The 144179-nt window shown below is 40.0% G+C and overlaps 2 protein-coding genes across 8 annotated transcripts; one reads left to right on the top strand and one right to left on the bottom strand.

The window, feature by feature from the left end:
- The first annotated feature begins 45980 nt into the window (after positions 1 to 45980).
- Positions 45981 to 104520, top strand: LOC307145521 (uncharacterized protein). Of its 4 annotated transcripts, none has more exons than XM_079848768.1 (3): positions 45981 to 46170; positions 95911 to 97377; positions 102435 to 104520. In XM_079848768.1, the coding sequence occupies exons 2-3, from the start codon at positions 96055 to 96057 to the stop codon at positions 102756 to 102758; spliced, it is 1647 nt and encodes a 548-aa protein (XP_079704894.1). In that variant the 5' UTR covers positions 45981 to 46170; positions 95911 to 96054; the 3' UTR covers positions 102759 to 104520. The 4 variants fall into 4 exon arrangements, with proteins under 4 accessions (XP_079704894.1, XP_079704891.1, XP_079704892.1 ...); XM_079848765.1 differs by having other exon boundaries at positions 45981 to 46296; XM_079848766.1 differs by lacking the exon at positions 45981 to 46170 and adding an exon at positions 93115 to 93575.
- A 77-nt stretch (positions 104521 to 104597) lies between these two features.
- On the bottom strand, positions 104598 to 136204 carry irf10 (interferon regulatory factor 10). 4 transcript variants are annotated; one of them, XM_079848771.1, is made up of 9 exons: positions 136069 to 136204; positions 135728 to 135905; positions 135236 to 135425; positions 135029 to 135105; positions 134843 to 134888; positions 134663 to 134752; positions 133668 to 134054; positions 133457 to 133575; positions 104599 to 105007 (listed from the first exon to the last, which is right to left on the bottom strand). In XM_079848771.1, the coding sequence occupies exons 2-9, from the start codon at positions 135899 to 135901 to the stop codon at positions 104909 to 104911; spliced, it is 1182 nt and encodes a 393-aa protein (XP_079704897.1). In that variant the 5' UTR covers positions 135902 to 135905; positions 136069 to 136204; the 3' UTR covers positions 104599 to 104908. The 4 variants fall into 4 exon arrangements, with proteins under 4 accessions (XP_079704895.1, XP_079704896.1, XP_079704897.1 ...); XM_079848772.1 differs by having other exon boundaries at positions 134858 to 134888; XM_079848769.1 differs by lacking the exon at positions 136069 to 136204 and having other exon boundaries at positions 104598 to 105007; positions 135728 to 136048.
- Between the last annotated feature and the right edge of the window lie 7975 nt (positions 136205 to 144179).

The raw sequence follows: 144179 nt of genomic DNA, 5'->3' as shown, positions 1-144179 counted from the left end.
TGCCGGTACCAGGGGCGTCACTAGGCCATTTTTCAACTTGAACACGAATTTGTAATCGACTCATATGAAACCAGCGGCAGGATTTGGCCCGTCTTTCGCAGTGCATGTCCAATTTCGCGAAGCAAAGCAAGCGTTTTCATTCCTATGGAAGTTGAGCTTCGCACTGACGTGTTTCGGCACTATTCAGTCCATTCAGTTCAGAAGCAGAGAACAAGGTGTGTGTTTATCGATAGATTGTCATGGTATCTGTATCTACAGTTCTTTGTCATCAATGCCATTTACATGATGCAGGAGCGATACTGTAAAGATAATGGAAAGTTCGCTGTGTTTACCTCATCACACTTGTTTTCCTCCAGCGATAACCGAACGTGAAAATATTTTCATTGGAAAGTTGAATTTTTAAATTAAAACGTATTATTGTGAATGTGGCATTAGATTAACATCATGCACAGAAATTAAAGACACAATCACACTGTAAAAATGATTTGTTGGTTTAACATAAAGTTGCCTAACCTGGTTGGGTTAAAACAAATGTGAGTTGATACAAAGAACGAGATACGTTTATTCAACAGAAACAAATATTGTGTTTTCTGAACGTTTGTGAACCTAAGCTGCACTGACAAAAGATTTGTGAAAAATTGTGATAGCAAAGCATTAAAATATTTTTATTTTTACAGTGCAGTGGCAAACAGCACTGATTTAAACTGCTTATCAGAGAAACAACATGTAGTTATTTTGTTGTACTAAATAATGACCCAGCAGCTGATTGTGACATTAATAGCCTTAGAGTAAAGGGTTTTTGATGTCACTTTGAATTATAGAAGTGGCAAATTGATAGATTCATGTACTGTTTTTTCTTTTTTTATAGAAAACCCACCAAAAAGGAATGTTTTAATGTAGGGCAGATTAAACATATTGCCAATTTAGACAATTACACTAATATAAGGTTTGTCTATATTCTAAATGAATTTGAATGAATATGACAATATATTAAGTAAGGGATAATGTATAGAGAGGCGGTCGTTATAGCGAATAACAAGCCCGACAGGCTGAACGGGATCCCGACGCGAAGCGGAGGGGTCTTGACAGCCTGAAGGGCTTGTTATTCGCTATAACGACCGCCTCTCTATACATTATCCCGCTTATTACATGGCTACCTACAAAATAAATAAATAATTTGCCACGAAATATTGATTTAAAAAGGAGTTTATTGATTTAAAAACGATTGTATTGCTTCCGCCAAAGAAAATAGTCCGTTCCGCGTCCATAGCAACGCGCTGTTTTTCATGGCAACGGTCTGTTATACTCCGCAGCGGTCTGTTATAAAGAAATAACAGACCGCATTCTACATTGGAATTCAGCCCAGCCATGTAATAAATGTTTTTAAATCATACAGACCACCCCTCCCCCCCCCCCCCTCAAGGGGGAGTACCGGCACTTTATTTTTTCCACTTCAAGCACTAGCATCTCAGTATAATAGACATCTTAATGTATGTCTCAAATCCATGTTTCTTGTCGATTCTAGTAAATTATTGCTGAATCACACCATCTCTTTCTCTCTCTTTTTCCCCCCAGGATGAAGTGTGTTTTTCTGCTATCACACAGATCATGCTGAACACGCTGTGTAACACTAGGAGCCATGAGACTGTGTCAGCACTAACACAGGTGCATTTCACATTCAACACTGTTTGCCTTTCTCAAACTCAGCATCACTGAATATAACACTGAACACATGGATAGCTAATTATCCTTTAATTACGTTTGACCATAGGAAGATATACAAACAGATTATGCACATACACTCAGGGTGCGATTTGTGAAAAAAACAGAGGGGGGGATGTTTTGAAACATTTTAACTCATAAAAATAAATCATGAGAACATGAACTTCATCACTGCATTTGCAGGAATAGTGAAATCTTTTTTCTTATTAACTCATGAAGTAGCCTAACGCAATATTTTTACTCTAATAGCTTATCTTTCCCCACACATATGAACTGTGATCATGCACAACGTAAAAACATGCAAGAATTAAATCCCCCTCTCAGTACCATGGATATGCCACTCGGCTAGACATGTCAAAACACTTATTTATGAATGGCAAAATTAAATGGCACAACGTAGTGTCAACTTAAACATAAATAGGCTATAGTGTAGGCCTATGCATCATACTAGGAAAACAGTCTGCCTTGATGACGGACTTCCGTCGTCTTTTTCTGCTGTCCTGTGGGAGCGTCATCTGCGGCATGTCGTCCCTCTTTTACCCACATTTCTGCGAATCTCCGGGCAGGGAAGTAGGCAACCCCTGGCCCATTTATGGAAATGAACAGTAGGTTGTTCAGTGTGGAGACGTTTGTTAGGTTTCTTTCGTCTGTGAGAATACGGTTCATGGCGCTGAATCCCCTTTCATACTCAGCTGTTGACACTGGGAGTGTGGAGACAGTGATGAGCAGATTGTCTCCTGTGATGCCATGACACTTGAATTGGTGGAATTCCTTGAGGAGTATGGTACTGGTTGCAGCCTCAACAGCGAGAGTCTTCTGCATGGTGAGAAGTTTGTTGTCTCCATATAGGATGCGCGATGATAATTCCGTTGTCATCCAGCCTGCGCTCAATGTTGTCGGCCAGGGAAACGAACAGTCTTTCACGAAAGACCTCTGCCTTCCGATGATCACTGTCACTTGGCTGAGACACATTCACTCACTTTAAAGAGTGGAAACTTTCAAATTCCTCCTTCAGGCCTCTTGCGTTCACACCATCTGCTTGCCGCATAGACCTCAGTGTTCTCAGTGCAACACCCACCTCAGCACTGGCCCTGACAGCTGTGGCATCTCTCCTCTGCAGAAACAGGGACAAGGCTTGCAGGGTTTCCAGCGCACCTTTTACCAACACCATCTCCACCAAAAAAAGCCACTGTGTCATTTTACCATGAATGCCCCGACATTTGGCTCTTTCCGTGGAAGATCTGGATTTGTCTTCCATCAACACTCCAAAGAGTTTGACCAAGGCTGGATAGCTTTGCCAGAGAGCCGTCACAGACATGCAGGATGAGGACAGCCAGCGCACATCGAATACTCTTCCTATCCTGCGAGCGTGCATGCCCAGATCGGAAGCTGCAGACTCAAACTCTCTCATATGTTTTGGGCTTTGAGAGAAAAATGAATACAGAGAGTCAATGAACATCTGAAAATGGCTCGCCTCTGTAATGTGTTTCACAGCTTCATGGACCACAAGTTCTAACTTGTGGTTCATACAGTGAATGATGGTCAGGTTAGGGTTGATCTTCTCACGTAGGAGTGTGGCTGCTCCCCTCTATCGGCCCATCATAGCAGCGGCCCCATCTGTTGCAAAGCCAGTAAGCCGGGTGCGCAACATGTCTTCAGAGATGCCCCGTGTATAAAGGCTTTGGAGCAGGATGTCACAGATGGCCGATCCAGTGCATGACTGCAGCTCAACAAGTTGAAGGAAGAAGTTGCAGACCTCACCTTCATAGGGAATCCTAATGTAGATGATTAGGCATGTTTTGTTTCACACCGTTGTGCTCTCATCAGTGAGAATACTAAACTTATCAGATGAGTTTTTGATAAAGTCCACTAGCTGAGTTCTCATTTTTTCTCCAATAAACATGAGCATATTACGACAAGCCTTGTCAGAATGCAGCACACATCCCAGGTTTACACCATTCAGTTGTTGCAGTTCCACCAGCTGTGGCTGGATTTAGAATGAGAGGTTGTTTTGGCAGATCATATAGGCTGTACGGATGCAATTCTCAGTTACTTTTAAAGTCTTCTCATTGTGTTTTCTCCACAGAGCTGCACTGTTATCTACTGCCTTTTCAATTGCGGTCTCGCGTCTTCTCTGCAAAATTTCTATGCATTTGATGTGGGACTGACACTTTCCATGTCTGCTTATTTTGTCATTACATTTTTTTGCAGACTTTGCTTTTATGCCATTAATAAATGCAGAGTCGATGTGAAGCCTCTCTTGTGTATATGGGCCTAAATCACTAATGTCAGAGCAAGCTGTACACTGAACTGATCCGTCTGTGGTGACAGCAAGCCACTCTCGACCCTCTCTCCATTTAGCAAAGCGCCCCGGCTCAATGCAACCTCCAACAATAGCCCCAGAAACCGAATCATTAGCTTGTAAGTCTGGGTTATATGGTCCTTGTTCATTTGAGTCAACCTGGGACTGTGAGTTCTGCTGAGGCTGGGAGTTGCCGTCCATCCTACCTGTAGTAGTAACATTCTCATTTGCAGTTTTAGGATTTTTTTGTGACGGTCCTGTAAAATATGATGATATGCTGCTCTGGACCCTTTTCATTGTTCCCAGCTAGCTATAGCTAGAGTTTTCGCGCTGAAATATTACATAAATATTTGTACTTGGTGACATTCTGAAAAGCCGTACATGCATCAAAGCTAATGGACAGGATCAGATAAATTAGCCGTAATGTCGTCTATTGTCTCAGAAGGCTAGCGCTGACAGTGGGTGGTCCATTTCAGATTTTATTGTTCTATCGCACTGACAGTTCACATTACAGCGCTTTACTCAGTTTAATAGGCTAGGCTACTTCTATATATCAGCCTCTGCTGAACCACGGATTGATTGCAAAGTTAAACCATCACAGTAGAAACAGTTTTACTGCTGCTGTTAAAGTAATAACGTTAACTTTACATCGCGATGCTGAGCTACGGTGAAGTGATAGAAAAGACAGATGCATTATCTGTGTTAGTCAATTCGCCTCATTCTCGCGAACTGGATGCGCGAATGAGGCTAATTCGAGTCTACCGCGCCGCGCTAAATGCCTCATTCGTGACGCAGGACCTCTAGACGCGCGTAAACGCGTCTTTACATTGACTTAACATTGAAATCACTCGCGCCAGACGCTCAAGAGTGAGTGAGTAATCAAAAAACCTTTGCTTTAGCCTCAATTGAGTGAAACACCATATGTGATGAGATGATGATGAGATGAGATATACTTTATCATTACATTGTGTAACTTCGGCCATTCTCAGTGGTGTGACTGGAACACTAACTCTGCTTGTCATCATAGAAACGGATAATCAGATTGTGATGTTTATTCCCGCTTCAGTAATATGTTGAATATGCTGCCTTCCTTTCGACACACAACTCAGAGCCAGCCAAAGTAGTGCATTTTAAAATAAAATTGACTTTAATCAAACCACGGATCCGTGATAAGTTTTGTGATCCGTCTCGCCACTAGTGTAGTAGCACTGATCACTTTGAGGGGGGGATAAAAATAATTAAGCAGAGGGAAATCCCACGCACCAACCCCACCCCCCCCCCCCCCCCCCTCGGCAAATCGCACCCTGCATTTACACATATCAAATCTCATTCTTTAAATATTTGCATGCATCTGTGTTTGTTTAGTTCTCTTTACAGTGTTTGTAATGTTTGAGCTTATTGAGATTTTCTTACTCCTTCTTGCAGACTTTATCTTGGCAAGCATGAGCACACAGATATTGCTGGAATATCCTCTCAAACTCTGATGCAACACTGTTTTTTTGTTTTGTTTTGTTTTTTTTGTCAGGAGAAACATCTGAGGAGCAAACGACTTAATTAAAAAAACTCCAATTGCTCTTTATTTAATGTCATTGCTTGCTTGGAGAAGCAATTGAAATATTTAATTGATCAGTTGTGTTTGAACTTCAGGATGTGTATCATTTATATGCGTCACCTATATCTGTACCCATATATTTGTGTGCTAATATTTCATATTCAGTGTTGTGAATGTGTTGGGATGTCTGTATGCTTCCAACAACTTGTTTTTCTCGCTCTCTTTCAGCTTGTTATCAGAGTGACATTTGTGTGCTTGCTGGAGGAGCCATCTGGAAGCTGCCCACACACATGTGAGAGCCGCTCTGAGCTTCGCTTCTGACTCACACACACACTCAGACGCACTGCCCACACATTTGCACACGCTGCAAATATTTTAGCCCCCAGGCTTCCAGAAACAGCTAATATCTGACATTTAACATGAGTTTATGTGTGTGAAGACAGTCATCATTTCTCTGTCACAAGAAGCTGAAAACATACCTCACAGTGATACTTGCACCTGCTAACTGAATCCACACACACCATTTGATGGACTACTGCAGTCAACATAGGTATATACGCAGATAGACAACTTTGCTATGTGTCAAAGTAACAGACAGTCAAAAAACGCCCCACCTTTGTTTATCTTTGCCAGGACTGGAATCAGGATGTAGAATCTTTAGTATTTGAAGTAAAGCTGTTTCCTGTGTTGTCAGTATTAGTGTAATAACTTAACCCAAAATGTATTGCTAACATGTGCTGTTATGAAAGCCATAAAAAAGGTCAGTGAATATAAAAGATGAGGGGACGGCCCCATGTGCTGCACATTTCAAAAGTGAAACATAAGTAAATTCACCCACACACGGTTTTAGACTGCTGAAAAGCTCATGATGCACTATAAAAAATAAGACAAATATGTTAGCTTAATATTACATTAATGTACAATTCAGATATTTTAATTAAAATATATTAATTCCTTTTTTTTTTTTTTTTTTTTTTTTTTTACTATGGTAACTTAAAGATAATAAGAAAATCGTTTAGCATGATATATTTTTTTTGCCACATAACCAATACAGTTATATTGAGATGCATTGAATTGCTAAGTATAATTATTGTCACCAAGTCAGATTCATCAATTTACACAACTTTCATGAAGCTCTATTTCATTATCAACTTTTTTTTTTTTTTTTTTTTTTGTGCAAGCAATCAGGTTGTATGTGTAGTTTCCTGCAAAAAATAATAATACAATTTATAATAAGAATAAAGGCAACTGGAAAGCTTCTAAAGCTTGCATTTTTACACATGCAACAACACACCATTTCTGTTTGTTTGTGTCAGTGCACTTGTGAAATCCCCGCTCAGTCAGACATAAGAGATTTCCTGCCTTACCACAAACTTTTCTTTTGCTCGTATGATTCATTCATGTTCTTTCATTTTTGATTCAGTGTTTGTGTGTGTGCATGTGAGGCTTAGTGTGACATTCACGACAAATGGAGGAAATACTGCGGTGTTTGTACTACTGTATGCTGTAGCACACACACACACACACACATGTCTGGTTCACTATCTTTGTGAGGACTCTCCATAGACGTAATGGTTTTTATACCGTACAAACTGTACATTCTATCCCCTTACACTGCCCCTGCCCCTAAACCTGCCCATCACAGGAAACATTCTGCATTTTTACTTTCTCAAAACAACTCATCCTGTGTGATTTATAAGCCTTTTGAAAAGTGGGGACCGCTGGCTGGTCCCCACAATGTAGGTGATCTCAGGTTTTACTATTCTTATGGGGACATTTGGTCCCCACAATGTAATATAAACAAGGGCACACATTACACATACACACACACACACACACACACACACACACACACACACACACACACACACACACACCTGCATTATCACTGAGGAAGTTTGTTTAATTTTGCAACTAATAAAACTATGCACTGTAGAAAAGACAATGCAAAAGTAGCTTAAGGAAGACTTGACCTCAAATCAAAATCTCTGTAGAGACCTTAAAATGGCCTGAGGCTATAATAGCTGCCAAAAGTGTTTCAACTTAGTACTAAGAGAACGCCTGAATGTTTTCTGGGTTCTGGAGGTGTTCTGACATGCTCTGACATTTGTGCTTATTTCTGTTACTTGTGACATTTTCATGGCTAAAGTCTAATTACACTGTATTCAGCACAAACTCTGCTACAATAATATGTCAGCAGCATGTGTGTAAAAGTTTGAAGTTTTGAGAAAATGATGTTCATGCGTGGTTTGTGAAAAAACTAAAATTTAGTCACTGAAATAAGGCCATCAAACCTATACTGATTATTTGTTCACAAGACTTTTGGAAATTGTATGACGTAGCCTAGAATTTTTGCTTCAAAACTATGTGAAAATCATCCTGACAACTCATTCAGATAAAACAATATATTGATAAAAAAATGTATAGACATGTTTTGTGTAAGAAAGCTTTATGGAGGAGGCGTGAATCATCATGAATATTGATGTGTTTCACACCCGAGAAAGACAAAGACCCTCCCATAATGACCCTATCAGGTTGGACTGTGAGGGAACTATAACAAAGTGTGAGGAGAGTAAAATAATGGCTTTTTGATTGTTTGGATTTATTTACAACACAACATAATCCAAAGATACACAACAAATGACAAATAAAGCACATTATTGAACACACTGATCTAAAGACAGAGATTTGAACAGTAACAAACCTTCGTTCCTGTTCAACATAACTGTCATTTCCAAGGTGTGTGCTTAATTTTACCATGTTCATGTACAGAGACTTGTGTGAATGTTTAAGTCAGCAGAACTCATCAGTGGCATCTGGTCCCTGTAAAAAAACAAAACAAAAAAACAACTGTGAACATGCTGACATCAACACAATCATAAAGTCGGCAAACTTTATGTTTGCAGATGACACAACTTTAGTTTATTCTCATTCAAATTTTAATTTTTTGATTAAAAATGTAAATATTGGTTTAACTGCATATGCTACATGGTTCAGATTAAATAAGTTATCGCTGAATACAAAAAAAATCTAATTATATCATTTTTAGTGGAAACAAAATCATATTCTAAGGACCTCTCAAAAGTTAAAATAGAGACTGTGGAGATATCCCAAGGTTCAACAACAAGATTTCTCGGAATTTTTGTTGATGAGAACTTGAATTGGAAAACACAAATTGACTGGGTTAGCAAGAAAATAAATAAATCTATTGGTATAATTAGGAGAATTAGCAATCTTATTACTACAAATTGTCTTCTTACACTCTATTACAGTTTAATTTATCCATATCTTTCATATTGTAATATAGTTTGGGCAAGCACTTTTTCTTCTACACTTCATAGAATTTTGGTTCTTCAGAAACGTTTTGTCAGGATTGCAACCCGATCTGAGTCACATTCTTCATCTGTGCCTCTATTTCAGAATCTTCAGTTACTTACTGTGTATGATATTAATATCACTCAAATATGTGTTTTTATTTATAAGGTATATTTTAATTATGAAAATATCCCAAAGCACTTTAAAACTTATTTTAAATTTAATTCACAGGTTCACTCTTATTCAACTCGTCAATCTTTAGATAGTTCCAAAGTTTCTTACGTGTAGAGGTCAATTTACTATCAGGTTTAGGGGTACCAAATTATGGAATAGTTTTTCCCATTTAGCAATAAACTCTTCCTCATTAAAATGTTTCAAAAGCCCATTTAATTGCTGTTCTAAATTTTTAATACAGAAATTATTGTAATTTATGATCATATTTTTTGTTCATTATTTTTATTACTGTAATCGTCATTAAAATTTGTTGATGTTATGTGTATGTATACATGTTTGTGCAGGTGTGTTTTGTGTGTTGTTTTGGATATATGTATTTCACTAATTTTGTTGTTACTTTCATGTAGTAAAATGTTTTTGTCTTTATATTTTTTGTTTTGATTTTATGTCTATAGGTGGAGGCGTTAAATAAGCCCAGTTGGGTTTTTTTGCCTCTTCCTGCACATTATTAAATTGATAATATTTGTCTTATTTTGTTCATATATTTTATGTTTTGTTATTATTATTATTGTTATTTTTCTTTTGTATTTTAAGGTGCAAATATAAATAAATAAATAAATAAATAATTAAATAAATAAAGCGAAAATATAGGGCTGCAGGATTTGGGGAAAAAAAATCGAATTGTGATTTTTCTGGTTTAATATTGCGATTTTAAAATTCACTATATATATATATATATATACGTAAAGTAAAGCGGAACGAAACTGAGCTACACATTATTGTGTGGTTGACGGACCGTTGTTTATCAGTTTGGACCAAAGCAGCGCGAGCCGATCGTGATCATGCGACACTGTTACTCAGCGCTAATAAGAGATCCAGTAAAGAAAGCATTTGAATTCGCTACTTAAGTAATAACATCGCTGCGAGATCTAGTGAGAAACATTCACATTTCTCCGTTATTGACGGATCAAACAGCGCGTGGAAGCCAGGAAGAAACATTGTGCCATGAATGAACTATGTCCACAGATAAGCAATATTCACCATGGATTTACTGTAGTAACACTCACTGCAACCATGGAAGTTTGGCAGGAATAGTAGGCTATAATGCTTTCAAGTAACATTACGTTGGTTTTATTTTGACATTATGAATAAAATTGCTGCCCTCAAATGTTAATCTGAACTAAAAATAGACCTTTGTTTATAACTACTACAATATTAGGCTACATTTCATTTTTTCCAAGGAGCTGTTTTGTTTTATATGCTCATAAGAAGAGTCTATTATAGCTCCATCATTGCTCAAAGTAAAAAAAAAAAAAAAAAATCATACTTTATTATGTTAGTTTTAATAAAAAAATAAAATAAAAAAAAATCTCTGGCATTTCTTCACAAGTTCTTTTAAATGTCACTTTGTATTTAAGAAACACGTGCCCTTTAGTCATTATTTGGGTAGCACACATATTCTGAATGCCTTCGGCAGAATTCAAATGAGCCATTTTAATCTAGATTAATTCCAAGATTACAGTGAGATTAATCTAGATTAAAAAAATTAATCTATGGCCACCACTAATATGTTTGTTGTGCCTTGTAGACATATACTTGTAGGGCTTCATAAAATAATAATAACAATAATAATTTTTACTTTAGAGAAAACTAATTTTTGGGGGAAGAAATTCAGGCGGCCTATAACTATGAATCATTAAAAAGGAACACTTCAGTACACTACACTAGAGAAAAATGTATGGATTATCATATGTTACTTGAAATGAGATTGGAGTAAAAACATGAAGCCTAATGTTTGGCGTGTTTTGCTTTTCAAACACACAGCACAAGTGACCCAAACTCACTGTGCGTGCAGAGAGCATTTACTGAAGCGATCGAGCCGCTCCAAACTATGAAACATTATTGTTAGCACATTATAACTACGTTTGAGTAGATATACACAAACACTTTATAGTAAACACTGGTCTAAACATTATGATATTCATCATGTTAGTGTAAACATTCATACTAGCCTACTTTTATTTCATGCTGTTTTACTTTTATATCATGCCCTCGAGAGCCGAACGCGCTCGTGCTAACGCTAACAACTATTCCTCAGGAGAGAACAGAAAAGACAAAGATCATTACCTGTCTCTGTAGATAGTTTGACGAATGCATCCTACCCAGCACATTCCAGCCGCCTCGACGAGTCGAGGGCATTCCACCCAAACGCACGTCTCACATCCGTTGAAGAGTTCATTGAGAAATCCTCACAATGTACGCATTGTAGCAAATTAGCTCAAAATAAATATTCATAATCAATCATAACTTGTAATAACTAATTATTAATATTTGGATCAGTTAATATAATTAATTTAATGTTGTAAAATTTATATTTCAATCAATCTACCTATTCGTCTTGTGAACACTCAGTGTTAATTGTTTATTAATTCTAAGAAAAGTTAATTTCCGGGGAGGGAAATGTCTTTCTTACTGTACAGTACTAAGAGCCTGTAGTCAAAATCTAAATTGTAAAATAAACTTTGTTGCAAGCAGAGAATCAGAACCAAATATGTATTGTGCACAAGTTTTATTCACTAAATCACAAATATAACTAATCTAAACACACGTACACACAAAAATGGTAAGTGACAGTATGAAACCGGAAGCTGGAAATGGAACTGTGGAAAAGATCCATCTAACTATGAAAAGAGTTATTATTTTCAGAGCACCTCATTAAATGTATAATTGCATGGCCTTTGCAGTGAAAGCATTTTGTGAAGTTCCTGAAGAAGGATTTTGATGGTTCCATGAGTCTGAGAAATGGTGATGAACTTGCATGGTTTGTTTGACTCTGTTCCCATGGCTGGAGGGCAGATACCTGATGTTGACCTTGATTCTGTTGTGGTTGAGAGAGTCCTCTCTCTCCTGAATGAGCACATGGCTGGTTGTGGCTCAAGGCCTGTGGCCCTGGGGCCTGGTGAGGCCACGCAGGACAGCTATGCGAGCGTACCGAGAAGACCAAGAGAAGGAAGGGTTTGTGTAGAGGCCATTTAAAGCCTGAGGAAGGTCCCACCTCTCAGGGTTGTAAAGTGTGAGTCATTAAATGAGGATTAATTAGATAGGAGACACGATATAGGTGGGGTTACATTAACTAGTAGTTCTCTCATAAAGCATGCATAAAATACATATATATGCAAGAGACAGTATAAAATACATAAAATTATCACACACAATGTCCTGGGATGCATATTCATTTATAGATCAGTTTGTCTATATATTAATGCCGTAAAGTCTGTTTTAAGGGTTGTAGGTCTTTCCTATGGCCTCAGTCTTGACCACATTTCTAACAGCAATAAAACCTTATCTGATGGTCGCCCTGGCAACTGAGGCCTTTTCTGCTCTCTTGCCTCTTTTGGGGGCATAGTTCATTCCTAAGAGTGGGTTTTAACTGTCATTTCCAAGCAGCACATCAGTAATGATTTTATGAACTTCTTTACTAACAAGCTTGATAATATCAGGGAGAAAATTATAATATGCAACCGTCTACTAGAGTATTGCATCAGGCAGTGTATTGTAGTCTCCCTGAGGCAGTGGTTTCCAAACCTGTCCTGCCGGCACCCCAACACTGCACATTTTCTTTGTCTCCCTAATCAAACACACCTGATTCAACTCATCAGCTCATTAACCCATGTGATAATGAGCTGATGAGTTGAATCAGGTGTGTTTGATTAGGGAGACAAAGAAAACGTGCAGTGTTGGGGTGCCGGCAGGACAGGTTTGGGAACCACTGCCCTGAGGAAATATTTGATTCATTGCTATAGGAGAGGAAGAATTTTCTAAACTCGTTAAATCATCTAAATCGACAACATGTATGTTAGACGCTATACCGACTAAGCTACTGAAAGAGATGCTTCCAGAGGTCATAGTATATGACATAGTACTTCTTAATATCATTAATTCATCTTTGTCATTAGGGTACGTACCAAAAAAAACTTTTAAGATGGCTATGATTAAACCACTTGTTAAAAAAACGCAACTTGATCCTACAGAATTAGTCAATTACAGGCCGATCTCGAATCTACCTTTTCTATCAAAGATACTAGAAAAGGCAGTATCTTCACAACTGTGTTCCTTTTTAGAAAGAAATGATATCTGCGAGGATTTTCAGTCAGGATTTAGACCGTACCATAGTACTGAGACTGCTCTCGTTAGAGTCACAAATGATTTCAGTATGGTGTACCACAAGGCTCAGTACTAGGACCGCTGCTGTTCACTCTGTACATGCTACCATTAGGAGATATCATTAGGAAACATGGAATTAGCTTCCACTGTTATGCCGATGATACTCAGCTCTATATTTCTTCACACCCAGACAAAACGTACCAATTCACAAAATTAACGGAATGCATAGCTGATATAAAAAATTGGATGACTAGTAATTTCCTACCACTTAATTCTGAAAAAACAGATTCTAATTATTGGACAAAAAACTTCCTCACGTTGTAAACGTTCTGCCTATACAAGGCAAGATACACCACAAAATATATACGTTCTAGACCCACTAAGAAAGCATTGGATAGAATTGCTCACATTGTAAACAAAACAACAAGCAAGATCAAATGACAACCCAAAGCGTATTAAACAGAAAGCACCAAAAATCAATATATACAATATTTACAAAAATGCATGTAAGTGTGTGTTCCAGTCCAATGTTGTGTATGTGTATGCGTTGAATCGGCCTCACCTGTAAGCTGTTTTAAGTCCGTGCACACGATTGGGGAACAGTGCTGTCCTGTGAAGCGATCTCCAAGGTGAGATAATCCAGCAAGTATATCTCCACAAAGAGTCAAACAGTCACAGTCAATGCCAGCCAAGCCGTGTAGTGCGATCGATCGATAATCCACAAGAGCAATAGTAAAGTTGCTCCCGAATGCCGGTAAGCCAGCTCCCTTTAACGGAAGTGAAGTTGATCAGCTGAAGTATGACGTCACGGGGATTCCCAGGTGTAACGATCAAGACTCTTGCTCAGAAAAAACAGTAAGACCAACACTCGACAGGGGCAACAAAAACCCAGGGATTCTTTAATATAAGAACATCTGACATATGTAACTCTTTAAGACTCTTATAAACATCCCCCTTACGTACTCTAGGTACGTAATAATCTAGAATACTGTCTAACACTTGATGGCTGCTCTGTCAAGTCTTCGTCGTTGGTTAGGTCGTCATCGTGCTCTTTGATACCAATCTTTCATTTGAAAGTCACGTGTCAAATGAACAAATGGTATCTGTAAAACATTTTTTCATCTTAAAAATATAGCAAAATTACGTCATATGCTCTCATTGACAAATGCAGAACAATTAGTTCATGCGTTCATGACATCAAGGCTAGATTATTGTAATGCTATTATGGGTGGTTGCCCTGCACGCTTAATAAACAAACTACAGCTGGTCCAAAACGCAGAAGCTCGAGTTCTTACCAGAACCAGGAAGTATGACCATATTAGCCCGGTTCTGTCAACACTGCATTGGCTGCCTATTAAACATCGAATAAATTTTTAAATATTGCTGATTACTTACAAAGCACTAAATAGTTTAGCTCCGCAGTACTTGAGCGAGCTCTTAACGCATTATAGTCCTTCACGTCTATCAAAATAGAATATCAAAATCGACTGCTGGCGGTAGATCCTTTTCCTTTTTAGCACCAAAACTCTGGATCAGTCTTCCTACCATTGTCCGGGTAGCAGACACACTCTGTCAGTTCAAATCTAGACTAAAAACTCTTTGACCTAGCATACACATTATAGACACATTATAGACTTCTATAATTCAATTTTAGGCTGCATAGATTAGGTCAGCCGGAACCAGGAACACTTCCCATAAATCCTGATGTACTCGATACATCATAAGAAGAATGGCGTCTCAAGGTTTACCGCAGTCCGCCGGATCCAGGCCGTATCCAGATCTGATGAAGGACCTGCGCCTGGACACTACGACAACATAGTCCTGTTGTGTTTGGGAGGGATGTAAAAAACGTACAAAAATATTTTGATTGTCTATTGTGATTGTCACAACATTTGGTAACTAAACAGAATTTTATTAAGTTCCATTTTAGTGACAACATGTTTCAACATGGTACAATGACTGGTTGGCCACTGTTTTTATTATTGCTTGATTTCAAATTTGCAAATTTCACGATTTCAATTCAATTCTTGTGATTTGATTCTGATCTTGATTCAATATTGATTAATTTAGATAAATATTAGTACAGTAGATACGTTAATAGATAAAGGTTAAAAATAACAACTCAAATATAAATAATGCGTTTTTTATTATAATAACAACGTAATAATATTTTAATGATATAAGTAAAAATATAATATGTTAATATAGTGCACATGATATTTAATTCAATTCAATTCACGTTTATTTGTATAGCGCTTTTCACAATAGGCTACACATCATTTCAAAGCAGCTTTACAGAAAGTGCATGAGTCCATATTACAATTTAGAGTGATCTGTTATCAGAGGTAACTGTCTAAGTTATGTATTTCAGAAATGTACATATACAAAGTCACTGTTAGCTAAAAATGTATTAATTTAAACAATGTAATGATTTAATGCAGAAACAATGAGCTCATTGTATTCGAATAGTAGGCTACTTGTTTAAAGGGGTCATGAACTGGATTGTTTTATTATTTTATAATGTTGCCTGGGGTGCCCTTATAATGTTAGTATGATTTTTACATCAAAAATTGTCATAATTTATAAATAAAAGCCATTTTTCCAAGCCTGATTTCAGCCTCAGGTTTGAACGCTCCGTTTTAAGGGGCGTGTCTGCTGTGAGACTGCAGTGCAATCGCCCACTGCTGTGATTGGCTGACATGCTTGCATATGAAATAGCTAGTATTACATGAACTCTCTCGAAAACTTTTACTTCGTTTTTACTATTACAGCTATCGAGATAAAAAATCGTGAAAAGTATCGTTTAGAGCATTATATTTAAATCTATTCCATCACATGAAAGGTTGCAGCATGATGAGCACTGACTGAGCAGATGACAGTCTGTTGATCGCGTGAATAAAGATCTTATCATTGCAACGCAATTTTTGCACTCTCACAAATGCTTACACCAAATCACAATGCAAACACGATGTGAATACACAGTAAGAGCTTCGTTGTGTAGTGTAACAGTGTCATTATTTCATCACGAGTTTGGTAGGTGTCCAGATAAGCTCTCGCGGCTCGCGCTGTGCTGTTTGATTGACAGCTTGGGCGAATGGAAAGGGATCGTTCTTTGATCGCTTTCTGTACGTTAATTTAATAACAGTTTAAAAAATATTATTTTCATAATACTACGAGAAATTATGTGAAGTTGATCGTTTAGTCACTGATGCATAAACAGTATTGAACGATTTTAAGAGAAAGATATCTGAACTTGAATAATTACACATCAGAAATCACTGATCGCAGATCAGGCATTAGAGTACACATGGTTACTTACATGTTGCTGGCAGATCCGTCGGGAAATTGTGATCGACTGATTTAATAAAGTTTAACCATGCTGGAATCCTAAGGAAGCTTATGCAGACTGTCTTCTTCCACAACCAGGCACGCACAATATTTAGTAAACAGCATGTTTATTGCTTGGAAGTAGCTCGATCCGGTTTAGCAATTATCATGTCGTCCTATGTTATTTAGCATGTTTGTGCGAATCGGTGGGCGGGGCTAAACAGGCCGTGTTGAAGTAGGTGTTGATCTTCTTTTGTGGAGGCGGTGTTTTATCCTCTTTGACGTCATAGTTCCCCACTTTGAAAAACGAGTCGTTTGCTGAGCCTGATGTCTATAAAAGCTTTTATTGGACTAACAAGGTAGTTTTCAGTCCTGAAACTTACAGGATATTATTATAGTATTATGATCTCTTATATGTCAAAAGCTCAAGGAAAATTTGATTTCTCAGTTCATCACCCCTTTAACAAATTATTATGACATTTAGAAAATATTGCATTTGGTGCCAAATTTAGCAAAATACTCCTCTCTATAGCAATTCTTTGGTCATTAAATGGCTTTCCTAGGGTAAATGTAAATTATATAGGCTCCCTATTAAACATCGAATAAATTTTAAAATATTGCTGATTACTTACAAAGCACTAAATGGTTTAGCTCCGCAGTACTTGAACGAGCTCTTAACGCATTATAGTCCTTCACGTCTATTGCGATCTCAAAATTCTGGCCAGTTGATAATACAGAGAATATCAAAATCGACTGCTGGCGATTCATTTTCCAGCAGGATTTGCACCTGCCCACACTCCCAAAATAACCAAAACCTGGTTCAGTGACCATGGTATCACTGTGTAATTACTGTGTGATTTCATGTAATATTCTAATTTTTTGAAATCCTGTTTTCGTGGGTTTTATGAGCTGGAAGCCCAAATTATGTACAAATAAACAACTAAATACTTGAAATAGTTTAAGTTGTGGGCCCTGAATCTATAATCTATGGAAGTTAAACGTTTTGAATGGAATTATGGAAATAAATAAACTTTTCCATGATATTCTAATTTTTTGGAAAGGGTCTGTGTATATAAAATCACTGATTCTTGAAAAAAGGGACAAAACATGTCCTACACACAAAAACCTTTTTATGTTAAAAATAATTCATTAAAATAAAAATATTCAAAAAGGTACATTTAAGGGAAATCTGGATACTCAGGACATGCATTGCTTTTATTTTTAAATAATTTTGTTAATATTAGTTTAAACACATACTCTATACTTGGAAAATACATGTAATATAACTTTTCCTCAGAAATCGGTCACAATGTAAAACTGCCAGTCAAAGTGTTTAAAAATGCAACAAATAAAAAAATAAAAAAACATTTAAATTGAAAGGCAGAGACAATACAAAAAGTAAACCTTAAATTATATTTTCCATAAAAAAATGCCTAATCAAAGTTGTGTTTTCACTTTTTTATAATTCTGAATAATATATAATATATAATTCTGGCAATGTCATGGTCATTTAACTCTGAGGACCCGGTTTCTTTTTCCTGCTCATTGTGGATCTCACAGTACGAAATATAGTCCTGAAAGTTTTATATTTTTTAATATGTTATACAAACAAATCTTGTTTATGCTCTAACATGTCAACTCCGCCAACCCGGTGTTATAGTTTCTGTTAATAGTTGTGGGATAAATCTAAATTTTTGATGTGTTTATTAAGGCATCTACAACTGAGAAAGAAAAAAAAAAGATCTTTGGGTTCGGGCCGAATACCGATCCCGGAGCCCTCTCTTCGGACAGCACGCCAAATATGCATTTATTCTATCTGACTTATTTGTAAGTGTGAAATCTCAATTCTCCAGCAGCAGTCATCCTTGTTGTAAACGAATTCAGCACAAGCGCTCATTGGTGACGTGGATGATTACATTACTGTTGATCTTCTGTCCATCATCATATAAAGCCCGCCCAGACAATTTGATTGGTCCGAACAGCTTTTGTTCAGGCATAATAGCTCCACAACGGATCAAGTCCAGACCGAACTTCCCGACCTAAAAATGTTGTGGGCGGGGCTAAGTTCGGCTGGCATCCAGGCTATGACCGCGGTGCAGTCAAAAATCTGCTTAATCTTTTTAGGTACCCCACCCCTCTCCAGCCCCGCACCCCGCTAAACGCCAGGCTAAGCGGCGCTCCTGAGACGGGCTGCTCAGAGATGGCAATCAGTTCTTTCTGGGAGATGGTAGCAGGGCCTGCTCTGGCCTCCTCTGTCAGGACGCAGCAAATGACTGTGCCCCCACACCGGGGCGCTACGCCTCCCTTGTCCGGGCCGGTCAACCCGCTTCGCTGCCCCACCGAGGGTACGTCTGTGGTTCGCATGACCCCACTGGTTCAGTTCTTGGGAGCCTGGCTAGAGCTTCCAAACCTGTCCCGCTGGGTCGCGAGAACCATCAGGCTCAGCTATGCGATTCAGTTCGCACGATCTCCTCCCTCTTCCGGGGAGTCCGTTACACTATGGTGGGTGGCAATGCCCCTGTCATGCGTGCGGAGGTCGCTACCTTACTGGCGAAAGGTGTGATCGAGATTGTCCCTCCAGCCGAAATGAAGTCCGGGTTGTACAGCCCCTACTTCATTGTACCAAAGAGGGCCGGTGGGCCAATCCTGGATCTGCGCGTCTTGAACCGATCCCTTCACAGGCTTCCGTTCAAGATGCTCACGGCCAAACGCATTTTCGAATTGGTTCGCAGTGATCAACCTGAAGGACGACTACTTTCATGTCTACATTCTTCCTCAATAAGGACTGTTTCTACGGTTTGCTTTCAAGGGGTGGGCATATCAGTACGCGGTTCTCCCATTCGGGCTAGCCCTGTCTCCTCGCATCTTCACGAAAGTCGTCGAGGCAGCCCTTGTGCCACTGCGGCAACACGGGGTTCGCATCCTGAACTATCTCGACGACTGGCTGATCCTAGTTCACTCTCGAGACCAGGTTTGCGAACACAGGGACCTTGTGCTCCGGCACCTAGTCCGTCTGGGCCTTTGGGTCAAGCCTTTGAGAAGAGCAAACTTTGCCCTGTGCAGAGAATCTCTCTTTTCAGTATCAAAATCGACTTGGTCAACATGTAAGCAAGAGTGCGGTTCCACTGAAGTTATTTCAGAGTCTCCTGGGGCATATGGCATCCGCAGCTATAGCAACGCCACTCGTATTGCTTCATATGAGACCGCTTCAGCTCTGGCTTCGCGATCGAGTCCCGAGGTGGGCATGGCAACAAGGCACGCTCCGAGTACCAGTTACTCCGACCTGCCGTCAGACCTTCACTGGTGCACAGCTGGCCGTGGGGCCTCCGCAAGTATGTGTTTCCCCCAGTAAGCCTTCTTGCACAGACTCTGTGGAAGTGGAAGTTTCAACCCCAGGGGTGGCAAGGTGGTCTTGCCAAGGGAAAGACACATGCTCAAAGATACTTACTGTAGAAATACACATGTGGGGGTTGCTCAACGGGGAACCATGCACACGGAGGCACCATGCACACGGAGGCACTGCTGGCATTCACTCTGGTGTCGACATCAACAGTGCTGTAGGAACCAAGGGCTTCACTGAGAAACTCACCTGAGTAAAATAACGCACGTATCCAGTCTGTGGAGTGGAATGGCGAAGCAAGCGAAGACACCGAGCAGGTTCTATTTACTGGCTACTGGAAGAGAGTACACGGGAGGACACTGGCTCCACTCGGAGATTGTAGAATCTTGTGAATGTATTAGGTGTCGCCCAGCCTGCAGCTCTGCAAATGTCTGTTACCGAAGCGCCATGCGCTAGAGCCCAGGAGGAAGCCACACTCCTGGTGGAGTGTGCCTTCACCCATAGGGGGCATGGCAGGCCTTGAACCTGGTATGCCAAGACAATAGTATCCAGTATCCAGTGAGACAACCTCTGCTTGGAGAAGGCCTTTCCCTTTTGCTGCCCTCCGTAACAGACAAACAGCTGGTCTGAGGTCCTGAAATACCGCGTTCTGTCCACATAAGCGCGAAGGTCACGTACTGGACAGAGCAGTGCCAAGGCTGGGTCTGCCTCCTCCAGGGGCAGTGCTTGCAGGTTCACCACATGATCCCTGAAAGGAGTGGTGGGAACCTTGGGCACATATCCAGGCCGGGGTCTCAAGATTGCGTGAGAGTTAGCTGGTCCGAATTCCAGGCACGCTTCGTCAACCGAAAATGCCTGCAGGTCCCCTACCCTCTTGATGGAGGCCAAAGCAACCAGGAGCGCCACCTTCATAGAAAGGTATTTAAGCTTGATTGAGTGCAATGGCTCGAAGGGAGCTCTCTGCAGCGCAGACAGTACCACGGCAAGGTTCCAAGAGGGCATGTGTAGAGGAAGACTTAACCTCCTCGCCCCTCTAAGGAACCTGATCCAGGTCATGCTGTCCTACTGTCTTAGACTCCACAAGGTTGTGATGTGTAGAGAGCGCAGCCACATAAACCTTCAGGGTGGAAGGACACAGCCTTTGTTCCAATCCTTCTTGGAAGAAGGAAAGCACAGACCCGATCAGGCATTTTCTGGGATATTCTCAGCGAGAAGAACACCAGGTGACAAAGAGGTTCCACTTCAGAGTGTAGGCGTCAGTGATGCGCGGGTCAATGTATAAACAAACCGCACCCGACCGACGTTTTCAACTAACCCGCCCGCAACTCGGACCGCAAAAAAAGAAAAAGAAAATATTGTACCCGACCCGCTTCCTGACCCGCATTTTTTAAAAGTAGTAAATGCTCATCGTAGCGTCTTAATATAACTTAATATATTCTAATTTTGTCAAGAATTATAAAAAATCGTCAACAAGCTCATAATTTGTACTAAAATAGTCTAAATGTTTAGTTTTAAAAACAATTTTAAAAAGCTGGCTATGTCTATTTTGATGTTTCTGCGCAAGTTCAGCAGACAGTGAGGTTCGGGTTTGTTCCGATCAGAGCTCGTGAGCGGAGAGCGCATTTCTGAATATATTCTGCTCTGCTCGCTCATTCCGTAGGGTCACTCGCCCAATGCAGAATGGCCTGCTGCTTCGAAAATATGTGGAATAAGGGCTGCCTCCGACTAATTTTTTTTCTAGTCGACTAGTAGTAATTTATTTTGGTTTGAATATTTTCGTTTAAAAGTAGACATTTAAAGCTTTCTGTAATATATAGCCTATATTTCTCAAATCTGTGAGGCACAAGCTGAGTTTCGGCGCCCTCCAGTTCACATGCAATGCAAGTGATCGTGCCGGCGCCTTATTACATTGTCTGCTATATATTTGCTTCTTATTTATTAAATACGGGCAATTGATTGATAAAACATTGATCAAAATTAAGATACAATTTATACAAAACAAAAATCTTTTAAAAAGAGTTTTCTATAAAACAAAACTTAATGAAGTCGTCAAAATCATGTTTTACCAAAAACAGCGCCTCTGCCTCTCAGCGCCTCTGCCTCGCGAGTGGATGATAGCCCTGAAGACGCCTAGCAATGGTATACCTTTAGTAGTAGTATACCTTTAGTTAAGTTATACCTTAAGAGTCTTCGTAGCACGCTAAGAGACAATGTTATTGGAAAATGCAGCCCAGGTATGATGCGTAATGGAGATTCCAAAGCGCTCTTCTTTGGTCAGAACCATGGAGAGCGATCGCGGATTTACTTTTAACAATGCAACAAAATATTTAAAGAGCATCAAGCTATTAAAATCTATATCATGTATATGCACAGATAATATAACAGTAGGCTATATTAGTCAATAACTGGTCGTGCCAGTTTTGTGGTTATCAAATGTGTAAATAGCATCGCAAGAAGTACACATGACAAAGCCAGCACTTTGGTCATCATCTTTCATTATTCCGCCAAATGTCTCCCACACTTTGCTCTTTCTATTTGTGTATTTGCGGAGCTTCCACTCCCCAGTCTTCACCTTTTCTCTTGCCGCCTCCATCTCTATAGAGGTATACCTGCAGACTGAGCTCGTGCGTCATCTCCGCGCCAATTATTCAGCCAATAAAGTGTAGGCCTATGTATTTCATAGAAAATTGTGTCTAGTACTATATAAATTACAAAGGTTTAATTGGCATCTTTATTTCAAACGACCCGACCGACCGCGACCTGAATATCATTAAAAATATTTTTGGATGACTCGTAACCGCGGGTACCCGCTCATTTTGGATCAACCCGCGCATCACTGGTAGGCGTGTCTTGTGCACAAGGCTCTAGCTGAAGTGATGGTACCCACCACCTGAGGTGGTAGGGTACTCAAACCTTCCGCGTCCCGTTCAGAACCCACACGTGCAGGTTCCAAAGATTGGGATGCGGGTGCCAGAGGGTCCTTCCTCAGAAGGATTGGCCAGGGAGGGGCTGTCGCGAGGAGCACCAGTTCAGAGAACCAAGTCTGGCTGGACCAATGAGGCACAACCAAAAGGATCTGCTCATCCTCCCTGATCTTTCACAGGACCTGTGCGAGAAGGCTCACTGGGGGAAACGCATATTTGCGGAGGCCCCACGGCCAGCTGTGCACTAGTGCATCTGTGCCGAGGGTCCCCTAGGTCAGGGAGTAAAACCAGCGGCAGTGGGAAGTGTCTCGCGAGGCAAACAGATCTACCTGGGCGTTGCCGAAGTGTTCCCAAATCAGCTGAACCATCTGGTGATGGAGTCTCCATTCCCCGGGACATGAGCATTGTCGTGAGAGCTCATCGGCTACACGAATGAGCTCGCCCGGAATGTGAATGGCACGAAGCGACCTCAGACGCTTGTGACTCCATAACAAGAGATGGCGGGCGAGTTGCGACATACGGTGGGAGCATAGACCACCCTGACGGTTTATGTACACTACTGTTGCCGTGATGTCTGAATGGACTAGTATGTGCTTGCCCTTGACGTGCTTGCCCAACGTCCAAAAATGGTGCAGAGTTAAGCATACTGCCAGCAACTCGAGGCAACTGACATGCCAAAGGCGCTGGGATCCTGTCCAGGAGCCCGTGGCAGCATGTCCATTGCACATGGCACCCCAATCCGTTGACAACAACAACATGCCTGGACACTCGTTCTAAGGACACTCCAGTTCATGCAAAGGAGAGGTTCGACCACGGGGTGAAGGTCTGACGGCAGGCCCGAGTGACTGGTACCCAGAGCGTGCCCTGTTGCCACATCCATCTCGGGACTCGATCGCAAAGCCACTGTTGAAGCAGTCTCATATGAAGCAGTCCGAGTGGCATGACTGCTGCTGTGGACGCCATATGTCCCAGGAGCCTCTGAAATAACTTCAGTGGGACCGCACTCTTGCCCATGAATTGACTTGGCAATTCAGCAGTGACTGCGCGTACTTGGCGACCGAGTCGATTTCCATACCGAGAAAAGAGATCCTCTGCACGGGGGAGAGTTTGGTCTTTTCCAAAGGCCCAGAAGGGCGAGGTGCCAGAGCACCAGGTCCCTGTGTTCGTAAACCTCCTCTCAAGAGTGCGCTAGAATCAGCCAGTCGTTGAGATAGTTCAGGATGCGAACCCAGTGTTGCCTGAGTGGCACAAGGGCTGCCTCGACGACCTTCATGAAGACGCGAGGAGACAGGGCTAACCTGAATTTGAGTACCGTGTACTGGTATGCCTGCCCCTCAAAAGCAAACTATAGAAACGGTCTGTGTTGAGGAAGAATGGAGACATGAAAGTACACGTCCTTCAGGTCAATCGCTGCAAACAAATCTGACTGACGAACGCATTCAAAAATGCTTTTGGCTGTCAACATCTTGAATGGAAGCCTGTGAAAAATTCAGTTCAAGACGTGTAGGTCCAGGATTGGTCGTTACCCACTGCTCTTCTTAGGTACAATGAAGTAGGGGCTGTAGAAGCTGGACTTCATCTCGGCTGGAGGGATGGCCTCAATCGCACCCTTCGCCAGTAGGGCGGCGACCTCCGCACGCATGACAGGGGCATTGCCACCCACCAGGTTGAAAGCGGACTCCCCGAACTGAATCGCATAACCGAGCCTTATGGTTTGCGTGAGCCAGCGGGACATATTGGGAAGCTCTGGCCAGGCTCCCAAAAACTGAACCAGCGGGGTCATGTGAACTACAGGCGTACCCACGATGGGGCAGCAAAGCGGAATGACCGGCCCAGACGTGGGAGGCGGAGCATTCCGCGCCCTGACAGAGGAGGCCAGGGAAGGACGAGTGTTCCGAGGCGACCTCCTCTGACAGGGGTCTGGCAACAGAGGGGGACGAGAGCAGTGAGGCGGGGCGTCACACACTGTCATCCGCGGCCTCTGGGGGCTCAGAGGTAGGGGTGTCAGTTCTTTCTTTAACACAATTAGGATGGCACCGGCTGTAGCCGACGGCGGAACAGAAAGTTGCAGAAATCTAAACTTGCAGGATGGCCATAACATGCAAGGAGGAGGTGGCCTGCCCCACAGCTCTATAGGCTTTGGCCACAAGAGTGGACGAAAACCTACAGGCTTGAGCGCTCGGGACATAGTGGAGGGTTCCACTCAAGCCCGATGCTCGCCGCTGCCTGGGAAAGCATGGCAGTCTGGTCTGGATCAGACTCGGACAATGCTGGCACCCCCGGAGGAGGCAGCACAGCCGAATCTTCATCTCCAGATGACTCGAGCTCACCTTGTGATGCGGCGATAGACATGACGCCATCTGCTGGGGCGCCGAATGAAACTCTGGGCCAGCCACAAGACTGGCCAGCGCCCTCATCTGGGAACCTCACTGGTTGCAATGCACTAGAGGAGGGTGTGGCCCGAGGAGGATTCATCGAGTTGTTCCACACCGTCACCCTCAAATTACCTTAGCCACCAGCCAAAGTATCCCCTCTCGCAGAGGTCATCAAGTCTCAAAATAATGCGAGATTGCTCGCGCAGCTCCTTTTATACCCATGAGGTGGGGAGGAGTTGCGCTATGCAAATTCCGCAGACCCATGGCATTGTTTTGCCATTGGTTTGTTTAGTAGAACTCGAAGGTGATAGGTTTCTAAGCGAAACCCCCATTTCGTCAGTCACTTACGTAACTCGGAGTGACTGACTGAAAGGGAACTCAAAGGTCTTCACGGCAACCCGTCAAAATAAAAGTTAGGTTTAACTTAACAAATATATTATTGTTGTACAGAAGAATTTAGATACATCTCAATGTAATAATAATACTAACACTAATAAATTATCAAAACTTACATTTTTTAAGGAATAATCACAATTCTTCTTCCTTGTTTTAAATGTAACATTATAAATTTAAAACATTGTGCAGCATTTTGTTTGACAAAAAAGTTGAAATAACAATGATTTAATTTATGTTTTAATGTCTTCATTTGATTACCAGAAAATACACAGCACAGAATTTGTGGAAAACAAAACATTTCATAGAATTTAGATTTTTTTTAGATGATTAAAATGGTTGTTTTTATGACTATAAAAAACATTACAGACAATGGCAGACAGCGACCAAGGCAGCTCTGGCACAATGTCAATAACACTTCTATAAATTACTTACCGTTTCTTTATAGTTATTGAGGTAAACATGCCTGAAGTACTGAAAAGAGGTACCGTTGGGTACCGGCACCGAATTTCATATACTGGTAAATATGTGAACGGACTCAACCCTAGTTCAGACACATAACTAGTAAACATGAATTCTGTATGTCTTGGCAAGTCTCTGAAGGAGAGCAGAGAGAAACAATGTATAGGTCTCGTGGAAGTGTGCCACTTTTTTTTTTGTTAAACACCCATAACAATATGAACACATACTATGTATGAGATATAAAATAAGGTGAAATATGGGCGGCATCACAACAAGAGACTTCCAAGGTTGTGCCACACTTCTGTTTAGTTGTGATTAGCTAAACTCTGTTACTAATAATGTGAGCAGTGGAGGCTGGGTGTCATAACAGCTACCGAAAGCTTTATAAAAAAACTTAACTTTTATTACTACAATCTCGACACAAGAGTTGAATACCGATTATAGTCTATAAAATACTGAATGAGATTTAATTTTGAAGTGCAATAATTTTGTACAGTTCTGTCTTTATATCTTCACGTTTATAAACAGTTTATACATTTTTGGGGCAGAAATCTGAAGGAAGCTTCTGCATAGTCAACAACAGTTTTTTACATACACTTCTCTTCACAAAACTGGGGAAATGCTGTATCTTTCTGTCCACAAATATGTTTGAAATGTGAAAATAAATATGCAATGATAGGAACTCATAAACACAGGAGTGTAGAATCTATTGCCAGACTTTAAAGCTACAATATGTTTTTTTATTTTTTTCGCCACTAGGGGTCACTAACCTCTTACAATAACAAAGCCGCAGGTTGATGACACATAAGCGGAATTCTGGAATTCTGGAATATCTAATAATGTTTACTGGTGAGTGAATACATTGATGTTTTTACCATGACTGTGGTATGAAGCAGGGCGCGAGTGCTAATAAGAGACAGATATCAGCGCCACACGCGAGTCCCGCGGATATAAAGGAATAAGGACATTTCATTCTACCTTCTACCCGCAAGTCCTGAATTCCTACTCACACAGGTCAGTTTATTTGACGAATGAAACTTGTGAGGTAACGCAGCGCTGTTTCACTTGGTCTACTACACTATCACACTAAACTGTAATTGAGTGTGTTGAAAATTATGTTATTCTATGTGTTAGTTTGTCTGTATGAGAAGCTAGATCAACATTAGAATAACATGCTGATCATATTCTAACACTTCATCATGTTGAGCTATATAACATTGATTAGTTTTATGTACATTTGCGCATCTCTGTCAAGTCGAAGTTAGCCGTGGACGCTAGCTCTCGGCATCTCGAAAATGCCACGCTGATATTGATCCTCGGTTTAGTTTTCCTTTTGTCCTACTCTGCTTGACATGGTCCATAATGTTTGAACGAAACAACAACAGCGCGAGCGCGCCGCTAGACGTAACGCAGTCGTCCACATCTGTCGCCATGGTTACTATGGCAGTACGAGCGGAAACCAGGGATAACGCGGATATTATGTCATTGACTGGCGACAAGTGAACAGGGACGAGCCATTATTTAAAATTGTAATTTCTCTGAAATTAAAAATCTTTGGGAACTTTTGGGATATTGTAAGTACACAACTGCAGGAAATATATCACACTGTGCAAGTGATTTTTGGATATTTTATTACAAAAGTCTTACATATTGTAGCTTTAATAATATAAGGAAACAGACCAACAAACTAGAATTCCATATAACGAAGCACAGAACCATTACAAAAGTGGGTAACACTTTAGAATACTGTTCCTTCATTAATGAATACCTACACAGGAACAAATGAGTAATGCACTATTAACATTGTAGTAACTACTAGTAACTAACAAGAAACTCTGATTAACGAATTAGTAAGTCATAGCATTCAGTCGAATGTGGTAGTTCACTATTAGCTAATCAATAACTACTATTTTTCATACCTCACTGAAGACTACTAAGAACTACTATAGGTTCATAATTAATATTAATAATGCATAATATATAATAAGGTAATGGTAACTCATTAGTAATTAATCAAGTGTTACTACATCCTTCTAAAGGAACTACTAATAATATGGATCAGTATTCTAAAGTGAAAAACATGATAACTACCTAATATTGACTGAGGTCAGTGTAAGCTTTTAAGGATTTTGTAAGGTTTTGTATAGTAATGACTCAAGTGTTACTACATCTTTCTAAAGGAACTACTAATTATTTGGATCAGTATTCTAAAGTGAAGATCATAAACACACTAGTAATGACTAAAGTGTTACCAAATCCATTGGAAGGAATTACTATTCAAAATCTTACAAAAAACTCAAAAGCTTACAATGACTTCAGTCAATATTAGGTAGTTATCATGTTTTTCACTTTAGACACTGATCCAAATAATTAGTAGTTCCTTTAGAATGATGTAGTAATACTTGAGTCATTACTAGTGGGTTACCACTACCTTTTATTATAAATTATGCATTATTCATGTTAATTATGAACCTGTAGATAGTAGTTCTCTGGGAGGTATGAAAAAAATAGTAGTTATTAAGTAGCTAATAATGAACTACTACATTCATCTGAACGCTATTACTTACTAATTTGTTAATCAGAGTTTCTTGTTAGTTAATAGTAGTTACTAGAATGTTAATAATGCGTTACTCGTTTGTTCCTGTGTAATTATTCATTAATGAAGGAACAGTATTCTAAAGTGTTACCCAAAAGTGAAATTTATTAGCGATCCAAACTAAGAGTAAAATGTTTACTGTGGTTAAATGTTTACCAAGCTACACAAAACACTTTATTATAGACCACTTCTTTACTTTGAAATGCGCAGCACAACTTCAATGGGTGAGGAACAGCTTTAAACACACTTGTGCTGCCACCATGAAATAATCTTGCCATTACTTGTTGACATTATGGACTTTAAGATCATATAAAACTTCTGTTTAGAGTTGTCCAGTGACTCATGAAAACAATCTGTGAAGCAAAAGTTTTGAGCATCCTCCATGGAATAATACGCAAAGCATAATGATAATTTGGTCTCTGTGAAAATCTTGAAAAAATAAATCAATAATAATACTCTACTGAGAGAATAAGAAATACCATTAATACAAACCCTGGCTATTGGTGTGGCACGTGAGTGTCGAGCAAATCACCTTTTCAGTTTTGATTAGGATGCTGCTTTCGAGTTTACAGTAGATGACTTTGTGGATAGTGGACAGTGAGCACTTCACTAGGGTTTGAAACAGACCTTCTCTTATTCTTTCTCAATTAGTTGACCAGAGAATGTCCTTAAGGAACATCTATTGATGTGTCAGAGACACCGCAACCATGTCCTCTGTTCTGTTCAAATTGACCACTTCCTCACTAAGTGTGTGTATGCATAATTACAAGCTGGAAACCTTCACGATTGTCTGACTGCTGACAAGGAGTGTGTGCGTGTGTTGTGATAGCGGTCAGATAATGTCACAGTGTGACAGAAGTGAGAGTGTTAGAGACAGAGAGGAAATGAGAATAAGGCCTCAGTCTTCTGTTCTTTACTCCACAGCTCACAAGGGAACACTCTCTCTCACACACACACACACACACACACACACACACACAGACACACACACACACACACACACACACACACACACACACACACACACACAGAGCATGTGACTGGATGACCATGTGCTAGTCACACTGAACGTGTATTTTCTCTTCCAGTGAGGTTGCATAAATCACTGAAAACTAGGTGCTACTGTCACTTAAAAAATCTGAAAAAAATGTGTGTGCATGAGATAAAAAAAACTGTAAATAATATATTTATATATACTGTATATATATATACATTGTGAAAGTATTTAGACCCCTTCATAACATATTTTGGTAAAAGGCTTAATCTTTTTTCATATCAATCAACACTCTATACCCAATAATGACAAAGCAAAAAATAGATTTGTGATAACTTTGATTTATGATTTAACCATTCAGTCGAAGCAGACTTTCAGTTTCAATTCTGGGCATGTTCATGTCTGCTTTGATCAGCACCATGTTTGAAAACATTTGGTTGTGCTCCATAAAATTCTTTGGCAAAGATAGTGGAGTAGTTTGCCATTGCTTTCTCCACTCCTCCTTCCCCATTCATCCAGGCTTGGGACCGACATGTAGCCGTTGCCAAATACACAGCTGGGTTGGGATAACTTTGTAAATGTATAAAACAACAGAACAGAAGGATCACATTGCATAAGTATCCAGAACCTTAAATCAGTCCTTAGTTGAAAGACCTCCGGCAGCGATTACAGCCTCAAGTCTTTTGGGGTTTGATGTGACAGACTTTACACACCGGGATTTGTGGATTGTTTGCCATTCTTCTCTGCAGATGCTCTCAACCTCTGTCAGGTTGAATAGGGACTGTCAGTGGACAACCCTTTTCAGGTCTCTCCAGAGATATTAAGCACAAGTGGCGGCTGGATCACAGCATGATGAGCAGTGCCTGGTGTCCTTCAGATATGATGCTTGAGGTTCATCAGGCCAATATTGCTTCTCACAGTCTGAGAGTCCTTTAGGTGCTTTTTTGCTCTTTTCACGCTGAGGAGAGGCTTCCATGTGGCTACTCTGCCATAAATCTCAGATCCATGGAGTGTTGCAGTGATGGTCGTCCTTCTGTAAGTTTCTCCCCTCTCCACAAATGATCTGTGAAGCTCAACTAGAGTGGCCATTGGGATCTTGGTCATCTGTCTTGATCCCCTCCCCACGTTGCTAAGTTTGGCCTTAGTTGTTCCAAACTTCTTCCATTTAAGAATTATGAACGTATGTGCTCTTGTGAACCTTTAAAAGGGACCTATTATACAAAATTCACTTTTATATTGTTTTTGAACATAATTATGTGTCTGCAGTGTGTGTGCACAACCACCCTAAAAATCCAATCACCCTGTTTGTTATTTTCCCCATAAATCTGAAACAGTGTCTCAAAATGAGCCGTTCAGGAATGTACTTGCCCGCCCACGACTGGCGACGAACTCCACCCTATTAGCTTAGCTCCTCCCCTTAGTGAGCCATACGAGTCTGCCATGTTTATCTCATAGTCAGAGCATTTCACAGCAGCATTCAAGTAAAAAATTTATTCTTATTAAAGCTACTAAAGTTATTTAATCAAGAGCAGTGAGTGATTTTCCGGTTTTCTTTTGTTGTTTTATTCATATTAAAAGCATATATAGCAGTAGGTACTGTATATTACGCTGCTTTCACTTTAATACACAGATCTAATATACACATGCGATTTATGTTCCTTGCTGTTTACGTTCACAGACATAACCGACTGTGTTTATGTGAACTTTGTGAGTTTTTGACTTAACCTTGTGTGCATTTGACAGTTTAAGTGCAATAAGACGTGACAGAGAACTTAGTTTAATACTCACGGGACGCTCCGTCTGACATCCAGCTTTCTGTGTGAGTGCTTCAGATGTGTGCGCTCAGAAGTTTAAACTGATATAGTGCTGTCACTAACGACTAATTTTCTAACGACTAATCTTTCGACTAGTTTTTTGATTAGTCAATTAATCTAAACGACTAATTAAAAAAAAAAATCTAGTGTTTGTTATTTCGTTGTGTCCATTTTATTTTGAACTTAACTGAAGGGCCAAAATATAAAATGTCACCTGTGCCATAAACAATATAAATAACTTAAATGTTACCAAATAAAAAAATTAAAAATGTAAACAATATAAATAACTTAAATATTACCAAATAAAAAATTACGAAGTGGGATGTTTTCCACATTCCAAAAAAAAATATTGCACAAAGTTGCTATGTCAATAGAAAACAAAATACAATTTCCAATGTGTCTGTTTTCAAGAACCCAGTTTAAAGCTGCTCCATGTCATGAGTAACAGAAGGTTGTAGGCTTAACTAACAGTTGGTCCATTACAGACAAGATGGCAAAAAGAAAAAACATTACACTGTCCCAAGTGATATTTTCCATTATATTCCAACATGTTTGGAATTGGAAGGTGTTGACATCCATGAAATAAGTCTTGTCTGACCGTTTTAGAATAAACTCAACTGTGTCTTAAGTTTACAACTCTACCAACATGACAGTCACAGAATGAAGAAATAAAAGGGTTTTACTCTATCACAGTGACAGAATAAATGGGTTTATTTAGCAATGCACCTCCAACTGAAATTCAAAGTTCAATAACTGATAACTAAGTGCAAGCATGTCGAGTGCAAGAGTATAGTGCCCAACTGTGCCCAATTGATTCAAATCAAAATGTTGTAGTGCAAAAATGTCAACATAAAGTGTAGATGTGGCCGGTACACATAAAAAAAGTCTTCGCAAGAGATGCCAGGCAAGGAAACCTGGACTGATTGGACTTCCACCACTGCAAAAGATTTGTGTTTTTGGGTGAAGGCTTTTTCCCAATATATCTGAAAAATTATTCTCGCACTGAATGCATGTCATCAGTTTCATCATCCTCACTGTCCATCCGAGTCTGACCCCAGCAATGTCTCTGACCTTGACACAGGGGCTTTTTCACTTGTGTCAGCAGAACTGCTGGATGTGACGTGCAGCTGTACAACATCAGACTTCTGCTTTTCTTCAAGTGCAAGATGTTGAATCTTCCTCTGCATTCTCAAGATGTCATCTGCAGATAAGAATTCCAGCCGGCGGAATCTGGGATCGAGAGCAGAAGCAATTAGTCAAGTCAAGTCAAGTTTATTTATATAGCGCTTTTCACAACACAGATTGTATCAAAGCAGCTTCACATTATTAAATTAAAATAATACAACAAGGTTTGTTTCTAGTGAGATTTATTGATTGATAAAATTAAATTAAATATTCCCAAAATATCCCCAACTGAACAAGCCAAAGGCAACAGTGGCAAGGAACCGAAAAAACTCCATCAGGTGACCTAATGGTGTCCTAAAACTCCATCAGGTGACCTAATGGAGAAAAAAAAAAAAAAAACCTTGGGAGGACCCAGGCTCAGTCGGGGGCCAGTTCTCCTCTGGCGTTTATGAACTAGAGGCCGGATTGTAGTTTAAACTGTAAGATTAAGAATATTATATGAATGCCTGGCTGAAGAGATGCGTCTTTAATCTAGTTTTAAACTGGGAGAGCGAGTCTGAGCAACGAACAGTATCAGGAAGGCTATTCCAGAGTTTTGGAGCTAAATGTGAAAATGCTCTCCCTCCTTTGGTGGATCTGGATATCCTAGGTATGACCAAAAGCCTCGAATTTAGTGATCTTAAAGAGCGCGATTGATTATAGGGTGATAGAAGATCCGTTAAATAGACTGGAGCTAAGCCGTTTAGGGCTTTATAAGTCAGTAGCAATACCTTATAATTAATACGGAACTTTATAGGTAACCAATGTAGTGATGATAGAATTGGTGTTATATGGTCATATTTTCTTGATCTAGTAAGAACTCTAGCGGCGGCATTTTGGACTAACTGTAGCTTGTTTATTGAGGATGCAGGACAACCGGCTAATAAAGCATTACAGTAATCTAGTCTCGAGGTCATGAATGCATGAACTAACTTTTCTGCATCAGAAACAGATAGCATATTACGTAGCTTAGCAATGTTTCTAAGGTGGAAAAAGGCTGTTCTTGTAACATATGAAATATGATTTTCAAAAGACAGGTTGCAATCTAATATAACACCCAGGTCTTTTACTGTAGAGGATAAAGTAACAGGACATCCTACTATGTTAAAGTTGTAGTGTGAGAGGTTTTGTAGGCGTTTTTTTGAACCGATAAGTATTACCTCTGTCTTGTCTGGATTTAATAAAAGAAAATTACGCGTCATCCAATCTTTTATATCTTTAATACACTCTGTCAATTTGGATAATTTAGCGTTTTCATCCGGCCGTGATGAAATATAGATTTGAGTGTCATCAGCATAACAATGGAAACTAATTCCATGTTTCCTTATAATATTTCCAAGTGGCAGCATATATATTGAGAATAACAGAGGGCCTAACACAGATCATTGCGGCACTCCATAGTTTACTGGAGTTATGATCGATTTTTCACCATTTAAATACACAAAATGGTAGCGGTCAGATAAGTATGACCTGAACCAGCTTAATGCTTGTCCTTGAACACCAGTATAATTTTGTAGTCGATCTAAGAGTATTGTGTGATCTATAGTATCGAACGCAGCACTAAGATCAAGTAAAACTAGTATTGAGATACAGCCTTGGTCAGAAGCTAATAGTAAATCATTTGTGATTTTAACAAGCGCAGTTTCAGTGCTATGATGCGGTCTGAATCCAGACTGAAACTTTTCATAGTTGTCATTTTCTTTCAAGAAAGAGCCCAGTTGGGTGGATACAACTTTTTCTAGTATTTTAGACATAAAAGGAAGATTTGAAATGGGTCTATAATTTGCTAGGTTATTATGATCTAATTGTGGTTTCTTAATGTGTGGTTTTATAACTGCCAGTTTAAATGTTCTTGGAACATGACCTAAAGATAAAGACGAGTTAATTATATTGAGGAGAGGCTCTTCCACTACAGGTAACACTTCTTTCAGTAGTTTAGTGGGTATAGGATCTAACAAACATGTTGTTGTTTTAGATGAAGTGATAAGTTTATTTAACTCTTTTTGTTCTATAGTTGTAAAACACTGTAATTGTTCTTGCGGGGTGATAATTGAGGCTGAATTATAAGGCGCGATTGAGGATTGAACGTTTACAATTGTGGTTCTGATGTTTTCTATTTTCTCAGTGAAGAACTTCATGAAATCATTACTACTAAACTATAACGAAATATTTTGTTCAGGTGACATCTGTTTATTTGTTAGTCTAGCCACGGTGTTAAATAAAAACCTAGGATTGTTTTGGTTGTTTTCTATTAGTTTGCGGAGGTGCTCAGCCCTGGCTGCTTTTAGGGCCTTTTTATAACGTGACATACTGTCTTTCCACGCGATTCTAAAGACCTCTAAATTAGTTTGTTTCCATTTACGCTCTAAATTATGGGTTTCTCTCTTTAGAACATGCGTAGTATTGTTGTACCAGGGTGCTTTACTTTTCTCTCTGACCTTTTTTAATCTAATGGGTGCAACAATATCCAATTTTCCAGAGAGAATGGTGCTCATAGTGCTAGGTAATTCCTCTAGTTCATCTGTTTGTTTGGGTTCACTGAGCAGCTGAGACAGATCAAATAAGCTATTTGAAAAATTATCTATGGTGGATGGAAGTATTGTTCTGCCTAATCGATAACGCGGCGCAGCATGATATATTACAGGAGTACGTAATATGCAAGTTACCATGTAATGGTCAGTGACATCATCACTTTGTGGAACGATATCTATATCGGTTGGATCGGTTCCATGTGATATAATTAAATCAAGCGTATGATTAACCCCCTGAGGTCTGCTGTCGCGCCGACGCGACAGGCTCGTTTTTTTCTTTATCAGTGTAAAAAAGAATCAAAATACTAATATTAATTTTTATGTTATATGCTTGTGTTATACATCAATCGATCCTGTTAAGTGTGTATTTTTTTGTGTATACTCATAATAAAAACAAAGTGTTGTGCTTTTTGCCAAATAAAGAAAAATAAACACAAAGCGAGTTCTGCCTTCTCTCTGTCAGTGTAGTCCATTCTGAAACGCGTCCGAAAATGAACTGTAACTCAGCGAATATTCAGTCAAACAGGCATACAGACACACAGGCATGAAGCTTGAATTCTCTTCTTTTAAATGAAGTAATGTATATAAAAAACAAATATTCTCAGCTTGTGAAATCTGCATTAAAAGAGAGCGATTCCAGTCGAGCTAATTAGAGTTCATTCAGATGTAAAGTGACCCCGCCCCGGAGAGCGCGCGCTATTCAAACGCAAATGACATGAGGCAATCCTGCAAACTGTGAACGCCCACATCAGCTCGAGAAAACACATCAGATCATTGTACTTGTTTACACAGTCTCGCAGCGCTGTGAGGAATAATACTATAATGGAAAATTTACCTCAGAAGTACGAGGAGCAACAGATCCGAGGCTATGGAATAATGTAGTAAGTTTTTTTTTCATTCTCAAGTGCGTAGCGTTTCTGTGCATGAATGAATGAATGAACGGCAGAGATGCCGCTGTTTACCACAACTGGCAAAAGACGGTTTAAATTTGAATCGTTTCTGTCTGTGAATGTTTCGCTTTTAGCAAACTGTATTGCTATAGGCTACTGAGTAAAAATCGAGTGAAATATGTTGAAATAAAATGTATTTGTATAAGCAACGTATTAAACTGCAAATTAACATTTATATTTCTTATAATAAAAACGAAAGTTACTATGTTACAGACATATGAAAGACAACATTTCATTGATTAGTTTTGGATAGATTATACATTTTTACTGTAAAATATCTGCCACCTCAAATAAGCTTTTGTTTGCCAATTCTTGCTCATATGTTAAATATAGTATGTTTTGTCAAAAATAAAGTAATCAAATAATATGTTATAGTGTTTATTCCAATGTAGCCTAGGCTATATTCAAGTAATGGATCCTTAACTTTGAAATATGTATGATAAATGTATACTTTAGTTTTTACAAAGAAAGATTACACTTGAATTGTTGTTGTAATTTTAACCTTTTTAATAAGAAAAAATACAAGGTAGATGTAAACAAACTAATAAAAGGTAAATATAAGCCTTTTCTTTAAAATAATTTTTTATTGTGTTTTATTAGTGACAAATTTGGGGAGAGGATAAATATTCCAAAACTGAAAATACAGTATGAGAATTAACTGCACAATTACTAGACATGTTTTCCTTTTCATATTATAGGCCAATTTGCAAGCACAATTTGTGGAAAAATGAAAAAAAAATTAGATGCTTCCAACTGTTGCTCTTGCATTCTTTCTTGTGACACACCTGAATGAATGCCTCATTAAGTATGCGGGCCCCATTGTCTCCAGGTGCGAACCACTAAATATGCATGATCGTTGACGCCCACTCCGCATATTGCCTTTCCAGACAGAAAGTGTTTTGTAAAATTTAAATCAATGTATTGTGTAATGTGAATGATTAGGCAGGATAATTTTCACATCATTTAGAAGAAAAAACTCTAGGCAACGACATCCATTAGTCAAAAGTCTTATTGACACATATTTAGTATGTGTTTTGTGGCCTTATTTCAGAAACTTTAGTTTTTAGTTTTTTCAATAACCATGCATAAACATTATTCTCTCAAAAATACAAACATGTACATGCATGGTGCTCACATATTATGGTAGCCCTGTTTGTGCTAAATAGAGTGAATTTACACCTTTGCCATTAATATGTTTATAAGCAACTGAAAGAAGCAAAAATGTCAGGGCATGTCAGAACATCTCAAGGACCCCAAAAACACCTTAGACCCCAGAGGGTTAAAACGATGAGTTGGTCCGGTAACGTTTTGCTTGACCCCAAAGGAGTTTAATAAATCTGTAAACGCAGCCCCTAACGCATCATTTGGATTATCTACGTGTATGTTAAAATCTCCAACAATTAATGCTTTATCGACATTGACTAATAGGTCTGAGAGAAAATCTGCAAACTCTTTTAGGAAATCAGCGTAAGGCCCAGGCGGTCTATATACGGTAGCCAAGGCTAGAGATAATAGGGATGTTTTTCTAACATCTAAGAGCGTAACATTTAGTACAAGTACTTCAAACGAAATAAACGTATAACCCGTTTTCTGAGTCACATTAAGAATATCTCTATAGATTGTTGCAACACCGCCTCCACGACCAATCAGACGGGGCTCATGCTTATAGGAGTATCCTGATGGAGTAGACTCATTTAGACCGAAATAATCATTTGGTTTAAGCCAGGTTTCAGTAAGGCAAAGTACATCGAAGCTATTATCTGTGACTATTTCATTTACAATAACTGCCTTAGGTGTGAGTGATCTAATGTTTAGAAGACCTAGCTTTAGAAATTGTTTTTGTTTACTAATAGCAACATTTTCTGTTTTAATAACAATTAGATTTTTCCTAGATCCTGCAGTAGATTTATTATTTGATCTCACTAAACGAGGAATAGACACAGTTTCTGTGCAATGTTCTACACTAGTATTTATATCAGTTAAATTGGTGCAGCAGAGACTATGAATTGGACTTTTGGTTACTAGTCAAAAGGTATTTAACATTTTGGAGATGTTATCCGACAGAAGATCCGCTCCGAATCTGCTTGGGTGTAAGCCATCAGCACGGAAAAGCCTAGGACGCTCCCAAAACAAAGTCTTTCTTCAGAACCTCCGTCTGGCGCAGCCTGATGTCGTTCACTCCCGCGTGCAGGACCACAGTTCCGACGCGCTCGTCACCGTTCAGAATCTCGGGAACGCGAGCAGCGATTTCAGAAACACGAGCACCAGGAAAGCAGTGACTGTGCACCTTATGCCAGAACATTGCCACCATGTTCTGGAATCCTTCACCTTCAGCGATGGACAGTGGTCTCATATCTCTCACAATCATTTTCAGGACTCTGTCAGTGAGTACTGCTGCAAGTTGTGGCGAGCAGTCCTTCAGTCAGACTACTTAGCCTGCAACTAACAAAAAGAGGAGAAAAATACACAATTAGCCTACTGATGTAGAGAGCCCATTCCTAATATCCTGTCTGGGCTTTCACCTTAACCTTCGCATCAATATCAGCCTACTTTTGTTAGAAGCTCATTAAGTAAACTGTTCAAAAACATTATGTATTAACAATCTAAGCATAAGTATCTGCATTTCCTTTAGGCTATACCATATTAGTCAGAGTCCTAATCTAATCCTCTATTAACAAACATGTACACTCACCTAAAGGATTATTAGGAACACCATACTAATACTGTGTTTGACCCCCTTTCGCCTTCAGAACTGCCTTAATTCTATGCGGCATTGCTTCAACAAGGTGCTGAAAGCATTCTTTAGAAATGTTGGCCCATATTGATAGGATAGCATCTTGCAGTTGATGGAGATTTGCAAGATTTGCAACATTTTTCCAGTCTTCAACTGTCCAATTTTGGTGAGCTCGTGCAAATTGTAGCCTCTTTTTCCTATTTGTAGTGGAGATGAGTGGTACCCGGTGGGGTCTTCTGCTGTTGTAGCCCATCCGCCTCAAGGTTGTGCGTGTTGTGGCTTCACAAATGCTTTGCTGCATACCTCGGTTGTAACGAGTGGTTATTTCAGTCAAAGTTGCTCTTCTATCAGCTTGAATCATTCGGCCCATTCTCCTCTGACCTCTAGCATCAACAAGGCATTTTCGCCCACAGGACTGCCGCATACTGGATGTTTTTCCCTTTTCACACCATTCTTTGTAAACCCTAGAAATGGTTGTGCGTGAAAATCCCAGTAACTGAGCAGATTGTGAAATACTCAGACCGGCCCGTCTGGCACCAACAACCATGCCACGCTCAAAATTGCTTAAATCACCTTTCTTTCCCATTCTGACATTCAGTTTGGAGTTCAGGAGATTGTCTTGACCAGGACCACACCCCTAAATGCATTGAAGCAACTGCCATGTGATTGGTTGATTAGATAATTGCATTAATGAGAAATTGAACAGGTGTTCCTAATAATCCTTTAGGTGAGTGTATGTATTCATTACTTAAATTAGCTCTTTGTTCTGCCTTAAATTAATACATTATTAGCTAACTGTACATTTTTATATGTACATTTCTGAAATGCATAGCTGATAACATCACTGAATTTTAAAGTAGATACATGCATTTTCCGTAAAGCTGCTTTGAAACGATATGTATTGTGAAAAGCACTATACAAATAAATTTGAATTGAATTTGAATTGAATTTGAATTGAAAGAGTCTGGACTAGTCTACTACGCTTAGCTTAGCTCTGCCTATTAATGAATCGCGCTGAAAGCAGGCAGGCATTTACACTTGCGTGCATGGCGGGGTTTAAAACATAAACATTACTGCCAAAGTCTAAGTAGCCTGTTTAACATCCAAAGACAGTCATTGTACTTCTCAAGAGTTAATAAACAGTACAGACTAGCTCGCCGTTTTATTAATAATCATATACTTATGTTGTCTTTTCCTTTTCTGTGGGCGCATCTTCAGCAACTCCTATGCGTTTCTTTTTTAGGTGCTTGTGCATCGTGGTTGTGCTCCCGTGATAAGCAAGTGAAGTTTGACAGAGTGTACAGACCACTCTTCTTTTACCAGCTGGCTTGAAATACTCCCATACTTTGGAAGCTTTTGGTCTAGTGCTAATTCTCGGACTTGATTCGGAGGACTCACCTGCCTCCGCCATTTTTTATATCAAAGCAGTGAAGGCGGGGGGAGGGGAAAGAAAGAGGATAGCAGATTAACTAGCAGGGCACTGAGAAACGCAATAGCTGCTGATAATACTGAGGATCTTATATATGTATACAGTGATAGGCGTCATATTCCTATAGGTAGACGTGGATCAGCTGAGAGTCAGCTGATGTGAGTGTGACTAACGTGACCTGCCAGAACTGACGCTACGCTTAATTTCTGTCAGGACCACTATTGTCAAATACGATTAGCAATTACATACAGTTATGATTGGTGGTATGGTTCTCTTCTGGGCATCCCTGCACATCCATGCAGCCAAGCATGGATAAGAGCAGGGAGAGCAGCAATAACCCCCAAAACAAAACCATATGCCAATATCCCCCAAACCCAAACTGACAGCGCAATTCTGGATGTTTTTTTTTTTAAACCTGAAAAGCTTGAGCAACAGCATGTTACCAACAATACTGGAAAGCCTTAAGCAACAAGTATGTTGCCCTTACCTGGATGACCTAAACAAGTATGTTGTCAATACCTGCATAAGCCATAGCAACAAGCATGATGTCAATAGCCGAAATGCTTAGCAGTAAACATGCATATTGCAATGAATGACATGCCGCCTGAAATGAAGAAGTGAAAATTGAGATATCAAAATGAATCAGCTGCTTGCTTGTTATATATCCACAGTCCAGTTCCAGTTTCTTTGGCCTCGTTTACACTGTCAGTGAAATGTGAACCAATTCCGATTTTTTGCTCATATGTGACACAGATCGGAAGTGTTCTATGACCGTGTAAACAGGAAAAAAATGCATCCATTCGGATGTTTCGAAATCGGTTTCAGGCCTCGTTCATATGTGGAAATAAATCGGATATAAATCAGATCTGTGCCAATGCGACTGTCATGTGAACGGGCAGATCGGGTTTTCTGAGGCATTAGGCAACGTCTCCGCTGTTTAATGACGAGATCAACCCCGACGCGCGTCTGCAAAGGGACGGAATGGCCCGACTAAACGTGTCGTCGTAGGAGAGGAATGTGGACACACATTGACACAACATATCAAAGGTTGGCTTACTTATCCTAAAACTTCGGACCCACTGCTCCTCGTTAAAGCCCGCCACCATCTCATGAAAGTGCGTATTTATAGCACAAAGTTTATTTCTCGTGCCATTTACACCCAAAATAGTTTTCACATGCATATACACTTTATGGCGTGTAATACACACGCACTCCACACCCCTAATCCTACCCAAGGGGTTTACAGAGCGTATCATGCACGCAAAAACTATTTTTGGCGTATAAATGGCTCGAGAAATAAAATTAGTGGTATAGATACGCACTTTCATGAGATCGTGTTGCATGTTCCCACCAGTCCTGAGATCTCTCTCACACACAATAACTGAGGCATGCGTTTCCCTTTTCGTCCTCCTCCGTCTCATAATCATGGTGATGTTTGGCGAACATCGTATAGGCTATATCGCAGAGCTAGCATCAAGCATATTTCGAGTTCTTCCATCTGTGAAAGAACCCCCTTTAAGCATGCGTGACGTAATGCTGATGGAAACTTCCGGTTCACACAGAATTAGTAACACTTACTAATATTGACTAGTAATAATTAGTAACTCATTAATACAGCTGGATGGTTTAATGCAACAAGCGTGATGCTGATACTTGGATATATTTAGGTTTGAATAAATTCCAATCACTAGACAAGTTATTTGTCGATGTTATTTGTCAAGTTATTTGTACCTGTCAATGACGTCATAACCTTGTTATACTTGGTTGTAGTTTACTTCTGTAGAAACCAAGAAAATTTTTTTTTTTTACACACTCCCCCACCACGACTGAGGCTGATAGAATGGTTACATCCTGATGTGAGCGGCACTATAGATCCAATCTTATGGGAGAAGCATCACCCAAGCTGGAGCAAGCAAGGACACATTGCAACAAGCGTGTTGCTGTAGCCAATTTAACAACTGTATGGGATCTATTGGGGGAAGCTTAATCTAATACAACAAGCATGTCACAGAACTATTTCTAAAACTAGTGTAGTTTGGCAGGGGTAGCATACACCCTACAGCAATAGCTCCGACTAGCGGAAAGAAAACTGATACAACTAGCATGTTTGTATAACCATAGGACTAGTATTAAAACTAGTGTAGTCCGGTCGAGAAGCATACATCCTCTAGCTCTGAGTCAGATGCAATGTGCACTGCGCAGCTAAGCAATGAAATACAGTGTGCTTCCTCATTCATGAACATGATTTCTGCTCCCGTCCTACGGATTCCTTCGGCTGTGGAGGTGAAGATGACGACTCCCATGATTCCACACTCCTTCACAGGACCATCAAGCTATGATGTTGTTAGTGTTGAATATCAGACCTCTGCGGTGAATGTACTGTGTATTTTGTACAAGTATGTTACCGATATCTAGATAGCTTTAGCCACAAGCATGTGGTAACTTTAACACAGCATGTTGCAATAATCGGATAGAATAAAGAACAGGCATTTTTCCAATGCAACCAGATAAGCCTAAAACAACGCTTGATTACTACAGCATGCTGAGGACAGTATGCGCAAAATACTAGAAGCCGAAGTAACAAGCATATATTCGATAACATTGCACTAGCAACCACCATACAGTACTGATAGCAATGTTGCTGAAATGACAGCATATTGCTGATGCCTGATAAGCTTAGCACAGCATGTGACAATGGCACCAGGTATAGCCTAAAACACAGCCATGTTCCAAATAACAACTGGGCTAAATAACCTTAAAAGTAAAACAACCATGTTTTCAATAGCCACTAGACAACAGCCTTTAGAACAAGCAATGTTTCAATAATGTAGATTTATATATATGTATATATATATATATATATATATATATATATATATATATATATACACAGCTTAAATATAAGACCATGTTGAATTTCAGCTGATAAAAATGCAAGCCCTTAAAAAATTGCAAGCACGGTATACAATACACTACAGCTTTAAAAACGCCGTGTTTCCAAGAACTAGATAGACCAAGCGTGTCCGATAACGCTGAAGTGACTCAACTGAATAGTGACTGTTTACTATGTCTTTTTTAGAGCTGTGCCACAGCAGAATTATTCCGTTTGCATCATGAATTGTTAATTCATATCACTGCAAGCTGCTTGAATCTGTGCTGCATAGTGCTAAAGTACAGCGTGTGCAACGCGATCAGTTGCCAATGACAACAGATAGTAACGCACATAGTCAATATGATCGTATAAGCCTAGCAAGAGCATTTTAATGAAAACAACTAAGTTAGATAGTCACAGTCACAGACAGTAAAAGAAATGGACACAGCGACCCCATAGACTTCAACGGAGAAAAGTGAAGTCAATTAGAAGCACTCACTTCCTGATGGCGGAGCGACTGCGCAGACTCAAACTGAGCTTGATGACGTAGATGTGACGTGAGCAACCCGTCTGTCTTCCAGTAGCTGTGCCAAGAGAAATCTGAATCATTCCCTTCCGAAACATGCAGAGACGGAGAGTGTGAGTAGGAGCTGTCCATGAGCTAGGAGCAGGAGCAACTTTATGACTCTCTATGGGCTTCTCCCTTGACTTTATGCCTCCATGTCCCCCCGATCGCCCGTGAGCTTCTCCTCCTGTCCATACGGTAATCTCTCTACCGACAGAGAGTCACATGGTTATGATGCAATCGTTAGCCTATTTTTACAAAAACTGCTTCTACGGGGCCATAGTGGAAGATACAAGATAATGGAGCCTTTTATACATAGTTGTGTTTCTTTAGAAATAAAAAATGGACAAATGGAGTCTTTAAACGCCTCAGATGTAAAGTTATTTGCTGTCAAAGTGACGCCAAACTGAATGGGAGTCAATGGAATGCTAACAGCAGGTGATGGCTTGTTAGCCAATGGATGCCCCCATAAAAGGTACGTTTTCCGGGTGCTGGATTACCCCCTTGGATAAGCCCAAGCCAGACGGATAGCATTAGCGATGAGCATGTTGCCGATACCCTGATAGCTTTTAGCATTAAAAAGGAACTTAGCTTTGTGAAGACTTTCAGAGATGAATGGAGAGGTAATGCAGCGATGCGAGCAGCAATGCAGTCTGAGGTCACTTCCAAATCAGGCAGCTTATAATCAATGCGGCCAATCTCATGTTCAAGTTCACGAATTTGAATTAATCTGAGGTGAAATCCTTGTGGGGAACGGATTCCTCTCGCTAAATTCCCGATTGCACGATTCCTTGTGAGATGATGTGGTTTGACTGGCAAATTTCGCCATTTAATGAGCTCCTGAGAAACGCAATAGCTGCTGATAATACTGAAGGAGCTTATATATGTACACAGTGATGGGCGTCATATTCCTATAGGTAGACGTGGATCAGCTGAGAGTCAGCTTGATCACAGTTTTATTACATTTATGCTTAAAACAAAGAGGAACTAGCCTATTTTCCAATGTGGTTGAAAAAAAAAAGTAAGATATTCTGAATTTTATAGATATAGAGCTGGTAAGTCCCGCCCATCTGTAAAACCCCAAAGTGGACCTCTAGGTTGAAAAATCGTCAATGCAAGTGAATGTGAGAAAATAATTATTTTCTGGTCCCGTTTGAATTGTGCCATGAATGTGAACATATGTTGTCTGTGAATTTTTTATATAATTTTTCATGTTACGAGTTTGACAGTATATTGTATGATTCTTCGGCTAGCAGTTGTGGAAAAGACATAACGAGAAAGACTACATGTCGCCTATGTGACGTCACCCCATAACACATTTTCCTCCACTTGTCAAATCACGGCGCTAATGCTGCGATAATCTATGGAGACAGATCGAGATGCCTGTGTGTTTTGTACCCAAATGTCAACATTCAAACCAAATGGGCTGTTCTTTCTTCAGATTCCTGTCGAAAGCAGCGAAGAGTTGTAGTCCACAAAGTGCTCTCACACAAAGTCTAACCGTATCAAACTTCTACCCGCTAAATTGTAGCATTCTTTACACGAAAAATTATATTAAAAATTCACAGACAACATATGTTCACATTCATGGCAAAATTCAAAACTGGACCAGAAAATAATTATTTTCTCACATTCACTTGCATTGATGATTTTTCAACCTAGAGGTCCAGTGGGGTTAGCGGAAGGGGCGGGACTTACCAGCTCTATAGCAACCACATAAACAAGCAGCTGTGAACCAGTCAGAACACACTCTAGCATTGTGGTGGTACTCGCATCAAAAATATATATTTTTAAGTACTTATTGATTTGAATGATTTTTAACATGATTACATATTTCAAGCATCTTCATCTGTGGGATTAACCAAATGTCTTACCTGCTAGACAACACTTCACCATGAGCAATCAATTAAACAACGCTTTAAATAGTGGATCACAACAAAACTATAATGTTTTTTAACTTATAAATGTAGTCAGATAAGTATATAAATAGTTGGTGGTTAAATGTAAAACAGAGCATGCAGACAAGCTGCAAGCTGGTGCATGTGGCACTGTAGCCAATGGTGTGAGCTGCTGGATGGAAGCATGTAGTTCAGCAGCCAATCAGAGTAGCCCTTGGCTGGGATGAGAAGGGGAAGTGGCCAATGGGGCACAGGCAGTGTCGGTACATTCCCCAGCTCTTAAGAGGTTAATGAGCAAAGCTGTTCGGCTTCCTGCCAGCACGTCCAGCAGCTCAGAGACGTTCCCACAATGAGTGAAAGCTGTATCACGACAGGACTGAGTCTAATTATACACCCACAGAGAGAGGGAGAAATAGGAGGGGGTCACAAAGGGCGAGCTGAAGTGTGTGAGTCTGTGCGTGTGTGCGTGAAGCCGAAAGAAAGCAGAGCGAGCTTTAGAGAGAGAGAGAGAGAGAGAGAGCTCACAGCGGGCGAGACAGAAATATTCAGAAGATACAGCAAAAGAGTGACTAGGTGAGGACAAGATAAGGAAAAAGACATAGTTTACAGCATCATGCTGGATATTCCCTTCTGCTGTGCTACTGCTCCTTTCCCATGATCACTCAGTGTATTTCTCACCATAAAAAGACACCCAAAGAGGTAGGACACTTTTGCATGTGTGTGCTCGTGTTGACAAGTGTGATAGAATAAGCGTTATTGAGTGCCTTCGAGACATACGGGAGTGTGTGAGGTATGTTGTGTGGGTGTTGTGTGGATATTCAAGCAATGACAAGACAATGTGTGACTCGAAGTGTGTTCTTCAAAGTCACCAGCTTTACGTGAAACGTGCGAAGACAGGGTTTGTAACTTACCACATTTAGAGGATAGCGTTGAAACTGTTGGAAAGAGGCAGATAAAGGAAGCTGATAGGGCCTCAGCTGCTGTCAAACAAGGCATGACTGATCGTCTTTTGTGTTTTACACTTCTGAACTGTCAAAGTGAAACATGCAGTTGTTATATTATGAAGCGATATCTACCCATTTCTGACCTTTTAAAGGACTATCTCTGTTTTAACTTCATGTAGTAGGGCTGATTCAGACATATTTTTTATTTAAAATCCAGAACCAACCTTTGTCAGGTATTAAAAAAAGAAACTGACAATTTTTTTTTTTTTTTTTTTTTTTTTACAGTAACAGTTGTTTGTAGTCATGTTTTATTTTTTTTATTACACTTGTAAGACTTTTATTGGAGATTATTTAATTGCACGGTATAACATGAATAAACATTTTTCATAGTGAAAGCCATGTGTATAGTATATATCATCAGATCTTCAAATCAGATTTGTTTAATAAAGTATCCTATATATTTATATTGAGATTTTATATTTTTGAAATATAGGAATATGAAATGCAAACCCATATTCATGATAATATATTTATGGTTAAAGATCTTCACTGTCATGTCAGTGATTCTCAGATGGCTGCTGCCTCTTTAAGATGTCTATTTTTACAGTAGCATTCACACACGTGTGTGTGTGTGTGTGTGTGTGACTGTGAGGTGGAGGCAGAGAGCAGGAGTGAGTCTGTGGGTGTGTGAATAGAGTAATTTTGCTGGTTTGTGCTTCTCCATGACAGACTTAGGCTGAGAAATGTCGGCTGGTTAGTTAATCGCTCATTCTGCTCTTTAGTTCAGTCTCTTGACTAATGTCTCACTCACACAATGTTCTTTTAATAAGTGTTTTGTCTTGTTTTCCTGTAAAAATATATAAAAACATCCTTAAAATTAGACTGTATAAAATTTGTTGATAGAGAATCTTGAATTGAATTAAATTAAAATTAAATTAAAAATAAGTTTAATTTAGTTTTGATAACTCAGTAGACTTTAAGCGCAAATTTAATTCAGTTAGTAAGCTGATGAATGCAGGAATCGTATGCAATTAATCCCATATTTTTATTTTATACTGTACGTAGCTCGTTTTGAGAGAATAGTCTTATTTCATCAGATGAACAAATGTTCTTATACAAACAAGTGTGATTGTTTTAGAATAGTGACTCATTTATGACTGATGTGAATCATCCATATTGTTTTATTTATTTTTATTCCATTCGTTTCACACATTCATTTACTCATCCGTTCACCCGTGCATTTATTCATTCATTACTCACACATGCATTACAAGTCTACCAAATATTCACAGATTATATTAAACATGTTTTATGTTTTATGAACAAAATGTGATGAGATTTCTCGTCGAGTGAAAAGCTGTCTCGCGATATAGCCATGACGAAGCGTGAAGGTGAAATTAGCAAATGCCACCGCTGCATTCACATTACATTGGGCACCGCCTCCACTGTCATTTTGCTGTTTATAAAAATAAAAACCATTGTAAACTATTGTACACGTCTGCTCTGCTCATCCAGCACGAGTTGCAGTCGCACACAGAATCACAGTTCACTGATTCGTTGCACAACAGCACCTGATAAACGTCTTAGCTTATTTCACACAGAACGTGTTTTTCCCATTCAGTTCGCCACTTTTCTATTGTTTTTCTATGTAAACGCACCGCCGCACCGGCGCTAGACGGTTGCGCTCAAGTTAAAATCAGTTCAACTTTTAAAAGACGCATCTCGACACCATGCGTTTTCCCCATTCCACTGCCGGCGTCTCGCGTTAAATTACAAAGCAAAAACACGGCCCCTTATCTTGTAAAGCGCTCTCAGCACCGCCACTATGCAGTACACCCAATCACCAATTTGAAAGTGAAAGTAAAACCATACCTGTGAACACTGGGATCGGTGGAAATAAGGGAAATTTTCAGGGCCGCCCCAACGTTTTCCCCCCCAAATTACTTCAGCGGAAATCTGCCCTGCAGCCGATTCTAAAGACTGTATTGGTCATGCTAATCACAGTACTGATTGCCTACACCAAACACTGATCCCTAAACCTACCTGTCATTGTAACCTTAACCTTAACCATTGAAATTAGCTGCAGGGCGGGATTTCCACTTAACTGGTTTGCGCCCAGTGGGATTATTTTTTTATTTTTTTATAGAAAGATTACAAATACGGGAGAAATACGGGAAAATATTTAAACGGGATGATAGCGGGATAGCAAGGTAAAATACGGGAGAATCCCGGGAAAAACGGGAGGGTTGACAGGTGTGAGTAAAACACAAGCTCCCTGATGCGTGCAAATTAGGCTGCATATAATAGTCTCCCAATATCAAACCTGTCTCTGGACTGTGTAGTTGTTGCTCTGGTCTCTGTTTGCGCTTACTGAGAGAGTACTTTAATTGTGGTTGCACTTATTGTTTGCACAGTAATAGAGTATAAATATTACTGAACAGGGACGTCGACTGTAGACGAGACCCAGAGAAATTAACGTCGACTGTAGACGAGACCCAGGTAGACTTAGGTCAGGTGTGAAACAGAGATAAATCTACCACAGGTCTGAAGAGACTCATGTGAAATCATACTTGAGAGAAGCCAGTCAGTCGAGTTTGTGGCCAAACCTTTTACAGTGCTTGTATATTGTTGTCTTTCAATGCATTTGATAATTCATACTTATAAAGTAGAACTGAAATGACATTCATTAGAAGATGATCAGTTAAAGCATTTCAAAATGCACCTGCAGACTATTTTTCCAGTCATGAATTTTGTCATTGAAGATTTCTATAAACTATTTTGCAAAAATCTTGTCGTCTCGTTCTCGTGAACACAATCTCGTGTCTTGTCTTGTGAGATAAGTGTCTTGCCACACCCCTAAAAACAACAACTAAAAGTTGTATATGAATGAAACTGTAAATAAAGTACCATATGTTGAACTACCATGTCATCAGGAGATAATTCAAAATCACAGTAGACAAGGAAAACATTTAATCTAAAAACCAAATGAATGAATTCAGTTCATTCCAATCCAGTGTGTGCATGCAGGCAAAGGCACAAGTCTGTCTGTCTGTAATAATTTGTTCCACATGTAGCAATGCACATTATGTGTTCATCATGTTAAGAGTGTGACAGCAGTAAGGCCACAATGGCATCATGTTCCACTCTAATGTACTCATTTTGGCTAATCAAGACAGGGTGTTGTGTGTGTGTGTGTGTGTGTGTGTGTGTGTGTGTGTGTGTGTGTGTGTGTGTGTGTGTGTGTGTGTGTGTGTGTGTGTGTGTTTAAGGCACGTGCTAGCCTCAATGATGAAGATCTACAGAGATCAGGATTTCTGTAAGAGCATCACTGATCTTACACAGCACTGCCCAGTAATCCTGTTTGACCTGAACTTCCAGAGGTTTACATACTAAAACTCTATTCAATAATCTCACCTATATTTTACAATTTCAGTAAAAAAAAAAAGAGGAAAATCCTCCACGTCACAATTGAAGTAACAATTATTAGAGCTTCTAAAATTTATTTTCCAATAAAATGTCAAATTACTAATGTTACTCATTAGTTAACTGTTCAACTGTTAAATGTTACTCTTTTGTCGTAAATCGATGCGTACGGCCATCTGTCAGAGCTAGTTATTTTAGTTTATAAAGTTTTAAATATGGATATTTTTCTTGGACAAACACACCGCTTCACTTCAGAAGGCCTTTATTAACCCCTGCAGAGCCGTGAGGATATCTTTTATGATGGATGGATGCACTTTCGTGGGCTTCAAAATCTCATCCTCCATTCACTCCCATTATAAAGCTTGGAAGAGCCAGGACATATATAATTTTCATTTTTGGGTGAACTATCCCTTAAGTTTTTCATATGCTGTCTTTCTCGTCTTTAACCAGTCAGATGCTTGTTACACATCTTTGGACATTCATAGGTGTTTTACTATCATCATCTAATCAGATGCTGTATTACTCGTCTTCAGCCAGTACGATGCTGTCTTACTGGTGTTCAGCCAATCAGATGCTTGTTGCTTATCTTCACCTGCTCACCTACTATCTCACCAGATGATGTTCTAATCAGCCAATTAGAAGTCAATTACCCGTCTTCTACCCATCTATTTGCATATTAATAAATTAATTACTAAGTTTGACATTAGAAATTAATATTTTTGTAAATAATGAGGTCCCACACACTACTGTTACCCTGCTGCTTATTTGTTTGTTCATCTTAGTATTACAATCTCTGCTATGTGGTGGTATTGTGCTGAAAGTGAGTTTAAAAGCTTGGCCTTCCTCCATGTGTATGATTCCAGTCGTGTGTCATCAATTCTCAACATACAGTATAAGCAACTGAAATTAGCATAGGCCTCTTTTAAAAGCATCAGGAATGATGTGTGTGTGTGTGTGTAACCACCTCCAATTGCTGTGTTCGAAATTGCTCCCCATCTCTTATATAGTGCACTATGCAGGGTGTCGGCCATTTTGTAGTGGTGTCCAAATTGGAGTAAACAGCTTAGTTCCCCACATTCGTCACATCGTTTATACCCATAATACACTCGGATTATGATTGCATATGGGATGTACACTAACTGAAGTATGATTTCCCAAAATCCAATGCTGAGAGGACTGGCGAGTTGGAAGAGAAAGCGTAGTTTAAACGAGATTATGTTTCTTATTCCTACTTTTAACATTTACTGTATCTCACGCTGGCTCCAGTTTATCTTTTTTTTCATGAATTATTACTTTATTTTACTTAAACTTATTACTATAGAGAGAGACAATATTAAATAGATTAATTTCTAATTTAAATTAAATTATGCGGATAAGATATCATTTTTCATATTTTTTTTAAAGGCATTATTAAACTCAGATTAATGTGTAAAGTGTTTCCTTTAATTCAGTGCAATGGCATTATTATTAATTCACAATACTGTATTTTCTTTAGGATACAAGCATATTCATATCTCAGTTATTCTAATGTATTCATATAATCATAACAGTTGTCTGAGGGCGCTGTGCCCTTTATCATATATTACCTGAGTACAATACACTGCTTGGACAGGAGAGTTTCATCTTTTATCTTCTGTGTCTTCGTCTGCCTGCACGCACTCGTATCAGATGACCGGAGCACAACAATGGCTTTAAGAGAGCAATTTATTGCAGTGGCTCAGGAGAGCCGCGATTTTCTATCCTTCACTGCTGGGTTTTTCGTCTTGCCGTCACCAGCCCACTTGACGACGAGACCCTGAAGACCTTGTTTTGGATCGAGCGAACTTTCACCAACGCATAGACCTCCCAGACACCACAGGGCTTAACTGGAGGGAGGCCGTCGTTAGGTGTCTGGAGAGTGTCCGGCCCCGAATCAGAGCACTGCCAGACCCAGAGCCAGATTTACCACCTTAGACCGCGGAGAATTCGTGAGAGCCCCCCACAGACGTCGAGGGACCACCCGCCACGATGAGTGAGCCAGAGCCAGAGGACAGCGCTCCCCATCGCCCCGGAAGTGAAGCCCCCGAGCGAGTCTGACCAGGGGTGTGAGCCCGCGACACCAGCAGCCGAGGGATGAACTTCAGTGAGATCAACTCCCATCCTAGCCCACCCAGCATCTAATTCTTCATCGCTGTTTAACCCTCTGGGGTCTGAGGTGTTTTTGGGGTCCTTGAGATGTTTAGACATGCCCTGACATTTGTGCTTTTTTCAGTTGCTTATAAACATATTAATGGCAAAGGTGTAATTACACTCTATTCATGTTTGTACATGTTTGTATTTTTGAGAGAATAATGTTTATGCATGGTTATTGAAAAAACAAAAAATGAAAGTTTCTGAAATAAGGCCTCAAAACACATATTAAATATGTGTCAACAAGACTTTTGACTAATGGATGTTGTCGCCTAGAGTTTTCAAAATGATCTGAAAATCATCCTGCCTAACCATTCACATAAAAAGATACATTGATTTAAACTTTGTTAGACACTTTTTGATTGGAGAGGCAATATGCGTGGGGCGTGAATGATCATGAATAATGCTGTGATTCACACCTGAGAAGACAATGACCCGCATAATGAGCCTTTCATTCAGGTGTGTCACTAGGAGGGAGCTACTAGAAAGAATGTGAGGACAAAAGATTATATATATATTGTTTTTAATTTATTTAGAAAATATTTAACAATATAATTCAAATATAAATGAAAGTCAAAAGCACATTTTTAATACATAGACATACCTGGAAACAAATCCTGTTCAAATAGGCTATATGGGCAATTCTACAGAATTGGTTCAATGTTAGAGTTGGAAACCTCTTTTTTTGTCTTTTTCCACAAATTTTGTATGCATGCAAATTGTATAATATCCAAGGTAAACATTTCTAGTAATTGTGCAGTTAATTCTGTCATACTGTATTTTCAGAAAGTTTTGGAATATATCCTCTCCCCAAATGTGTCACTAATAAAAAAAACAATAATAAACAATTTATTGAGAAGCTATTTTTGCTATTTAAAAAAAAAAAATCACATGTAAATCAACAACAATTCCAATTTTAACATTATTTCAAGTGTAATCTTTCTTTTTAAAAAGTATACATTTTATCATACGTATTTCAAAGTTAAGGATTCATTAGTTTGAATATAGCCTTCATTGGAACAAACACTATAATAACATCTTAGTTGATGACTTTATTTTTGACAAAACATACTATATATGAGCAGAAATTGGCGAACAAAAGCTTATTTGATGTGGCAGTAGTCTGTTTTACAGAAAAACTTTATAATCTATCCAAAACTATTCATAATTATATTGTCATAAGTGTATTATAATTGTCAAAACATTTTAGTAACTAAACTGATTTTTATTAGGTTTAGTGACAACATGTTACAATGTTTACATGGTACAATTTCTGGTAAGCTACGTTTTGTTATTATTGCTTGACACAAATTTCACGCTTTCAATTCAAATAAATTCTTGTGATTTGATTTAATATTGACTCATTTGGATAAATATTAGGTACACAAGAAAGGCTTTAGTTTTTCTCAAGAAAAAAAAAAATCTCACCTAATGCTATAAACATACAGAGAGCCCTGTCAGCTGGCAGTATTATTTAAGGTTAAAAATAACTCAAATTAAATATAATGCGTTTTTTTATTATAATAACAACTTTAGTAAAAGTAAAATAAAATGTCAAGTAAAAATATAATAAATACGTAATATAGTACACATATTTAGCAAAATACTCTCTATAGCTCTTTTTTTCTAGCCATCAAGCCGGCATCAATCCCGGGTCGTGTTTGCGTTCACACAGAAAGCGTTCCGGCAATTTGCCGACAATTTCCCGGGTTCAATGCGCTGTGTGAAAGGGGCTTAAGGTGCTACAGCCTATTATGGTCATTAAATGGCTTTCCTGAGGTAAATGTTGTGACATAATTGTTCTCCAGCTGTTTTATTGACCCTTTCCGCGGATGAAAAACACTGATTGATCGATGTCATGTACTGTATGAGGAATATACATTTCGGTAAGTTGTACTGTATCTTTCAACAGTGTTCGTGTTTATCTAGCCTACTATTAGTAGAGCCCAGACAGCAACATAGTGTCGGCCCAGATCCGGCCCACATTTGGACCGTGTGAAATCCACATGAACCAGATTTGGGCCAGATCTGGGCTGATACTATGTTGCTGTCTGGGATGATCGGTTCACGTGCCGCTAGGGATCTGTCACGTCACATTTACAAGCGCCAAAACGGTATTTATTGTTTGAATTTCGTAATAAAATGGACAGAATCTGAAAGCTGAGATTTTTTTATATATCATAAGTAACAGCTCTGTCTAGTCTGTCGATGTCAGTGTCCTCTTTGCTTCGCGATTTTTCTGTGCGTGAGGAAATGGATGTGTGACGCGAGAGCATGAAATGTCTCAATCGCGTGAGTCTCGCGGTGAATGCGTGAGAGTTGGCAGCTCTGTCATTAATGTTGTCGTCAAAATAGCAAAAGATAGCTTTACTTGTAAGGAATGAGAATTAATAGCATATGTATTTAATTTAGTCGGGAGTCAGAAATAAAAGACCATGGTGATATTTAAGTAATTTTTAAAAACCTTTTTCTTTATTTGTATCTTTATTATTTTGTATAAAATTTTGCTACTTTTTTCAATTTAATTCAAAGATTGAAATCAAGCTTCCTTGTGTTGTGTAAACTCTTAACAACAAAATTTCCCCATTGTAAAAATGCAAACAGTGAGCAAACATTTAAGTGAATAATAAACATAAAAAAATATATATATCGTCATAAATATCATTATCGCAAATATTCTTGAAATATCGTGATATAATTTTGAGGCTATATCGCCCACCCCTACTGACAAACCAAACTAATTTGATGGAATGAATACGTGAAGCCACAAGGCTGGCAAAGAGGTTTGTATGATTACAATATAAAGTAATTATAATAAGTATTAATATTCATTACTAAAATAAGGTACATGTAAGACAAATGTACATGTTTAATGAAGCTGTTTCTGCGACATCTACAGATCTCTGATAGAATACACCAGCGTCCAAATTCACTTATTTCATTCACTTATTTCCCATACAGTGGACTCAAATGTAATTTGCTGTTTAGGGAATAGTGAATAAGTGAACGAGTGAGTGATTTCGGAGACAGTATATGTTGCATGAACAGTTACTCAGAGCTCCACTTTCAGTGAATAAAAAATGATAAAAAAATTCCATAAAGGCTTGTGTCTTAAAAAGTCTTAAACATCAAACCTTAATCAGCAGCAGTCCAGGATGAAATTAGGCAACTCGTGAAAGTGGCTTAGATGCGGCAGCCCTATTTATACCATCAGGACTCAGCCAGTGCTTTGAAGAGAGCTTTACACCCAGAACTCAACTAATCCTGCTTTGGCCTCGACCATCAGAGGATTAGCAATGCTATCTCTCTCTCTATCTCTTTTCCCCTCAATGGATCATTGATTGTTTCAGTGCAGTTGGCACTCAAGTCAATTTGTTTAATACCTTACTTGTTTAAACATACTAGCAATACATTAAAATGCTCTGCCTGTACAATATTTTTCTAAGTAGTTCTTGTAAGCCAGTGGCACCTTAAATTTATCATGTTCAAAATGAAGAGCTCCAACCCATGATCAGTGTATGCATTTACTTGTACCTGAACTTTGAAGAGGACTTAAATCTCTTTTTAGTTGTGAGATGGTGTCTTAGTCTAGATTACAGTCTCACTTGTGTGTTAAGAAGCCAAACAATTAAAATTTAATAATAATATTAATAATACTAATTATTATTATTCCTCCTATGACAGTAATAGCGATATATTGTAAAACAAATACACTGTAATCTAAATGAATGTTTCATAAGCATATTATTTAATGCTATAGTTGGGCTGGGCGATATGGCCAAAAAATCATATCTCTGTATTTTTTGGTTGAATGGCGGTATTTTCTCTGAAGTTTTTCTACTTGGATTTAAAAAAAATAACTGTATTTAATTTTACATTTTTTAAATTTTACATCCTGTCCAATGTTGTCCTAAAAAAATGTTTGATATTGAAGGCTATGAAAACAAATATAGTGAACGTGACCATGTAGGCTCTGGTATATTATGTGCAAACTTTGCAACATTGCAATCTAAAAACAAAAATAATGATTTTATTTTTAAACTCATTACACTAAAAATTTAAATAAATACAATCAAAAGCACAGACTAATTTACTTACATTTGATTACATTACAATAGTCACTTTACAGTTACTGCTGTCATAAAAATACACTTACTTGTAGGTTTAAAATTCTACATAGGGCACATTTATTGCCCAACAACAAATATTTTAGCAATATGTATATTTTAGTCCGAATTATTGAGCTCCTATTCTATTGCGCGCCGTCTGTTTCGGAGCTCATTCACGGAAATCTGTTAAGTTTAACAGAGATTCACTCCTGACAATAAAATGGAAATATTTCCTTGAGCTTCTAACATTTACAGATGAAGAATTTAAAGATGAAGAACCTGTGAAATGGAAGTTATGCACTGAGGAACAAGCCGCTTTACTATACGTGTTATATCATACCAGTTATTTTAAAGCCCTTAATATAATATAATATAATATAATATAATTCTCATTACAAATCTAGTGAAATGTTGGAAATGTTGAAAATAATGCGCAACTGCTGCCCACTACGTCCCCAAATGCAAACTAAACTCTCACAGTACATGCAGAGATGGATGGAGTTCACTCTGCATTCATTCACTGTGAACCGACAACCGAGACATGGAAAACATGGATCAGCTGATCACGTGAGCACTTCATTTTGATACACTCAGAGCAAACAGACTGCATGTTTTATTAAATCACAGTCTTTTGCGATTTGATAAGGACTAAAGCCTTATCGATTCATTCGATTTTGGCTTGTTTGACAGCAATGGCGCAAAACACAACATTAAAGAGTTGTATGTTATTATGACTGGCGGGTGCCACAGTGTAGGCAACGCTGCGGTAAATAAAACATAAGTAGCCTCTCCAGTCCTACTCGAACCTGCGGCTCTGGCATGGGTCAGGGGACTGAGGCTTACCTGCACCGCTCTTACTAGCTGGTCACAGATCAGTCTCTCTAAAGCTGTGTCCCAATTCAGGGGCTGCATCCTCCGAAGGCCGCATTTGAAGGCCGATTGCGTCACAGCGGCGCGACGAAGGCTGTCCCAAGTTGAAGGATCCTTCTAACGTGGCCTACCGTCAGTGTTGCCAAGTCCGAGGTTTTCCCGCGGAATTGGAATACCTTTAAGTTGGGTTGATTTCCACCCCCATAAGTACGATTTCGGCGCTCCAGCACCCCCAAAACATCCCTTAGACGCACAAATCCAGTGGAGAATTCGGCCGCCCGATGGAGAAGAGCCGATGGGCTTTTTGGGCTACTTTTGTTGCACAGACCTGGCAACCCCACCGTCCTTCTTGCCCCGGCCGAGAAGGACAGAACGAGGAACAGCAGCAGCCGAGAGAGCCGAGACCGGGAGGAGGAGCTGATCCAGATAATCGGGGAGGACATGAAGTTTCAGAGAGACAGAGATCACAGGAGATCACAGGAGAGCAGGGAGAGAATGGACAGATTGTTTTCTCTTCTTGACAGATTGGTAGAGAAATAAACTTTTGGTTATTTGAATTAAAATTTGTAAATTAAACAATCGTATACATTATTTTTATGTAGGCCAAGATATTTGTAAATGAAACAAATACTTAAATAATTAAATGAAACAATAATTTCTGTGCATTGTTTATTTTTGTAATGCAAGTTATAACTTGTAAATGTAATAAAGAAATTATTCTGTACATTTATTTTTGTCATATCAATTAATTTGTACATTTGATACTAAATAAATTGTTCTATACATTTTTACTTACAGTAGCCTACTTTTTACAACTATTTACAAGATAAGTTACGTTTAAGATAAACAAAACAAAATAAAAGTTTAAATTAACAGTATACATAAAACAGATTGGAATAAAACATTTTTCCTGAGCAGGAGAGCCTGGATGAGACGCTGGTAAGGCCTCTGCCAGTGGGACATCATCTGGGATCAGTGCATATTTCCACTGTCCACCAACAGGTTTGCAGGGCTGACTCAGGCGTGGGCTGCCAGTCACTGAAATGTTCACAGGAAGAGGGAAGAATAAAAGAAATTAACTCACACAGGCTACTCAAAAATCAAACCATAAAATACTTTAACTTGCAAAACTGTCCTAAGAGCTAAACTCTGCAGGACAGCGGCCCTCCAGGACCAAACGTTGCCTATCCCTGATATATAAGACATATTTTTAGTGTTTCTATTATACTACTCATATTTTTTTTAAACAATATCTAATATCAGCATCTAATATCCATGTGTAAAAACTCAGTTTTTCATAAAAAGTACAATATTTGCCTCTGAGATGAAGTGGAGTTGAATAACAATCTAAAGTACTTCAAAATTATACTTTAATCCAGAGTAAATGTATGTCGTTACATTCCACCACTGGTTATTTGGAAAATGAAACTAGCAAATTGTTGCTAGCTGTGTCCCGGGAGTTACTCAATGGGACGGTCTGGTTTTGTCGCCTAGCAACTGTGACAGCCGTTGTAACGAGCGGCAGTTACATTTGTACTGGACTTTATATATTAAACTTTATATAAGTTATAACTACTTAAAAACAAAACGGGATTGAAAACCTATCTAAAATGTTCACCATGGTCAATTAATGTACATAATAAAGTCTAAAGAGTATAAACTAGCCTATGGAAAATCACATACTGGTAACATACAAGTCAACATTTGAACCTTTATTGTATTATTTTTTTTTTTTTTTTTTTTTTTTTTTTCATTTTTATCATTAGATACATTAGATTAGTCGATTAGATTGAAACCCAATACTTACATTTAGGTCTGTGTACTTTTGTGTCCATTCCTTATTCCTTTTTTAACTCGTAATTGAAAAACTTTCTTCTTTATTCGTTTTTGGACTGGTGAAAAAATATTGACATACAAAATTATTTTCCTTATATACAATGCTTATTTAATTGAAAATCAAATAATTGACTTACAACTTTTTTTCCATTTTACAAAAATGCGAAATTTGATTTCTGCATTTTATTTGCGTTGACCCGGAACATTTAATACAGAGCCCGGGAAGTCACCTGTGAATTTTTTTTTAAAAATCTGTGGCGAAGGTTTTGCAATCCGTCCCCTCAGTTTATAAACCGTAGTCTACTCACGAATTCTTAAACTGTTCCCTCGGTTTAACAAATCCTGCACACGGATTAATAAACCGTACCCCCGAGTTCCTAATCCGTGCTCTCAAATCTGTAAACCCTGCCTTCAGTTTTCGCAATCTGTTCCCACGGGTTTGTAAACTGTACTCACGCATTTGTGGCCCCTCCCTCAGTCTGTGCCGGACGATTCAACCAGGCCGCCTGTTCAGGTGCAGGATGCATTGCATTGGGTTTCAACTTAATTTTTTAAAATTGATAATTTCTTGAATTTTCTAAAAAAACGACATTTACTTGTATCTTTAAAGTAATTTTTTGGGGAAAAAGCTCAGTATAATAGAATAAGCAAAAAAAGACTTCACATATAAAAAAACTGTAAGGTAAGGTTATATAAAAACAAAACATTCATAAATTATTTTATGATGAACATATTACTGTCTTAAGTGAACTAATTTATAGTTATAAACGCAAATAATAATAATAATTATCATTATTATTATTATTAGTACATTTAGGATACATATTTAGAAGACGCTTTTATCCAAAAAAGGAACAAAGCAATTCGTCAAATGTCAGTCATAATACAGGTTAGACAATAATAATACAGGGCTAAGATTATCACAAATAAACACAAGATTTTGACACATATCCAAGTGTTTGTGCGGAGTGTGGAGCGCGCACTGCATGGCACGGAGACGCCGGCGCTTTCCTATCAACAGTGGAAACAACTTAAACTACTCCATCATTTCTGGTCATGCAGAAAAGAGTAATACATAATTGACAACTACTTTTATTTGTGTAAACTCGCAATAACAAGAAAACGTTGTGCTTTTGTAAAATAAAAGAAAACAATCAGGAGCGCTTTCATGATCTCCGTGAACTGGAGCGCGTCTCAAAAATGAACTGAAACAAAATCTAGCCTACCTATATAAAGCTTGAAATGTCCTCTTTTAAACCAACAAATTTGAATCAAAAGCAAATACCGTATACCTCGTTATTTTTTTCAGACACATTTATTATCATAAGCATATAAATCACCTATAAATCACCTCTCTATGGTTCCAGAGACATGGCTCTTCTCATTTAGCACTGCGGGAAATATATAATTTCCAGGTTCTAATTTGGCCTTAGAAAACCAGTAAAATCGAAAAAAAAAATCCATATTAATTTGTGAATATTTTAAATGTTTAATAAAGGGGCAAAAAGTCATCAACAAAAATCTGAAAATACGTCAATATTTTTTTTTTTTCATTTGGTGTGTATAGTTCAAATTCAAATTTTGGTGTTCAACTTTGAGTTTTAAAAATACAACAACCATTCATTTTTCATTTTTCATTTTTCATTTTTTAATTACGGGTTAGAAAAGGAAAAACGAATGGACGCAAAAGTACACGGACCCATTTAAAAGTGTAATCTAGCACTTTCGTCTCCGGCGCGCACTGAATTCTGGGGTAGGCAAGGCTGCGATGGATCCTTCTGATGTATCCTGCACTCAGGGGAAAAGAAGGACGCATTTGCAGGACGCATTTTGAAGGAGCCTTCGGATTGGGACAGCCTTCGTCGTGCCGCGGCGACGCAATCGGCTATACTTTCCCCTTTAAACAAGTCTCGTGCGTCCTTCGAAGGATGCAGCCCCTGAATTGGGACACAGCTATAATCTCGCCTTTACGCAAGCTACTCTGCTCTGATTGGACAGATGACCCAGTCAATTGTGATTAATCTACTCTGCTCTGATTGGACAGATGACCCAGTCTATTGTGATTTGTCTACTCTGCTCTGATTGGACAGATGACCCAGTCTATTGTGATTAGTCTACTCTGCTCTGATTGGACAGATGACCCAGTCTATTGTGATTAGTCTACTCTGCTCTGATTGGACAGATGACCCAGTCTATTGTGATTTGTCTACTCTGCTCTGATTGGACAGATGACCCAGTCTATTGTGATTAGTCTACTCTGCTCTGATTGGACAGATGACCCAGTCTATTGTGATTAGTCTACTCTGCTCTGATTGGACAGATGACCCAGTCTATTGTGATTAGTCTACTCTGCTCTGATTGGACAGATGACCCAGTCTATTGTGATTAGTCTACTCTGCTCTGATTGGACAGATGACCCAGTCTATTGTGATTAGTCTACTCTGCTCTGATTGGACAGATGACCCAGTCTATTGTGATTTGTCTACTCTGCTCTGATTGGACAGATGACCCAGTCTATTGTGATTAGTCTACTCTGCTCTGATTGGACAGATGACCCAGTCTATTGTGATTTGTCTACTCTGCTCTGATTGGACAGATGACCCAGTCTATTGTGATTTGTCTACTCTGCTCTGATTGGACAGATGACCCAGTCTATTGTGATTAGTCTACTCTGCTCTGATTGGACAGATGACCCAGTCTATTGTGATTTGTCTACTCTGCTCTGATTGGACAGATGACCCAGTCTATTGTGATTAGTCTACTCTGCTCTGATTGGACAGATGACCCAGTCTATCGTGATTGGTCTACCGCTTACAGCGCATGTCGGAAACAAAATGGCCATTACCTTTAACTTCAGCTCCGTTCGGAGGCTTCCTAAAGCTCACAAATTGTACGATTTTACCATATCAATCCGAGCTAGAATCCGATGATGGCTTTAATCCAATATTTAGAAATAAAATCTTTAACTTTCTTCTGGACCTCCTTATGCAGCAGAATGGAACTGTTGAGTTTCCAATATGAAGATTTCACATTGTGTTTTTTGGGGAACAGCTTCACATTGATATAAATAGCTCTGTGATCTGTTAAGGGAGTAGGTATAATGTCTACATCCACCCCATCTTTGTCAAGATGTTCAGAAATTAACCAGTAGTCTATTCTAGACAAACTTGAGCCTGACCTGTTACTCCATGCAAAGGCAATCCTATTAGGACATTTAGTTATAAGTCAAATATATAATTCAATTATCTATAAGATTAAATTTATCCATAAAGTTTTTAAGATTAGTATTTGTTGAGTTTGGTCGACCTGGTGGCAATATCTACAGCATAGTCCTGAACAATATTAAAATCCCCTCCCATTACAATATAAGCATTTGGATATTTGTCTAACCAATTTTTTTTTTTTTTTTTCAAAAGAATGTCATTTTCTGACTTCCTATTGTACCCGTACAAATCAGCTGTAATAATAAATACATCATTACAATTGAATAGCAAACAAACAAAGTGACCTTCTGAATCACATAATGATTGCACAACTTCACCATTAAACATATTCTTAAGTGTGAGAACCCCGCTGCATTTTCAGAACCATGGGAAAACCATATTGAATTCCCCCATTGAGAATTCCAAAATTTGGCATCATCATTAATTTAATGAGCTTCTTGTATATAACAGAAATCAGCCCTGTATTGTCTAGCAAATAGAAATAATGCTTTCTTTTAATATTATTACGCAACCCCCCTAGCGTCAAAAGATAAAAGAGATAAATCCAACAGCTTTAATAGAACAAATTGAACATACAGAGTATACTATAAATATAAAGTAAACCTTCAGACGAATATAAAGAACTACGCAAGAATCAAAATCAGCACCCATAAAAACAATTAAACTAGGATAACTGACCATTAGCCTTCTGCCAGACAAATTCTTTTTGAATTGAGCGCATAGTAGACCGCTCCAGATTGGTCACACGACTCATGCAAGTCAGGGTAGATTGTTCACCTTTCTCAACACGCCTTTCAATACTGCCCATCTTTTCTTTCAAATCCTTGATTTCTGTGTGTGTAGCTTTAACCATCTCTTCTAGTGCTTCACTTCGGGTGTTAATGAGATTAGCTAGTTTAGCCACAATTTAGTCAGACTTAAAATTGTCCATACTGGTTTGGGAGAGCATGGTTTTTTTGGCGATTGGAGGCTTACTTGGTGTTATGGGAAGTGGAGGAAATTCTTCTTCGTTGCCCAGGTCATGAATCATTCCGTCTTCGTAATTATGATCGGCATTATCCAGCATGCCATCATTGTTCGCTGCTTTGCTAACAGCAATTTGACGTTTATGTGCAGATGTTGGCATTTTACATCGACGTTATGATGCAAGGGATTATGCCGAAATGCTGTACACTTTTGCTCGACTCGAAAAATCATTCTAAATTCTGGTCTATCCTATTTAACAAAATTTTGTGCTGAATTTTGTCACACTGCTATCTTGGTTGGGCCCCCCGCTTTCTACACCGTAAACCAAAGACAGTAACAAACAATGACGTTGATTTTACTATATCAATGCGAGCGCGAGTCCGATGATGAAACATTGGCAAGTTATTCAACCCGAACCTCCATCGCAAGGACGACTCGAGCAGGACTCAAGCAGGAACATTATGAGATGTTGCAACTGCAATTCCTCACCATCAGCATTATCAAGTGCATGTCCATCAACAAACTCATTATTTTACTTGTACTCATTTATTTACAGAGTATTTTTCTAATATATTGCGGTGAACATGTGGAAACTATAATAGTGCATGTATGCAATACATTAGCCGAGCTCTAGCGTGAATGATCTGATGTGAATGACTGATGTAACATAAACGTTTGTAAAACAAATCTTTCCTCAAAGTAGTGAGAACGACAGACAATCTGCATTAATAGACACAGTTATAGGTGATAGTGGTCCACAGCTGATCAGCAGAAGTATTTCAGTAAGACAGTGATAACGTGAGTTAACCAGTTAGCAGGAGACCTTCACAATATAAAATTCAAAACTAAGTATTTTGAACACCATATTTCAAGAGCAAGCGGTTTGCAAATCCTGCACTGAACTCCGAGATTTGAGAAGCAGTCGTCAGTGAAATAAAGGGAACACAGCAAAAGTTTAGGATTTTACTGCTGTGGTATCGTGGTAAAGATGAACTTTAACCTCTGATTCTCCACATGCTCGTCTTTGGGCAGTGAAAACACTGACTTTACCTTCACATTATAGAGCACAGCGTCTCCTGGACATGATGCTCTCCAGTATCCACAGGGATCAGCTGCTGGTTTGAGGTTCAAGTTTTCCCTGGTGTCTGCGCTCACAATAAGTGGGCGGGTAATATGCTAATGTTTCATCTTGACATCACAACGAAGCGGCTTATGACTTGTATGAAAAACTATTCATTTCATTGACTCAGAGTCGACTCTTACTTTTGAAAGACAATAACTTAATATATGGTGCACTTTCAGATTTAAAACTTTGCAGGATGTTTTCATTCACTTAGAGCTGTGTTACACACTACATGAAAGGTCATTCACTTAGAGCTGTGTTACACACTACATGAAAGGTCATTCACTTAGAGCTGTTACACACTACATGAAAGGTCATTTTCAAAAATCCATAATAGGGGCCCTTTAACATTCGTTAATGCACTGTGAACCAACTTATTATAGGTGTACTGTAGTGATTCAGGATAAGACAAAAAACACGGTTTGGAAAATTGATTCAAGATATACTTGCTCATTATATAAATTTTGTAAATTTTGAATACAAAAGAAGTTAAAAGACTGCAGTTTTAAACAATTTGGTATAGAGTGTTTTCACAACACGTCATCAAACTAGAAGTAGGCCATATTGGCGGCACTGAACGTAAACAATAGCCGCGTTTCCACTGTCGGGCCAGGGCCGGGCCGTGCTAGTGCGTGCCAGGGCCAGTCGCGTTTCCACTGTCACTTCCGGGGCTTGATCGGGGCTTGCTCAGGGCCAACGGCCAGGATTTCTGGCCCGTCGAATACCTTGGGCCAAAGCGGGCCAGCTCGGGCTAGAGGAGTGGTTATGAACAGAGGCGGAGTTTACCTGAGTCTGGAGACAGCAGCGCCGGATGATTCTGTCAGCATTAAAGACTTTTAAAATAATTTAACTCGCGTTCATGTTTGAATGCCTTCTGTTTGTGATGCAAAAGACTATGCGCGCTAACCATTACCATAGTAAACATAGTAAACGCTTGAAGATACGCATAGTAAAAAAACAGTGAACGCTTGAAGAAATCAGACCAATCATAAAGGCTATCACGTTTTTATTTTATCTGTCAGTAGCCTACGTCTCGTCTCTTTATACCGGACTATCATAAAATAAAGCAACTTTTTTTTTTCGGGAGCTTCCTCTGTTTCTCTGACTGAAAATATCTGTATGGGAGTCGAGAGAGTGCTAAAGCTCCTCATATTTTTGGTGCCATATATTTGTAGAAATTATCATTCTTTCTAAATGTGATGTAAATATGTCCTGTAACTACCAGATAAACAGAAACAGACGCGACTGATGAAGTAAGTGTGTCCTCTTTCTTTTGTGAAATAGACCTAACGGTAATTTATTTCTGAGTGACTAATGTGCAGTTTTGACATAAATTAATTCATTATGATCAATGTATCACGTTTTATTGTAAACCTGAGGTAAAACATCGATGCTTGGGTTTTAAATATTCAAGTAAACAACAAAAATGCCAGCAAACGGACGCTTTTATCATGTTTGTTTTCAATGCTGTTTCCAGTGATTTCTGATTCGTTTTCTGATAAAACTTCCATTTGTTGGTGAAATGATGGGTTAGTGTGACGTTCCAGAGAGGCATGTTACGGCGTGTTTTAGTGAAGCGCTGTGGAGCTTCTGGCCCGACAGTGGAAACGCAGGCCCAGTGCTATTAGCCCGAGGCTATTAGCCCGGCACGGCCCGTTTAAAGCCATGGCTCGCACTGGCCCGACAGTGGAAACGCGGCTATTGACTCTGAACTGAACGGAACTCACAAATTTGGCTGATTAATGCTACTGAAAATGGTCAATTATTGTTGTGTTTTGGGCTGTACTAATTGGTCGCACCGGGAAAAACATTTGGAGTTCTATAGACTGCCAAAAGTTATAAAAAATTAAGGAGAAGAGTGCAAAAAACTGAGGAAAGAAGGTGTTTGTGGTTGAGAAAGGCACAGCATCAGCTCATCAACCACATGTCTAAAATGAAGTAGTTGACTGGCTAAAATGGGGTGGGGCATATCTTGTGTGCATGGCCAAATTGAGTCTGGCAGTACAGCGGAGCTGCCGACTAGAGGGGGGATCCGCCCCGGAGTCTACTGCTATCAGGGTACTGTTGTTCTATCACGGAATGCAGTTTTAAGAGATTATCAGGTGAGAATGTAGTTGTTTAAACCTCAAAACTGTGGTTTATTATTAAAGATAGCAGCTATTTGAAAATTTGCTGCAACTTTTTCAGTGTCACGATCCCTATGTCAGTGTCACGTGATCCTTTGTTGTATTTATGCACTTTTATTTTGAAGTGTATTTTCTGTTCCCTTTGTTGCAATGTTTCCCCTTTCCTGTTTGCCTTTGTTTCTGTAGATACATTAGGCTCTGGGATATATGATTTTCATATTTCAAAAAATATATAAAAGCATGTCTGTATTAAAGTAAAAATTATTGATAACCACGTCTTTTGAATGGAATTAAATAACAAGGACTTTGGGTATCTTGTTCATCATTTATTTTCATATAAAAGCAGCATAACTTAAATTTCATCCATTTTATTAGCAACACAGCGCATGAGTGTGAATCGTGCAAAATCCTTTTGATCATGTAGGTGTCTGATCCACTACGAGAAGAGAGAACTGTTCGGTTTTCCTGCACTTTTCTTACTCCTCCCCTCACTGTAGCCACCTGCTCTCGCCTATATTTCAGGCGAGGCGCGGCGCATCTCAAACAATCCTCTTGTTTGTTTCCTTAGTTGATTAATAAGTCCTCAGGTGTTCCTCGTTACTGTCGCGGATGCCAATCCTGAAAATCCTTCCATTCGCCACCAGAGGTCTCTCTCACCTGAATATTTAATTCAGACTACATTTCCCAGCAACCCACATACCTGGAATGATTACACACACACCTGAAATACATTTTGCAGACTATTTAAGCTCTGAGCACACCAAGCTCAGTGCAAATACCTCATGTGATTCTTGAATGTATCAAAAATGAACAAGAAAGAAACAATATGATAAGAGAAATGAAGAAAAATGGAATTCAAGAATTCATTTTTAAGGTTTTAATAAAATGGTCAAGTGAAATAAATAGTAAAGCATTCTTTGATTGTATTAGGGAGACAGGGCTGATACATAGAATATAAAACTCTGTTTCACACTCCGGAGCAGAAGGTGGCGATAATGCACCTAATACTCTGGTTGCCTGCCGCCGTTAAAAAACAAGAAGAAGAAGCAGCACCTCAGTGCGAAGTCTTGTTTTGCCACGGCTTACATTTCTGAGCGTATTTCCCTTGTACTTTATCTTGCCTGGTTTTGACCATTGCCGTTTTTGGACTTGTTATGACCCTTACTGCCTGTCTTTGACTCTGCTCTGTTTTGGATTGCTGTGATTGTTTGCTGCCTGCCCTGACCACCTGCCTGTTATGACCATATTTGCTGCTTTATCTACGTTGCTGTTAATCCTGGTGCTTCGACCTACTCATGTTTGTTTGTTAATACTCCAGTTATATAATAATATAAAGTGTCAGCTTAAGCTAACCTGCTCGCTGTACATCAACAACTGCTAGCCTTGCTAACAGAGGAAATGGTAAAGACATTGCAGAGCCTACGATTGACCGCCCCAGATCCCGCACCTCAGATGCCTCCACCGAGTCAGGTAACCAGTCTCATACCTCTGAGCAATATAACCGTTAACCCTTGCTTGGCCTTCCCTAAATATTTGACGGAACACTTGTAAAATGTAAAGGATTTTTTTATTCAATGTTCGTAGCACATCAATCCACGTTATACCCAAATGATGAAAGCAAGATATCCCTTGTGTGTTCACTGCTCACCGGGAAGGCTTTAGAGTGGGCCACATCGGTCTGGTCTTACCAGGGTCTGCTTACTTCATTCAATGGTTACGGGATGTTTTCGAACACCCCGAGGGAGGAAAAAGTGCAGTAATACCGCAGCGGACTATGCTCTGACTTTTTGGACTTAAGCTGCACAGTGTTTGGGTTGATGACACTTTAAAACTCCTGTTCCATAACGGACTAAATAATGAGGTACAATCCGAGCTGGCCTATCGGGATGAGGGGAGAACATTGGATCAATTCATTGATTGACAATCTTGTTTGCTCTTGACAACCCAACAGAAACCTTACATCCGCAGCATCACACTAGCATCTCCTCAGATGATTCTGAACCAATGCAAAAATTCTACAGAGGAACGCGAACGCTGTATAAGGGAACATCTCTGTCTATATTGTGGCCAAGCCGGTCACCTGAGAGCTAATTGTCCCACTCGACCATCACAACAGTCTGCTCAGAGGGTTAATACTTCCTTTTTTCCAAGTCAGTGCACATCATGCATTGAGATACCTATAACGATAAAGTTTGCCACAAATAGCTTTACTACAAAAGCCTTGATAGATTCTGGTGCAGCAGGAAACTTTATTGATGAGGAGATAGCTCAACGATGTGAGACAATTCCATGCAATTCTCCCTTGGAAGTAGCAGCACTAGATGGATGCCCCCTAGGAACCGGATGGTTCCACTTCACCACCATCGACATTACGCTGAAAGTGGGGGTTCTACACACAGAAACGACTAAGCTTTTCCTCATTTGTTCCCTTCACAACCCCATCATCCTCAGATTACCTGGCTTCAGAAGCACAATCCTTTGATTTTTTGGCAGGAGAGACAAATCACTTGTTGGGAGACCTATTGTCACTCCAGCTGTCTGAGACCCATAGCTCCATGTCTTATTAGAAGTGCTACCATCCATGATGACACTCCCGTTCCTGACCTGCCCAACGAATATTCTGACCTTGCTGAAGCCTTTAGCAAGACCAAAGCCACACAACTACCTCCTCATCGCTCCAGTGATTGCTCCATTGAACTGTTACCTGGTATCACACCACCTAGAGGAATAATCTTTCCCCTATCTGAGCCAGAGGCCAAAGTAATAACTGGCCAAGGGCTTCATTTGACCATCTACCTCACCAGCCTTGGCCAGATTATTCTATGTGAGTAAGAAAGATGGCAGCATCCGCCCTTGTATTGATTACTGGGGTCTCAATGATATAACTGTAAATTTCCGATACCCATTATCGCTAGTGCCGACAGCATTAGAACAATTAAGAACAGCTAAGTGTTTCACTAAGCTCGAACTTCGCAGTGCCTTTAACCTGATCCGCACCCGCAAGAGCAACGAATGAAAAAAATGCTTTTTCAACCAGTATTGGGCACTATGAATACCAGGTCATGCCGTTTGGATTTTCCAACAGTCCAGCAGTCTTCCATTCTTTCATGAATGATGTATTCAGGGACATGTTAAACCAATGACTAATATTTTACATTGATGATATCTTAATTTATTCCAACACGCTGGATGAACACATCCAGCATGTCAGAACGGTCCTGAAACATCTAATCAAACATCAACTGTATGCAAAAGAGGAAAAGTGAATTTCATCAGACAACCATTTCCTTTTTGGGTTACATCATCAGTTCTGAGGGGATAGCCATGGATGACAGTAAGATACGAGCAGTTCTGGATTGGAACATTTACAGAAGATTCATGAGGAAATTTTAGCTCCATCGCTGCTCCTCTCATGTCCATGTTGAAGGGAAAACGCCACACTGTTGGTCAACTGCATCTATACAGTCCTTCAATGAAGCTCTTTACCTCTGCACCCATATTACATCACCCTGATCCTTGCCTACCATTCGTGGTCGAAGTGGACGCCTCTAACACAGGAATCGGCGCTATTCTGTCTCAGCTTCAGGGTACATCTCCCAAACTTTACCAGTGTGCTTTTTATTTTTGCAAACTCACGCCTGCTGAACGAAATTATGAAATTATGGCAATTGTGAACTATTGGCCACGAAGGCAGCTTTTGAGGAGTGGCAACACCGGTTAGTACGATGGATGTTTGGTCCCCTCTAAACAATCACCAACATCTTGAATATCTTCAGCCAAGAGGTTAAACCCCAGGCAGGCTAGGTGGGCATTATTTTTTACTCGCTTTGATTTCACCATCACATATAACCCAGGCACTAAGAACGTCAAAGCTGACTCACTCTCTCGCCAGCATGACACAGACATTCAAAACCCTACCCCAGAACCCATCATTTCTACAGCTCTAATCCTGGCCCCAGTACAATGGGACATTATGACAGAAATCACACTCAGGACACACCTCACCCAGAATGTCCTCCGAATTTGACCTATGTTCCACGGAATCTACGAGACAGGGTCATCCATTGGGTTCATACCTCCCTAAGTTCAGGACACCCAGGTATCACAGCTACTCTGAATCTACTCAAAAACTGGTTTTGATGGACTGTCAAATTTGTACCACAGCCAGATCTTCTAGACAACTTCCTGCAGGCCTTCTACAACCACTACCCATTCCTCAACGACCCTGGTCTCATATTGCCATTGACTTCATCACAGACCTGCCAGTGTCCCTGGGTAACACAGTTATATTAACGGTTATTGACCGATTTTCCAAGGCCTGTCATCTGATACCACTACCTAAGCTTCCTACAGCCTTTGAAACAGCAGAACATCTGTTCCACTATGCGTTTCATTATTATGGACTACCCCAGGACACCCCGACTGAGGCCCACATTTTACATCTCGGGTCTAGACTGCCTTTTTTCACCAGCTCAATGTCAATATAAGCCTCATGTCTGGGTATCATCCACAGTCTAATGGTCAAACTGAACTCTTAAATCAAGAACTTAATTCTTGAGAACATACTTTCAACAGAACCAATCGGTCTGGCGTTGCTTCCTTCCCTGGGCAGATTATGCTCAAAATTCACTTCAGAAGCTTCACTTCAGAAGCCCTCTACCGGCATGACCGTTCCAGTGCGTCCTGGGATTCCAACCCCCCCTTATTTCCCTGGTCAGGGGAACCTTCTGATGTACCAGTTGTCAACAACTGGCTTCAACGAAGTGAGAGGGTATGGGACCAAGCTCACGTCCATCTTCATCGTGCCATCAACAGACAGAAGGTACAAGCTGACCGCCACCTGCGTCCCAGCCCCAATTACACTCCAGGACAATGGGTATTGCTGTCAACGTGGGAACTTTGCCTCTGCTTGCCGAGCAAAAAGCTCAGTCCCAGGTATGCGGGTTATTTCAAAATCTTGAGACAAATATCCCATGTATTTTATCCTCTTCAACTGGCCTCTATTTACCGCATCTCTCCCACTTTCCATGTATCCTTGCTGAAACATGCCAGTGGCCCGAGGGAGGAGGAAGTGGGCAGTCCTAATCGACTAATCGTGGAAGGCGAAGAGGCGTATTAAGTGCGGGAGCTTCTGGACCCCAGACATCGGGGTCACAGATGCCAATCCTGAAAATCCTTCCATTCGCCACCGGAGGTCTCTCTCGCCTGAGTATTAGTTACTACATTTCCCAACAACACACACACCTGAACTCTATTTTGCAGACTATTTAATCCCTGAGCACATCAAGCTCAGTGCAAAGTCTTGTTTTGCCACGGCTGAAATTTCTGAGTGTTTTTCCTCTTGTACTTTATCTTGCCTGGTTTTGACCTTTGCTGGTTTTGGACTTGTTGCCTGCCTTTTGACTCTGCCTTGTTTTGGATTACTCTGTGATTGTTTGCTGCCTGCCTTTGACTCTGCTCTGTTTTGGATTGCCATGATTGTTTGCTGCCTGCCCTGACCGCCTGCCTGTTATGACCACATTTGCTGCTTTGTCTACGCTGCTGTTAATCCTGCTGCTTCGACCCACTCATGTTTGTTTGTTGACACTCCAGTTACATAATAAACTGCACATGGATCTCAACCCGAGTTCGTCTGAGTCTCAGTCACAGTTATCCTCTTGTTATCCTGTGTTTCAGTCTTTTATGTCTGCTTTTTGAATCATGTTTCATGGTCCTGCTCCATGGTCCTACCCCTCTCGTATGTTTATCAAATAAACTGTTTGTTAACCTTATCATCCTTGTTGTGAGTCTCTGTTCCTTAACACCAGGGGGATGGCAGGGATTTGTCCATGGTGGTCACGGCCAAATTTCTTTCTTCTGCTGAACACAAAAGAAGATATTTTGAAGAATGTTGTTAACCAAACAGTTGATGGGCCTCATTGACTGCCATAGTATTTTTTTTTTCCATACTATGGAAGTCAATGGGGCCCATCAACAAACGGAATATCTCTTTTTGTGTTCAGCAGAAGAAATGATGACTAAGTGCAGGTTACACTGGCTATGTTTACATGCAACCAAATAATCCGTTAGTAATCGGATTGAAGGCTCAATCGGACTGAGAAGTCTTCATGTAAACACCTTAATCGATCCGATTGAGCTTGATCTGAACGAAATTTCGATCCAATTGAAAGGGGTGTTTTATTCCTTTTCTGATTCCGATTGAGAGAACATGTAAACACTTGATTGGATTTAAAACCGAAACTGAAAGGACTGCGCATGTGCGATGACGTTGAAATAGCATAATGACCATAGACTATAAAAAAATATGGACGTAGTGTCCGTGACGTTACCCGTAGGTTTCTGAAGAGCATTTTTGAAGCCTAAAGTGGGCTGAGCTGGCCATCGCCATCTTGGCAGCGCGTCACTCCCGGATAACAGATAATGGGCAGAGGCGGGACGTGGGTGGAGCTGAGGTGCCCGTTGCTGAAACCACACCCCCTAGATCAATGTGATGGAGTTAGCTCAGGCTAAGGAGCTAATGCTATATGCTACTGGCAGTACCGTAAAGTGCTGTGCCAAGTGAGCAACCGCACAGGGCCTTGCGCTAAAGTGACAGACTTGATGATGTAAAGTTCATGTTTTTGCCCTTAGAAATACTTTAATAGTTAAAAGACATAGCTAAAAATGAGACTGTGTGTGCCGTGAAGCTGTATTATTCTTCTAGTTAAAAATGTATTATGCAGTAATATTGATCTGAGCGTGTGTGTGTGTGTGTGTGTGTGTGTGTGTGACAATGATTCATGCGCATACATGTCAGTCAGCGCCACATCGCATGAAAAGTTCGTAGAAAGGTTTATTCATATTCAGTCCATTTTAAATTCTGATTTTGGCCTCCTCTCAAATGGGTCAAACCAAAGATATTACCTCAGAAGTTCGCTCATTCAAGGATGTGCATTTATTGCATGGACGGAGAAACCACTGACACCTGCAGGATTTCATCTGACGGTACTTTTTATTTAACACTAAAATTAATAAGCATATATAGTCCATCTGTTCAGTGAGAGCAATAGTACCACAGAACGAGTGTAGCCTCTGTATCTATAAACGTTTTTAAGTCTGAAAACTCCCAAAAAGCAACGAAATTGTCAGATATACAAGACATGAGTGCATGTACACAGAGGAAAACAACTGAAATACAGCGCTGGTTGTTCTCTCGATATTTGACAACGACGGAATTCAACGGCGTGGACGAAGGAAATGCCTGTACTAAATTGTATGAAATAATCCCGAAAAAAGTACAAACACGGCAGAGATGGCAAGTACAGCGACTGGAATTAGCTGAAGTGAAGTGACAGCTAACAGACAGCAGACAAACGGCTAGCAGTGACAGCAGCCGCAATCCACCTGTCACTCAAGTGGCCACGCCCTTAATTATGCAAAACTTTAAGGCTTAATATAATTTAAACGGATGAGTTATAAAAAAATTCACCCCCCTCACAGTTGTCATGAAGGGCAACATTAACTATATAGACCAAAACCAATTTTTGTTCCAGGCTGTAAACATATATTTTTTCTGCTGTAAAGTTGGGCATTTTAACATGGGGGGACATGGAATCTGTCTCTAGCGGCCAGTTGATGAATTGCAGTTTAATTCACTTCCATGTTGGTTTCACAAGAAAGACTGGAAGGTTGTCGCTCGGTAATGACGCATGACGCACTGAACAAGCTGTTCTTCCTGTTGAATAAAGTGTCATATAAATGAGTGTCCCGTCATTCTAAAATTCTCTGTTCACTCAGCGTCTGTGAAGTGAAGCAGGACAACGTCCCACCAGTCCTTGTTTCGGATTCTCATCCACAGACGACATGGGGAGGGGCATTTTTACTGCGTGATAAATACGGGTAATATACTCATTGTCTCCAAATTATGACCAGAAATGGATAAATATTAAGTCTGCTGTTTAAAACAAATAAATAACCAATGTGTATATATATATATATATATATATATATATATATATATATATATATATATATATATATTTATATATTCCAACAGTTTTGGAGGGATGCCCTGATCTTGATAGTCACTATTGTGACATATTTTCTCTACTTGTTGATGACTGCCTTCACTGTGTTTTTTTTTTTTTTTTTTTTTTGCTCAAATGTTATGATATGATTTATCTTTCTTGATTTTTTTTAATCATTAAAACAGGCTTTTTTAACAGGGTTGTATAGACTGTTTATATCTAATATACAGTATTCACAGGACTCTTGATTTGTGTTTCACCTAAATTATATTCATGATGATGTTACATGCTGTTTTAATAGCCAGAAACATGTCATGAAAGTGGAGTATTGAGAAAGAAGACTGACTCGTACAAACATGGGGACAGTAAGAGTGCTTTTATAATGTGTCATGCAAGAACTATCACAACAGTGCCAACAAGGAAAATGCATGGACCCAAATTACTGCCGGGTTGAAACAAGTGAGTAGGCTAATGCTAACAAACGTTGATCGCCCTCCATATTTGTCATTCTTCTGAAGTTAATTGTTACTACAAACTGAAATCGTTACTACAGTCGGCAGGTATGAGATCTGCCGGAATCTAGATTGTGCAGTTTTAAAATCGTTTAAGATAGTGTGTCCCAGGCCTTAGCTATCGCTAGAGACCTATGTCTACCCCTGCCAAATCATAACCTGAGTCTGAGATTGACGAATCAATATTATCATGCATCTAGGTAAGTGTTTACAAACTCTGGTCCTAGAGTATTTCCAAAACTGCACATGTATCCGTAATCTAACATCTCAGTCACAACTCAGATGACCCTTAAGATTCCCTTAAACTTCTGCAATGTTTGGGGTACTCTAGGACCCGGGGCTGGGAAAAACTGACACAATTTGCCAAATAACTATCAGATCTCCCCTTCTTCTCATGTTTCCATCTTGCCCATCCACATCGCTGATCTTCTAGACAACTTGAATGAACGAGAGTCGCACCAGGATGTATATGGAGCAGAGGTTGGGGGATACAGAGCAGGAGAGATTTGCAAATCTTCAGCAATGCAATTGGCTGTTGGGATCTGGTGTACTGTAGATCTTATTTGCATAGTCTAAAGTTCACAGTTTGAACAGTGTATATAAAGTTTTACCTATGCAGTATTTAATTAAAAGTTTAACTGTATGCATAGAGTACAAACATGAGTCTTGTAAGTGAAACAGGTAAATTTAGCTCAAAGGGAATTAATATTTAAAGGAGTTTTGACAATCACTTTTTTACAGTTTGGTCAAATTAATTGGCCAGCGCTCAATTGAAGGGGCTGTAACTATTAACTCTGTGATGGATATTAATATCCAAAGTATAGTGAAAACACAATTTATTAACACGGTAAGAAGATTAAAGACATTAACTTGTGAGCACATACTGTAACACAAGACACTTCTCTTTAAATACAAACAAGACTTTATTGAACTATTCTAATACACAAAAACGAATCTAACTCAAACACACACTCATTCACACGAGCTGCAGAAAGAAAGAAAGTGAGAAAAGAATACATTTTAAGAGAGTGAAATAATGAAATCCCAAGTTTCTAGCAATGTATGCAATTTATGAGACTCTTTCTGAGGATCCTATGCGTATATTTCATCCTTACAGTGTACAAAAAGATTTCGCGTAAGCACAAAAGTAAAAAAAATGATAAAAGTCCACTTACACCAAAATCTATGCAAAATTCCCTTTAGAAATTCTAATCAGCGGAAGATTATGCATACATGCATCCCCTCCCCGTCTCCTCCCCAAACTATATGGAGTTTACATTGCCTAATTTTTACTAAGCATATCTTCATCTGCATACCATTGCCATATACATATTTCCATCCATAGTCTACTGTTACGGTGTGCTGGCAGTTGGCACATAGAGAGCAAAGACTTAGATCCAGAGTAGCAATATTACTTTTATTGTACAAAACTACACTTTTCAATAAAACAAAGGCAACGACTGAGGAAAAACTTGCGGTGTAGCCGGAGAGACCAAGGGCAACAGTGGAACTCCAAGCAGGAAGGGCTCACGGAGAGCGCCTGCAGATCTCCCACTCGCTTAACTGATGCCAGAGCCAGCAGCAGAGCAGTTTTCAGCAAAAGTGGCTTAAGATCGGCCGACTGTAGCGGCTCAAATGGGGGACCCTTCAGGGCCCCAAGGACCGTGGAGAGGTCCCAAGCCGGTATAGAGGGGGGCCTGGTGGTGTTCAAACTCCTGGATCCTTTGAGAAAACCAACGACGAGGTTGTTTCTTCTCAGTGATTGGCCAGCCACAGGAGCATGGTAGGCTGCTATGGCTAAAATAAAGATGAAAAACCGCACTCTCAGGTTATATTTTCATAAATTTATTATTACTATGTCCTCACAGACGCGTTTCGGCCTAAGCCATCATCAGTGTGTACTGTCAAGGCTGCTATGGCTGCCACATATACTTTGAGCGTGGATGGAGAGCGACCCGCATCCAACAGCTCTTGCAGGAAGGAGAGTACCATTGGTACCTCGCATGACTGGGGTTCTAAGTCTCTGGCTGTGCACCAGTCAGTGAACACAGACCACTTTAGGGTGTAAAGGCGTCTAGTAGATGGTGCTCTAGCCTCAGTGATAGTATTCAAGACCCTCTCTGGGAGGTCCCTGGATACCCGTTGATGGGCCATACATGGAGGGCCCACAAGTTGGGACGAGGGTGCCATATCATCCCGTCTGTCTGTGTGAGGAGATCCTTCCTCACTGGCACAGGCCAGGGGACAGAGTCCATCATCTGAGCCAGCTCTGGAAACCACGCCTGGGTTTTCCAGAGGGGGGCTATTAGGAGGACTGAGCATCCGCTTTCTCTGATCCATTTGATGACCTGAGGGATCATAGAGATGGGCGGGAACACATATAGAGTGCGTCTGGGCCAAGGATGGGCCAGTGCGTCCCTGTTCTTCGAAAAGAACATTGCACAGTGAGTGTTGCTCTTCGAGGCAAAGAGATCGACCTCTGCCCTGCCGAATACACTCCATATTAGACGGACCGTCTGTGGGTTGAGAGACCACTCGCCTGGGGGAGCGTTGTCTCGAGATGGCATGTCCACACCCAAATTTTGGATGCCTGGGACATGAGCAGCTCTTAGAGAGTGCAGGTTGGCTTGTGCCCAAAGGAGGAGATTTCTGGCCATGACATACATGTTGCCTGATCTGAGGGCGCATATGCAGTAATCCTAGGCGGAGTACTGATGAAGCCGCGGCCATGAGACCGAGAAGCCTCTGAAACTTCCTGAGGGGCGCACGCACCTACCCTGAAGGGGCCTAGTGAAGGGGGACCGATAAGGGGTGTGTTGTGTGCTTGAAACATACACTTTATGTGCTTTATTTGGGTTGCTTTAAAAACAGCGTTTTTCTCCAGCTGCCAGATTTAGATGAGCTCTTTTCAAGGGCGGCCCGGCTAGATCGAGACACGAACCCTCTCTCTTTCCTCCTACTGCTAGGAGGTCTTTGGAGACTCAGGGTCCAACACAATGCTGGGTCAGGGTCCCTAGCGCCGCGGCAGTGGGTAGCGTCTAGCAGATCGCGAGCGACGATGGGTATCAGCCACAGGGCGGGGCTGAGAAACCCGAGGCGCTGACTTTGCTGGCTGAGAAGGTTGTGTGCTCTTGGGGCGGCTCGTGGTAGAACTGGAGCGCTTGGGCAAGAAGTGTCGCATGGCCTGGGACGACTTCTGAGCTTCAGTGAAACGCTCGGAAAATCCCTTCACAGACGGGCCGAAGAGACCGGTGCTGGTGATGGGTGAATCGAGGAAAGCTGTCCTGTCCGCCTCCTTAATGTCTGTGAGGTTCAGCCAGAGATGGCACTCGAGCATGACGAGGTTAGCCATGCTTCTGCCGATCGCGTGAGCAGTAGCCTTTGTAGCATGCAGTGCTAAGTCTGTGGCGCTGCGCAGGTCACGGAGAACCTCAGGGTCCGGGCCAGACTCGTCCATGGAATGGAGAAGCTTTGCCTGGAAAACCTGTAACACCGCCATGGTGTGCAGGCCCAATGCCGCCTGACTGGAAGCAGAAAACGCATGTCCAGCGAGGGCTAAGGTGTTTCGACAGGGCTTAGATGGATGTACCGCTCTAGATCTCCAGCCAGCAGCAGTGGGCGGGCAGAGGAGAGCGTAGTGGAAGCGCTCATGCGCGCCGAGTAGGGGGTGCGCCATGACTTCGTGAGTTCATCGTGAACCTCAGGAAAGAAGGGCACTTGTCTGTGACGGGGGGCCTGCTGGTGCCCTGACAGAAACCATCCATCCAATCAGCTCCTAGCAGGCTTTTTGGGCAATGTCCAATCAAGCCTGAGGTCTTTTGGCCGTGGTGAGGATGCGCAGCAACTCAGCGTCTGAATTAGTCATTGTAGCAGTAGCGCTAGCACCTGACTGTGAGAGGAGGATGAGGTCCACTGAGCCCGACCACTCTTCTTCAGACGCAGCAATGGAGAGGCTGTTGTCCTGCTCTTCGTCCGATCCGCCAAAGGAGACAAGACCTGCCGCTCGAAGAGAGGAGCGCTGGTCTGCCTGGGTGAACAGGACCGGCGAAGGAGACTGTGAAGGAGAAAGCGAAGCATGCGGGGACACGGCCGGCATGGGTTCGCTTAACTCCATGTGTGCGGGCTGCCGTTGGCTGTGGAGCTTCTTCTTCTGCGGCTGAAGTAGTGCGGGGAAAAGAAGAGCAGGGATAGCGGTGTCGCCGGTGAGCTTACCCTGCGTCCGCAGCATCGAGATCGGCAAACTCTCGCAGTGAGAGCAACCTCCGGCAGAGAGTGCAGCTTCAGCATGGACGGCTCCCAGGCACGTGGCGCACTCTGTGTGCCCATCGGGCTCATGTAGATGGGATCCGCACGAGGTCCATGAAGAGCGAGGCATTTGCAACAACGACTCGCAAATTTGCTCTTTTAGAAACTGTAGTGTCGCAGCGGCGAGCACACAGTAGCAGTGAAAGGATATAGCGTTGTTTGCCGGATGGCCACAGGAGAACGGCGACAGAAGAGAAGCGGCTTCTAGGTGAGTGAAGAAGGCACTTTCCGCTGTATGCAAGGCTCATTCTGGCTGTAAAAGGCTTGTTTTCACGGCAAAGGCTTCAGAGGAGACAGAGACGTGAAGTGTCGCTGAAGGAGATAAAATATGATATTTGGCAAAATCGGAGCCTATTTATAGACATAGGCCCCGCCCATTCTGACAGGCTCTGACGCGCTAGGCGCGAAGTCACCTGATTGGGCCGCGCGTCAGAGGTGCTTTGCCTTTGTGTGCAGTTGCCGCAGCACAGCCAATGGGCAAGCTATACTGCTGTGTTCGCTGTGCAGCTGCACTGCGTTTTAAATATAGGCTTCAATATTTCTTGAGGAAAGGAGTTTCACCACTGCTTATTAGCTACGCAATACGAAGTGACCGTTCTCGAAAGGGAACCCAACAACACAAGTAAACCGCGTTTACAAGACTTTATTCATAAATTAGGTTATTTCCGGGTGGCATAGTTCGAATTACAGGGGGTACTGGGGGGTACTATACCCCCCAATGAAGACCCAGTAGGGACAGAAAGGGGACAGAAATATCAGTTTTGGGGGGGGTCAGATCATTTTTCTGATATTGTGAAAAAATATAATTACAGTTACAATACAAGTCAAATCCTATTTTCACTGTAGGAACATTTTAATTAGTGATGCACCGATGTGAAAATTGTCACCGATACAGATAACCGATATTAATATTGCTGTTATGGCCGATACCGATATTTACCGATGTTGATATCTCTGTATAGAAAACAAATTTTAATGATTATCAAATAAGGAGCTATTTTCCAAAACACTTGTTTTTTTTTACTTTAGAAATGACTGATATTGGGCACCTTTATCTGTGTGCAAAATATGTCACACATACGACACACATGCATTATATTGCATTGCATATAATGTGTGCTGGTCAACTTGTCTAAAATTAAGAAACCCTTAGAAACCAGTAAAAAAAACAGGAACATTGTGTACAATTAAGATAGGCTATTTAATTTATTATTCCAATATCCAAATATGATACTAAAAAATACCACAGGGAAAAGGGCTTCTATTTGTGACGTGCTGTCTTTGCCTTTGAACATTGCACATTTTAAACAGGACACGCATTAGCTGAATAAATGTTAGCCAATACAAACATATTTATAGAAAACAGTTGACAATGAATAGACAGAACAGGAGTCCAATAATAGCATAACGAATCACTTATTCTAAAAATAATAACAAAGTAGGCTATAAGACGAATCCGACATATGGGCTGTGTTAACAGTAAAACGTCCGTCATTTAATGAATTTTAAAAACACGGATGGATGATACAAAATGCTTTCTGACATTTTGACAGAAAAAAAACAAGCAAGAACAAAATTTAAACTTAGCCCGTCAATTTTTCATTTTACAATTATCTTCTCTCTCTGTGTGCGTGCGTCCGTGTTTGTGTGAGAGAGAGCTTGCGCAGCACTGATACAACGGTAGCCTACTTTTTAATCCATAAGTAACGAACGCGCTAGTTTTAATACAAAATAAATATGTAACATAATTAGGTAGGCTACTTTAGTTATTATTAACACAATAACGTAACACATGAAGACGTTTCTCAACACTGAGAATGAATAAATAAATGCCTGTTTCTCCACTCGTGCTTATCAGTAATCCACAAATCACACGTGCTGTCACTTTTGAGAAAAATCTAATTCGAACGGGTATCAAATATCAAGCAATATATTCATATATCTACGAGTCAAAAAACGATCAGTCAAAAATGTGTCATGAAGAGGAAAAAAACCATATAAGTCGCACTGGACTGCGTTAACAATGTTACGGACGGGTCAGTTCTCCGTTATGGAAGTGAGCGCTCTGAAAGCGGCACTAAAAGACTTCTTTAAAATTTTCACAGAGACCTCAAACAGAAAGCACAAAGCCTGTATTTAAATTTAATTTCGTTTTGTATTAATTGTATCTTAATTTTGATCAATGTTTCATCAACCAATTGCCTGGATTTAATAAATAATAAGTAATATAGTAGAAAATATTTAATCAGGACACGGAGGCGACGGCGCGTGCACCTGGAGCGCGTCTCATAAATGAACCGAAACCTACTTGCCTCACAGACCTGAGACATATATAGAAAGCTCGAAATGTCTATTTTTAAACAGAACTGTAAACTTTTAAACTGGTTTTGTCATCTGTATGAAATGTGTATTTCTCTCAGGCGCGTTCACTACTGCTAAAATCGCAAGTCAGCATCGTTAACTTCATCTTCAACTTCACACGTCAAATATCGGCCTGTTCACATCGGCCATATTTTGACATCGGAACGATACCGATGTGTAAAAAAATGACCATATCGGCCGATATTATATCGGCGGTCGATATATCGTGCACCACTAATTTTAATGTAAAGCAATTTCAGACACCCCTATTGTGGACCGTACCATTTTTAACCACCGTGGCTAGAAGCAACGGAGATAGAGAACGACTAAAAATAAACCAAATCAATATTTCATAAAATAGGCAATAGGCTTCTTGTAAAGGTATTACTTTTACTAGTAATTAGAATGGTATTTCAGTGCACTTAACTTCTAACTTTTGGGAGTTGATCAAAACAGTTCTCTTTTGGATATATAATAACAATGAAATATTCTGTAGCCTACTGATTATCAGTTTGTCGCATGTTTAGACCTTGTATGTGTGTTGCACAACACATGTTGCACTTGGCGATCACGGTGGGGATTGATATGGTAGTGGACCATGATGGTCATAGAAGAAGTGAAGGAGCAGTACCCCCCCAATTATGGTGGGGTAATTCGCACTCTGCGTTTTGACTGTACCACTTCTTCTGCTTCTGCACGAGATTAGGGAACTTTTATAATTTTTTGAGTCAAGAAAGAGACTGAGTTTTCGATATATTTCCTCTTCCCTTACTGCAAAACTCTTGCTCTGTCTGGATGACAGGCTTAAATCCATAGTAAGGACGTGTACCTGTCACACATGTGCACATCATTAAGCCAACAGAAAGCAGGTTAATGCATTTACTTGCCGGGAGAAATCGTGTGTAATGGGCCAGAAATCTAGCTGTGACGATCGGTTTATGCTTATGACCTTACTCTGATAAAGCAAAACGGGTTAACGCGTACATGATCACGTGTGTTGTCGGCTTAAGGAGAACCAGGTTAAGAACATACATGTAAACACACTCATTGTCTTTAGTTTGGGGTGTAACTAAGTTTCTCACTCCTTCACATTATCAACAGTTGTCTTCTTAGACACATGGTTCCTAATTTTCCCACTATTAAAGACTATAATTTAGTTATGATTTCTATAATGGTAATATGATATATTTTACCCAGACTTGGCTAATATCAACATTTTGGAAATGAATTATCATTCACACCCATACCAAATGTTTTAATATTGCATTAAAGGTAGAAAAATATCATATACACTACCGTTCAAAAGTTTGGGGTCAGTAAGATTTTTAATGTTTTTAAAAGAAGTCTCTTCTGCTCACCAAGGCTGCATTTATTTGATTAAAAATACAAACAAAAACAGAAATATTGTGAAATATTATTCCAGTGTAAATCATCTGTTTTCTATGTGAATATACAGTAAAGTGTAATTTATTCCTGTGATCAAAGCTGAATGTTCAGCATCATTACTCCAGTCTTCAGTGTCACATGATCCTTCACAAATCACTCTAATATGATGATTTGATGCTCAAGAAACATTTATGATTATTATCAATGTTATTTACATTTTTATTTCAGGATTCTTTGATGAATAGAAAGTTCAAAAGAACAGCATTTATCTGAAATCTAAAGCTTTTGTAACATTAAACTCTTCCGTTCAAAAGTTTAGGGTCAGTAAGAATTTTAATTTTATTTTTGGGGGAAAGAAATAAAATAAATCAATACTTTTATTCATCAAGGATGAGTTAAACTGATCAAAAGTTACAGTAAAGACATTTATAATGTTAGAAAATATTCTATTTTAAATAAATGCTGTTCTTTTGAACTTTCTATTCATCAAAGAATTTTGAAAAAAAATTGTACACAACTGTTTTCAACATTGAAAATAATCATAAATGTTTCTTGAGCATCAAATCATCATATTAGAGTGATTTGTGAAGGATCATGTGACACTGAAGACTGGAGTAATGATGCTGAACATTCAGCTTTGATCACAGGAATAAATTACAGTTTAAAATATATTAAAATAGAAAACAGTCATTTTAAATTGTCATACTACAGTATCTCACAATATTACTGTTTTTTTATTGTTTTTTATCAAATAAATGCAGCCTTGGTGAGCAGAAGATATTTCTTTTAAAAACATTAAAAAATTCTTACTGACCCCAAACTTTTGAACGGTAGTGTATAAATATATCATATCATGTGTAGACTTTTCATATCCACTATATTTGGTGATGTGTGTCAGACTGTTAAATGACACACATAACTGACAGGGTTTTAGATTTTGGTAACATCGCCCACCCCTAAGCAGTTTACAAGTTAATTAGTCATTAGTCAAATAATCATGCCCTATTGCTTACATATAACATAGTACATGTAGCAGTAGCGTGCATTCAATTGAATCCATAGAATGTACTTGCATTTATTATCTTCCAAGTATCTTACATGTAGATTTTTGTTTTGTTTTTTGCTTTGTTTTGTTTTTTGAGTGAACTAATTCAATTGCCCTTAATGGCTGTGATAAAAAAAAAGAAAAAGAAAACACTTTTGACACAGATTCCTTTCAGTTATATCATGAAGATACATCGGATTCTGCCGGTGATACATTAGAGAATGCAAGATTGAAGCCAAAACATTCTCTCTCACTATGATAAAGATTAAACACACACACATGTAACTCTTCCATCCTCACCTCTCACCTCATCTGAGATCCCGCTCTCTCCTCCTCCTCACCTTCACCTCCTCTGGTCTTCCGGAGCGTTCTGCTGCGTCATAGAGATTTCAGAGACCAGAAACATGATCAGCCCAAAGAAGTGCTGCACACAGGAAAAATGATTCGCAGCAAAGAAATGTAGCTGGCCCACTAAAGTCATAAAACACGTCTTTCCTTTAATGCGCTGTTTGTTTAATCGTATTTCTCTGTATTTTATGTGCACATGTCTACAGTGAATATATATTTTCATTCATTTTGGGTGTGAGTGTGTACAAGAGTTATTCAAAACTTATGTTCAGTTCATTTTAAAATAATATCACATGGAAGCTTTGAGCTAAATGTAATTCAGACATAAACAAATAAAATAAAATGTATCTGTCTTATGGCAAAAATGAACCAACGGTAATCTTGCACTTATGTTTGGCGACTGTGTGTTCCAAAAGCCTCCTGAAATTCTTGCAATAGCAGATTTAGTGCGTCCCACTCAAACCTGTCCTGTTTCAGAAAGAAATGCATCAACAGAAGAAAGAAAACTACAGTCGTCAATCTATGAAAATCAAATTTTTTTTTTTTTTTTGGTTCATTAAACTTGCACATGGCTTGGCTTGGAAATGAACATGAAATTGAACACACAAACAGCAGTGAAAGAGAGAAAAAAGCTAGACAACCTGAACACAATGAAACAATGAACCAATGAGAAAACAGACCTGAGAAACACGTCTAAAACAACCAATCAGAACATGACACATAGACAAGGGAAGCACACGGCAGGATCACATGAGGAGCAAGAGAATCACATGACAAACAGGAAACATAACTGTGAGCATACAAAATAAAAGACATGAAAACCTAAATCTGAAGCCAAACACGACAATATCTGATCATTATTTATTCTATCAGACATGAACCAGTATTTTTAACTAGTATTTTTAACTTCAACCTAATAGCTGGGTTGTCAAGTATTCAGTGCTTTAACATGTCTTTCTGTACAGACTTAAAACATTTGCATATGCTTCTGGGGTTTCTGAGACCCCCTGGCTGACAATGGAGAGAGACATTAAAGATGAACCCTGGTTTCTACTTCCTTTTTTTACTACTACTTTTTTGTAACATCTAAAATTTTACAAATTAATGTAATACATGTAATCAGAAGAAACACAGCAGATCTGTTTCAGTAATTTGCAATTCAATCTTGTCCCATCCAAACAAGTGTCTATTTAAAGAGTGTGGCAGTATTCTCCTTCAGATACATGTCTTCAAAGAGAACGCTGACGCTGCATCTGCTGGACTGGAGCTGTGTGTGTGTGTGTGTGTGTGTGTGCGTGTGTGTGTGCGTGTGCGTAGAGAAAGAGAGATGTAGTACACAGTTTTGGTTTGACTCAGAGGTTTCTATGACACCATGGACTCTCAGAGTTAGAGGTTTTGTGTAGGATGAGTCTTCTGTAATATTTTCTCTCCTACTGCTGTCTCTTTCTTTTTCTGCCCTGCCCTTTTGACATGACATATTTTTTTCTATCTTCAATCTCTTCTACTCTTTCTCTCTCTCAACAGATTCATATCTCAGTTTCTCCCACTCGTGTGCTATCACTGTAAAAACTTTAGTGTGAATTTACAGTTGATTTTAGCTTCTAGTTGTTCTTTACAATTACTCATTAATTCCCACAGATGTAGTTCATTGCAATTAAATGGCGACTGTATGCTATGATATCACAGTAAACAAGGACATGAAATGACAATATTATAGTAATGTAATGTTGTAGAATCACAATGACTAAATACTATATTCTTTTCTATATTTACAAATCACTTTTTGATTTCAACTAAAAGGTGTTAGTTCATCAAAATAGTATTCCATTTTATATTCCTTATAAACAACATTAAAAACTTGATTTTCAACACAGGGGGACTTCAACAACTCTCAGTCCAACCTTCACGGCTTTCAAAGGTGTGGGACAAAGCCAGAGAATGCAATAGAGGTCTGCACTCTAAAAACATTTAGTAAGTTAAAGCAGGAAATAAAAACCAATACAAACTTTCAATTACTGCCACCTTCGGTGTAACACTTCACTGTTTCTCAGAGATTATATAGAAATGTATAAATATCATCAGGTCAATAATTAAAAATAACAAAAAAACCTCACAGGTCTGGACTTCAGTGACTTCATAGCTGGCTACATGATTGATTATTAACTTGATAGTCAGCAAGAGCGCACTGGCCACCAAGTGGAAAGGGGAGAGAATTACAGTTACAAGGTACAGTCACCCTCAGTGTAATCCAGTGGCGGCTGGTGACAAACATCTTCGGTGGGGCTGTGTCAATGGTCTGGTAACCGTGGGAGTCTTTTAGCGTGGAATGCTCTTCCTCAAGACATCCGTCAAACATCCACCCTTCTCTCCTTCAAAAACACAGATTTTATCTGGATATAACTCTTCAGCTCACAGTCTGTAAATTCTACATTGTAATTGATATACTATTTGTTTGATCCCTCTTTGTTTGTGTCTTTAACCTAACTTTGTAAGTGACCTCTGTATATTAGGCCTACTTTCTGCCCTTGGTGTGTGTATTGTTCTTTGATGTTTATTTTTCTTCTATTCTTTAACCCAGTCCCAGTGGTTCTCAAACTCTTTAGAGTTGTACCCCAAGAGGCTTTAATATCCTTCTGCGTACCCCCACTCTTCAGTCACACCTTTCTCAGTAAGGGACAATATTTGCCCCCTTAAATAGATTGTTTCAGTGCATTTTTACCTTTACAAAAACCTTCATAAAATAATTAATGCTTTAAATAAAAAAAATGTTCAGTAGAAAAATATGCAATGATGATAAAAACGAAGTGATGCTTTTAAATATTAAATTAAAACCGCCAGTAGGTGATGCGTCATCGAGTCAATCATTCACTCAGTAATGAAACAAGTGGCTGTATGAATTAATCATTGAATCATTGACTAATGATTCGTTCACAAGCACTGCTGTGTGCTGCAGTTCTGCTGTGGCTTTCGCTGGAGCTATTATTTTGTTGAACATCACTTAATACTAATATTTCGTTTGTTGAACTGTTGTATAAAATCAATGTCACATTTGCATTCGTGTGGATCTTCATATAATGTGATCAACATTAAACACAGGAACTCACACAGGGTATGTCTTTGTATCGAAGAGAGTTTGAGTTTAACTTAGACACAGACTCTGCATGGAGATCGATATAGCCTATGTTCTTCATGCTAGTAAGTGCTAAATCCCTACTTTTACAAAGGTAACGTACATTGTCGAGAACGGTAGTATAGAGCTATTTGCCGAGGCAGCAATCTGCACGCGACCTGTCATATAGCCTACACACTGCTTAAACGAGACCTGTCATATAGCCTACACACGAGACCTGTTATATAGCCTACTACACACTGCTTAAACGAGACCTGTCATATAGCCTACACACGAGACCTGTCATATAGCCTACACACTGCTTAAACGAGACCTGTCATATAGCCTACACACGAGACCTGTCATATAGCCTACACACGAGACCTGTCATATAGCCTACACACGAGACCTGTCATATAGCCTACTACACACTGCTTAAACGAGACCTAACGAGACCTGTCATATAGCCTACACGCTGCTTAAACGAGACCTGTCATATAGCCTACTACACACTGCTTAAATGCAGAAAGTTTTGACCGCAAAGGTAATTTGAGGTAATTTGATCGGATGTCATGTATTTATAGCATTTTACCTGATAGAAATGCATACTCAGTTTAAATCTTATTTTAAGGTGGGGTAGTATTAAATGAACGGCAAAATGCAGCATTTTGTTCCCGCACCCCCTTCTGTCACCTCACGTACCCCAGTTTGAGAACCACTGCCTTTACATATCTTTGTAAAGCGACCTTGGGTGTTGGAAAAGCATTATATAAATAACAATACAAATAAAAATAATAATTATTATTATTACTATAATTATTAACCACCCAAACACAATTTATACCAGTGCTCTGTGAAAAAGTCAGTAATTATTTAATGCCATATTACAAGGCTGAGGCATTCTTACACAAAAACAAACAAATTGCACATTTTCCATTACTTTCTCAGACAGGTGCTGCTTCCCTCACTCCGGGAACTGTCCATGCTGGATCTGTCCCCCCTGTTTTAAAAAGTAATCACGGAAAGCAAAACAAGGCATTAGCATGACCGCATCCAGCTAGCCAGGCTGATAGACGTTGTCTGGTAGAGATGGGCGCGCGCAGCTTGGGGCGCTGAAAGAATCGCCCATAGCTGACTAGATTTGAGCTCGCTGATTGGCTACAGTTTATGTCAAACAATTATATATTTAATCAGCAATTGGCTAAGCTGCTCCGCCCGAGCGCCCTCTATTGGCCAGCCGCCCTTGGTGTAATCTGTCAAAATGTCGGATGGCTTTCAGATTTTTCCGTCGCTGCTAAAAAATTCCGTCAATGATGGAACATTTTCAGTTAACGTGATCTCTGGTGCCAATGCATCCGTGCCGAGGGAGGCCTCGGTCAGGGAGTAAAAGAGCCGGCAGTGGGAGGACTCCTGCGAGGCAAATCCCTGTGCGTACTCGAATCAACTACAGATCGGCTGGACCACCTGGGGGTGCAGTCTCCATTCTCCCGGAGCGTAAGCTGTCTTGAGATCGCGTCGGCTGTACGATTGAGCTTGCCTAGAGCGTAAATGGCACGGAGCGACCTGAGCCGCCGCTGACTGCGGGCAAGTTGAGCCATACACCACCTTGGTGGTTGATATACACAAGCGTCGCAGTGTTGTCAGTCTGGACCAACACGTGCTTGCCCTGAAGCAACTGTCGAAACCGGCACAGAGTGAACAGAGCGAGCAGCATTACTATATGCCATCTGTTCTATGTAGCTATGTAGCTCCTGAAGCTGCGTGCCCATTGCATACAGTGCCCCAACTCGTTCTGGAGGGATCTGTTGTCACAAAAATGTGCCTGGACACTTGTTCTAAGGGCAATCCAGGCAAGGCAAGGTCTGACCAAGGGCTGAAAGTTCAGTTACAGATCTGTGTGATCATCACAAGGAGTGTGTTTGCCCATCCCTCACCCCATCCAGCCTTGGGACTCGGCTGTGCATCAATCCGAGCGGCGGTGTGAAGCATGCACCGCACCCAGGAACCAATCATCCAACAGCGAGCGCTCAGGACAAGGTGGAGGTTTCAACTCGAGTCCAGATCCAACTCAGCATGAGCGACCACAGCCGAAGGGGGAAGCTCAGCCTCATCTTCCTCTGCAGAGGACAATAGGCCCCTCTCCGATGCTGCAATCAAATTTAATCTTTGACTGGAGCGCCGAATGACAGACTGGGTCCACCCCATCACTCGGCAGCTCGCTGGCACATGACACTCCAGGTCCGTGGGGACTGGCTCGGCAGAAACACTCCCACTGTAACCCTCGGGTCTCTCAGAGTGTTAACCATGTGCAAGGCTCTGCAGAGGCAGCGTGGGTCACATCACAGGGGACTCTAGACTTCGCGAGGAAGGAGAGTCGCGAACGCAGTGTCGACATGGTCATTTTCTTGCAGTGAGGACATGAACCATCCACGAACGCCATCCCAGCATGCTCTCACCCTAGGCATGTGAAACAGCAATCGTGGCCACCAGATGAAGACAGGCAACGAACGCATCCAGAAACACACGGACGGAAAGGCATCTTTATAAAGACGCTCGCCGACCGTGCTTGCTCTTTTAGGGAAACTGCTTTTTGCACTGAAGTGAACTGTGCACTGCTCTTTGTGATAGCGAAACCATCACCTCTCCACCAGTGAGGACGATCTCTCTTGCATACTCTCTCGTTGCTTGGGTGACTGGAAAAGTGAGCGCTGTCTGCCAGTACTCGGCTGTGAAGCAGAAATATGAATGAATGGATGCGCATTTACACACCCGCATGTTTGGGGGAGTGGCTCGGCATGCAAATTCCATTCGCCAATTCCATTGGCCGTTTTTCTAAAACTCCGAGATGATTGGTGCTGCAAAGTGATACCCCATTTGTCAGACGTTGTAGTGACTGACAGATGGGGAACAATAGTTATTTAAAACATTTATTAATCTTAGTTAATATTTATTTCTGAAAATACTGTTGTTTGTTCTTAGTCCATTAGGCATCCTCAACTAACTAATGTGAACTTTTAATATAGAAATGCACTTGTTTTTGTTGAAAAAAAAAACATTATTCATCATTCACAAATTCAGTAAAAGTATTGTCGTTGTTAGTTCATGTTAACTAATATTAATTGAAGTATTAACTAATGCAGAGTACTGATTTGTGGAAGCAAGACACAGTACTGATACTTTACAAGGGGTGATCCCAGTGTTGTGTGCTTTAGTCCCGGTACCAGCTCTTGCATTTCAGCCCACATTAATAACACTTCATATTATACATATTATACATACATATAAATCATATTAGTTGGTTTAATTTGTTCATCAAATATATATATTTCCTTCAGTTATTTTCATGCTTAATTAAGCCTGCTAAAATGCATTGTATGAGCTTCTGTTACATTCACTGTTCATTCTATTGCTCCATCATATTTTATCTTCATTTACCAGCACAGCACATGTTTAGAGCGGCTCCAGCAGGGCTCAGCGCTGAGGATCGGGTCAGCGGTTCAGATGTTTAGACACCAGTGAAATATAAACTCTTTATTCCAATTTTGATACTACAACAAAAACTACCAACCTAATTAATGTGCATTTAACTTTTAACAATTACATTTAAATTAACTATTTAACTTTACTGTATAAATTAAATATAGATGGATATTTTTTGTAGCCTATTTAGTCGAGAGCAGTGAGTAATGTATTTGTCCATTTGTTTGATTAACATTAAAACACAGCAGCAGGTTTATTAGACTGCTGTCCCTTTAAGACCGAACGCACGTCGCACGGACCCCATTTGAATATAACTGTCTACATTCACTTGAGATAACTGACTTTATTTACTGGGATACTCGCCAAGACGGGCGTTTTTACATAAATTCATCCTTACAAACGCAAGACGTGAGTGACAATTCAATTCAGTATCCGCGCGCTGTCCATCAAGACGTTGGTTTTCGGAGCGGTCGCTTTGGATGTTTCGTTCATGAAACTTCTTGACCTGCAAACATCCTGTAATAATGTAGCGAACCAGCCATTATACATAAATCAAGCAACAGTTCATGTTTTACTTACATATACGATTTCATTTTAATCCAAATGACACGTGTGCTGAGTGAACAATCAGCATTCAACAGAAGTGCTCTCTCTCTCTCTCTCTCTCTCTCTCTCTCTCTCTCTCTCTCTCTCTACATGCCTTTTTTTTTACGAGGACGAGTACATGAGCTCAGTATCGGGCGATACTGGTATCGGTATTGGTGCATCCCTACTTTTTATATTTGCATCTGCCCACCGCACGGCATTTATTCTCTGTGCGGGTACGACATTAGAAGTGTGTAGCTTAGGAGGAGCAGTGGGCGTGAGTCAGACGGGCTTTTTGTATGCTTTGGTGGTCAAAACAGAGGTTATGCGGTCTTCAAGCAGAGGATGTCTCATCGGCTGGCCTATGAGGCGTTTGGGTTGTCTTCAGTATTTACTCTTATTCTACAAGTAACGTGGCTTCTTCACTGGCGTTGGTTAAAGGTGCTTGCTTGGAAGACTTTGGCTTGAGGCTAGTCCTCTCCAAATACTTTTGTCAGGCTTTTGATTCTGGCATCATAGGTTCTTTCTGTGGGATGGAAGTAATTCATATGTATACAGTGTATATATATTTTTGTTTGGCATGTTTGGTGCATCAGTGTTTGCTTGACACACAGGTTTAGTAATTTGGCTGCAACCGGTCAAATGCCTTAATGTTAAATTGTTCACACAGCATTGAATTGTTACTAAAGGGAACGTTCCCTGACTGAAAATGAGACACTGCATATCTGGCCATATTTCCCTGTTGCTGCATGGGCTCAAAATCTGAGGTGATGATGCCAAGCAGAAATGTATAAGAAGTATCACCTCAGTGGCATCGCTTTAGCACCATCAGCCAATGAACTGGTGCACTTCTATATGGCTTTTCCAGTGATCTCAAACTCAGCTCCTGGAGGGCCACAGCTCTGCACAGTTTTGCTCCAACCCTAATCAAACACACCTGATCCAGCTAATCAAGGTCTTCAGGATTACTAGAAACTTCCTTGCAGGTGTGAGTTGGAGCTGGTTGGAGCTAAACTGTGCAGAGCTGTGGCCCTCCAGGAATTGAGTTTGAGACCACTGCTTTAGACCATGTGAACACTGATGTGTTTCTGTCACGCAAATCTCTCATTAACACTCAGGGAACTAGGATTACATAGTAACCTAGACATTTCTCAGCTTCCACAATCCAATTCAACCCAGGATTTTAATTCAGTAGGTTTTCAGTGTGTGAGGCTACCCAGTATAATGCCACACAAACAGAAAACCAAGCAACTAACACAACCAAATGTCTCTCACTGTTTGACAGAAACTCATGTTAACATGCAAGAAATAGTATGTTTCTGTGGCACACCTGGCAATGCAGCCAGATGTGTTCTATGGTCAGAACATATAAAGAAATGAACAGTAAATATATCCAAATTCTCAGCCAAAAGGAACTAATCAGCACAATGGTGACTTTATGAAGCGGCTTGTGATTTCACAGTGTAATATAATTTATTTATGGTCAGAAAGTCTTCTAAAATCCTGCTAATTGTTTACAGTGTAATGATGTGCTTGAAACCAGAGCATATATCACTATCTATCTACATTCTTATCACGTATGTAAATGCATATGCTCAGAGCTGAGAGTGTGTGTTTGAGAGCGATAGGATGAGTAGGAGTGTGTGTAATTACCCGTCTGTTACTGCATGTGTGTGTGTTTATCCCTTTCACAGTGAGTAAGGCGAGTGGGCGACAGCAGCAACTGGTCTGCCTGTGTGTTGTTGCACAGCAGACATGCCTCACACTGCACGATATTACTCATTTCCTCAGCCTTGTGTACATGCGCGCACACACACACACACACACACACACGCACACGCACAAACTCTCACACTTTTTCACAGTCAGCCTTGCAGCCCTTTCGACATGGTGTGACACCACAATTTGCCTGTAGATTTGTACACACCGCTGCCTGAGTGGTGTGTGTTTGTGTGTGTGTGTGTGTGTGTGTGTGTGGAAGAGATGCAGGTGTGATGGACTGCAGGAGTAAGTGGCGTCACACGGATATCTGCTCCGCACACCCCATCAAGGTCAGTCGCATCAGGTCAGCAGTGCTTTTCATTTTGATGTCCATCTAAGTCATTAACACCATTTAGGTGTGCTCGTGACGTGCTTAGTTGGTTTTTCTGTAATCTGTGGTTTTCATTCTTTTCTTTTTTTTTAGTTTAGTTTTTTTGCTTTTTACTTCAAGTTCATAGATTACTTTGTAATTATTTAGTATTCATTGTTTTTTTAGGTTCCCCTGGAACCCCCTTTTTAGGTTGTTAGTCAGTCATTGAAGATCACTGGTTCTCAGTTTTTCCACTAGCTCGTACTGCACAAATTACTTGCACTAGAACAGTAGAACATGAAAAGTAGTGAGACTTAAACTAGTGAAAATGTATATACTGTGACACTTCAAAAATAATCAGTGTTAAGCCTCAATGTTATTTGTGACAGTGAAGTGTAATAAATGTCAGTCGCCATAAATCCAGTCTGATAAATGAGGAAAATGTCTTTGCTGTGCTGTCTGTAAGGATCGTGTATTATGCTGGCTGCTGATTAATGAAATGCTATTAGAATGCTCCTCTTAAAGACTATTTGTGTTTGTCAGTTTGATTCTGTCAGTGCTTGTCCTGTTTTCTACTCTGTGATTTTTTTTTAAAGCTTTCAAAAAAACTTTCTAAATGTATACATTTGCAGAGCATTGTACATGATCCAAAAACATCATGTTAGAGAGCATTAATGTAACTCAACAAGCAGGTCTGAAAAACCATTTGCAGGGATATAAGGTGTAAAATGTATTTATAAACCGACTGTTTAGGGTAATAATCATGGCATGTTTCAGGCATGTTACAGCTGTCAACATTTATGTCATATTTTTATTTTATTTTTCAACACTCCACCTAGAGATAATAAAGTTCAAGCTCGCAGAAATATCAGTTCACAGAATTTATGTTGTCTTCTATGTCTAGGTCTGCTATTTTCCAACCTTTCCAGTTCTGTTTTGAATAAAACAAATTACCACAAAAATGCTTCTCAACTTTTATTATTATTATTATTATTATTTATATTTAAATGTCTGCTGGAGTAATATGATTATGTTTAATCCAGGATGTCTCTTCTTCATCATGAAAATGTCTTCATATGTGCAGCATTCAGAGATATGACAAACATTATGTGCGGTTTAATTACTTCACACACTACAGTATATGACCGATGATGCACAAAACAATGTGTAAACACTATAAAAACATAAAGCATTTGTAAGCACTTGACAGCTCAACGTTTTGTCTTATGAGAAACTTACTAACACTCAGCTCTCCATTTATTATTCAAGTGAATATTTCCTCCACAAATTGCACTAGAACTTGAGAGAGTTCATATAAAAAAAGGAACTTGTGACAATAATTAGAAATGGTCTCCATCCAATGTGAAAGCTCAGACTGCACAAACAAACTGTTCTTAAACTTGTTTTAGCAGCTTGCTCATATGTGATGAGTTCTGAACAGTTTGACGGCCTACATTTTCCGACAGAATCCCTATATAGTCCTCTTTGGTCACTGTGGATGTATGGACTCAGTTTCCATGGGAACAGCAGCAGGGTATCTGGTTCAGTGCATGCAGACAGTGTGGTAGACAGAGGCGTTGAGAGCGAGACCAGATGTGCTGGCAGCGCGGCGCAGTGAAGTAGAAGTGTCTGAGGAGTGTTGGACTGGCATTAGAGACACTGCCCCACAGGAAGGTGTGAATGAAACAAGCAGATTTGTCTGCATTAAGGAGCCTTGTTTTGTGTGTGTGTCTGTGTGTATGCTCTTGTTGATTTTTCAAATGCCGTATATCCCAAAGTGAACTTCAATCATGAGGTCGCTTTTCCTATCACTACAGTAGCAGTTGTTGAAAAATTCTGGAATAAGTCTGGAGATTCCCATCACAGTTTAATGAGCAGAGGCAACCTATTAAGAACTGGCATGTAGTCTCTTGCCATATCTGTATGTGTGTGGGTGAGAAAATGTTTCTTGAGCGTTTGTGTATCAGTATATGTTTTGTTTGTTTGTTGGGACCACAGCAGCAATATGGTGATAATCATATGGATGTTATATTTAGGTCTCAGTAGTCCAATGTATTGCTCCCACTAAAAAGCCCACAAAACCGAAGTTCTACAGAATAGAAGACTCAGCCTCAGCAAGTGTATGGACAACATTTTAAAATGTATCTTAAATGTGATGAACTAAATCTGTGGTTAATCTGCTAGGATATAGATTTTATACTTACAAAATACTGTATTTAGGGCCTGCACTGATGCTTTTGTTGTGTGCATACACTGTTGTGGGCCAAGCAAGAGGTCAGTAACGGTTTCTTTCTTCTTGCACTTTCTCCTCTCAGGTGAGAGGGAGTTCTGAACGTGGCCGTGAGTGACACGTCGTGTGCGTGATGCTGATCAGCAGAAGAACATTTATCTCTCCTAGCCCCTTGTTTTCCCCAGCCCATGTAACCTAGTGTGGCCCAGAAGGCCCGGGGGATTGTCCCATGAATCCAAGCCCAGACCGCAGCAAGGAGTGTCTCCCCCCAAAAAAGCGGGAGTCCCGACAGGGCTCATCCGATCAACCAGCTCCAGAGGATGACTTCAAACCCCCCGCCCCTTTCCGAAGCCGACGGCAGCATCACTCCACCGAGGGTCACAGAGAGAGTGGGGATCTTCTACCACCCGCTCCCGCCATGCTGCCCCCTTATCCTCTGTCCTTGCCTTGGCAGGTGTCCTATACCCCCGGCATGCACCACTCGTACTTGCCGGTCCAGGTGGGAGAGCGGCGAGGCTCATCTTCGGCGTCCTGGAGAGAAACATTGTGTGGACGGGGTATGGATGGAGGACTGGAGCATACCATTCCCCACCACTCTCGCTGGCTGAGCAGTGACATCCCCCCCATTAGTGTGCAACCGCTCATCTCTGTGCCCACGTTCAAGAGTGTCTACACAGCCGAGTCCAGGGAAATGTGGTCCTACGGCCCCAGTCGGCGAGACTACAGCTCGTCTCTCTTCTCCCCCAATCTCTTTCCACAGCCTACGGCTTATCCCCACGACACCCTCCCTGACAGCAGACTCAGGTACCAAGGCAGACGGCCAAACGGTGTTGATAGCCCAGACAGCAGGCCTAGCAGGAGAGTGCCCTCTTGCGATGACTGTGGGAACGACAATGTGAGCAGGTTGGATGGTCCACATGCCAATGGCAGGAGAAGACAGGAGAATACAACAAGACAGACCCTCGGGAGAGGCCTTCTGCCACGAGAGAACACAAGTGCACATTCCTCATGGGACAGGGACCGCCGGGGAACACCCAAAGCTCCAATGCCCCCCTCGTCAGACACAAAGACAGGAAAGGCCATCACTTCTCAGGACCATTTTGGTGTTAGTGCCTCTCAGGCTGGAGCTCAGATCTACTATGCTCTGGGGTCCCTTTGCCCTTCTGCTCACCAGAACCCTCAAGCACATAGTCCTTCTGTGTCCTGTTCCCAGAGGAATTCCCAGTACTCCCTGCAAAGCCAACAGAACAGCCATGGGTTTGAGACAGAATGGGATCCCTCTGCAGGGTCCTACCGCCCTCCCGTCGCTGTGCTCACGGGCCCCGACCCGCCCCCTTCTGCAGTCCTACCTCATTTTGCCAAAGGTTCCCTGATCGAGCTGGCCGGTGGCCATCTGAAGAGGGTGGAGGAGCTGAAGACGGAGGACTTCCTGCGCAGTGCTGACACCTTGCCTGAGTTTCACCTGAGCACCTGCACTATCCTGCTAATCTCGCCAGGACCCACTTATGGCTTCAACCACTTGCAGGTCTTACTCACAGACCGCAACACTCAGGTGAGTCACAACAAACATGTACTGTATACAGAAACCAAACGATGATGCCAAATGATAGAGCGCGAAATGATAAGGAAGGGAATTTTAAAAACTACAGCTAAATTAAAACTGAAAACAAAAGCACAAGTAAAACATGACAGCTGTCTTGGAAGCTCTTTGCACAACTGATGAAGTATCACTATATTGCACAAACTAAATTAAAGCATGGGTCACTTTTTTCAGATCCTTTCTGATCCTTTATTTCGTTGATGGATGAAAAACATAACTTTTTTTGTGCGTGTTGAAGTAGCAACATGCCTTCCAATACTTGATGTCTTCCAGGTAACTGAAAAGGTTACTTAGAATCCTAATGAAGTCCCTTGAAAGGCACACGGTTACGATTGAATGTGTTGATGTCATTTCCACTGAAATACGAGTTCAGAGCAGGACATATCGAGACACAGCCTCTGCATCTAATAATGTAGGGAGCGGGATATTTCAGATTCTACAGAGCGTTTGATTGGACAGAAAATGTGATGAGAATCTGTGTGGTATTCCAGAAAAAAAGGTTAGCTTACCATCACATACAGTATACCCTGAACTCTCGGGTGATAACCCCAAACCTTGCTCACTCATGGTGTGCAGTTTCCAACTCTGCGCTCTGGAGTACTGTGCATTCGGTCAGCCCGGAGTGTAAAACTCAGAGTTAGCGCTGACCACACAAAGACATTCACCATGGGGTCGCCATGGAAACAGATGCTAAAAAGAAGCACGCCATGCCGCCTCTTTCTTCTTTTGTTTAATGCCTTAGTGCATACCGCCACCTACTGTGCAATCATTATTTATATTGTAATTATATTGTTTGTTTGATGCTAATTAAATTAAAGAAAGATTGAAATATTGAAAAAAAAAAAACAGTCTGTGCTTTAATATACAGTATAATATGGTTGTATAAATAGATTTTTTTGTTTAACCATTTTGCGTCCACATTTCTTGTAAGATGAAATGTATCACATTTGAATTTTTATTAGAATACATTATATAAAAAAACGTCCCATTGCAAAAAAAGGCCTTATGAGTGAAGGTTCATGATGTGTGAGATGAGAATAAAATAAATATATCAGAGTAACGTAAACATTGCTTTATGTTATTATCGTGCTATATAATCAAATATATGAAATATAATGATTTTGTCATTGTTTTGGAGCACACTATCTTATAGATAACCTTAAGGCTAACATATTCAGACTAAGAGCCAAACAAACTATGAAACTCTTTATTTAGGACTTCATTGTTCACAGGTCTCAAGGGTGGCAAGAGGATAAACACTAGCAGTAGGATTGCTGAAGAGAATATATTTATTAGATTAGATTTGTCTTCCTTAATGATAATCCCTTAAACATAATGTTGATAACACCAAATAATTTCATAAGAAACCTTGTGTTTGTCTTTTTTCCCAGCTGCCTCTTCTCTTTGCTAAGCCGTTGCTCATTGGTCACATTACAAGGCTCAGGATCAGGAAAAAAGTCTTTCAGGAGAGGTTCAGAAGAACAGCAAATATGGATGTTAAAATATCCCCAGAAGAAGACAGAAATGTACAAGAATAAAAAAATAAATAAATAAACGGCAGTATTAACCCCTTACCTGACAGGGATCACTGGTGATCCCAGATTATTTTAGTTCAAAATATGTTTGAGCTTATATATCTCAATATTAATAACAGTCTGGTTAATTTTGAGTCTTGAACTATAAACTCTCAAGGGTTGGCTTTCTAAATGTATGTGTGTTATGTTTCTATTCAGAATTACTTATGAGCAGTAACCTTTTTATTTTGGGCATTTCATGTATGCAGCACTTGCCAAAATTGGGGGTGATGAGCAAGGGGTTAACGTTGCAAAATTTGAATACAATTTCAGCTGGAAAACAGCTCTGCAGAAGACAATAGTGCCATTTTTGAGATTGAGTCAGTTCAGTGGTGAAATGAATCTGATTACTCTATAAAGCAGTTCTACAGAAAGCAGTGATGTCTTTTCTCATCCAATAGTGTCAGTGCGGTCAAATCGATAATACTGCTGAATATTAAGTGTCTTTTAAACCCCAGCTAAGACGGTGGAGACAGTTCACTAAACTCAAAACAGTAACAGTTCTGGTTACATAAAATGTGTCAGTTTCATAAGCTAAAAAAAAAGGTTAGAAATACTCACCAAGGTTAAATAGGTTCACCTAATTTGAATACTTAAATTGTCCCCTACTCAGTGAAGTTGAATACTTTGAGCATTAGAGTCTACAGTGAATGCTGGGATATAATTCTGATATCATGACATTTCGGATCATGATTTTCATTATCATTATCAGCCACCTTTGGAGTGAGAACAGTTTGGCCTTTATAAATGGCTGTCAATTGAAGAAAATAAAGTAAGCTCACTTTATGAACTGACAGCCTGTCTGCTCGGAGCGATCTATATTTGGAGTTTACAACAAAATATATGTTGTTTTAATAGAGAAGTCACAAGAATGTTGTTTTGCAACAGGAGAGATTCAGGTTGTGGCTCCACTCTTTCCTTTTTTCTGGCATCTGCAAAACAATGATTGATTGTCGAAAAAAAGCGATTCAGTCATTGAGAATTATATTTTACAATAAACTTATTTCAGTCTAATCTTTGATTTAGATAACCTGGCTTATTTCAGTTTTTCGTTTTGGCTAGGAGAAGTTTTTTAGTAAAGTTTTCTGTTTATTTTAATTAATTCATTCATTCATTTTTGTACTATAAATATCCTGTCATTAAAATCTGTTCATATTAAAAATACAGAAATAAAATTATTTTATAAATTAAAAGTTCTGAAAGCACTGAATGAGATCCCATTAATATTTAATATAGCTTATTTTATTTTATTATATTATATAATATCTTTTTTTTTTTTTCATATATGTTGCATTAAATGGTGATTCTCTCTAAGGTGGACACCCAACTTAATCTATGTTAATTATCATTTGAATCTAACCATGTCATGTCAACAAATGGAAAAGTCAGACAGCTGTTTCTGATCATGTTAATTATTGTCTGTCACCCCAAATGCCATGCTTTACATATTCTTCTCTTATTGAAAAACGGTTGCTTTATTTACCTTGAACAAAACGGAAAAACATTAAGGAGACCTTTGTCTCATAACATAGACAATGATTTTATTGATCCTTATGTTGTACATAAATCCACCAAAAAAAAAAAAAAAAAAAAAGATCAATTTATTAGATTAAATCAACTTCCGAGATCGGGTCAAGTATCAGCCAAATTCCATGCGTGTCATCGAAAGCGGTTGTTAAGAAAAGTTCTGAGCTGAATCTGAGTGCCATCTAGTGGTTTAAAGGAGCATTCAGCACCTATGGGTGCAAACAACACTTCTTTCTCAAAGAGCATTTGAGCACTCGAGCTCCTGCTAGAGGTTTTGGTGGCAAACCGAATTCTGTTGTCTTTGGTTGCCGACCACACTGCTCGAGTCGGTGTGATTCAACACTAGGCTCCACCTGCACTCTTCTACCAGTGTACTTTACGAAGAACACTGTGTGCAGTCAACTTCAGTTGGCGAAACAGAAGTTTACTCATTCCACTAGTGTTGGCCCAACATTATTTTCATTAGTTTTAACTGAAACTTGATAGAAAGAGGAAATGCTGATTAGGAAAGGAGACTTTTATGTGATGTTGTATGCTGCTTTACACCGTGTCCTAACCAGACGCGATGCGATAAGATTCCAGCGACAAATGATGTGTCTGTCCACACTAGACTAGACACGACTGCGAGATGCGTCAAAATCAATCAAAACCCACAGCCAATCAGAACAGTGTGTGGGCAGAGTCAGCCAATCAGAACAGTGTGTGGGCAGAGTCAGCCAATCAGAACAGCGTGTGGGCGGAGTCAGCCAATCAGAACAGCGTGTGGGCAGAGTCAGCCAATCAGAACAGCGTGTGGGCAGAGTCAGCCAATCAGAACAGCGTGTGGGCAGAGTCAGCCAATCAGAACAGCGTGTGGGCAGAGTCAGCCAATCAGAACAGCGTGTGGGCGGAGTCAGCCAATCAGAACAGCGTGTGGGCGGAGTCAGCCAATCAGAACAGCGTGTGGGCGGAGTCAGCCAATCAGAACAGCATGTGGGCAGAGTCAGCCAATCAGAACAGCGTGTGGGCAGAGTCAGCCAATCAGAACAGCGTGTGGGCGGAGTCAGCCAATCAGAACAGCGTGTGGGCGGAGTCAGCCAATCAGAGCAGCGTGTGGGCAGAGTCAGCCAATCAGAACAGCGTGTGGGCGGAGTCAGCCAATCAGAACAGCGTGTGGGCAGAGTCAGCCAATCAGAGCAGCGTGTGGGCAGAGTCAGCCAATCAGAACAGCGTGTGGGCGGAGTCAGCCAATCAGAGCAGCGTGTGGGCAGAGTCAGCCAATCAGAACAGCGTGTGGGCGGAGTCAGCCAATCAGAACAGCGTGTGGGCAGAGTCAGCCAATCAGAACAGCATGTGGGCGGAGTCTCGCGGCTCCAGAGAGTAATCTTGACGGCGCTCGCAAGAAAATGGATAAGTAGCTACACAATCAAATTCACAAATATTACACCATTTAAACATTATTAAAAATACACAGGCTACTGAGTTACTAAAACAATCTTTGTCAAAGAATACACGTGTTTGTTCACAGTTTTAACGTTCTTGTTTCCATTTGTTTAATTTCAAGATCTGAGGTGAATTATCTATTGTTGCTTTTACAGCCTCAAAGCTGGAGCACTAAATGATATTCAGAGTCACATGACACGCTTTTAACATTAAATAAAGCACATAAACAGCACCTGAGATTATCATCGCCACACTTTGTGTTTGTTGTTAGGGTTAGGACAAACACTCTGATTAACATGGAAAATAACCTTTGTCGCGCGCCGCGTGTAGTTAGGACACGGTGAAACTTAATGACAACAAATTATGTTTTCTAACAAAGAGTTATGATTTGTATTTCTCTCTCTGCGAAATGGTGGCTTTCTTGGCAGGAATTCTCTGAAGTGAAGTGTTGTCCTCTTACCGAAGTGTGCTTTCTTGTCCCGGCAGGAGCTTCTCACAGTGTTAGCGGAGTATCCGTTCTTCGTGCGGGACCGCGGCTGGTCTTCCTGCAGTCCCCAGCGGAGCGCGCGGCTGTACGGGCTCCAGTGCCGCCAGCTCAGCGCCGGGGACGTGTGTCTGGCTCTGACTCCCACACCCGCTCCGAGCGGCCCGGCGGAGATGCCCCCCCCCCGCGCACCCGTCCCAGCGCCGGCGCCACCGCCAGAGCCGCCGCGCACACGCAAGAGACGCTGGTCCGCCCCCGAGCTGCCGCCCGGAAGCAAGACTAGCACCCATTTACCTCAAGGCTCGAAGCTCGAGAGACGGCAGTGATGTCTCCGGTGGACTGCACTCCGCGGGAAGGTTTAGCAAATGATTATTGGTAACCTCATAGATACAGCCGAACAGCTATTACGGTCCTCTCCTATTAAACGTGATTTCAGAATGTAGAACAACACATGCTAGCGAATCCCAAAATGCACAATGAGACAATCAAAAAATCACTTCCTCGTGATGCCATGCACCTTTTAGTTATGCTAATCTCAAGCCTCTTTCTGCAGGGTATGTCGTTTCAATCAGTATTATAACAAGCCAATGCTCCGGGATGGAAAAAAAAGTACACAATTATATGAGAATATATCATTACAAGTGATCTGTGAATATGCTAAACGAAATAGTCTACTGTTATTTTGGTAATGCAGTCTTGTTTCATGCTTATGAACTGCGTTTGTACCTTCAGTCCAGCAGGCAAGCTGAATGTAAAGCAGCCTTCAGCCAAGCTTTCAGTGTGGGGACAACATGCTAGTTCACTTTAGCATTACACAGTCCATCCTGTCTTACCCAGGGAAGAGACACTAATGATGGACTGAAACCAAACTCACACACGACCCTGGGCCTGGTGTTTTTAAAGAGCGATGGTGCTAATGACACATCAGAGAAGTCCTGTGGGGATCTGTGGGGGGAAATGACAGAAATCTAGTGTTTTGAACTCAGATACGGGTATATCTACTCTTGATTAAGCACACTCTATCACTTTATTTTTCTCTGATTTATTTTTTGTTGTTGTGGTTTCTCAAATAATATTTGCTGTTAGATTTTTTTCTTTATAAATGTTCTAAATGCTCTAAAATTGTATATTTTTAAAGTTGTGAGACAGTAATACAATGTTGGCTAGAAATAAAAGAACGGCTTTCTAGATTTATATCGAAAGGATCTAATTCCATTTTTAGCATCGCAATGAAACGACAAATGAAAGCAGTACCATCGAGGGAATATTCTGAATTAGGGTTTCATGAGGTCAGAGAGTCGAAACCTTCAGAAGCATCATACACACGTCCAAATGCTACTCTATGTCAATGGAAAAGTTAAAATGTTAAATTCAGGCCACAGTGAAAAGCAATCCCTGGATTTGTTTTTAAAGAATAAATGTAATCCATTAATTCCACACCTTCAAATGTAATCTGCTCAAAATGTATCATATGTCTTAATCAAAATAAGTGCCTCCTCACGAGAGTACGGGAGTTCGGTCTCTGTGAACCCCTTCTTCCCGCGAGCCTGCTCTGCTCTGATTGGTCAGATGGCATAGTGTGTTATGATTGGTCGACTGCTTGCAACGTGTGTCGGAAACATTTCAGCTCTTCCTCAGCGAGTGATACAAACGGTGACTATGGCGGCGGTTTCTCAGTATCAATCCCAGCACAAGTCCTCATCTGTTTGTAGCACATCCGACCTGGACCTGCAGTGCAGAACACAGCGTCTTCTCGACACGAAACTCCAGTCTCAGATACAACTACAGTGTTGGAGGGTCGAAGTAGACGTCGATCGCCGGCAGCCAATGGAGATCATAGGCTTGCATTATGCAAATTAGTTTCACTGTTACTGTTTGAACAGGAAGTGAAACTGGAATTGCTGACGACTCGTTTCGGCAGTTCAGAATCAATCCTTTCTTTTAGGAAACAAGAACTTCATTTGATCTTTGCAGACATTTTACATTCACAAACAGCTACATTCCACTCTGGATGAAAGGGAATATCTTAATAGGGGCATTTCAAATAAAAAGAAAATTCTTGTTGAAAGGGTAAAATAAAGATTCTTAACTTTTATTCTTCCTCTGACCTCTGACCTCGTCTCTGAAGGGTTTCAGGGTCAGACTGATAAACATACATGCATGTAATGCGATTACATTCTCTTCACTACAAGCTGTCACATTTTCCTTCTGAAATAACCAAATGATACAGAAGATTAACAAAACTCTTTATTTTAATTTAATTTTCCACACATAATTTTACAAAAAGATAAATCATAATCTAATTGCATCAGTATCATAATTATTAGTAAAAAAATAAAGATTAGACTAAAGATATAGAGCTTCATAATGAGAGAAAAAAGCATTTAATTCTGTTAGAGAAATATGAATGTTATCATTATTTGCAGAAATCCACCAGAGGGATGTTGAAGTGTGTGCTGTTGTGATGGAGGTGTGTCTAATCATTGGTTTTCGTGTGTGGGGGGGATTGCTTCATCTCCACGTCATTAGGAGCCTGATGCCTTCGGAGACACTCCACAGCGAACAGAGGAATCACCTACACACACACACACACACACACACAGAGAGAAGGAGAGAACATGTCCCGTGTGATTACTCCACAACGCCCTCTTCTGGCAGTCAAAGAACGGCTGCTTTTCCAGAACAGTGCATGATTTACACTGAACAACAACAAAAACCATCTAGATTTTAGGGGATAAACTTAAATATCAGGACATTTTATATTGTATACTTAAATATGTCTATAAAATAGATGATAAAATAATGAATAGGTAAATTAATAAGTTAAATCGCATAAAATTATGTTTTGTTCCTGACCACAGCTCTGCCCCTTGGAAATGTTTTTGTCTCACAATAATGAGAACATATCTCATAATTATGACTTTGTATCTCATAAGTAAAAGATACAATGTCATAATTAAGATTCATTATATCATAATACTGACTTCATAACAATGAGAACATTTCCTATAATTAAGTTCTAATAATAATGACTTTGTGACTAATGATTTTGTTCAGTCATTGTGAGGCTGTTGAAATTCAGATCTATGAGAAAATTGTGTAATTGTTATGCCGTTATGTAAATGAAGTGGTGGAAACCGGTGCCCATATGTTTTGACAGTCACTTCTAAATATTTCAGTTTCCTTTCTGTCACATTTTTCTGTTGATTCTCTGTCTAATGGCACCAAATACGCCAGTACCCATGAGCCTCTGAATATGTTACTATTCAGATGACTTTGGAGATAATGGATATATCTGCAAATAATACATTAAAATATATACATTATTATATTATACTGTTGTCAAAGGGGACGGCTTAATACAGAATACAGAATGTAAAGTTCGCCGATTGGCAGCTTCTTGATGGGAACGTGAAAGCACACTTATGCCGGGTTCACACTGAACGATCTTAGGCCGGTTTTCGCTCGCCGACAGGTTTTGGGAGATCGCCGACAAATGCCCGAAATCACAGACAAATCAGTGCTCGTTCACGTGAGTGACAATCACGCAGTGTGCATTATCAAAGACACGATCTGAGAGAATTACAATTATATCAAACAGAAACAAAGCAGAAACATTTGCTTGACCAGCAGCAAAATTATTTATTTACCCAACTCTCTTTGCAGAACACACACTCCTTGTTCTCGTCTCCCCAACCATTCCCTCCTGCATAAGCTGGTTTTCTTTTTCTCATTTTCGCTGCAAATCAGCGCACAGACAATTTGGATCGCGATATTCTTTCAGGCTATCATTTTTAACAACAGTTTCAGTCTCGCGTGTGTTTGGTTGTGAAACGTAGTTGGCGATTTTTTCTTTTGTAAAGTCATGCAGTGTGAAACCCCCTGTCGGCGATCCATCGTGCAGTGTGAACACACACACCAGCAACTGAGTGTTACCCCAGATAGTCGTGCAGTGTGAAAGCAACAGTGACCCGACTACTATGAAAATCGTGCCGTGTGAACTCGGCTTTAGGCTGTTTACTCCTGGTATTAAGATGCGTTTTGTCGATTGAATCACAAGTGGACGACTAAATTCAGGTGTAAACAGGGTGTAAAATGTTTTGAGCTTGTTCACTCCCGACCATGACGTGATTTAAACTTTGGCTGAAGACCCAAGTTTGGTTTGAAGATGAAAAAGGTATCAAGCACGAAGTTCTCTCGTCATTCCTGATTTCTAACACACACTCACAGTGTTCGGCTGGTCTCGCTGCTGTCAGAGCAGAAATGAAAGCTGATGATCGCCGTGTGTTTTTCCGTCGCCTCCAGTCGCGTTCATATGTAATTTATGTGAGCTTATTTTGTCCATTAGATCTAAAAAAGCCCATAAACCCTCTCCTCGGAGAGATCAGGACAGAAGTGGTTGAAAGTGGACAAATTAAAACACCAGTTACAACGGGAATGTGTCTCCCTCATCCACTTGTGATCCGACCAACCAAAACACATCTCGCACTGGTTAGTCTGAAAGTGTGTGTGGACTGTGCATACAGGGAGCCCACATAGCAACATTGTGACGGCCCAGATCCGGCCCACATCTGGCACTTGTGGAAAGATGATCCGGCCCACATCTGGCACATGTGGAAAGATGATCCGGCCCACATCTGGCACATGTGGAAAGATGATCCGGCCCACATCTGGCACATGTGGAAAGATGATCCGGCCCACATCTGGCACTTGTGGAAAGATGATCCGGCCCACATCTGGCACTTGTGGAAAGATGATCCGGCCCACATCTGGCACATGTGGAAAGATGATCTGGCCCACATCTGGCACATGTGGAAAGATGATCCGGCCCACGTCTGGCACTTGTGGAAAGATGATCCGGCCCACATCTGGCACATGTGGAAAGATGATCCGGCCCACATCTGGCACTTGTGGAAAGATGATCCGGCCCACATCTGGCACTTGTGGAAAGATGATCCGGCCCACATCTGGCACATGTGGAAAGATGATCTGGCCCACATCTGGCACATGTGGAAAGATGATCCGGCCCACATCTGGCACATGTGGAAAGATGATCCGGCCCACATCTGGCACTTGTGGAAAGATGATCCGGCCCACATCTGGCACATGTGGAAAGATGATCTGGCCCACATCTGGCACATGTGGAAAGATGATCCGGCCCACATCTGGCACTTGTGGAAAGATGATCCGGCCCACATCTGGCACATGTGGAAAGATGATCTGGCCCACATCTGGCACATGTGGAAAGATGATCCGGCCCACATCTGGCCCATGTGGAAAGATGATCTGGCCCACATCTGGCACATGTGGAAAGATGATCTGGCCCACATCTGGCACATGTGGAAAGATGATCCGGCCCACATCTGGCACATGTGGAAAGATGATCCGGCCCACATCTGGCACATGTGGAAAGATGATCCGGCCCACATGCAGCGTGGAATGACGGCCCTTGGACTCTTAAACTATTAACTTGAGATGTTGTTTGGCTGCTGTAACTGAGTTATGACTGCCAGATGAACAAAGAGAAAAAGTGACCAGGTGATGTTGGTTTTGACATAATCATTATTTGACCTGAATCACTGAACTCATTTAGAGCCTAATCTCTGATTTATATTTATATTGTTGATTACATAATCACAGTGATTCTACACCATTAGATCCAGAATTTTCTAAATTATCCAAAGAATTGCTTAAGAGTAGTTCTGATAAAACACACACACAGATATCAAGAATCAGTGTATGAATCTTAACAATGTTGACAAAAAGAATACTCAATTAGGAAAAGGAAATTACTAAAACAAATCAGATATAATTTATTCATACCGCAATGCATGATGGGAGCCATGAATGAGTTTTGATTGGTGGCACCCAGAATGCACTGCAACATGCTTTATTATTGTCACCATTGTTGAGATTCACAGGCTGATTGATGTCTGTGTTCATAAGAAAAATACTTTTTAAAGTCTTTTGATCAGAAAAACTTTTAAGAAATATTTTTGATTATAATGAAAATGCAGAAAATCATATGCTTTAGAATCACAGGCTGCTGAAATCAACAAGGTAAACCTAACTCTCTAAATGAGTCCAGGTCAAACGATGATTATGTCAAAACATAACCAACATCATCTGATCACCTTTTCTCTTTGTTCATCTGGCAGTCATAACTCAGTTTGAGGGTCAAGAGCCCAACTAAAGCAAACACTGATCACCATAATGGTGACGTACATTTGTGATTTTCTCCTTCAGTGATTCTGCTTGTTAACATCAGGTGTCTTCAATAATGATCAACCATCACTCAATTAATTACTTAATTATCTCATTAACTTTAACACTGCTTCAGTGTTCATTTAACACTCATATTTTAACACTTTAACACTCTTGAGTGTGGAGCCAAATAAACTCTAAGGAGAGTTAATTTTAATACTGGAGTTTTGCTGTGTAATTTTTAGCTGTTCAGAAACTCTGTTTAAGGTGCATAGTGTAATATTTAGGAGGATCTGTTGACAGAAATGCAATATCATATACATAACTATGTTTTCAGTGGTGTATAAAGAGCTTACATAATGAACCGTTATGTTTGTATTACCTTAGAATGAGCCATTTCTATCTACACACACCGCGGGTCATTGAAATAGACATTTTGCGCCGACATGTTTCTACAGTAGCCCTAAATGGACAAACGTGTTTAGTCACTATGTTGTTCTGCGTGCAAAGAAGTGAGCTAAAGTCAGCGAATAAAACACTGACACAATGATGAACAAGTAACAATAATATTCGCACTAACATATCGTCATACTGAATAATCAAGTAAACCTAATTTCTTAATTTATCTTTGTAAAGAAACCTTATTGCTGAACTGGCTACTCTCTGCTGTCTCAGACGACGACATCACTTCCTGTCGGCCACTGTAACTTCTGTTGGTTGCAATTCGCAACCTCACCACTAGATGCTGCTAAAATCACACAGTGAAAACCACAAGAGTAAAACCAACTTTTACCTGCTTAAATTAATTGATGCAGTGGTCCATTGACATTTAATGACTTTTAAATGGCCAGGAATCAGGTTTTCTGACATTTATATTTGCCTGGGGAAATACATAAAGCAAAGCCTGAAATCATACACAAGCCCTAAATACAAGCTAGATCTAAATCTAGATAGACAATCTATAAGATATCGCCCAGCTCTAAAAAGAAGTTAAAGCACTAAGGCATAACAAGCATATGACTTTATGTTTTATAAAAAGCAGTACTTAAGTTAAAAATCGATCAGTGACATTTAAAATCCAATAAAAGGAGGAATATTAGTGCTATTTGGTGGAAATCAAATGTCATGTAAATGTTTAACCGCTACTAGACTACAGTCGTAAGCATTAACAAACATATAAATCTCAAGACATCAGCCGCAGAGTCATGTACTGTAGTTTTCATTAGTAATAGGAAGAGTATTGTTTTAAGTTTTAATGCTTAACTTTCCAGATGGCAGTAGAGATGACCTGCACCAGGATCGGTGTGTGTGTGTGTGTGTGTGTGTGTGGTTCAGGTATACCATATGTTATGGGGACAAATAGACAAATAATCATGTTTTAAGCTTATTTTTCTTGCCCCACTGGCAGATAATTTTACTTGTTTTACGCAAAATGCACTTAATTTATATTTTTTCCCCACAGGAGACTACTTATCTTATGCCATTTTGCAAGTAATTGCATCTTGATTTAAGATTTTTTAGACATTTTGACTGGAAATAAGAAAAATAAATTAAGAGAAGCATTTTTTTTGTAGTGTGGAATATAGAGTTTCTACAGTATAAAAATCATTGTCTATGGAATGTCCCCACAAAACATGGAAACTCAACATTTGTAGTGTGTGTGCAAGTCTGTGTGTGTGCGTATATAAATTAGGACTACAATGCATTCAATTATGAATAACAGCATTTTGTTGTTGTGTCAGAAATGAGCTGTTTAGGCGAGATCACATGACGCTTTCATGGGCCCAGAGGCACATTAGTCAAGCTCCGCGTATTTAGCCCTTCTTTTACTGCTTTTTTACTTTATTTTTGACATCTGGGGTAGTTTTGTCATTTCCAGTTGGTTTGTAAATGTCACACAGTCAGAAACTTGCTTATAAAGAAGAAAAGTAAATCAGCAGCCGCGACGGGCAGAGCGGACATGGAGGACAACATGGCGACCACTATAAAGCGATCTGAGGACATTTTGAAAACCGAATTAACAGCAATGCACATGTAATTCGCCTCTCACATGACCACAATCCAGATCTCTGTGACAGATCTACAAGATCGCAGTAACTTCCGGCTGTTAGGGTTACCTGAAGGGGCTGAGAAAGATGACTGTCATGCAAAACGGCGACTATAATCTACTGTACTCTCCGGAGGAAGCGCGTAAATTCCTAAGCTCGATTTCACGACCTCACTTTTCAAGGATGGACATGGCAGACGCAGAAGAGATTAGTACTGAGGAACTCCAGACTTGATAATCTAAGGGTGCTTTCACATCTGTAGTTCGGTTCATTTGGTCCGGACCAAGGGCGAAAAATGATACTTTGTAGCATTTTTCAGGCGTTTTGGTTCCTTTTCACACCACACTGATCGCTCTGGTCCGGATCAGTTTATGATTTGATAAAACGAACCAAAATGCAGTCACGTGACAACATCCACATCACTCGGAACGCATTTCCATAACTGCACTTCGTTTGGTCAGAATTAACGTGCGGGAAAATTCCAACAGAACTCCCAGAATTAAACAAAGAGGAGGAAAATCCGGCAGACAACACGCCGCTGTTTACTATGGAGAGACGACTGCGTGGGCTGATTGTGTCCTTGGTCATATTTTATTATAGTTTGTCTACACCACTTTAGACAAACAATAATATTTGAGAATGAACCGAGGATGCGGCTGGAAAATAATGTTAATAATAATTTCTATCAGGCTCCGCACCTCCTCACAACTCCAAGTTTGTCCGCGAGCTGCAAACTGTCAACAAACATTTCTCCTCATCCTATAATGCACAGCGCAGCTGACTACGGCAACTGGCTTAGTCCAAAAATGCGCAGTACTTTGGGAGCTGGGTCTGTTCGAGGTCGGATCACGTTCTCACCACAAACGAACCGCTCCAGAGTTCGTTTCAAAGCGTACCGAGACCACCTCTTCCAGGAGGTCTCGGTACGCTTGTTTGGTCCGCTTTTGGTGCGCACCCGAGTGCGATTGCCGCATTCACACCTGCCCAAACGAACCGCACCAACGGGGAAAACGAACTCTAGTGCGATTCAACCAAACTAAATGAGGCAGGTGTGAAAGCACCCTAAATCTACATGTGATGATCATAAGGACAAGGTACTGTATCACTAATTTACAGTTTCGTACGTACACAATGCAAAATTTATGTTTGCTTCCTCTCTAAGGAGAACATCATTTTTGTAATTTTCTTTACCCCACTTCATTACTGATGTGAATTTAAAAGTTCTATTCTATTCTCTTGTAATAGGGCTAATGGCAGTGTACTAATGCTGTCCAGGCTGTCATGTTGCTGTCAATGAAATGGGAGGGTGACAGGGGAGGGTGACAGGGGAGGGTGGCAGGGGAGGGTGGCAGGGGAGGGTGGCAGCCTGGGGTGTGTTCTTACCCAGACTGCAGTAGGTGGGCTCTGCTTTGCTACAGGGTTGTTCGGTGGGTGAGGGATGGGTTAAAGGTAGACTTAAGATGATTATTAAGTTGCAGTGGTATTACATGTAGACCAGATCCAACTTTTTTCTCTGAATTATCTACCTGTCTCACTGATCTAACAGACTTTGAGATAGTAATGGGAACAGATATGAACGCTGTAATGTCCCATGACCTTGATAGGTCTGGTGGCAATTTTTCTTATTCCCAGTCTGTTTCTACTGAGCAACTCAATCAATGCATAGTCTCTTTTTCATTAGTAGATACATGGCAGTTATTTAACCCTTCGCAAAAATTGTAAACAAATTTGTCACAAATCATATTCACGGACTGACTACATTTTCGTTCTCTCTACCTTGACCTCATTGATACTTGAAGTCGACCTTTCTCGCCTATCTCTTTCAGACCATAGTAGTAATTTTCTGAAACTTTCAATTACCCAGCGCCCTCCACGAGCACATAGGTGGCGTTTTAATACTAATTTATTTTTGTGATCAATTTAGAACAAAACTATGTGGCTTTATTGGCATCAATAAAGGCTCGGTAGATGACCCACGAATACTGTGGGAGGCGACAAAGGAATCTTTTGGAATTTCGGAAAATCTATCAGGAATTTTTCGATTTCATATGCTTCTTTTCGCCAAAAAAACTCATCGTAAGAACATTTCTGACCTGGAATCCAAACTTTGGTCTCTAGAACAGGCAAACCAACACTCTTTTTCTGATAATAATACATCTAAAATTTAAACTGTTAGGAAATAACTTAATTTATTATATAGATACAGAGCTGAATTTCTTATACAAAGATTTCCAGACAAAACTATTATTTTCAAGGTAGCAGACCTAGCCATTTACTGGCTTTAAGACTACGTACTGTAATAGCAAAAAATGTGCTCATATTACAGCAGTGAAATCTCCAGCCGGTGAGGTTCTGACTGACCAGAGTATAAATGACACTTTTCGTTCCTTTTATTGTGAATTATACAGCTCTAACTCTAATCCTATACTTCCTTTTTATCTACTCTTACTCTTCCACATCTGTCAGAATCAGACTCTGAGCTCTTAGCTAGACCTATCATCGGTCAGAGGAATGAGCAAGGGTAAATCCCCAGGCCTAGATGGCATACCAGTTAAATTCTATTGAAATTGATGACAAAGGGCTGAAATCATTTCAAGATATTAAGGCTCTCTTTAATTTACCAGGAACTTCCTTTTTCATGTATCTTCGCATTAGATCATATGGAGTTCCCTGGGATTCACAATTACCTGAACATCCCTTGCAAAAGACAATTCTTCCAACGGATGATTCTGTTACTTCTGCCTCAGCTATTTACTCTTTTCTCCTCAAAAACTCATACACACCACTTTCCATATCAACTGTTTGGACTAAGGATATCAGTGAGGACATACATACTTTATTCACTGAGCAAATTTGGGAGACAATCTCATGATCCTCAAAAAACCCAAATCATCAGATGATCCACTGGAAACTTCTGCACAGACTCTAGCTATCCCCTTTAAAACGTTTCTATATGCATTTTTCTCCTTCCCCGAATTGTAATTTATGTCCGCAGAGAACACTTGGTACATATTTACATTTTTTCTAGGAATGCCCTGCACTTTTTCCTTTCTGGTCTCAGCTTGCTCATGACACATCATTCCTGTTAGATAAGGATGTGGTTTTGACTCCAGAACTTTTCTTTCTAAACAACTTGTCTGAATTGGCATTGTCTCCGCAACAGAGAAACTTACTTTTAGCTGCTTTCACTGATGCAAAGAAAATGTTAGTCAGTCACTGTATTCCTCCACATACGATGAGCAGGCGTGTATGGGGCTCATCTCTGCTGGAGCTATCAACAGTTCGCATTCATGGAGCAAAGGCAAATACTTTAAAGAATTGGAGTGCAATTTCTGACATTGTTAAATCCTTTGTTGTAAAATTTATTTTAGTGTTTATGCCAATTTTCTATTTATCTATTGATTAGGTATTTTATTTTTTACCTTTTCCACTGCAATGTCTTACAATTCCTTAGCACAGAATAAGTCTACCTAATTGGTGGTGGGTGGGGGGTATGGGTTTCACTTTAATATGTTGTATATTTTTTCTTATATTGAATTGACTGCACTGTTAGACCTTACCGGGTTTTTTACAGTAAAATACTGGCAACACTGTTGCCAGTAATTTACTGTTAATTGTACAGTTCTTTACTGTAATCTACAGTATGTTACTGTAAAAATGCACTAAAACTCGAGTTAACAAATTTCACTTACAGAAACCGACTACCTTAAATTGACCAACTGTCATTTAAATGTATTAACTAAAATGTATAAAGCATTACTAACATGAGCAAAGTATTATTGTGAACTTATTTCATTTGAAACCACAACAAAACTTTTGTAAATAAAAAGATTTCCACTGGACCAGCAACTACACAGTCACCGCCTGTTAAATAAAGCAACACGCAGCATATCATCAATGTGTGTAGATCTTCTCCTGGACTGAAGCACAGGCTCTACTCTTCTGCACAATGGTGACCCAAAAAACTAGATTTTACAGTAAAATACTGGCAACAGTGTTGCCAGTATAAACCTGTTTTATAACTTACAGTTTATTACTGTAAAATACATTTTGTGGGTGTGTCTTTTTTTATCTTACACTGTTAACCCTTTCAACCCCACAGGAAAATCCACACTACAAAGAGTAAAAGTAACATTGAGACAGTGTTGCAGTGAGATAATTAAGGGAATATGTAAGTGATTGTTGAGCATTAGTGATGAACACCTGCTGTTAGAACAGAAAATAGAGAAACACAAGAAATACAACTGACTTCCAGCCATTACACATTATTACACTTATTATTAACCAGTATGACTTTATTTCTGTCATACATCTACAGAAGTTGTTATTAAGATGTTTAACTGAAAATGTTTGATTTGAAGTTACCATTATAGAGATCAGTGTTTGCTTTAGTTGGGATGCTGATGCTAAAACATTAGTGTTTCTTTTGCTGCTTGAGCTGTGTTTTTGCAAGTCACACTTGTGCACACACAGTTTATGAATAATTGCGGTTATGATGACAAAATCATCATATTGCCTGTTCATTCAATAAGGAAATTCATTCTCACTTGTTCAGAGTTTAATCCTCAATCAAAAGTGTTACATTAGCACCACTGTGAAACCACAGCAATAAATTACAATGACTAATTTTTTAACACATCATGCATAACTAGAGAAACAGAGCTACACTTTCTTTTAGAAATACAGAGATATCACAATTTAGCACATTAATCTCAACAATGGTGGCAATATTTTTTTTCTTTTTTTATTCATGCAGCAGTGCATGCTGGGAGTTTTATATTGTCCTGGAACCCAGCATGCATTGTGACATGAAACTTTTGATTGTCACCATTGTTGAGATTCATATGCTGATTGTTGATGTCTGTGTGTGTCCAGGATAAGCAGGAGTTCAAAATGTTTTAAAGCACTATATGATTTTGATATTCTTCAGAAGACCTGATTACAGAAATATCGATTTCATGTTGTAGATTCACAGATATATGCTAAATGTGAAATACACATAAATTCAAATAATATATGCAGGAAAGATCAGAGAATCAGACATGTCCAGGATGATTGTGGCATCATCACAAAATCCAAAAACACCTGATCATCCTCTTGACTCTTTCTTGCCATAACAAATGTGTTTTATAAACTCACTGTTACAGCAGCCAGAGAGAGATGAATGGTATGAAGTCAAGGGACAAGAGACCAACTAAAGCAAATACTGATCTCCATTATGGTGACACCAAGCTTTATTATTAACTAAATCTCTGTTAATTCTCAACAAGAACTTTTGTACATGTATGAAAGAAATAATGTTAAACTGGTTTGTAAACTGGTTTCACACTCAGTGTGGCTGGAAGTCAGTTGTAGTTTTTGTGTTTCTCTTTTTTCTGTTCTTGTTTCTCTGTCCTTCAGTGATTCTGCTTATCAGGTGTTCATTAGTTTCTCGATTCACTCACTTCTTTTCATTCAAGTGGACTATATTAGTGAACTAATGTAGGGAATAGAGAATGAGGGTATAGGGTGTGACTGGGAAAACAGCCTCTGAGTGTCGATTTTGAGCACTGTTAATTCACAGTATATTCCTGTAGGCTATTTTTGTTTTCTACGGTATATTACTGTTTTAATGGAAAATGGTATGATATTGTCAGAATTTGGCCTTTTTTTACAGCAAGGGTTAACAGTGTGCTCAATAAAAACAATTATTCACAAAAAATAAATGAGCTGTTTACATACAAACACATTGTACTGTGTATTTTACTTTTGTATTGCAGTTGAGTTAGGGAGATTAGGCAAGCAGCTACGCACAGAATCCAGGGAGAAACAAGAAGAAACAAGATATGCTTGCAGCACAAAATAAAGATAGTCTGTTTAGCACTGGTGAGCAAAAACTGCTCTCGCAAATCATGCTATCTTATCACCCACCCCCAGCCCTGTTATTAAAACCTAGAAACACCCCTGGACTGTCAATATATATATATTTTTCTGATTTTTTAACAAAAAAATGTAAGGGGCTACATTTTGTTAATAAACATGCTCGTTCATACACACACAATAATTCTGAAATTAAAATAAAATGACAAAAAACAAATGAATGTCTGTATGTTGTGGCATTGCAGAATATCTGTGCCACAACATTGTTTCTGGTTTACTTTAACTTTCACTTTCCCTTTGCGTGAATGGGTGGAGTGATTCAATTAAAGTAGGGGTAAGTCGTTTTTGAAATATGCTGTTGGCCAATGTTGATATTTGAAATCAACCCAAACAAACACACCCCGTCTTCATTGCTCCGCCTCCAAAACTCACAATCCAATCCTAACAGCCCTTCTCTGAGTCTCGAATCCCGATCCCCTGCAAGCGAGTCGAGTGCACTAACAAATGACCCCATACACCACATTCTAGGAGTGTGAATCTCTGGGCACCTCACGATTCAATTTGATAACGATTCAGAGGGCTGTGATGCGATGCTAAAACGATTATCGATGCATCTTTTTTTGTGTGTGACTACTTAGTACTTTTAAAGCAACTAAATAATAAAGTCTAAGACTTATGACTTGAAATTGTTGCTGTATACCACACTCAAAAACAGCTTATGCAAAAAAAGTAAATGAACATCTGCAGAGAGCAGTCAAAAACTTTTTGTGGCTGGCATTGCACTGATACACACTGTGACTGTGGAGAGCAGTACAGTAAACCTGCGTATAACATACGTATAACAGATCGGTTTACAGCATACTGATGTGAAAACAAAACAATACAGAAAGCAGCTCTCATACAAAAATAGAAAAAAGGCCACAATGAAATTATGCCAATTTTCCATATGTTAGCTTTTAACGAAGAAGGTGCCGTTTGGATTTGGCGCTCAGCCGTCATGCGTCTGTTATGCGCACGCCACAGACTGTCCGGGTGCTGCACTTCCGCACTTCAGACTTCCGCCTTTTGCGTTTCGTCAATATTACGTTATTATTTTATTTTTTTGAAAATCGAATTTTGACATTTGTGAATCGATTCAGAATCGTCCATGTCCGCATCGCGATGCATCTAAGAATTTAATCCCCCCCCCAACCCGCATTCACTAGCAGTCGTCTGCGCGACTCACACTAGTCCTCCGTTACACACGCAATCCAAGAGTGGATGTCTGTTTATCATAGCAGAAGCACAACAAAATAATGCTTTACGAAAAATAAAGCGCAGATGATGACCAAGTGATAATGAAGCACAAAAAAAAAAAGAACTAATTCATACAAACAAGAATTAGTTGTTAGTTGCTGTAAGACTGGAGAAACTGGAAGAACTGGAAGAGAGAGCTACTCTCTGAGAGAACAAAAGAAACTCACTCTTGTGAACACTGTAAAAATGATTACGCTATATCTACTCAATAAAATTGTGGCAACAGATTACAAGCAATATAATTGATTAATTAATTATAACTCAATTCTAATTTGTTCAATTTAATTAAATTAATTCCTTAAAAGTTAACCATTTAAAATGAGTAAAATTTACAACAATTTTTTTAAACAGACAGACGTCAAAGATGAATTAAGAACTCTTTATTTTTTATTGCCAACAGTGAAGACACCTGATGTTAATCACTGAAGGAGAAACCCATCATTTTAAGTCACACTTATGGTGATCAGTGTTTACTCTAGTTGGGGTCTTGACCCTTAAATTATTAACTTTAGATCTAGTTTGTCTGCTTTAACTGAGTTATAACAGCCAGATCAACAAAGAGAAAAGATGATCTGATGGTGTTTGGTTGTGTTTTAACATAATCATTATTTCACAATCATTTGACCCAAATCTCTGAACTCATATAGAGCCCAGTTTCTGTGTAAGGTTTACTTTATTAATTATAGCAGCACTGTCCTTGTACAACATAATATTTCTAACTTTTACAATGTAATCCAAAGAATTTCTCATATACAAAAAAAATAATAAAATGTTTTGTTTAGTTTTTAGACACACTGACATCAATAATCAGCCTGTGAATCTCAACAATGGTGACAATAATAAAGCATGTTGCAGTGCATTCTGGGTGCCACCAATCAAAACTCATTCATGGCTCCCATCATGCATTGCTGCATGAATAAATAATGAGCTTATGATCAGAGGTGATCTGTTTGTCACCATTGCTGAGATTCATATGCTAATTCTTGTTGTCTGTGTGTGCCTACATAAAAAAAAAATTGAAGTTTTTTTTTTCAATTGATTTGATCATATGGATTTGAAAAGGCTAAAAATATTATGCTGTACAAGGACAGTGCTGCTATCATTAATAAAGTAAACCTAACTCAGAAATTGGGCTTTATACGAGTTCAGTGATTCAGGTCAAATGATTGTGAAATAATGATTATTTTAAAACACCATCAGATCACCTTTTGTATTTGTTCATCTGGCTGTGAGAACGTGGTAAAGATGAACTTTAACCACGGATTCTTCACATAACTGGGCGGGCAATATGCTAATGTTTCATCTTGACATCACAACGAAGCGGCTTATGACTCTATTGAAAAACTATTCATTTCATTGACTCAGAGTCGACTCTTACTTTTGAAAGACAATAACTTAATATATGGTGCACTTTCAGATTTAAAACTTTGCAGGATGTTTTCATTCACATGAAAGGTCATTCACTTAGAGCTGTTACACACTACATGAAAGGTCATTCACTTAGAGCTGTTACACACTACATGAAAGGTCATTCACTTAGAGCTGTTACACACTACATGAAAGGTCATTCACTTAGAGCTGTGTTACACACTACATGAAAGGTCATTCACTTAGAGCTGTTACACACTACATGAAAGGTCATTCACTTAGAGCTGTGTTACACACTACATGAAAGGTCATTCACTTAGAGCTGTGTTACACACTACATGAAAGGTCATTCACTTAGAGCTGTTACACACTACATGAAAGGTCATTCACTTAGAGCTGTTACACACTACATGAAAGGTCATTCACTTAGAGCTGTTACACACTACATGAAAGGTCATTCACTTAGAGCTGTTACACACTACATGAAAGGTCATTCACTTAGAGCTGTTACACACTACATGAAAGGTCATTCACTTAGAGCTGTGTTACACACTACATGAAAGGTCATTCACTTAGAGCTGTTACACACTACATGAAAGGTCATTCACTTAGAGCTGTGTTACACACTACATGAAAGGTCATTCACTTAGAGCTGTTACACACTACATGAAAGGTCATTCACTTAGAGCTGTTACACACTACATGAAAGGTCATTCACTTAGAGCTGTTACACACTACATGAAAGGTCATTCACTTAGAGCTGTTACACACTACATGAAAGGTCATTCACTTAGAGCTGTTACACACTACATGAAAGGTCATTCACTTAGAGCTGTGTTACACACTACATGAAAGGTCATTCACTTAGAGCTGTTACACACTACATGAAAGGTCATTCACTTAGAGCTGTTACACACTACATGAAAGGTCATTCACTTAGAGCTGTGTTACACACTACATGACAGGTCATTCACTTAGAGCTGTTACACACTACATGAAAGGTCATTCACTTAGAGCTGTGTTACACACTACATGAAAGGTCACTCACTTAGAGCTGTGTTACACACTACATGAAAGGTCATTCACTTAGAGCTGTTACACACTACATGAAAGGTCACTCACTTAGAGCTGTGTTACACACTACATGAAAGGTCATTCACTTAGAGCTGTTACACACTACATGAAAGGTCATTCACTTAGAGCTGTGTTACACACTACATGAAAGGTCATTCACTTAGAGCTGTTACACACTACATGAAAGGTCATTCACTTAGAGCTGTTACACACTACATGAAAGGTCATTCACTTAGAGCTGTTACACACTACATGAAAGGTCATTCACTTAGAGCTGTGTTACACACTACATGAAAGGTCATTCACTCAGAGCTGTTACACACTACATGAAAGGTCATTCACTTAGAGCTGTGTTACACACTACATGAAAGGTCATTCACTCAGAGCTGTTACACACTACATGAAAGGTCATTCACTTAGAGCTGTGTTACACACTACATGAAAGGTCATTCACTTAGAGCTGTTACACACTACATGAAAGGTCATTCACTTAGAGCTGTGTTACACACTACATGAAAGGTCATTCACTCAGAGCTGTTACACACTACATGAAAGGTCATTCACTTAGAGCTGTTACACACTACATGAAAGGTCATTCACTTAGAGCTGTTACACACTACATGAAAGGTCATTCACTTAGAGCTGTGTTACACACTACATGAAAGGTCATTCACTCAGAGCTGTTACACACTACATGAAAGGTCATTCACTTAGAGCTGTGTTACACACTACATGAAAGGTCATTCACTCAGAGCTGTTACACACTACATGAAAGGTCATTCACTTAGAGCTGTGTTACACACTACATGAAAGGTCATTCACTTAGAGCTGTGTTACACACTACATGAAAGGTCATTCACTTAGAGCTGTTACACACTACATGAAAGGTCATTCACTTAGAGCTGTTACACACTACATGAAAGGTCATTCACTTAGAGCTGTTACACACTACATGAAAGGTCATTCACTTAGAGCTGTTACACACTACATGAAAGGTCATTCACTTAGAGCTGTGTTACACACTACATGAAAGGTCATTCACTTAGAGCTGTGTTACACACTACATGAAAGGTCATTCACTTAGAGCTGTTACACACTACATGAAAGGTCATTCACTTAGAGCTGTGTTACACACTACATGAAAGGCCATTCACTTAGAGCTGTTACACACTACATGAAAGGTCATTCACTTAGAGCTGTGTTACACACTACATGAAAGGTCATTCACTTAGAGCTGTGTTACACACTACATGAAAGGTCATTCACTTAGAGCTGTTACACACTACATGAAAGGTCATTCACTTAGAGCTGTTACACACTACATGAAAGGTCATTCACTTAGAGCTGTGTTACACACTACATGAAAGGTCATTCACTTAGAGCTGTGTTACACACTACATGAAAGGTCATTCACTTAGAGCTGTTACACACTACATGAAAGGTCATTCACTTAGAGCTGTGTTACACACTACATGAAAGGTCATTCACTTAGAGCTGTGTTACACACTACATGAAAGGTCATTCACTTAGAGCTGTTACACACTACATGAAAGGTCATTCACTTAGAGCTGTGTTACACACTACATGAAAGGCCATTCACTTAGAGCTGTTACACACTACATGAAAGGTCATTCACTTAGAGCTGTGTTACACACTACATGAAAGGTCATTCACTTAGAGCTGTTACACACTACATGAAAGGTCATTCACTTAGAGCTGTTACACACTACATGAAAGGTCATTCACTTAGAGCTGTGTTACACACTACATGAAAGGTCATTCACTTAGAGCTGTGTTACACACTACATGAAAGGTCATTCACTTAGAGCTGTGTTACACTACATGAAAGGTCATTCACTTAGAGCTGTTACACACTACATGAAAGGTCATTCACTTAGAGCTGTTACACACTACATGAAAGGTCATTCACTTAGAGCTGTTACACACTACATGAAAGGTCATTCACTTAGAGCTGTGTTACACACTACATGAAAGGTCATTCACTTAGAGCTGTTACACACTACATGAAAGGTCATTCACTTAGAGCTGTGTTACACACTACATGAAAGGTCATTCACTTAGAGCTGTTACACACTACATGAAAGGTCATTCACTTAGAGCTGTGTTACACACTACATGAAAGGTCATTCACTTAGAGCTGTTACACACTACATGAAAGGTCATTCACTTAGAGCTGTTACACACTACATGAAAGGTCATTCACTTAGAGCTGTGTTACACACTACATGAAAGGTCATTCACTTAGAGCTGTGTTACACACTACATGAAAGGTCATTCACTTAGAGCTGTGTTACACACCACATGAAAGGTCATTTTCAAAAATCCATAATAGGGGCCTTTTAACACGGGCCCTAAAGCTCTTGCCCAGACATAACCCTTTATTTTCCAGTAATTTCTTCTGAGCTTTTCCCTTTTGTATTGTTTCTCATCTCTATTTCTGCAGTCTTTCTTCAGTTCAAATCTCCCTCTTGATCGTTCTCTCTCCTCCACCGCCATACGCCCCCTAATGCTGATTGGCTGACACGTTTGCTGTTGTGTCGGTCAACTAACTTCCAAACAGCATATTTCAAATACTACTGCAAACGTGGATTAGCGTGACGCGTTTTCTGCACGGATTTCAAACACGAGTTGAACTACTGAAGTGTTGAACTTTTTTTATTGCTTGTTTTTTTCTCTCCATTTCTTTTCTCCTTTTCAAATAAGTTTTTCTTATTGAACATGATATATAATTATAGAATAAATCTCCCTTGTGAGCTGAATTTTTCTGGGACTATTACTGTGATTTATTGTGTAACAGGTGGATACTTTTTCTTGCTATCCCAAAATTAATTAATTAATTAATCCTGTCTGGCGCCTGAAGATTTCTTTAAAATAATTTATTTATGTTAGGGCGGCCTCCACGTTACAATGTGTTCGTAAAGTAAAAGTTAAAAGACCAAATAGTCCAAATTTGAAAAAGGAAAGAGGGTTTGGAAAAGAAAAGGTCCACGTTTCACCTTGCTGCCACCTAATGATGATCCACTGCAGCATGAAAAGAAGATTCAAGCTGTTTATCATCATAATCATCATCATTTTTTTCATATGAAAGAAAAAGTTTAAGCTAGTAAAATGTATATATTTTGTTTAAAATATTGAAATATAAAATATATATTTTGAATTGTAATATTGATGTTGTTTTGGTGTTAGAAAAAGAAAATGTAGGTTTCATAAATTTAGACTGTTTTGTGCAGTCGTGAGTTATAAGTTTCGATTTTCAATTGAATTAAATCCATTGAAGTCAATGGAGTTCATACTGGTAATCCTCATATTATACAGTAGTATGTTCATATATTTAATATACTGATATACAAAATAAATTCTCATGAATACTGATGAAAACTTAAAAACGTTTGTGCATTCACTTATTAATGAGAAGTTACTGATTAAATGTTATATTAGTTGAAAAATAGTTATGACTGTTTTATAAGCTTTCGTTCCACCGGGTTCAAGCCGACCCTGGAATCCAAAAGGTGTTTAATGCATTAGGAGTGTTAAACGTAGCTGAAGTGTAACTCTGAGCATAAGCTAAATATTTACGGAAGCCTCTGATCAGGAGTAACGGTTGGAATAAAGTAGTAGACTGACAGAATTGCATCAAGAAGCTTTTGTTTTACCCGACAGACTTCCATCATTTAGACATTTATGATAATGCTGACATTTAAAGAGAGAGAACATTATGTGAGTAAATAATTTTTTAGTGGCTCTTCGACACGAACCCGTCCTAAACAGCGTGCCTCTGCGGTCCGTGTTGTGCTGGACATATAAAATCATTCATAATCAATAAATTCCATTTCTTATGTTATTTGTATCAGTATTTATTTATTAATCCTTATTATTTTCAAATACAGTTTCTAAATGTTATTTACATATAAAAATGCCTATTATGTGATTCATGATTAAGCAGTATCTTATTTAATGGAAACTTATTTTTACAGTTAGTTATGTTAGTTACTGTTAGTTAGTGAGGCAAAAGAAGTTAGAATCAAGGATAAACTGAAATTCACAGCATTTCAACACAACTTCTGCTCACATTTGGCGGAGGACACATGATACTTATGATAATAAGTCATAAGCTAATAATTTACTCACCCTCGTGTGAAAATGTAGTTTACTAATTTTAACATACGTATCATAGAGTAGAAGCTCAAACATGTGTCACATGATGCAGGAAAAGCAATGGTTTGTTCTAGCTTCCTTGTTTACTAAATGTAATGTGCTCATATGTGAATAAAAGCCTAAATTAAATCTGTGTGATCGTATCACTGTCACAGCTGGAGGCTGTAATGATCTCACCACGATGGAGAACGAATAGAAAGTCATTAATAATCAACTCACAAAGGAAACATGCAGGAGATTACCAGGAATAAAGTGTAACACAACCTCAAAGACGACACGGATCAATGAACAGAGGAAACTCAGGTTATTAATACACAGATAACAAGGTGACTAAATGAACAACAGGTGAACGAAATCAATCAGAAACCATAGAAACTGACTATAAACAGAACTCAGGAAAAGCAGCACAGGGAACAGAATGAACATGAACGAGGCCGTCTCTTCACAAGACTTGGATTAAACCGCTTGATTCATTTTACAATGCCTTTATGACCTTTTTGATCTTCTAAGTTTTGGTTACATGGAAAATCAATGGAGGGACAAAAACCTTGAAAAAGCACCAACCTTAAGGGTTTGGAATTATATGAGGGTGAGTAAATGATGACACAATTTTCATTTTTGGCATTAAGTATTTCCCCTTAATTGCTGAAGTGTTCCGTTAAGTTCAGTTATGCACTGACTATTTCACTCTAAACAAAACAAAGGGACCAAAACAGGTCCTTTATGTCCTTTATGAACTCAAACGCAATGATCTCCTTCCGTCTTCTTTACCACTTCATGAACTACATTGCCATAACCATTTGCCTGGACTCATCATGTTCTGATTACTGCCACATGTTTGTTAGGGGTGTGACGAGACACTTATCTCATGAGAACGAGACCAGATTTGTGCATAATATTTGTTAGAAATCCTCGATGACAAAATTCATGACTGGAAAAAGAGCCTGCAGGTGAAATGTTTTAGCTGATCATCTTGTAATGAATGTAATTTCAGTTCGACTTTATGAGAATTATCAAATGCATTGAAAGACAACAATATACAAGCACTGTAAAAGGTTTTGCCACAAACTCGACTGACTGGCTTCTCTCAAGTATGATTTCACATGAGTCTCTTCAGACCTGTGGTAGATTTATTATACTCTATTACTGTACATGAATTATGAGCCTCCTAATGGAACTATTTTCCACAAATTAAACAGAAATAAAAACAGTATAAATAACAAAAATAAGTAACAGTTTTTTCTTAGTCTTACTAAGTGCAAACAATAAGTGCAACCATGATTAAAGTACTCTCTCAGTAAGTGCAAACCCAGCCCAGAGCAACAACTACACAGTCCAGAGACAGGTTTGATACAGGGACACTATGCAGCCTAATTTGCGTACATCAGGGAGCTTGTGTTTTACTTCCACTTTCAAATTCGCGATCGCATGGACTCTGTGTATCGGGAGCGGCGGTGCTGAGCGCTCATTAATCAGACGCTCAGGCTCTGATGCTCAACGAATCCTCCGCCATCGTCACTCGATCAGTGAGTTCCTGCTGCACTGTGTCTGTGAGCGACTGCAACTCGTTCTGGACGAGCAGAGCAGACGTTTACAACAGTTTACAATGGTTTTTATTTTTATAAACACAGCAAAACGACAGTGGTGTAATGTGAATGTAGCGGTGGCATATTCTATGCTAATTTCACCCTGTTCCGTCATGGCGATATCGTGAGACAGCTCGTCACACTCCTACTGTTCGTCATTATCGGGTTTATGTTTGCCTATTTAAACCCTGTGTGTTCATTCACTCGTTGTGATGTCTTGTTGGTGTAACACTGCATTTCTGAGCACTACTTTTGGTTTCTGTGTCATGGTTTTGATCTTCTGCCTAGTTTGCCCGTGCCTTGGACTTTTGTTATTATCTGGATGATAGAAACTGGAGATAAAAACTAAATAAACTACGTTTTTCTGGTACAGTAGGTTTATTTAACATGTATACATTTATGTAACATCTTTTGTGGTTTGATGAACATTAATTACACAGATGGGTATTTTAGGCTGCTGTCACTTTAAGGCCGAATGCTAGGATCTAACATACCGACACATATCTGGTTTTCACAGAGCTGTTTACATTCACTTAAGCCTTCACCGGCTGTATCTACGTGAGATTCTCCACATGATGGACATTTGGACAACTGTGTCTGTATTTGACCATTCAGGACCAAAGAGAACTGAATTGGCTTCAGAAGAACACTTCTTGTGCGCGTCATTCAGCGTCATTCATCGCTTAATAACTTGATAAACTCTTTTTTAAGATCCTCCTTAAATGTACACATACACGATCTTTTGACATCTTCGCATCTGAATTGATCTCCGCACTCTCTAATATCCCGCCTTCACTAATTGCAAGTTAACCGATGTTTCTCCAAAATATACCATGACGAGATTGGCTACCTTTGATTAGGCTATTCTTGCGTGACAGAAGACTGCTACTCTCTTTTATGATCATCAAGTCAAGACAATTTAGGAAAGAAGAAATACGGGACAAAACATAACTTCATAATAGGTCGGGACACTAAAAATATAAAAATAGAGCTGAAATACGGGACTGTCCCGGGGAAAACGGGACGTCTGGTCACCCTACTCAATGGAGATCACTGAACTTCAACATACGTGTTTGTCTGTGGTTTCAGATCATCCGCACCTCTTACACTGCATTATATTATAAGCAGTGTTGGGCAAGTTACTTTAAAAATGTAATTAGTTATAGTTACTAGTTACTTCTCACAAAATGTAACTGAGTTAGTAACTGAGTTACATCATTACAAAAGTAACTAATTACCAGGGAAAGTAACTATTGCGTTACTTAAAAAAAAAAAGTTAAATGAATTAAATGGACACTAAATAGAATAAATTATTATTATAAAATATTGTACACTAATTCACACTATTTTAATGTTAATTTGGTGCGGGACATTGTGAGAGACACCTATTACCTTAAATATTAAAATGTTATCTTTACTATGGAACAACAAAACAATAGAAGGTTTAGAACTTTTAATATTTATTGCCCAGTCAACAACTGGCCAAGAAATAAGTATAAAAATAAATGATGCTTCTTAAGAAATGTACCAAAAATAAATAAACAGTAATAAAAAATATACATACACATACACTCTTTGACTTTGTAGTGCAAATTAAAATGATAAAACTCACACACCTTTACAACTAGCCTACTTTAAGTATTTTCTTCCTCACGAAAGTAAGCATTTTAACAAAATGTGCTCTCAATATAATACTGAACAATGTACCAAAATAAACAATAATAATAAAATATAATTTTGGGGGGGGGTTATTTCTATAACCTACAGAGAACTTCACCATCAGAGGTTATTTAAGCCAAATTCTAGTCGTGTTTGCCGCACGTGTTCACAACCGGTCAGATGTGTTCTGGGAACGTTCTCTGCAGGTTATTTTGGAGTTTTGTTTCATATGTAAACTAATTAAAACATTGCAGATGATACCAATATGCTACAGATATTATTCAAATGCTGAAGTGTGTAATTTATTTATAAACAAACTATATTATGCTCGAACACATTCGGTCTCTCTCGCGCACTTCCGAGCGCGCTCTCCAACATACACACCGGTCTCTCTCGGACACATCGGTCTCTCTCGCGCACTTTCGAGCGCGCTCTCCAACACATCGGTCTCTCTCGCGCACTTCCGAGCGCGCTCTCCAACGGTCTCTCTCGCGCACTTTCAAGGGCGCTCGCGGCGTTCGCCTCGCTTTTGTTCGCCTTGCTCTCGCCTTGACTCGCCATGACTGCCGGTCTGCCGCACATAATTAATTTTAAAAAGTAACGGACAACGCACCATATGGTACCGGTAACGGAGTTAATTTATTTAAAAAGTAATGCGTTACAGTATTAGTTACTGTCAAAAGTAACTGAGTTACAGTAACGCGTTACTAGTAACGCGTTACTGCCCAACACTGATTATAAGCATTATATTATATAGATTACTTACAGATTGTAGTCTGTTACTGATTCCAAATTACATGACAAAAAGTTTAGTTAGTAACGTGATTCATTACATTCCACATTCTAGGTAATATAATTGGACTACTCTTTGATTACTTTTAGGTTACTTTTGTAACGTGCCATCAGTTAGAATTGAATATAATATTGTACCATATTGATATAAAAATTCTAAGAGAAAGAAAATAAATTCCTTTCTTAGTTTTCAACAACATGAAGTGCACTAAACATTAAATGATGTCAGGGTTTCCCAGAATGGGATTCATGAAGGAACTGCAGGGGGTTTGTGCGTTTAATGAAAGAGATTTTTTTTTTTTTTTTATGAAAATGTGTTTGAAAGACAAAAGTCTTCTAAAGACATATGACATATGTTAAATGACTTACTGAATGTGTTTTTCAGGAGTTGATTCGATAGGCAGTGTTGCAATGTTGAGAAAACACTGTGAAATGGTTTCTCTAAATCCAGTGGTCAAATGCTTTGTGGCCTCTCAATTATAAAATAAATGTATTACATTTTCAATACATAAGCAATATAGCTTTTAGAAAGGAAAATCTAAGACATGAAAAAGAAGAATAAGTGAGAATCAATAAATTATAAATGGCTTACTGCTATTGTGTGAATAATATGTAATCAATAAAAAAATTGCTGTAAAAAAAGCGGTCAAATTTTACAGTAACAAGCTGTTTTCCATTAAAACAGCAATATACCGTAGAAAAATGCATTCTGGGTGATATTTGTTGTTTTCGAGAACGTAGCCTACAGGAATACACTGTGAATTAACAGCCCTCAAAGTCGACACTCAGAGGCTGTGTTCACAATCACATCCTATACCCTCATTCACTATTCCCTACACTAGTTCACTAATATAGTCCACTAATATAGTCAACTTGACTGAGTGAACAATTTCATAGTTCAGTTAATTTTCTAAGTTAACTCAGACACTGATGAACACCTGCTGTTAACAAGCAGAATCACTGAAGGAAAGAGGAACAAGAAGAACAGAATAAAAGATTAAATCAACTGAAGATAAAATACATTAAATCTCTGAAGATCTAAGCAGAGGAGGATACAGCATTACCAGCTTCACTTATTACTAACCAGTTTGACTTTATATCTGTCAGACGTCTACAGAAGGTCTTATTGAAAGGTGACAGAGGTTTAGATGTCATGTTATTTTCATTTGATGTGACCATGATGGTGATCAGTGTTTGCTTTAGTTGTGCTCTTGACCTTTGACTTTTGAACAATAGTTTTATCTTTGGTTGACTGTGACAGCTTTGTCTTTAAAATAGATTTGCTATGGCAAAGAAGCTGAAAGAAAACAGGATCAGATGACAATGGCTCTTTGTTAACGGTCACAATCATCATCTATTGACCCAATTCACTGATCTCATTTATTGTCAAATGGATTTATTTGGATGATGTTTTGTTGTTATTGATTTTTGTATCACTGTGATTTGACGTCCAGAAAATATGAAGGATTTTCAAAGTTTATTCTCAGAACATTTTGAACTTCTAGATCAGCCAGACTCACAGACATCAAGAATCGACGTATGAATCTCAGCAATAGCGACAATCATAAGCTTCATGCTGCAATGCATGCTGGGTACCAGCATAGTACAAAACAATCGTCCATGACTCCCAGCATGCATTGCAGCATGAATAAATTATGCAGATGAATTGTCTGGTTATTTTCTTTAATTTTTACTTTTTGCTTTTATTTTTGTGATATTCAGATTTGATGTTATCTTTTTTGTTGATTGTCACCATAGTTGAGATTCATTGGCTGATTCTTGATGTCTGTGTGTGTCTCACTGAAAACATAGTTCATATTTTTTTTTAGAGAATGATGAGTTTAAAAAATCCTTCATAATTGATTATGCACTAATGTGCAGCACTACTTGAACTTTTGCTGTAGTTTCACAGTGTTTCATTGTGTGATGACATCATAATCGGCAACACCTGATCTCATTTAGTTGGCTTTATTTCTACCACAACAAATGTGTCTGAAAAACTCACAGTTACAGCAGCCAAAGAGAAACTAATGTTAAAGTCAAGGGTCAAGAGCCCAACTAAAGCAAACACTGATCTCCATCATGGTAACGTCAAATGAAACAAAACAACATCTAAACCTCTCAATAGGAATTTCTGTAGATGTATGAAAAAAAATTAAAGTCAGTCTAGTTAGTAATAAATGAAGCTGGTAATGCTGTTTGTGGAGTTGTTTAATCCTCCTCTGCTGAGATCTTCAGAGATGTAATGTCTTCTGGGCTGAAGTCAGTTGTAGGTCTTGTGTTTCGCTTTTTTATCTTCTTGTTGTTCCTCTGTCCTTCGGTGATTCTGCTTGTTAACATCAGGTGTTCATCACTAATGCTCAATCACTGAATTATATCATTAACTTCAACACTGCTTCAGTGTTACTCTTACACTCTGTAGTGTGGACACACAAGTGTTCATTTAAAACTGAAGATTTTGCAGTGGGGTTAAAAGGGTTAAATAAATAAAAAACAGAGTGAAGCGTAATTTAACAGTAATCAACTGTAAATTCATTTACGGCATAAAACTGTAGAAAAACAGCAATTTACTGGCAACCACAGCTGTCAGTGGATTACCGTAAAATCAAGGAAAAACAGCAATATACTGTAAAATGTAACAGTCAGATTTAAACGAAATGAGTTAATTTCACTGAAATATTAGTACAAGTTCATGGAAAAAAGTTATGCGAAGTCAATAACTGATAAGGAGAGTAAATATTAAACTGAAGTGTTTGATGATATAGGAGAGATCTGTTAGTTTAATTCATTAGTTTTATGGGTCTCCATTGAGCTGGAGAGTAGAGCCTGAGCTTCAGTCCAGGATGAGCAGAGGAACACTGATGATGTGCTGTGTGTTGCTTTATTTAAAAGCAGGAACTGTGTAGTTGCGGATGAAGTGACAAATAAGCTAAATTTTACATACTGTAAAAATGGAGAGCTGTAAATTAACTGTAAAGGGAGTTAAACAAGGTGGGTATACGGCTCACTGAAAATCCACTTTTCTCACGGTTAGGAAAAACTGCAGCAATTTTTGGGGGAACTAAACATAAAGTAAACAAAACTCCTGATCTGGTTGTCAAGGCGGACTTGTGTTCTTTTGTTCTTGACAATAGTTTAATGTTTTTATTATCACCCTTAAAGCTTATCACTAGACGGCAGTTCTTGGGTGGAGATCATTTGTTAGCATGAAGACTAGTACAGTGTCACTTTGAATACGCTAGTGCAGAAATTACAATCATCTCCAAATACACTGATAAGATTGGTCCAAAGATTACAACCTCAGTACTGTGAAGGTAAACATCCTTTTCAAGTAGTAAAATGGTTGCCAGTGTAATTGATGGTAACTGATGTGTTATAGCTTGTTATAGTTTGTATAGTTTATTTTAAACATGTAAGGTCATTTGAGCATGGACCAAAATGGAAACAAGTCTATGACTTTATTGTGCTACCCTTGACAAACAAGTTCTGAAATGTTGTATTTGTCAGATAAACTAAACTAGGAAGAATCATGGCCACAGTGATCAGTAACAGTTCTTCCCTTGTTTACACGGCACACGTCTGCGGCGCGCTACGGCTGCGACGAGGTTTTGTCCCATCCTCCAACTCTTCAGAAGAGACGCCTCACGAAGATGGCGAGGCCGAAGATGGCGAGGCCGAAGATGGCGAGGCCGAAGATGGCGAGGCCGAAGATGACGAGGCCGAAGATGGCGAGGCCGAAGATGGCGAGGCCGAAGATGGCGAGGCCGAAGATGACGAGGCCGAAGATGGCGAGGCCGAAGATGACGAGGCCGAAGATGGCGAGGCCGAAGATGGCGAGGCCGAAGATGACGAGGCCGAAGATGACGAGGCCGAAGATGGCGAGGCCGAAGATGGCGAGGCCGAAGATGGCGAGGCCGAAGATGACGAGGCCGAAGATGGCGAGGCCGAAGATGGCGAGGCCGAAGATGACGAGGCCGAAGATGGCGAGGCCGAAGATGACGAGGCCGAAGATGGCGAGGCCGAAGATGGCGAGGCCGAAGATGGCGAGGCCGAAGATGGCGAGGCCGAAGATGACGAGGCCGAAGATGGCGAGGCCGAAGATGGCGAGGCCGAAGATGGCGAGGCCGAAGATGGCGAGGCCGAAGATGGCGAGGCCGAAGATGACGAGGCCGAAGATGACGAGGCCGAAGATGGCGAGGCCGAAGATGGCGAGGCCGAAGATGGCGAGGCCGAAGATGGCGAGGCCGAAGATGGCGAGGCCGAAGATGGCGAGGCCGAAGATGGCGAGGCCGAAGATGGCGAGGCCGAAGATGGCGAGGCCGAAGATGGCGAGGCCGAAGATGACGAGGCCGAAGATGACGAGGCCGAAGATGACGAGGCCGAAGATGACGAGGCCGAAGATGGCGAGGCCGAAGATGACGAGGCCGAAGATGGCGAGGCCGAAGATGGCGAGGCCGAAGATGACGAGGCCGAAGATGGCGAGGCCGAAGATGGCGAGGCCGAAGATGGCGAGGCCATGAGATTTGCATGTCTGACTTTGTTTTTCTTGATCTTTGGGGTTCTGCCATGGTTAGGTTGGCTAAGTGGTTATGTTTTGTCTGGTTTAATTGTGTTTATTTTTGTGTTTATTGCTATGTCCTACAGACAAAGTCCAGTTATGAATGTAAAGGATAAAATATCTGTTTTAGTCTTTTAAAATACATCTTTAATTTTCGTGTATCTATATTTCACATACAGCCTGTGAGCAGGAGGAGAGCACTGGCTTTTGGACGCTGCATCTTTAGCGAATCGAGCGCGCAGAGCTTCTGAAATGGCTGGTATAAACACAAGCGTTGACTAGAGTGGCCGCGATCAGCTCCGGTGGCCGTGTCTGAGACGTGTGAAACAGTCAATACTGCAGTACAGGTGTTTCTGAAACACACGCCACTCGCCTCTTCAGGACTAATGCCAGGGAATACTCACTTGTGCAGTGATGAGCTTCTTGGTCTTGGGTTGGCTGGGGTCAGGGAACTCCTCTCCGAAGCACAGGTCCACTGTGTGCCGAGGCTCGGGACCGGAGCCCTGCCGGTAGTTCTGGAGCTCTGCCAAGAAAACAGGGATCAGTGTGAGGACATGCTGAAGAAAGTCCATAAAAAGGACTGTTTTCCCAGGCTAAGCCCTTCCTCTTCTTCACCTTGTATGAAGACGGTCACGTCCAGGAGTTTGCAGGTTCGCTCTCGCTCCAGCTTGTTTGGTTTCTGTCTGTGCTCTGCCAGCGGGCCGTCCCAGTACACGCGGCCCTGGCAGAAGCGCTTGATGAACACGCCGTCCGGAGCCACCCACACCAGCACCCCTTTCTCCAGGTGGGGCAGGAGACGGCTCATGGCGTCAGTGATGCCCGGGGGCAGGCGCACGATGTCTGGATGGGGGAAGAACACCTTCTGGGCTTCACACGGCCCGTAGATGCGCTCGCTCCCCACCGGAGCACAGCCTTGCAGGATGAAGCAGCCTTCCGGAGACGAAGTCACGAGGTTCTGCACCAGTTTACCATGATAGAACAAGCGCACCTCCAGACGCCAGTCTACGAGCACACACACACCAATACATCTGACATGTGTCCCAGTACTTTACAGTGTACATCAACAATACCATAAAAGTTCTATACCATTTTAGTGAGTCAAGTTTTTTCTCTCAACGAGTGATTAATATTCAGAATCATAATGATGCCAAGCTTCAAGTTAGCACTTATGCCAGGTTCGGACTTTTTGTCTGTTTCGACTCCTGAATTCTCGGACAAGAAACATAATTCCCGCTAGCAGCACCGAAACCATCGTCTCTCTTTCGTGTCGGCATGTTTGAAAGCTGTGTAAGGAAGAGCTCCTGTGCTCCTACTGGCTAATGTCACGGATGTGACGAACCCGTCATGGAGGACCGGGAAAACATTAAACATGCTAGCGTTTCTGTCAGGACGCCGTGAAGCATCGCAGACGCGCCGTCAGTTGTCGTCTACTATGACACATTATACGAGACCAAATTCTGGCGTCCCGACACACGTTGTTGTTTCCGAATCACCACGACACCCTGCGTCAAACTGAACGTACCAAAAACGGGCTGATATCGTGTAGTCTGAACCTGGCATTAAATAAACTAAAAAGGCATTCAAATATGAGCTTGTTGAAACTCTCTCACCAGATATGGGGACGTGAGATGGATATACTGGAAGAGATGGAAGATTGGAGTTAATGCCTGTACTGGGACACGCAAATGACCTGCCATTCACTGCACACACACACACACACACACACACAATGTAAGTGAAAATGAAACATTTTGTCGTTAGTTATTTCATTCTGAAACTAAAACACTGACCACTCCATCCAGCACCTTTGTTCGAGTCACCAAGCGGACTGTCCTCCTGGATGTGAAAACAACATGTTATTGTCATGTCACACACCTCTGGAATCTGTCCAGTAGGAGGCAGACAAATCTCAAATCTAATCCCGGTTTGCAGCCAGTGCAGTGAGAGAGGGGATTTCCACAGGGGTTTCATTATACCTGCATGGGCAGATGTGTGTCTCTCAAGGCTTTGCTGCAGTCGCTGTCATGTGATATCACTGGACTTCCAGCAGGTTCTGGAGGACAGAAGAAGAAGCTTACAGAGAGTTTTGAATATGATTATGCAGACATATATATTTAGATAAATGAGGAAGTGAGATTTGGGTGTAAGGTTTGAGGAACTCAAGTGCAGATCTTTTATAATACCTATCAGTCTTCCTGTGTCGTCCAGGATCCGGTAGACCTTGTACGGCTCCGAGATGTCCAGCTGACTGCGCTCGGAAACCTCCTGGAAGTCTGTGCTCTTGTTCAGGGCACAGCGGAGGCGCGTTTTCCACGTAGAGGGGTCTGCTTTGTCCCTGCCCTCCTGAAATTTACCCTTGTACATGGCCCACGCCTAAGACAAGAGTGTGTTAAATCATGTAAACAGGGTTTTTTTTTTGTTGTTTTTTTTGCAAATTCTGTACTAAACAGGATTTAAATGAGAAAATAAATTTAATTAAAGTTGGAATGATACAAATTAAAAGCTATGTGCTGATATAAATGAAATAAATGAGGTTATTTGTTCGTTTGGTCAGACATCCTAATTGTAGTAAGTATGTTACATTAATAAATGTGTGTGTGTGTGTGTGTGTGTGTGTGTGTGTGTGTGTGTGTGTGTGTGTGTGTGTGTGTGTGTGTGTGCGCGTGTGTGTTTACCTTGAAGAGCGCCGCGTCCTGGTTCTGTCTGTAGTCCTGTTTGGCGGCGTGTTTCCAGGGAATTCTGAACATGGTTTTCTCCTGATTTTCCCAGCTCAGTCCAGGGTAATTTCCGCTGTCTATCTGCGCTATGAGCCATTCTCTCAGTCGCATGTGCCTCGACCTGTCTTCCATCAATCTAAAACACAACACCATCAAATCATCTCTAGCTTCAGTCACCTCTCCAAACAGCAGTTCTGCAGTAACACACCAGAAAACTTAAAAACACGCTTTAAAACTTCAAACAAGCTATAAAACGTGTGCTAAGGTCATAAAGAAAATGAAAATTTCGATAAACTCACAGAGGAATAATTTCATGAATTCAGACATGTGAGTGCGCTATAAAAGTGAAAGTAAAAGTATGAAGTGAAACACTTTCGGTTTCCCATCAAGTGAATGCGACCCTGTGAACAATGACATGTTCACGTAGGACGAGACGAACTGTCACATGCATTACTGAAACTGCTCCCTGCGGAAGATCCATATATTAAAGCACACCCACAACACTCATTAGCCCGTGCAGACTATTCTCGTTTATGCTGCTCTTCTAGCGTGCTAAAGTTAGTTTTAGGTTGGATATTCGCCGGACATTTATTTTAATACAGTCGGCTGTATTATATGGAGGACGAGAAATGACTCAAGTATAAATAAATAAATGAATAAATTATACGTAAATGCAGAATTAAATAAATCAATAAATAAATATGGAAATGCATAAATATATAAGTATGGAAATACATAAGTAAATAAATGTAGAAATACATCGAATGAATAAATAAACGATTACATTCTGAAATAATAAATAAATAAATGCAGATATGCGTAAATTAATGAATACATAAATAAATAATTTTGTCAAAAGTATAATTTTTAATTGTGCTATTTTTGTATCATTTGTGTTATGCTATATTTTTTCTTCATTTATTTATGCATTTCTATTTTCTACATGTATTTATGTATGTGTACGTATGTTAATAAGGTAGGCGGTCCTAACCGCTCTCAATGCAGAATTGGTTAAACAGGATCGGTATACGGCTGTACTGTGGATACTAGTTTTGTTAAATATGGCGGGTTTTTTAAGTACCATTGCTAATGATTTGCGTTGTGAAATGAAATAGATCATGCGACTGCCTTCTGTTTCGCTGGGACCGTGTGGTCGATGATATAGTTCAGCTCAGGGCTGATATGGACCTTGATCCAGGTCATTTATAACAGCATTTATTTCAGCTGCACGGTTTGATGACCGATTTGACACTTAAGTTTGTTCTGTGAACTTAAACCCATTTGTTGTGAATTATTGTAACTTTTCGAAACCTTCTCCATAGTTACCTATTCTTAATCTATTCTAATCATAACATCAAATGCATGTTTCACCCTGCTTAAACCACACCCAGATAGCAAGGTGACATTGATTATTAGGCCTAAATGTTGAAATTCCATCAGAATCATCATTTTGGTTGAGTTTGAAAATTCAATGCTAAATAATATTGGATCAATGTTGAAAAATCAATGTTAAAATAATATTGGATCAATGTTGATAATTCAATGTTTTTCAGTGTTGAAAAGACAAACATATCAATGTTGATTTTTGGTCAGCTTCATCTCTCCACTGGTGGCCTAGACAATCCCCTCATTTAACACTTTAAAGCAAATCCAAATCAACTGGGTACATTTCCATGAAATATAGTGAGCATATTCATGCCCCTCAAAACTTTGAGGTAGATCAACATCTGTAATGGTTCACAAAATTCACGGTTCGGTTCGATACGACACAGTGGTGTCACAGTTAGGTATGTTTTTGATACAGCAATTTGTTGACATTACCAGTCTGTTAAACTCATTTGACAAGTGTAACGCCCATTTCACACATCCTCCGTGTGCAGTGTGTGTGCGGTGCAGGAGCAGCACGCGCTATAGTGCTTTCACATCTGCGTTTGCAGTGCGTAACTGATCCACGGCTGTACCACAAACACATACACACTATTTTATTTCAAATCCAGAAGTTATCAGCTACTTTTATTAAAAATAAGTTTGTCAGCATTGCGATTCTCTTTGTACACAATATACACTCTTTAATAGATGTTTAAACACAATTTAAACAACGTATTATTCAATGCTACTTATATATTAAGTTGCTCAAGCAAGAGGTAAAATATTTAACCATGTAGCCTACTTATATTAAAATCGCAAACATTTTAAAATTGACAAAAACAGCCGACTCTCGTGCTTTTTCTTTTGCATTTAAATTTTAATACAATAAATCTTGCATGCCACAAAGAACTTGTTTTTCCACCTCCACAAATTCAGTATGTCACCTTGTTGAGGTAAATTGTAGTTTTCCTTGCTTTACCCCCGTCTTAAAGTAAAAAGATGAAAAAAAGTAGTATTTAATTAAATACATTTATGGTGAGATTACTACATTTTATTTAATTAAATGCATTTATGGTGAAATTACTACATTTTCAAGCCAATCTGTGTTCATTTTGACCACGAAACATGCGCTGTCACTTTAATTCAGCGTTTTCAGCACAGCAGAAATAGACTCGGTGTGAATCGATCTCTGCACTGCTGTATACGCACCGCTCCTGGAAGACACGCCGGACCACATCCGCGCGCAGTGTGAAAGCTCTAACCTGTTAACATGGGTGCGGTATTTAATATTTCAGTATTTAGATTTACATTGTAAACATATCCATTATTCATCATAACCAACTGAGCAGAATCATTCAATCTGAATTCAATACTTTTTTAATTCATTATAGTGTAATTCAGATGTATCTGTTTGACTGGGACTATAATAATTAAAAATTTTGTGCTAACTAAATTCCCTAGCAAATTATTCCCCATCAAAATATATGCATCGCAATCATGCAGATGTTAAAATCGTCTCTAAATATGTGGTAATCATCTGCACCAAGACCTTGGACGGACTGAACCCTCTGTTTAAATAAGATGAACCAGCAGATGGAGACATTTACTGGATATGCACAATCAAGACGCGTTATGGTCATCATTTGGTTCTTAATATCAAACCATACATATCTAGACAAAAGTTTTTTTATTTTACATTGTCCCTTTTTGGATATTTTTAATTAATGAATAATTATGTGATTTATGAGCATGAATATAGACTGGATGAGCACTATAGTTTATATGTTAATTTGGTAACTTTACAATAAGGACTCATTTGTTAACATTAGTTAAATGTATTGACTAACATGAACTAACCATGATACATTTATTAATCTTTGTTAATGTTAGTTAATACAAATCCAGCTGTTCATTGTTTGTTCATGTTAGTTCACTGCATTAACTAATGTTAACAAATACATCTTTTGATTTTAATAATGTATTAGTAAATGTTGAAATGAACAAAGATTCATAAATGCTGTTAAAGTATTGTTCATCTTTAGCCCATGTTAACTAAAGTAGTTAACTATTGTTAACTAATGAACCTTATTATAAAGTGTTACCTTAAATTGTTATTATCGAGGAGGTATTACAAAGAAAAAAAAAATCCTTATTAAACGGACATTATCAAGGTGAGCATTTGTCACCACAAATGGAGAACCTTGAAATTTCACTTTTAAATCTGTAATATGTGATTATTTAGACTACACACAACCTTTGAAACGTTAAGGGGAAGAATATAATTACATCTGGACAGTTCTATAATCTTAAATAGATTTGCTAAGACCTGGACCTTCCTGCAGAGAGCACTTCGTGACATGCAATAAGAACAGTTCATTACCAAAACACATCACAATCTTCTCCTTTGACGTTAGTCATTTGAACAACCAGATAATTCAATAAGAATCAAGACATTATTTGTATAATCATATTGGATTTCAGCCTGTCATCATATGGTGGATGAAAGATTATTCTTGCATGCATATGCTGAGTCATTCTCACTGAAAACAGTGGCAGAACTAGAGTTTTATACATAGGCTGGCCAAGGAAAGAGTGAAGTGTGTGAAAGAGAAAGAGTGTGTGAGTCTAAGCTGGCGCTGAAGAAGCATCAGTGAATCCTATGATCGAGGCGGTGGAAGCCGTCCATCTAAATCCATCAGAAGGAATTACTATACAGACTGCAACAAACTCAAAAGCTTACAGTGAGTTTGTAAAACTATAGTGGGTTACCATGATCTTCACTTTACGATTAATTATACATTATGCATCATTCAGATTAATTATGTATATAGTTCTAGTAGTTCTCTGAGAGTTATGAAAAAATATTAGTTACTGATTAGCTAATAGTGAACTACACTGTAAAAGTGAACATGTGCAGTTGTTGCTTCAAGGGGGTAGGCTATTTATACCTATAAATTATAATTGTGTTGTTGTAACCACATTCAATCAGGTTTGACGTAACACAAAACAGGGGAATGCTGTTTTAACTTAATTGAGTTGCATTGACCCAATTTACAATTTCCATTAAAGCTCAGGATGAACACATTCAACACACGTGCACTGCACCTTGCAGATCAGCGGATTTTGCTTCAGTGAGAGATTGTGATGAAGTTGCATCAAAGTGAACATTGCTGCAAATTTGATCGATTGCTCCTGTCTGCCTTGCTGCTGGTTTGTGTCCGTAGCTCTGTATAGCTTTCTGTTTTGAATCTCTATTTACTATCATTCCTTCTTCTTCATATTTGCTAAATTTAACTTATTCATCAACATAATTAGATATTGTCTAATATTGCCTATCACATTAATCTGACATCGCTAGCTTTTATCTAAATCGTTATTGCTAGCACAACACGCTAGTATCTCACTAGCCTGTTAACCTGCCATCCGTGCTAGCCATCTTTTTATTTCTCGCTCGCGCCTTTTACGAGTCTATCAAACAACTGTGGTGAGTAGGATCAGTCAACAAACACGGTGAGTCATGTCTTCTGTTATTGTCACTTGCACTTTGTGTCACATGTATAGCATAGCCTTCTCTGTCAGCAATGAAGGATTTACATGTGATAAATGCAGGGAGATAGTCAGGCTGACGGAGAAGATTTTAGAACTAGAGACACGCATCCAAACTTTAATCGAGGATTGTAAGAGCGTAAGGGCTTTAGATACTGCTTTGGATGTGACTAGCTTAGTGAACTCTTTACATTGTTCGGTTCTGGCTGTAGAGCCCGTGCAGCAGGGCAACTGGGTGACGGTGAGACGCTGTAGTCGCAGGAGAAAACACCGCTCTTCCATTCTGCCACCCACCCCCCAGCCGTCTCAGGAGCGGGAGGAGCACCCGTTCCCCGACCACGTGGCGGCACTGAGTGAGTACCGCGCTCTATCGCTTCTCCCTCTCGCTCTGCAGCCGATGTTCCAACCCCATTGTTTTTGTGTGTTTTCTCTTTTTGCTGATGTCCTCCTCGAGGAGTTCCGGGGGCCACCAGGAGGGCGCCGACCCCACTCCGAGGCTGATAAATAATGTGGGGTCGATTGTGTTCAGGATACGCAACTTCGTAGCATTCATGGCGGTGGGGCACACCGACCTCTCCAGCCTGGTTTTTTTTAATCAGACGGCGAGGATACGGTCTTGGCACAACTCTCTCAACCAGGCCAAGATCGCGGAGCCGACTGTACACATGTACCTGAAAAACATGGCCCAGTTCCTGGCCTACGTGGCAGAGACCCCGCCGCCCACCTGCTGGCTCTCCCGCTCCATTATGGTTGGCTTAAACCGGGAAATAAAGGCCATGATTCGCTCAGTGAGGTGGAGAGTGGTCATGCACGAGGTGGCGGTCAAACAGGCCAAGGAGGGCCATCTCATCCTCAAGGTCACTCTCCGCCAGTGCGTTGCCTCCGCCAAGACTGTCATCCCTGAAGTCCTAGGTAAGTTTTTGCCTCCTCTCACCTCTCAAACCACTGCGTTCCACACGCCCCCTAACGCTTCTCCCTTTTTTCTCATAGCTCGCTTCAAAGTGACGGGCGACAGGAAGGACCAGTGGTCCTTTTATGGGCACCTCACCGCCTGCCTGGCCTGCATCTCTGGTCATCGCGGTGGGGTGTTCCAAAACATGACCATTGGGGAGGTGGAGGCAGCGCAGAAGGCTGCCATGGACGGTTGCTACGTCATCATTGTGAGTGGTTTTATCTCTCGCCCTCTGACGCCGCTCGTTTGTCGCTGATTCCGCTGATTTCTTCCCACAAGACCAACCAGGCCTTCGGGGCCGCTCATCTGGCCTTGAGCGAGGAAGAGTATGGCTGGATGAGGGAAGGCTTGATGGGCGGTGGCGACACCCATTATTTATTTTTCACCTCAAAGCCCAGCTCCTGTAAGACCTTAAACCAGTACTTTCAGGAGACATGGGCTGGGATGGGCCTGCCAGGAACTCCAACCTTCACCGATCTCCAAAACTCCATCGCCACACGTGACCGTTCCCGCACGTGTTTCTGCCTTGTGAATTTCTGACGTGCCTGTGTTTGTTTCTAACTATGCTTTCTTCTCTCTGTACAGGCCAAGAATACCCACAGCCCCGGGGACTGGCACAACACCCACAGCTGACCGCTTCTACGCCCTGAATTTGGACGGCAAGTAGAGTCAGTCGTGGTGGGTGAGGATGCCCCCCCGGGGACCCCGAAGCGCCCCGCCACCTCCTCCAGGCCAAAGGGGGCCAGGAGGACCCACTAAATAGGTTGCTCTCTCATCATATGTGATATCAATTCTCGTTAATTAAACCACCTCTACTGTACTAAGCACACTCAACTGAACACATTCATCTAACTTTCAAGTCATTTCAGTGCTTAATTTGCATAAAAAATGAGTGTCCGCGCAACCACTATTTGGCAGCAAAATAATGACTTTCGAACTATTTTGATGAAACCCATTTAAAAACCCGACGAAACTTGGTGCTACAGACTCTGGGGGCCTGCTGAGTGCAGTAAAATAGTTAGGGATAGGGACGGGGCGGGGGCGGGGCTTGGGACCGGTCAGGGGGGATAAACGGGACATTTGGCCACTATAGTGGGCAATCGGATAAATACTGGGTTCGTGGGATGGGGGCGTGGCTTGGGACCGGTCAGTGGGTCAACGGGACATTTGGCCACTATAGTGGGCAATCGGACAAATAATGGGTTAGTGGGACGGGGGCGTGTGGCGCGACACTGAGGATGAAGCTTCTTTCTGAAGCACACTGCTTCTGGGGGTCTCGGATATCGGGGGGCTCCCGTTGGGCCCCTGGGGGGTCAGGCCCCCTGACCCCTCACGGGTCATTAGGTCGCTGGGGAGGGTCAGGCTGACCCCCCAAAACTTTTGGGCGGGTGGGACGCGGCTTCCGCGAACCCACTGCCCAATGTCCGTTTGGACATTTTCTCAAAACCGGGACTCTTTCATTTGAAAGTCATGTTCATGACATCAAGGCTAGATTATTGTAATGCTCTACTGGGTGGTTGCCCTGCACGCTTAATAAACAAACTACAGCTAGTTCAAAATGCAGCAGCTCGAGTTCTTACCAGAACAAGGAAGTATGACCATATTAGCCCGGTTCTGTCAACACTGCACTGGATCCCTATTAAACATCGTATACATTTTTAAATATTGCTGATTACTTACAAAGCACTAAATGGTTTTGCTCCGCAGTACTTGAGCGATCTCTTAACGCATTATAGTCCTTCACGTCAACTGCGATCTCAAAATTCCAGCCAGTTGATAATACAGAGAATATCAAAATCGACTGCTGGCGTTAGATCCTTTTCCTATTTAGCACCAAAACTCTGGAACAGTCTTCCTAACATTGTCCGGGAAGCAGACACACTCTGTCAGTTCAAAGCTAGACTAAAAACACATCTCTTTGACCTAGCACAGTGGTTCCCAAAGTGGGTGCCGCGGCACCCTGGGGTGCCGTGACAACTGGCTAGGGGTGCCGCAGAATCTCAGCTTTATTTTCCAATTTAAACAGCCTAAAATATCTATCGTACCATATAATAACCTTTTACAGCCAAGGTTATAATCGTTAACGAAAACGAACGAAAAAACGAAAACTAGGTGGGAAAAAACTGAAATTCGTTCAGCTGCATTTCCTTTCCCTGCTCTCCCTCCGTCTCTCTGTCACTCATGTGTCTCTCACATGCGCGCGCGCGCACACACACACACACACACACACACACACACACACACACAGCACCTCCCCTCCGTGCACACCGCGTCTCCATGAGAACGAGTGTTCGTTCGACGTTGAAAGCAAGTTCGCGGAAGGTTGGTATCTCTATCTCGTGAACACCTTTACACAATCACACATTAAAAAGTGGTATAAAAATATTTTAAATTCTGAATATAATTTTGTCAGTGTGCTATTGTCGACCCGAGAAGCGATTGCGCCTTCTTTAGAAAGTTAACTAGTCGCAAGTTTGAGGAAAAATGCACTTTTTGGTTGTGGTTGTCGATGTCAAAACAGAAACACTATATAAGCTGTGATTC

The sequence above is a fragment of the Squalius cephalus genome (assembly GCF_949319135.1).
Source record: "Squalius cephalus genome assembly, chromosome: 18".
NCBI classification, from domain to species: domain Eukaryota; kingdom Metazoa; phylum Chordata; class Actinopteri; order Cypriniformes; family Leuciscidae; genus Squalius; species Squalius cephalus.
The sequence above is the reverse complement of the archived record's forward strand: the minus strand, read 5'-3'. Positions and strand labels throughout refer to the sequence as shown.

What these genes read in the sequence shown, in the direction of transcription:
- irf10 (XM_079848769.1), bottom strand. Translation starts at nt 135,922, where the DNA reads ATGGTGTTGTGTTTTAGATTGATGGAAGACAGGTCGAGGCACATGCGA. An exon ending in CGACACAGGAAGACTGATAG is followed by an intron (nt 135,106 to 135,235) that starts GTATTATAAAAG and finishes TCTGTCCTCCAG; the next exon opens with AACCTGCTGGAAGTCCAGTG. An exon ending in ACACACATCTGCCCATGCAG is followed by an intron (nt 134,889 to 135,028) that starts GTATAATGAAAC and finishes TTTCACATCCAG; the next exon opens with GAGGACAGTCCGCTTGGTGA.
- LOC307145521 (XM_079848768.1), top strand. Translation starts at nt 96,055, where the DNA reads ATGAATCCAAGCCCAGACCGCAGCAAGGAGTGTCTCCCCCCAAAAAAG. An exon ending in TCACAGACCGCAACACTCAG is followed by an intron (nt 97,378 to 102,434) that starts GTGAGTCACAAC and finishes TTGTCCCGGCAG; the next exon opens with GAGCTTCTCACAGTGTTAGC.